At 36.7% G+C, this 144,179-nt stretch overlaps 2 protein-coding genes across 3 annotated transcripts; one reads left to right on the top strand and one right to left on the bottom strand.

Moving 5' to 3' along the window:
• Positions 1 to 5,102: 5,102 nt before the first annotated feature.
• Positions 5,103 to 6,283, bottom strand: LOC120770700. The gene is made up of 6 exons (XM_040098280.1): positions 6,248 to 6,283; positions 6,109 to 6,186; positions 5,916 to 5,992; positions 5,518 to 5,730; positions 5,283 to 5,439; positions 5,103 to 5,218 (listed from the first exon to the last, which is right to left on the bottom strand). The coding sequence occupies exons 2-6, from the start codon at positions 6,161 to 6,163 to the stop codon at positions 5,103 to 5,105; spliced, it is 618 nt and encodes a 205-aa protein (XP_039954214.1). The 5' UTR covers positions 6,164 to 6,186; positions 6,248 to 6,283.
• Positions 6,284 to 62,896: 56,613 nt separating this feature from the next.
• On the top strand, positions 62,897 to 137,806 carry LOC120771080 (protein CBFA2T1). 2 transcript variants are annotated; one of them, XM_040098902.1, is made up of 9 exons: positions 62,897 to 63,563; positions 64,527 to 64,794; positions 118,671 to 118,767; positions 134,858 to 135,513; positions 135,597 to 136,019; positions 136,088 to 136,444; positions 136,506 to 136,739; positions 136,813 to 136,920; positions 137,018 to 137,806. In XM_040098902.1, exons 2-9 carry the CDS (start codon positions 64,792 to 64,794, stop codon positions 137,234 to 137,236), a joined length of 2,097 nt encoding a protein of 698 aa, XP_039954836.1. In that variant the 5' UTR covers positions 62,897 to 63,563; positions 64,527 to 64,791; the 3' UTR covers positions 137,237 to 137,806. The 2 variants fall into 2 exon arrangements, with proteins under 2 accessions (XP_039954836.1, XP_039954835.1); XM_040098901.1 differs by having other exon boundaries at positions 62,897 to 64,794.
• Positions 137,807 to 144,179: the final 6,373 nt, after the last annotated feature.

Below are 144,179 nucleotides of genomic sequence, written 5' to 3'. Positions count from 1 at the left end.
ATCGAGCTTCTTCTTCTTCTTAATTGGCGTAGAAACCACTTAAGCGATTATAGCCGAGTTAACAACAGCGCGTCAGTCGTTTCTTCTTTTCGCTACGTGGCGCCAATTGGATATTCCAAGCGAAGCCAGGTCCTTCTCCACTTGGTCCTTCCAACGGAGTGGAGGTCTTCCTCTTCCTCTGCTTCCCCCGGCGGGTACTGCGTCGAATATTTTCATAGCTGGAGTGTTTTCGTCCATCCGGACAACATGACCTAGTCAGCGTAGCCGCTGTCTTTTAATTCGCTGAACTATGTCGATGTCGTCGTATATCTCGTACAGCTCATCGTTCCATCGAATGCGGTATTCGCCGTGGCTAACGCGCAAAGGACCATAAATCTTTCGCAGAACTTTTCTCTCGAAAACTCGCAACGTCGACTCATCCGTTGTTGACATCGTCCAAGACTCTGCACCATACAACAGGACGGGAATTATGAGTGACTTATAGAGTTTGGTTTTTGTTTGTCGAGAGAGGGCTTTGCTTCTCAATTGCCTACTCAGTCCGAACTAGCACCTGTTGGCAAGAGTTATCCTGCGTTGGATTTCTAGGCTGACATTGTTGGTGGTGTTTACGCTGGTTCCAAGGTAGACGAAATTATCTACGACTTCAAAGTTATGACTGTCAACAGTGACGTGAGAGCCAAGTCGCGAATGCGACGACTGTTTGTTTGATGACAGGAGATATTTCGTCTTGCCCTCGTTCACTGCCAGACCCATTTTCTGTGCTTCCTTGTCCAGCCTGGAGAAAGCAGAACTAACGGCGCGGGTGTTGAGGCCGATGATATCAATATCATCGGCATACGCCAATAGCTGTACACACCTCTTCGTCGATTTCAAAGCTGCTTTGGACAGCACGACAAGGAGCTGCCTTTACGCCGCGATGTCTGAATTTGGTATCCCCGCAAAACTAATACGGCTGTGTAAACTGACGTTGCGCAACACGAAAAGCTCCGTCGGGATTGGGAAGGACCTCTCCGAGCCGTTCGATACCAAACGAGGTTTCAGGCTAGGCGATTCCCATCGTGCGACTTCTTCAACCTGCTGCTGGAGAAAATAAATCGAGCTGCAGAACTTAATCGAGCAGGAACAATCTTTTATAAGAGTGTAGAGCTGCTGGTGTAGGTCGATGATATTGATATCATCGGCCTCAACACCCGCGCCGTTAGTTCTGCTTTCTCCAGACTGGACAAGGAAGCAATGCAAATGGGTCTGGCAGTGAATGAGGGCAAAACGAAACATCTCCTGTCATCAAACAAACAGTCGTCGCACTCGCGACTTGGCTCTCACGTCACTGTTGAGTGTCAGAACTTTGAAGTCGTAGATAATTTCGTCTATCTTGGAACCAGCGTAAACACCAACAACAATGTCAGCCTAGAAATCCAACGCAGGATAACTCTTGCCAACAGGTGCTAGTTCGGACTGAGTAGGCAATTGAGAAGTAAAGTCCTCTCTCGACGAACAAAAACCAAGCTCTATAAGTCACTCAATCGTCTTGCTATATGGTGCAGAGGCCTGGACGATGACAACAACTGATGAGTCGACGTTGCCAGTTTTCGAAAGAAAAGTTCTGCGAAAGATTTATGGTCCTTTGCGCGTTGGCCACGGCGAATATCGCATTCGATGGAACGATGAGCTGTACGAGATATACGACGACAGTGACATACAAGTAGTTCAGCGAATTAAAAGACAGCGGCTACGCTGGCTAAGTCATGTTGTCCGAATGGACGAAAACACTCCAGCTCTGAAAGTATTCGACGCAGTATCCGCCGGGGGAAGCAGAGGAAGACCTCCACTTCGTTAGATGGACCAAGTGGAGAAGGACCTGGCTACGCTTGGAATATCCAATTGGCGCCACGTAGCGAAAAGAAGAAACGACTGGCGCGCTGTTGTTAACTCGGCTTTTATCGCGTAAGCGGTGTCTACGCCAATTAAGAAGAAGAATAAATCCCTCTCATACCATCTCGGTCGTAAAATTTTATGTCTCAGAGTTTTTAGTTATTGATTAATCTTACTTTTAGTAGTTTTTAACAGAACCGTCATATTGGGAGTGGACGGGATTATCTTCCGTTTTCATCCATTTTCTCAGTGTCATTTGGGATGCTTAAGGGATTAGCCTTATGGGAATTTGGTTGTTTTAACTTAAGTAGTTTAGAAGATTTGTACATTAAACGTGGCCCACCCACCTTTTTCAAGTTTTCAGTCCAAAGATGCCTCTTGCTACTGCGATCCCCTGTATCTATAACTTAAAAAATATAGTGCTTAGTTAAGACGCTTTATACATTTTAAAATAATGGCGTTTTGTGGGCGTGGCAGTTTTTCGATTATGCTCATCTAGGAATTTTTTTCTGCCAAGGAAATGGGTGTACCAAATAACATCAAGATATCTCAATTTTTACCCAAATTTGCAGCTTACGCAGGCAGACAGACAGTCACTCGGATTTCAACTCGTATCGTCATGTTGATAATTTGTATGTATATAAATTATACTAGTGGACCCGATAGACGTAGTCCTGACGTGTGTAGTCTTTAATGCGAAAATTTCAAACTTTTTTCAATAAGCTGTAACAATCTGGACCCTTTTGATGAAAATTATTATTAAAAATTTATTACAATATCTAACCTCAATACAGGTACACTTATCACAATTCAACCAGTTCGAAAAGAACGGGCTTGTTATTATATATTTTTTGTAATTTGCATAAACTTAGTTTATCGTAATACTATTGTATGTATGTACAATATTTTTGGTTAATCCTTGAGGCGTATAAACAAACAAATTCGATGGTTTTCCAACTCTGGAACATGTAACATATAATTGACCGTGGAAGAATTGACAAATCAAAATATGCGCATGAGGTGAACCTCGGTTTTGCCATTCAACAGAGTAAAGCCAACAACGTGTTTCACCCAATACCGATGTGTAATCAAATTTATCAAAGATTTCAATTTTTGTTCGAAGACACGTGCAGTGATATCATGGCGATGCACCGATATTTGACTTTGGATTACATGTCAATGTGATAAAAGGATCTGGTCGGCCATATGCGCGTAAGTAAGCCATAGCGTCTTGAATATATTCTTGCATATTGGACTACCAATGTATGATGATGAGAGGATATATGCAGTAGCGATGTTGTTGATGTCTTTTGTTGCATCTACGTTACCGATTATGACATCGCGCAAATAAATGTACTCATCAGTACGAAGTTTTGCTTGATAAAATTTTATTTATCGCAATATCTCACTTTCGATTTTTACATACATACATATGTATCTACAATGTGCTGATGAAATAGTTATCTGCATCGGAGAATGTTGTTGTCTTCATTAGCACGAATCATAAACCGATATGCGTAGAAGTTCATAGCACTAACTGTCTGCATCAGTTCTTTACCTGCAAATGAATATATTTATGATATAAACAGAAATTATTGACTTAAAAAATTGTAAGATAATCTATAAGTTGGCCCTGTAGTTGGATTTCTTTGTTTAATATTTAAATGATATCCATCTTCTCCTTCCCAAAATATCAACAGCTACTGCAAAGCATCGTATGATTGTCTTGAATTATTTGCATCGTATTATCTCTGCGTTGTATGCGTCTCGACGTTCACATGGGTCACCAGCCATAACAACTGTAACTTCATTAATAGTTGGAACATTATACATATGCTGCCTGCTCTCCATAGGGCACTTTTTCTGCTTTAATGACAATGCCGTAGTTGTCGTTTTGCAGTCTGTTAGAAAGGGTCTTGAATTTGGAACCATGAATTGAATTTAGGAATTTTCTGTAAAAAAAAATTCGATTGAGATGTAGTTCCAGCTAAAATTGTGGTTCGGGTGGTATATTGAGAGATGACAATGACATTTTCCCAGATGCGCAACATAAACCAGCTGATTCACCTTTGTACTTGAAAGCATAACAATGTTGACACTCTTTGTCCATACTACCGATCGTGATTAATGGATATGACGATATGGAGTTTATTTCAGGATCATATTCAAACGCGAGACGGTTAAGTGATGCTCGTTCCAATGCTCGATTATCCTGCATTTGCCGTTGGTTATTTTCTCTATGTGCGTTGGTCGCTTGTTGACGTGCACCTCGTTGTCTTAAGGTATTAGCACGAAGACGTTAAGTGCGTTGCCCTCAATTTTTATTTGCACGTGTACGTGCAACTTGATTTCTTAAATTTATATTATCCGTAGATTGTTCGTCGACTGATCTATGAAATCGACGATCATCAACCGATTGCGCGATCTGAGTACGTCGACCAATATTTCTTGCTCTTCACGAAGACGTGGTATTTTTCTGTAAAAATAAGAAGCTGTTAAATGTGAGTTACTTATTGAAGATGAAATTTCAATTAATTTACTAAAAAGATTTATTATAAATATATATATACATATATATATATTATTGTTGGGTAGAAAACATGTGATTTTATTCCTTTGCTTTTTTTTTATTAATTACTAGAGGACCCGTCTATGCTTCACTGTGGCTGATACATAGATAATACTACTACTACCATCTATATGATTTCTATTAGTTGGATTATAACTATTACCCTGCGAGAAGCATAATGGTAAAATGACTAGTAAAACGACCTGGAGCCGTGACGGGGACTTTCCGTAAATCTTCCAGTCACACACTTAAGAGCCATGGGCACTTTTTTGACCGTTTCTTTTCATTACGTACCTAATTGTGTGATTGTATATACCGTTCTTACTCAAAGCTTAGTAGCATAACAAAATGTATAGCTGCACCGCTCATTCACGTTATATGTGCCCGGTGTTTTACCAGTAAATTAACTAGTAGCTTTTCCGCAGATTTACTAGTTTACTGACGGTCATTTTTTGAGAAAATGTGTGGTGAAATGAGAGTAAAATTTCTAGTGATTTGACAATTTTTTTGACCGTCATTTTGCAGTTAAATACAAAGTGAAATACTAAGGTTTTTTACTTGCCATAATGGAATACCGCAAAATATATTTAGAAATAAAAATCCATTTTTTTTTTGTATGTTTTCTTTTATATTAGTATTTTAAGAAAAATTTACAATTTTGTTATAAGTTTTTTTTGTTCAGCAAATAGCGTTTTTGCTTTTGCCTGTTGTGGCTTTGCTCAACGCTCTTTAGGACTTCCTTTTCGAAGTCGATGCGTTCATGCAGTTTGAAAATTTCTGAAACAAATAAAACATAATAACAGAAAACTTGGTAAATAAAGTTAATAATAGTATGAATTACCAAATAGAGCCACGCTAACTATTTTTAATTCTGAAAGCGATTTCTTCCCGCACCTCCCATCCCAATTGAACAAACTGAGGACTTCGTCGCTAAAAACTCGCTTCATAACTTCGCCAATATCCCCAGAAGTGCCCTTTAAAGTGAAAAGATATGTTATCTGCAAAGACATTTGTGATTTTGTTAATTCATAAACATGTGTACTCTAAGAAAAAAAAAAAACAAAAACAATACTCACAACTGCATCTTCATAATTTTTTTCTAATATCTTCTCCTCCAAATCAAAGACCGCATCCAAGGTCTGCATTGGCATAAGAACTGCCAGTTCGGTGTGAAAGTCTTCGCAACTTTCTCCCGAGATGCGGCACACTGTCTGCTGCACCTTTTTTACTAGGACTTTCGTCTCTCGCACGATTTTGTGGTGGGCCATGACATCAGTTTTATTAATTATCTGAAATATGTACATATGTAGATAGTAATAATTGATATGCACCTGTGTGCACAAAAATAGCAGCTAAATTCAAAATTGAATTTTACTGCTATTTTTGCACACACAGATGTATGAAAATTTGCATTAAAAAATATATAAAATGTATACTTCTGTAAGGAAGTGACCTAAATATAATGATCACTTACGTTTTCTTCCAATTTGTCCAGGCGACTTTCCAAGTTCAATTGCTTTTCCAAAATTAAATCTAACTTGGCCATTATATCTGTAAGAATAAAATTATTTGTAGCAAGTTCATACTTCTATATACTAGGAATAATTAGTAAAAGTGCAAAAAAAAAATATTGACTTTAATGTTTTACGTAAAGTGGTTAACATTACCTTTGTTTGCATCTAAGCCCTCGGAAGCAGTTGCAGTTTCTTCAGAGCAAAACATGTTTTGGCTGTGCGGAGTGAGTACTGTAAAACATTTCATAAAGTCTGAAGAAAGTTATTTCTATATTTATTTCGAAATTCTTACCTTGACTTGAAGAGCTAGCGTAAAAATTATGCGATAGTTGCAGCTTTAGGAGTGGAAGTTGATGGTGGCGTCACATTAAAAATATCATTCGACTCCATCATATTGCTCCAACGATGCATTATTTTAAAAAGAAAAATATATATAAATTAGTGAAATTCTAAGTTGAACAGATTTGATAAACAGCAGAATAAACATACAACTAGTGTGCAAAGTCATAAAAGATGTGGTGTAAAATTGGAATTAAAAGAAAACAATTTTCATGAGGTACGCAAAAGTATTTGTATTTAATATTTTTTTTTGGAAAACGTATTAATTCTTCACTTAACCCACTTGCTACTAAAATGCCAAGAGCAGAAAATGATTCAAGGGGTTCACTAAAGTAATTACTGATTTCTTTAAAATTGTAACCGACTACTACTTCTGCTCCCGATTCAATACTCGTATTTATGACTTTGAAAGGCCCCGTCTCTTGACTTGACTTGGAAAATGAGAAAGAATCTTCAGGAGTAGAATATAGCGCAGCCGCGGCAGCTTCGCCATCTTCCCCATCAGCACGCGCAAATTCCGATAAACTTTCGTATCGCACTGAACTTCTTTCACACTCCTTTTTAACTTTGCACATTTCATTATAAAATGTTTTCCTCTTCATTTTTTGTATAAATAATATCACTTTACTCACCTGATGTAATTGTTTTGTTCTCGTTAATTCACTCGCGCGTCTTTTTGCGGCTTTCGCGTTCACTTGTAAATATGCAATTAATTGTGATACATATGTCGTGCTGCCACTGACATGAAAATAAATGCCACAACAGGTGGAATTGCTTTCTCTTCTTCTAATTTGCCCGAATTTTTAAAAAAGCTTTGCAAATTAATTGATTTTGTCGATTGGGCAACACCATTTTCTTCGTTTTGGTCTTTTTCGGTAAAATGAAACATTGCTCCATTCCTATGCACTCAATATGCGCGAATGAATAAAGCATAATGTGAAAGTTTGATGTTGTTTCTTTTTGCCAATCATTACTACAAATTTTCAACATGCTTTTTTATGTATTGGTAAAAATGCTTGAATGTGTTTGAGAATCGGTTATGGAATTTTTGCAGGGTAGTTAATGCGATATAGCATTTTTGTGAAGCAACTTGTGTTAGTTTACAAAAAACTGGATCATAAAACATTCCGTGTGTTAATAAAGCATTACTTTTTGGGGGAAAATACTGTTGAATTTGGACTCAGGGAAATTCACCGTTGAAAAGATATTTGCTAAGCTTAAAGAGGCGAAAGCTCTGTGCAAAGTGGGTGCCTCGCAATGTCATAATCCAACAAAAACAACGAATAACTGATTCTGAGAAGTGTTTGAGTGCTCTTTGATCGTAATAAAACCGAATTTTTGCGTCGGTGTGTGACAATAGAAACATAGCTCCACCATTTTCCACTGAAGTCCAATCGACAGTCATTCTAGTGGACTGCACATGATGAACCGATTCTCAGGCGTGGAAAGACGAAAAAGTCGGCAGGAAGGGTAATGACATCAGTCGTTTGGGATGCACATGGTATAATACATACTCAACGACTGATTACTGAGCCAGTTATAATCTATTTCACTGCATATTTGGTTGCACTTCTTTTCTACTATTACAAATACTTAGCAATTGTATTATTATACTCTCGCAACAATGTTGCTAAGGAGAGTATTATAGTTTTGTTCACATAACGGTTGTTTGTAAGTCCTAAAACTAAAAGAGTCACATATAGGGTTATGTATACCAACGTGATCAGGGCGACGAGTAGAGTCGAAATCCGGATGTCTGTCTGTCCGTCCGTGCAAGCTGTAACTTGAGTAAAAATTGAGATATCATGATGAAACTTGGTACACGTATTTCTTGGCTCCATAAGAAGGTTAAGTTCGAAGATGGGCAAAATCGGCCCACTGCCACGCCCACAAAATGGCGGAAACCGAAAAGCTATAAAGTGTCATAACTAAGCCATAAATAAAGATATTAAAGTGAAATTTGGCACAAAGAATCGCATTAGGGAGGGGCATATTTGGACGCAATTTTTTTGGAAAAGTGGGCGTGGCCCCGCCCCCTACTAAGTTTTTTGTACATATCTCGGAAACTACTATAGCTATGTCAACCAAACTCTACAGAGTCGTTTTCTTCAGGCATTCCCATATACAGTTCAAAAATGGAAGAAATCGGATAATAACCACGCCCACCTCCCATACAAAGGTTATGTTGAAAATCGTTAAAAGTGCGTTAACCGACTAACAAAAAACGTCAGAAACACTAAATTTTACGGAAGAAATTGCAGAAGGAAGCTGCATCCAGGCTTTTTTTTTTAATTGATAATGGGCGTGGCCTCGCCCACTTATGGACCAAAAACCATATCTCAGGAACTACTCAACCGATTTCAATGAAATTCGGTATATAATATTTTCTTAACACCCTGATGACATGTACGAAATATGGGTGAAATCGGTTCATAACCACGCTTTCTTCCAATATAACGCTATTTTGAATTCCATCTGATGCCTTTTCTGTATAATACGAGTATATACATTAGGAACCAATGATGATAGCGGAATAAAACTTTACACAAATACGGTATTTGAAAAATATGTAAATGACGTATAATGAAATCTCGATTATCACTTTATGATGCGAGAGTATAAAATGTTCGGTGATACCCGAACTTAGCCCTTCCTTACTTGTTTTTGAGGAAGAATTTGTTTAAAATTGTACGCATATATTCAAATGATTCGGTTCAGCCATTACATTTATAAATGGTGTAACTAACACAAATTTCTTTTATATACTGTATGTCTCATAAATCTTTTCATATGACAACATTTGACGGAGTAAAATGTTCAAAGTGAATTTTGAAAGTAACGCACATATTTATTTAAGAATTTTTTTATAACATAATAATTTTCATTATATTTTTTATTATTTCTGAATCAAAAACAATTATATATTTAAAGTATATTAGAAGAAATTAATCAAAAAACAAAAAATGTCTTATTCTGTACTGTCTCAAAATTCTTTTCACATTTCACCACAATTAAAGTTCCAATCAGTATATGCGAGCATTTTTATGTTAATATTTGGTGTGACCACCTGCACCGTCTACTACACATTGTAGCCTCCGTGGCATCGTTGAAATTAGCCTTTTTATGTTATATTCCTGTGGGATCTTCTCCCATTCCTCTTTGATGCACTGTATTAGGGTGCATTTGTTTGTAGGGCACCGTTTTGCCACTTTTTCTTCCAAATATGCCCATAAGTTTTCTATAGGATTGATGTCTGGACTTTGCGCAGGAGTATCTAGCACTTTTGAGCAATTATATAGCAACCAAGTCCTGCATATATAAGACTTGTGCTTGGGATCATTGTCTTGATATAATTTGTAATTCAATTTATAGGGATTGTTTGGATCCACTAGCCCAAATTTTTGCACACTTCTTTTTAAATTGCTACGTAAAATGTCGAAATATATTTCTTTTGTCATATTATCTTCAATAATTCTGGTTTCACCAACACCTTTGCAACAAATACAACCAAACACCATAACACTCAGCTTTCCAAATTTTATTGTGGGTGTAATATTCTTGTTTTGTAGGGCTGTAAGCGGCTTCCTCCAAACTCTTTGAGGTCCATCGTGGTAGTATAGCATTATTTTCGTCTCATCACAAAACACTACATCTTCCCAGTATTCCATTGGATGTGAAATGTGAGTTAGAGCTAAATAAAGTCGTTTTTCAACGTTATTTTGTGATAGCAATGGTTTTTTTCTTGCACTTCTTGAACTATATTTATGTTTTAAGAGAACGCTTCGCACGGTTTCATGGCCTACTTGCACAATATTGCGTTCCTTCAAATCTGCAGCTAACATTCTAAGGTTGCACTGTGGTTTATTGTCAATTTGCTTGATTATTAACCTTTCCATCCTTGATGTAAGCTTTTTTGGCCTGCCACTGGGTTCTTTTAATTCTAACCGATTTTCTTTTTCTGCGCGATATATAATGTTGTACACTGTCCTAACATTTAGAGAAAACATTTCAGCCATTTCTTTAGCTGATTTACCTTTATGAAAATTATAATAAACCAACTGAATAATATTTTCACTTGTACGATTACCCGGTATTATTGCTAAAACGTTTTATAACGGATGCTGTGTCGCCAACTACGCGAATTACATGTAACTAAATGTTGCATCAACTCTAAGAGCAGCGACAATCAAACAATGTACAAAAACATAGTTTACCGTTAATTGTCCGGTTTTTTTTTGCGTTTCTCTGAATTGTGAAAACAGTTTCGAGACAACGAAAAACATGACGCATTATTGTTTACGTTGTTGGTTTTGTATATGTTACATTCAAATAACTGTTTTTTTTCACATAAACAAGAAATATACGCCAGGAATGTGTTCTGTTGCAAAAAAAATAATCTAAACCAATAAACAATTATGTAATTTACTCATAAAAAAACAAAATACTTAAATATTGCATTGTGAAAAGATTTATGAGACATACATATAGATTTCAAAAAAATTTAATAACAACAATAATAAAAAATTCGTTATGAAATCAATGAGCTACACAAATTAATTTGTAGGTTAGTGTAGTTGTTAACGAATGCACGTGAAAATTTAATAAAAAAAAAATTTGTAAGAAATAAACTCACTTCAATTCCGCACTAAATTCACAAAATTTATAGTTTTTTCTGCACACTTCAAAACTCTTCGAACATTATTTATATTTTCATAAAATATTTTAATCAGCACACGACTTAAAATCACACAATAATAACACAAAACTACGAAATATTTTTTTTTCTAAATTTGATCGCAAATCGCGTCGCCAAAGGAATCGGAATTCTGCCATTTCGGTTTATAATTTATGCACCTAAAGAAGCCTTCTCTTCCGTTGTATTTTACCAGAAACGCGAAAATTATTTTGATTCTTACACCGTTATTACAATAATATGCAGCAACAATAACCAAATAAAACTTCTGCTTTCCGATATTTCAACACTTATCTTTCCTATATTTTTATACTCTCGCAACAATGTTGCTAAGGAGAGTATTATAGTTTTGTTCACATAGCGGTTGTTTGTAAGTCCTAAAACTAAAAGAGTCAGATATAGGGTTATATATACCAAAGTGATCAGGGTGACGAGTAGAGTCCAAAGCCGGATGTCTGTCTGTCCGTCCGTCCGTCTGTCCGTCCGTCCGTCCGTGCAAGCTGTAACTTGAGTAAAAATTGATATATCATAATGAAACTTGGTACACGTATTCCTTGGCTCCATAAAAAGGTTAAGTTCGAAGATGGGCAAAATCGGCCACGACCACGCCCACAAAATGGCGGAAACCGAAAACCTATAAAGTGTCATAACTAAGCCATAAGTAAAGATATTAAAGTGAAATTTGGCACAAAGGATCGCATTAGGGAGGGGCATAGTTGGACGTAATTTTTTGGGAAAAGTGGGCGTGGCGCCGCCCCCACTACTAAACTACTATAGCTATGTCAACCAAACTCTACAGAGTCGTTTTCTTCAAGCATTTCCATATACAGTTCAAAAATGGAAGAAATCGGATAATAACCACGCCCACCTCCCATACAAAGGTTATGTTGAAAACCACTAAAAGTGCGTTAACCGACTAACAAAAAACGTCAGAAACACTAAATTTTACGGAAGAAATTGCAGAAGGAAGCTGCACCCAGGCTTTTTTTTAAAATTGAAAATGGGCGTGGCCTCGCCCACTTATGGACCAAAAACCATATCTCAGGAACTACTATACCATTTCAATGAAATTCGATATGTAATATTTTCTTAACACCCTGATGACAGGTACGAGATAGGGATGAAATCGGTTCACAACCACGCCTTCTTCCAATATAACTCTATTTTGAATTCCATCTGATGCCTTTTCTGTATAATACGAGTATATACATTAGGAACCAATGATGATAGCGGAATAAAACTTTACAAAAATACGGTATTTATCATGCGAGAATATAAAATGTTCGGTGACACCCGAACTTAGCCCTTCCTTACTTGTTTAAATATGTACGGATTTTTGGATACAACTATTCAAAGAGAAGAGAACTTATTTGCTTTGCGGCTCACGCTATAATAAAGCTAAAACATTTTTCTACACCAGCGATCGTCAGGTCGTTGCTCTCTTAAGTCACTTTGGCTCCCAACAACTCACTTAAAGAAAACTAAGCGTTTTTAAGGACAATTTAATAATTTTAGGCTCATGCTTTCTAACAATTACTCGAGGAACTAAATAAACTAGTTAAAACCATTAGTTTACATTCTCTTCAAGTTCACAATAAAGTTGTGTTTCACGAATTTTCCTATCACTCTGCTTTGGTATTGGAAGAGAAATTTGGTCAGTCGGGTTAACATTTTAGTTTGCATTGATCGATGCCAGCAGCAGTCTAACATGCACCTTCTCCCCGTACCAACGACGGCTGTTATTGTAGGATTAATGTTGTTATAATTTCTCAACTACTGCTATGTGACGTTCACATACATTTCCGTACATTTGCTTCTCCCGCTCCACCAGGATGTTGTTGTCGAACACGTGCTGTTGTGGTGAAGGTGGTCGGCGAGGTGTACACGTGTTTCGTACTCAGTGCGACCAACACATTAAATATGCAAATATGTACATATACATATGTGTGTGTATATGCCAACTTATGTATGTACGGATGCGAATGCTGGTGCGTGTACGCAAACATTTTCGCACCCCTCACTTACTTTCAGGTGACACTAGGTATGTATTGGATGTGTGAGGAGGATATTCCATGTTACGTTAATGTGCTTCCAACATATTCGACAAATTGTGGATGCCGCAGATGTACCGAACAGTATTTATAGTTGCAGCATATGCCAGAAACGCTTATGAACGAATATAAATTTTAACGAAAAATTGAAACATTGGCAAACACAATTTTCACTTAATTATAGCGTTTTCTATAAAACTGAACGTAATGTGGTTTAATTAAGCACGGCGTATGTAATAACAGAAGAAAAAATTAAAGTAGACATTATCAAGGAAAGATTTCACCAAATATTGAAAAATTAGAGACTGCCTCGCCTCGAGTTATGAGTGTAAACAGGTAAATCTTTAGTACCGTAAGGCCCTTTTGGGAAACGGCATATTATTACAACGTAATGTTCAGCGAATTAAAAGATAGCAGCTACGCTGTCTAGGTCATATCGTCCGAATGGACGAAAACACTCAAGCTCTGAAAGTATTCGACGCAGTAGCCGTCGGGGGAAGCAGAGGAAGAGGAATACCTCCTCTACTCCAGTAAAGAAGAAGATATTCAGTATTTTCAGAAATGCGAGCACTTGCGACGCTCAACACGTTATATGTATCTCACAAATTATTCGTCTTGAAATTTTTACATGTTTTTTCACGTACCATTTAGTGCCACCCGCGCCTGCGACTCACCCGGCTACGGCAAAAAATATACTTGGTCACACTTTGGATGCATAATTACGTTTCAATAACAACATTCGTATGCATACTGTTCTTGTACTTTTACTTAATACTTTATGTTGCTACAACATCTATGAATGCATTTCAGCTACAGGAGCTGTTTCTTTTTAACAAGTCCAATACAAACAAGACAATAGCTGTTACAAAAACACCAAAAACAACATCATATCCATTATTTCATAGGTTTAAGCAGTGCGGGAAGAGTTTCCATAAGAATTTACCACCCAAAATGCTTTGCATCTGACAGTTTCATAATTAAGTATTCAAAATCTGAAATAACTAAAATTTTGCAACGCTTCATGCGCCCCATTGCTTCCGGCCTAGTTACTACCCTTCCGTAGCACTATTCCAATCTGCTCCACGCAGGCAATAACATGCATCTTCGTCGAAATGGTTTTAAGTCACGTTGTAGGTTGCCAGTCTTACGTTCCTGCATTCCTTGTTGCTAGAATTTCTCACAAGCAAATAACCTTTTGTTTGCAGTATTCTATATCCGCAGAGTACCTAAAAATTTTTTAATTCAAGTTATTTACTAATTAAATTTTTAGCTATACATAAGAGAAAACTTGAAATCTTTCAGGGAAGGAATAAGTTTTTGATTTATGAAGTTCTAAAAGTACTTTCCATTTATTATGTCCTCAAATGCATCATTGCACCTCTGATTGCATTGTTATTGGATTTTTTTTTTATTAAAACATATGTACGTTTTTTATTGAATAAGTTATGGGTTTACATTATACTAACAAACAATATTTTTCAAAATCTATAAATAATAAAATTTTTTAGTTGATTCTTCCAGCTTTCTGGCTTCAGCGTTTACATGATACTGTAGCCTTGTTGCATGTTTCGATCCAATTGCGCGAATCATTTTGATTTGATGTTTCGATGTTTCGATGTTTCATATGTCCAGATTTGTTTCGAGATTTGATCATATACAAGTATTAACACGTTCTACCGGCGTGGTGGTCCACGGGCACTATGCTTATTTGGCGGCGTGGACCACCGGTGGTTCACAGGCAAATTCATTTATCTGGCGGCGTGGACCGTGGAAATAAAATATATTCGGGATTTGTGAGTTTATATTTGTTGTTGGCGTTTTCAACAAATGTATGTATATAAAATTTATTTTTTATAGTTCTTTCTAAAACAAAACAATTAGAAAAGTGTCGTTATACGAACAACTTGACAATCTTGTTCACACAAAAAGTCTTGCGGTATTTTTATTGAATTTTTTTTTATTGAAATGAATTTTTGATGACTTATGCCCAGCTCTTGACCGATGCTACGGCTGCTACTATGCCGGTCTCTTTCGACCAATTCAGTGACTTTATCGCAATTTTCGACGACAGGCCTTCCGGAGCGTGGCGCATCTTCGACCACCTCTACACCAGAACAAAAACGTTGAAACCATCGTTGTGCGGTGGAAATGGAAACTGTATCGGGCTCATAAACTACAAATTTTATTGGCGGCTTGAGATGCATTTTTGCCTTTATTGTAGTAGTACTGTAAAATATGCCGTATTTTCTCTTTATTTTGCTCCATGTTTGCGACGCTATAACTCACGAATCACTTAAAAGAAACGACAATCAAACAAACACGTGTTAGCGCGTGAAATGAGCTTTCCAAAAAGGTATACGAGTAGCATGACCCGATGCGACGAATAAAACTAGAACTACGCGCTTTCAGCGCCAACTAGCGAAAATACCGCAAGACTTTTTTGACAATCAATATACATACATACATATGTAGAAACATAGATAAAATGCGCCGGGTAGAAGGTGTTAAGATTTTATTTAGTGTGAATAACGGTGATTATTTTGTTATATTTTAAGTTTAGCTCTGCAACTTTATGTATGTGTGCTATTTCCAGTTGAACTCCCTGCCAGTCACGGCTAACCACTTTTCTCAAATATTTCAATACAACTACACATTTTTTCTCTATGCACTAACACCAACGCACATTTTCGAGTAATTTTTTTTTACCTAAATGCGATGAAAAAAAGTTTCTTTCATTTCTTGATTTATTTGAATGAGTGCGAAGGCGAAAACATCCCAAATAAGATAGAAATGTCAATAGACCCAAAAGAAAATCCCAGAAACGGTAATAAAAAAACGATTGAAAGACGCATGTAATTCGTGCTCGTTCAACAAGAAGGTAAGTGAATGAATTTTATGTGATTTTTTAACAATATTTTGCAAATAATTCATTTATTTTTATAGCATTGGAAATCAGAACTGAATTGTAAATAGCAGCAGCAGTAATGTCATCAGAAGCAGCAAATAAGTTAAGTATGTGAAAATAAGTGTGTGTTGTTTGAAATTGGATTGCGCAGTCCAATATAATATAATATAAATAATTATATATATATGTACATACATAAGTATGTATTTTATGCGTTTAAGGCGGCCTGCACAATCCAATATAATAAGTGAAAGCATATGTTTGTTTTATATTTTAAATAATCAGATAATATTATTCTTTTCTTTCAGATATTATTATGACTTTTATATAAATAATCTTTCTTTCAGATATATTTTGTTGTTTTTTCAGATAATATTAATCTTTTCTTTCAGATGCTATTATTATTTTTATTTAATTAATCTTTTCTTTCAGGCATTATTATCATGTTATATAATTAATATTTATTTTCAGATATTAATAATTTTTTTATTGAAAAAATTTAATTAAAAAGAAAATTTAAAATGTTTAGAATTTTAAAAATATTTTAAATTAGGAAAGAGAAAATGCAAAACTACATCAGCTGTCGTTTGGGGATATTATAGCAGGACAGATATACTTTTTTATATGGCACTGCTGAATGAGTGCAATAGAGATGTATGATCACATGTGTATGTACGTACGTGTGAGGGGAAAAGTGGTTAGAATCTTCAAGCGGCCTATGGCGAGCTCAAAACTTTTGAGCTTTTCTAAACCTACTGTTTCACTAGTTTTTTAACCACTCTTGGCTGGCAGGGCTATACGTCCAGTATTTCACACATACTTGTATACATAAGGGAATACATAAAGGGAAAAGTCAAACACTTCTCATATCGTTTAAGGTTTTAGACCGTCTTAGTGTTCATTCCACTATTTGATTAAATAAAGATTGCATTCTTTTGGACGACTCTGCTTTATTTTTAGCGATCGTAATAATACAGGGATCATCGGTAAGTATGGCAATTGTGCTGTTCGACGGAGTAAGCATATCATAATGACTTCGGATACTTTCTATGAAATTGAAACGTATCTGAGATTTAAGTAAGCGTATATTATCTTTGTGAGATAGAGGTAGTATTGACCCATTTTTTTAACAGAAAATAATGTCCTATGATTTTGAAGATTATTTTGCTGGGTATATTATATTATTATATACAATTATTACTACAATTAATACAATTATACATTGTAATAGTGAATGAATCAGATGAAGTTTAATATTATGTTATATAGTAGGCGTGATTGCGCGATTTCGCAATTTTTATGATATCCTACTAATTATACGATTTTTGTTATTACAGAGCATTATAGTTTTGGGTGTAATCGGACTATTGCAAAGTACCCATTTACTAGATCAATTTAAACAAAATTCGGTACATAACATTAACCGGACGGTGCTAAATATGTTACAGTCCGAAAATGAAATCGAACAAAAATGTTCGGTTAAAAAGCAATCTTCAATTTCATATGATTTTTTCACTTTTCAGTTTACAAATGTAAGTTGTATGAATATATCTCAAGTCTAAAAATTGTCAAAATCGAACCGAAACTGTTCAAGCTCCAAAACACCAAATATGAGAATCGCAGTTCGGATGAGCTTTTCATAATATATAGATCTGTGAGATATATTGAAATTCGAATTGAATTTAATAATAGTATATCCGTATATCAATAATAGATTGAATCGGCTCAATACTTCCCTTTGTCCAGATTGACCTAATATAAAAATTTTCGAACTTCCTGTTGACTATGTACCACATATAAATCGACGGATTTGCTAGTTATTTTAATGAAATTTAGAGAACGTTTTTTTCTGATAACAAAGTATCTTTGTTTGTCGTTTTTCATTGGGGTAGGCTTTTTACGTGGCGGGTCCCAAACCCAGCGCACAACCCTATGTAGGGGATGTTTCTCCTTCTCACTTTAGCTCGCCTTCAAACGGATGTTCTTGGGCTACCCAGAGGATACTTGGTCAAAGACCGGAAGTCGTGAGCAGCTTGAACCATATGTAAAAGAATCGTTTCTGGCCACTCCCAAGTGAATGGCGATCAGAGAACTTTTCTCACTTGCGTGAACTTCAACACATGACTCCATCCTCCAAAAATATCTACGAATGCAAAAGAAGCAATTGATTTTTAAATCCAGGCATTCAATTTCTAGTACAATAATGCCTGTAATGTATGAAACATGCCTTGCAAAAATGAATAGAAAAAAATTAGTGAAAATAGGTTTCTCTACATAACAACAGACAACTCTCGGGAGCACTGCATCAAATCCAGCTTCAAACTCTCTTCCAGGCTGAGGCTTTAGCAGCAATGCAGGAGAGTGTCACCTTAGTGACCAAGTCAGATACAGGGCGGCGAGCATTCTGGCGTCATTGTAAGATGCAGCCACAGCGGATGCAGGTAATGCAAAGCTTAGCAAGGAAATAGAATCGATCGGTAGAATGGGAACGGGTTGGTGCTACTGCATCCTCTTGTGTTCTATCTACTACTGGATAGCTGGTCCTCGCGGGTGCCCTATTGGCATACATGCTGTAAGACTGGGAATCTTACAGGGCGCCGCATGTAGAAGCTGCTTGGAAGAAGATGTTGTAGAAACTAGCCAGCACTTCCTTTTTGACTGCCCTGCGTTTGGGAGATCAAGACTTAGACACTTGGGGGCACATACCTTCAGACATCTCACCGATCTGGCGGGCGTAGAAATTAAGCGCCTTTGCTAATTTGTATTGGCTACTAACCGGTTTGCCGGTCTTTAAGTCCGAACACGGGAGTTCTATTTTCAATGGCTTCACAAAGGACTACATTAGTCCACGTTAGCTTCATTGCCATCACAGCTTATTTTATCAATGCAAAATGACTGAATCGCATACTTAAAAAAATTTGACAATTGAATTAACTAATAAGACTTACTGAGGAATGGGGATCACTATGTTACAATTTTGCTAGCGGTCTCTGACAATGCCTCTAATGTTAAAAACGCATTTTAGAACGATTTAAAGTGGTGGTATCTTGGATGTTTTGCAGACATATAACGAGTAAGTGCGTATAACACTTCGTAAAGAAGTGAAACAGATCGTTAACTACTTTAGGAAAAGTGTAGTTGCAAATGAAATGAAGAATTCTTAACATTTCAACGAAATGCTGGAGACCAGCCAATAAAACTTATTGAAGGTGTAGAAACCAGCTGGAATTCTATTCTTAATATCATTGAGCGTGTCGTGTGAGTTGAAGATGCTGTTAAAAGGAAGTACAATGACACTTATTGAAAAAGACTTGCCACTAATTACTTCAGACGAATGGCTACTCCTGAAACATCTGGTCACTATCCTAAAGTCGTTCGAATATGCAATTGAAATAAGCGGTCACAAATATTGCAATCATTCCTATAGTAAATGAGCTCTTGCAAGTTTTGACTGATTTATCGAAGTGATAATGCGTTGTTAAGAGGTTTAACCGAGCGACTCGGAAAATATTTCTCTAAAATATTTCTCAAATATTTCAATACAACTACACATTTTTTCTCTATGCACTAACACCAACGCACATTTTCGAGTAATTTTTTTTTACCTAAATGCGATGAAAAAAAGTTTCTTTCATTTCTTGATTTATTTGAATGAGTGCGAAGGCGAAAACATCAAATAAGATAGAAATGTCAATAGACCCAAAAGAAAATCCCAGAAACGGTAATAAAAAAACGATTGAAAGACGCATGTAATTCGTGCTCGTTCAACAAGAAGGTAAGTGAATGAATTTTATGTGATTTTTTAACAATATTTTGCAAATAATTCATTTATTTTTATAGCATTGGAAATCAGAACTGAATTGTAAATAGCAGCAGCAGTAATGTCATCAGAAGCAGCAAATAAGTTAAGTATGTGAAAATAAGTGTGTGTTGTTTGAAATTGGATTGCGCAGTCCAATATAATATAATATAAATAATTATATATATATGTACATACATAAGTATGTATTTTATGCGTTTAAGGCGGCCTGCACAATCCAATATAATAAGTGAAAGCATATGTTTGTTTTATATTTTAAATAATCAGATAATATTATTCTTTTCTTTCAGATATTATTATGACTTTTATATAAATAATCTTTCTTTCAGATATATTTTGTTGTTTTTTCAGATAATATTAATCTTTTCTTTCAGATGCTATTATTATTTTTATTTAATTAATCTTTTCTTTCAGGCATTATTATCATGTTATATAATTAATATTTATTTTCAGATATTAATAATTTTTTTATTGAAAAAATTTAATTAAAAAGAAAATTTAAAATGTTTAGAATTTTAAAAATATTTTAAATTAGGAAAGAGAAAATGCAAAACTACATCAGCTGTCGTTTGGGGATATTATAGCAGGACAGATATACTTTTTTATATGGCACTGCTGAATGAGTGCAATAGAGATGTATGATCACATGTGTATGTACGTACGTGTGAGGGGAAAAGTGGTTAGAATCTTCAAGCGGCCTATGGCGAGCTCAAAACTTTTGAGCTTTTCTAAACCTACTGTTTCACTAGTTTTTTAACCACTCTTGGCTGGCAGGGCTATACGTCCAGTATTTCACACATACTTGTATACATAAGGGAATACATAAAGGGAAAAGTCAAACACTTCTCATATCGTTTAAGGTTTTAGACCGTCTTAGTGTTCATTCCACTATTTGATTAAATAAAGATTGCATTCTTTTGGACGACTCTGCTTTATTTTTAGCGATCGTAATAATACAGGGATCATCGGTAAGTATGGCAATTGTGCTGTTCGACGGAGTAAGCATATCATAATGACTTCGGATACTTTCTATGAAATTGAAACGTATCTGAGATTTAAGTAAGCGTATATTATCTTTGTGAGATAGAGGTAGTATTGACCCATTTTTTTAACAGAAAATAATGTCCTATGATTTTGAAGATTATTTTGCTGGGTATATTATATTATTATATACAATTATTACTACAATTAATACAATTATACATTGTAATAGTGAATGAATCAGATGAAGTTTAATATTATGTTATATAGTAGGCGTGATTGCGCGATTTCGCAATTTTTATGATATCCTACTAATTATACGATTTTTGTTATTACAGAGCATTATAGTTTTGGGTGTAATCGGACTATTGCAAAGTACCCATTTACTAGATCAATTTAAACAAAATTCGGTACATAACATTAACCGGACGGTGCTAAATATGTTACAGTCCGAAAATGAAATCGAACAAAAATGTTCGGTTAAAAAGCAATCTTCAATTTCATATGATTTTTTCACTTTTCAGTTTACAAATGTAAGTTGTATGAATATATCTCAAGTCTAAAAATTGTCAAAATCGAACCGAAACTGTTCAAGCTCCAAAACACCAAATATGAGAATCGCAGTTCGGATGAGCTTTTCATAATATATAGATCTGTGAGATATATTGAAATTCGAATTGAATTTAATAATAGTATATCCGTATATCAATAATAGATTGAATCGGCTCAATACTTCCCTTTGTCCAGATTGACCTAATATAAAAATTTTCGAACTTCCTGTTGACTATGTACCACATATAAATCGACGGATTTGCTAGTTATTTTAATGAAATTTAGAGAACGTTTTTTTCTGATAACAAAGTATCTTTGTTTGTCGTTTTTCATTGGGGTAGGCTTTTTACGTGGCGGGTCCCAAACCCAGCGCACAACCCTATGTAGGGGATGTTTCTCCTTCTCACTTTAGCTCGCCTTCAAACGGATGTTCTTGGGCTACCCACCAGGATACTTGGTCAAAGACCGGAAGTCGTGAGCAGCTTGAACCATATGTAAAAGAATCGTTTCTGGCCACTCCCAAGTGAATGGCGATCAGAGAACTTTTCTCACTTGCGTGAACTTCAACACATGACTCCATCCTCCAAAAATATCTACGAATATAAAAGAAGCAATTGATTTTTAAATCCAGGCATTCAATTTCTAGTACAATAATGCCTGTATTGTACGAAACATGCCTTGCAAAAATGAAGGAAAAAATTAGTGAAAGTTCCATAGGTTTCTACATAACAACAGATTGTTGGACATCGTGTTTACTCTCGGGAGCACTGCATCAAATCCAGCTTCAGACTTCTCGACTATTGCACTCTCTTCCAGGCTGAGGCTGCAGCCATCAAGGTAGCAGCAGATTTGCTTCTCAGGAGAGTGTCTACCTTCAGAGAAGTGACCATTCACTCAGATAGCAGGGCGGCGATACTAGCCTTGAACTCATTCTGGCGTCACTGTCTCTGGCGGCGAGAGCTTTTACTATAAGATGCATGGGTGCCGGGCCACAGCGGAATCGCAGGTAACTGCAAAGCTGATGAGCTAGCAAGGAAAGGCTCCCTAGAATCGTTATCGGTAGAATGGGAACGGGTTGGTGCTACTGCATCCTCTTGTGTTCTATCTACTACTGGATAGCTGGTCCTCGCGGGTGCCCTATTGGCATACATGCTGTAAGACTGGGAATCTTACAGGGCGCCGCATGTAGAAGCTGCTTGGAAGAAGATGTTGTAGAAACTAGCCAGCACTTCCTTTTTGACTGCCCTGCGTTTGGGAGATCAAGACTTAGACACTTGGGGGCACATACCTTCAGACATCTCACCGATCTGGCGGGCGTAGAAATTAAGCGCCTTTGCTAATTTGTATTGGCTACTAACCGGTTTGCCGGTCTTTAAGTCCGAACACGGGAGTTCTATTTTCAATGGCTTCACAAAGGACTATCATTAGTCCACGTTAGCTTCATTGCCATCACAGCTTATTTTATCAATGCAAAATGACTGAATCGCATACTTAAAAAAATTTGACAATTGAATTAACTAATAAGACTTACTGAGGAATGGGGATCACTAGTACAATTTTGCTAGCGGTCTCTGACAATGCCTCTAATGTTAAAAACGCGGTTTAGAACGATTTAAAGTGGTGGCATCTTGGATGTTTTGCACATATAACGAGTAAGTGCGTATAACACTGCAAGAAGTGAAACAGATCGTTAACTACTTTAGGAAAAGTGTAGTTGCAAATGAAATGAAGAATTTTTAACATTTCAACGAAATGCTGGAGACCAGCCAATAAAACTTATTGAAGGTGTAGAAACCAGCTGGAATTCTATTCTTAATATCATTGAGCGTGTCGTGTGAGTTGAAGATGCTGTTAAAAGGAAGTACAATGACACTTATTGAAAAAGACTTGCCACTAATTACTTCAGACGAATGGCTACTCCTGAAACATCTGGTCACTATCCTAAAGTCGTTCGAATATGCAATTGAAATAAGCGGTCACAAATATTGCAATCATTCCTATAGTAAATGAGCTCTTGCAAGTTTTGACTGATTTATCGAATGATAATGCGTTGTTAAGAGGTTTAACCGAGCGACTGGGAAACACGGAAAAAACGGAAAAGATCAATACGCTGACAATGGCTACGTTTTTGGATCCGAAACTTAAAACATTTGCCTTTTCTGAGTCTACAGTAGAAGATATTGTAAAAAACCGCATTACTGCCGAGGTAAGTCGAGAAATACAAAATCAGCAAAGTGAGCAACGTTCAGCCCCTGTACCTTCCGTGTCTAAACTTTGATACAAAGATTGCTACAAACAGACCTAAAGGTATTAGCACTTCGAGAGCTATTATAGAAGTTCAGAAATATTTGGAAGAAAATTCGTTGCGATGGTGGAAAACAAATACAATAAATGATAATAAGTGAAAGACGTTTAGACGATGAAAGGCTAAAATGCTATTATTTTTAAATACAAATGTTGGAAACAGAATTTTCTACTGCTTATGGAATATTTAAATTTAATTTAACCAAATTTTTAATTTTAATTATTGTTAGAACCAAATTTTGAAAGCTTTTGTAACGAATATAAAAAATGAGAAGAATGCAAATTAAAATTATTTTCATGGTTGCAATATTCAAAAATATTTGATTTAAATATTTAATAACATTTAGTAATATTAAATGTAATAATGTACTTGTATATAAATGAATTTTAATAAAAAGAGAGTTACTTTTACTGTTTTATACTTATTTATTTTTTATTATGATGCTCTTATATTTGTTTCTTTTAACCGCAAAGCATATCATGTAAGTTAAAACAGGATTTTTAATTAATTAATTTCAGAAAAAAATAATGGAATAAAAAATTACGGGTTTTTAATATTTTATGAAAGATTGTGAAATTCCCGTCATTTGGTCTTAAAAATATTAATAGAGGGTATTCAAAACACACAAAATATCTACCACATTAATGGTAATTCCTCGAAAGCAATATGTGAAACCGTTATACCAGCATACAAATGAACTATACAATACGCTCTAAGTGTCGGGAAGCCGAGTCCCACCAACATTTGCGAAAATGTAGTAAAAAGAAAGGCGGAAAAACCAAACTCGAGTTACTGGCCCCGTGTAAACGCACTGAGTGATATCAAAACAGAATTTGCTGGTAATAACGACAAAACGTCTCCGTTTGAACGTCGACTTAGTTGTGATCGCAATAGCAACATAAACTCACAGTGATTTAAAAGTAGCAATCACTAAAATCACAGATATAAAAAAATCCAAATATCGCTCATCACTAATTCTCTGGGCATCAGTGACTAGATCACCCTTGTGGTTTCTACAAGAGTATGCTTTAGGTTTAAAACTTGCTGTTAGTCGCCGCATTTTTTCGTAGAATTTTCGAGCATTACCACTGTCGGCCAGTTTGTCGAGCTCTTCGTACTCACGCATTTCGGCCTCTCTTTTTTTGTCTGCAAATGCCTCTAGCTACTCTCTTAAACTCTCGGTATCTATCCCATCCCGCACGTGTTGTTGTCGATTGTAACGTTGCGAGGTAGGCCTGTTTTTCCCCCATTGCAACACGGCACTCCTCACCGTACCAGCTGTTCTTTTGCATTTTCCGATAACCAATGATTTTGTTTGCATCTGTACGTAAGGAGCTTGAAATGCCTTCCCACAGTTCCCTTATACAAAGTTGTTGACGAGTGTTTTCAGATAGCAGGAGTGCAAGCCGAGTAGAAAATCGTTCGGCTGTCTGTTTTGATTGCAGCTTTTCGACGTCGAACCTTCCTTGTGTTTGTTGACGTGCGCTTTTTGTTGCACAGAATCGGGTGCGTATCTTGGCTGCAACAAGATAGTGATCCGAGTCGATGTTAGGATCTCAAAACGTACGCACGTCTGAAACACTGGAGAGGTGTCTTCCATCTATCACAACATGATCGATCTGGTTGGTGGTTTTTCGATCCAAAGACAGCCAAGTAGCATAGTGAATTTTCCTGTGCTGGAATCTAGTACTACAGACAACCGTGTTTCGGGCCGCGGCAAAGTCAGCCTCAACCGGCGTTAAGGCCGACAAGCACAATTTTGACATCGTTGCAAGGGCAGCGCACCTATGAGAGCTCCAAGCGCTAATACAAGTAGAAGACATCTTTGGTCACATCGTCCTTCTCTTCCGTCGGGGCGAGGACGCAAATCAGCAATCAGCGTGAAGAACTTCAAGTTGATGCGGATTGTGGCTAGACGTTCTTGCACCGGGGCGAATCCCACACCAAATTTGCGCTCTTTTTTATGACCACTGTAGTAAATTCCACAACGTGCCAAATGTCCTTGTTCCGTCCATCGCACTTCTTGGACGGCGGTGATGTCAGCCTTTATTTTCACAAGGACATTAACCAGCTAGGCAGCGACACCTTCCCAATTAAGGAACCGGACGTTCCAGGTGCATGCCCTTATATCGTCATCCTTAATTCGTTTTCCATGGTCGTTATGAAAAATGGGGTTTTTCTTCCGAGGCTGTTGTTTTGTTTTCATTGTTGGCGTTTTTTACGAGGCGGGGTCCCAAAACCACCGCAAAACCCTTGCCTTCAAACGAATGTTCTTTGGCTACCCAGAGGATACTTGGTCTAAGACTGGAAGCTGCTCTTTTTCTGTGAGCGAATAATTACGCTCATGGTCGTTTAAAGTTCGACTGGCAAAGCAAACAGGATGTTTGTCCTGCTGCAACACTGCTCCGATTGCGAAGGAGCTGGCATCGGTTGCCAACTCAAAACGTTTGCTAAAATCCGGATACTTAAGTACTGGAATTTCTGTAATTATTCGCTTTAGTTTTTCAAACGAATTGATAAAATTTGGATCATTTATATTTATTTTGGCATTTTTCTTTAGAAACTTTACCATCGGGTACGCTACATTTGCGAAATCCTTAATAAATTTGCGATAATAGCCGCACATATTGAGAAATGATTTTATTTGTTTAACGGATTTTGGACTCTTTAGTTCTAAAATAGTTTTTATTTTATTTGAATTAGATTTAACGCCTTCAGATGGCAAAATGTGACCTATTTATAGGGTTTCTTTTGAGAAAAATTTAAAAAACTTGTTTGATACTTGTAACATGTTCGTCAAAACTGGTAGAAAAAATAAGTATATCGTCCAGATACACAAGGCAAAATTTGTTAATAAAATCTTTCAAAACACTGTTAATAAGTATTTGAAACGTTGCTGGAGCATTTTTTAAGTCAAAAGGCATCCGAACGTATTCATAATGTCCGTAGGGGGTAGAAAAAACAGTTTTCAACTGGTCTCCTTCTTTGACAAGGATTTGGTGAAATCCTTTTGCTAAATCTATCGTCGAGAAGAACTGTGCTCGTCCAAGTTTTTCTAGTATATTGTCGATGTTCGGTATTGGAAATTTGTCGTCCGTTGTAATTTCGTTTAATTTGCGATAATCTACTACTATTCTCCATTTCTTCTCGCCAGTTATGTCTGACTTCTTAGGTACGATCCATAAGGGGCTATTATAAGGAGAGTTACTTTCTTTTATAATGTCTTGTTTCGGCATATCTCTAATTTGTGCACTTACTTCTTTTTCGTCTATTTGACGATATCTATAAGCTTTTGTGTAAATTGGTCTGTCTTGCATTTAAATAATTAAACTCGTTTATTTTACTATATGGATAATCTTTCACAAATTTAATTTCGATGTTATTTATAGTAATACTTTCTTTGTCCATATTAATAATTGCCTTAAGTGGTTTAAAATATTTTGTCCTAGAATTGCATCAAAAGTTTTTCCCTCAAAGCTGGTTAACTTCCATGACATTGTTGCATCTTTTTTAAATTATTTTGGTAAATTGGTAATAATCTCAAAATTAATTTTAGTTTCACTATTTAAAGATTTACATTTTAATGGAACTTGAAGTGGAATTCTTTTGTAGTAAGGTAGTACTTTTTCATTAAGAAGTGAAGTAGTTGAGCCACTATCTACTATGTATACATAAAACAGTACTGTTTTCAATGTGAAGCTCTATTATGGGTAATGTTCCCTTGAGGCTATAACATGAAAATTTGAACCTTGGTTTTTATCAATTTCATCAACTTGTGTGTAATCTGTATTCATTAGCTCACTTCTTCTAAAATTTGGGCTATTATATTGATTGGAATTTTGCAACCGAAATTTATTATTAATTTGACTTGAATAATTCTGTCTTGGCAAAAACTTTCTATTTTGATCAGGATAGAATTTCCGAAAATTTTTATTATAATTTCTCAAATATTGTTGATTTATTTTATATTTTTGTTGATCTCTATTATAGTTGTAACTTAAATCTGTATGTCTACTTTGTTTTGCATAGTTATAGTAATCATCATTGAAATTTGTACTATTACACTTATTCTGATTACGAATTAAACCTTCGCTTTCTAATAAATTATAAGCATCTGATAAGTAATTTATATTCCTATTTATAATTATCGAAGCCAAATTAGCATCTATATTATTCAAAAATGTTCTTAAAATGATTTTTTCATTATTTAGAGGACTAAATTCTATTGGTTTACTTACATCCTATTGAAATTTTTCATTTAATTTGTATAATATATTTATTAACAATTCAAAATAAATTCTAATGTTAGTATGTCGAAGAGCAAAGGCTGCTGAAAGTTTTTTTTATTTATTTATAATAATTCATATAACAGAAAGAGTTTTATTATATATATACATACATAAACGCAGCACTGACTACGAGGCCTTCAGCCGCCTTGTAATTATAACTAGGTGAAAAATTCTATTTGCTAAGGGTTAGTAAAGATGTAAGTTGCTTAAATATGTTTTAACAAATCGTTGGTTTTTAAGAATCTATATACAATCATAACGTTTTTTTCTGAAGGTTCACTTAGTAGTTTTATGAGATCAATGTTGCCAGAGTTGTGGGCTGTTGAGTGAAGCATCGTACAGAGTATGAGTAAGTGTTTGATAGAAGCGGTGTCATCGCAAAGGGGGCAAATGGATGGGCTTTTACCCGATAGTAAGTGGGCGTGTGTTATGATATTGTGTCCAATCCTTAATCGAGTATATGTCTTCATTGCGCTAGTTGGAACTGTTGACGAGTAGATTATTCGATTTCTGGCTGGGTTTATGACCGCGTAGTGATGTTTAAATGTTTTCCATTCGCTTGCATTTTTTTGATGCCTTTTGTGCTTAATGAGGTTAGAAATGTCTTGCTTGGATGAGACGTAGAATGTTAAGGCAGGAGTCCTGGCTACATTTTTCGCAGCGAGGTCTGCAAAGTGGTTGCCTGTAATACCAGCATGGCCAGGGATCCACATTACTTGGATTTTCTGAGGGGCACCAATGACCGCGGCCCTGATAATCTATTATGGGATTGCGATTGGAAGGAGACGTTATTGCAGACATACACGATTTGCTGTCTGTACAGATGAGGAATTTTCCTTTAGTCTTTTTTACGTGATTAACTGCGTGAAGGATAGCAGATCCTTCAGCGGTAAATACAGAGCTCGTTGAGGGGAGAAGCCAATTGCAAATAATTTCTCCTGTGGCAGTGACAACTGCTTACGAAGTGGAATCGATGGTCTTGGAGCCATCCGTAAACAATAACTTCCAGCAATTATTTGTATAATTAGATTCCAGTTCAGCAAAGGTTTGTTGAAAGACTTCGTTTGGTGTGTTTTGCTTGGACAAAAACATAAGCTTATTCTGTAGGATTTTATCATTGATCAGACAGGGAGGATGTCGAGTGGTGAATTTGCATGTTGCGTTACGTAAAATATTATTTTCTGCAGCGAAACTTAAGCATCTCAAAATAGCCGATTGTATTCTTGGAATTTTTTTTTTCGTGGCATGGGTGATAGTTGTATTTAGTAATGGGTTGGTGTTCTCAGCCGTTTTCGCAAGAATTTGGAGCGAAGAATATATAATTTTATTTTGAATAGTTGGTAAGCCAGATTCAGCCATTATCGTTTTTATTGGCGAGATTGGAAAGGAACGGAGACTTCGCCGTATTGCGCAATGGTATGGTGCATTTAAAAGGTTGATACTGCTTTTGGAGCAATTGCCATAGATGGGGAGCCCATAATCTATTTTGAAGTTAGCAAAGCTCTGGCAACATTGACTAGTGTGTTCGGATGAATAAATGAATGCTTAGACGAGAGATATTTAACAATATTTAATCGTGTCATTAACGAGTTTCTGACATATTTACAGTGAGCATTAAAGTTATAATTAGAGTAAAAAATTAATCCTAGTATTTTCAGCTGTGTTTTACATTCGATGCTAGTTTGGTTGTGGGTAAGTGAAATACCGTTGCAATTTTGCTTCCTACATACATGAAGGATATGTGTTTTGTCTAAGGAAAGTGAAGCACCAGACTCCAGTGACCAAGTCTCAATTCTGGCGAGTATATTAGTAAATAAGGATTGAGCTAAATTAACGTCAGAGACTTTTGTGTAGATTAGAACATCGTCAGCATAGATCTGGTGCTCAACTCCTAATCTGTAATTTTTTATCATCCTACTAATATCATCGAAAGCAATGATAAAAAGGAAGGCTGAAAGAGGTGAGCCTTGCGGCGTACCATTAGACAGCGGGAGTGTTGAAGAAAGAAAACCATTTACGTTGACTTTGAGTATTCTGTCTGTGAGAAAGTTGGTAATAAAACGTATCATATTCTGGCCTATTTTCCATTTTCTAAGTTGTCGAATAATAATATGGACTCCAATTTTGTCGAAAGCTCTGTGAAAGTCCAGAGATAGTACGGACACGTGGTTTTTGCTGGACAAAGCGTTAGTAATGAAGTAGTCTAGTTGGATTAAAGCATCTAACGTGCCTTGACCTTTTTTGTAAGCGACTTGATTCGGTGATATGAACTTGTTTCGCTGAGCATACCACATCAAGCGGTTAGCCACGATCTTTTCCAAAATTTTGCCCATACATGGAAGGAGGGAAATCGGTCTATAGTTAGCAAGTTCATCGGAGGATTTGTGTGGTTTAAGTATTGGTATAACACAGGACGTTTTCCAAAATTGGGGGTAGACACCAGTATTGAAAATTTTGTTGTAAAGCTTTACCAATCGGAGCTTGAGACTTTTCGGCATATGTCTGATAATTGGATAAGAAATTTTATCTTTCCCCGGGGACTTACCCTTAACGGTAGATGCAACGAACTCGAATTCAGACAGTGAAATGCTAGTTTCTATTTGTTTAGCAGAAAAAGGAAGAGGGGGACAGAGTAGGAAGTGTCGGACAGTGGCGGAGTGTGGTGGTTTTAGAGGTTTGAAACTGTGTGCTGAATGAAATATCTGAGCTTGTTTCAGAATAGTGGTTTGCAAATAACTCGGAAATATCGGATGGATTGGTTACCAAACCTGTTGGCCCCTTTACGCATTGAATGGTTAGATTTCTAGGCACTCCAGAAAGTTTTTTTTAAAGGGTTCCATATTAACTTAGGACTAGACGAAGGATTTATTTTGCTTGTGAAATCCTGAAAACATTTACGCTTGGCCTTTTTCGCGGAACGACGGAAAATAGCATTGGCTTTCCTGAAAGATATTAAGTTGACTAGTGATCGAGCTCGTTTGTATTCATACCAAGCTGTCTGTTTTTTTGCCCGCAATTCAGCGATTTCTTTATTCCACCAAGGAACGCTCTTTGAACTTGCTGTTGGCTTTGTATGAGGAATGCTAACATTCGCTGCTGAACGGATAATTTTTGTTAAACTCGCACTTTCTTGGTTAGGGTTGTCAGATATTGGGATATTATTGCCATTTATCTCGCAATGTGTCTGAAACTTCTCCCAATCAGCGTAATCAGTTTTGAATACCTTGTTCATTTTGTGGTTTTTAGTTGTTCAACTTAGGAGCAATTTTAGTACAAAGGGGATGTGATCGCTTCCTTTCGCACTCTGTGGCAAGTGTGTCGGTGCACATTGTAAGATCTACATGGGAAAAAGTGGAGTGAGTGGAAAAGTGTGTCGCGGATCCGTTATTCAAATATATTAAGTTAGAGGAAAGTAAAGCGTCTTCAATGCATTTGCCCCTCTTGATGGATTCGATTTTTTAACTAAGATACATAATTTCGATCGACATAGCCAGCAATTTGGATTGAATGGCATTAATTTTGTGTGGAATATCTCTTCTTATGAGAATCGCAATGCCTCTTTTACCTGTGCTAATATGTGGAAGATTGTGAAACATGCCAATGTACTGCTTAGGAGTAAAAGCCGACAAGTTGAAAGAGATGTGAGTTTCATTTAAGAGTATAATAGCTGGGGCATGATCTTCTATTAATAATTGAAGCTCATTGTAATTATTAGTGTAGCCGTTTAAATTCCATTGCAATAATGGAATTATAAGATCTATGTAGGAAAAAGGGAAACAGAAGAGAGCTAGAATATCAACTCGTATGAGCAGTCAGTTGAAGCTGAGTGTCACCAATTGAGTACTAGTTCAAAAGAGAGTTAAAGCTAAGCGCATTTATTCAGAGTCAATTTCAACTGTTCAGTATGTTCAGTAGAGTATTGATTATCGTTGGAAATGCTTGTTGTTGGAAAGAGATTTTCGTGATTAGATGGATTAGATTGCACAGTAGTGTTGGTAGTAGTATTGTTGAAGTCAGTATATTTATTAAGCGAGTTTAAGGAGTTGTTTAAGTTAGAAATGAATGAGGCTGTTGTTGGACTGAAATGTTTGGGATTTAAGAAAGAGTCTTGTTGGGTACAGTTGTCGCTGATATTTTTAGCTGAATGTGAGACGTTGTTGTAGTCTGAACTGATCGATGCAGGCTTGTTGATGGAAATATGCTTATTGTTGGCGTTTGGTGAGTGATTTTTGCTAGTTAAAGAGTTTATTGATGAGTTGGGTGCAGAGGTGAACTCTGCGTTTTGTTTTGATGTACTAGGCAAGTCATTGTCGGCAATTCTATGAGTATTTTTAGATTTTGTGGAATTGTTGATAGCTGAAATTTTTGTTGGTGTGGTGGTTACAGAGGATACCTCTTTTGTAGGTTGAAGCAAATGTGCAAAGCTAGCAGTGAGGGAAGGGAGGGAAGTATTTTCTCTATACTTTTTGAGGGCTTCGTGCATACTGCACTTTTCTAGTGTCTTTATTTTTAAAATTTCTTTAGTTTGCATATACTTTGGACACGTATAGTCAGAAGAGCGATGCTCGCCAGAACAATTCGCACACATAACTCGGATGCAGTCATTACCGTGTGGAGAAGGAAAATTGCAAATTTCGCATGTTGGGGAACCTTTACAATGCGTATGACCCAATTTCTGGCATGACCTGCAGCGCATTGGATTAGGCACGTACGGTCGCACGGAGGTCATCCTCCATGCGATGTTTATTTTGTTTGGAAGGGAATAACTGTTGAATGATATTAGCATAACACCAGTAGGCTTTATAACACCTTCAACTTTGCGAGTGAACTTATAATCCGCGGAAACTTCGTAAGAACTCAGTCCTTCTATTATTTCGTTTTCAGGCACATCGTTTAAAAACGGTGCATAAACAGTGCCTTTGTTACAATTAAGGTGTTGATGATAGCTAGCGCTAACAGCGCCAATGTTGAAAAGACATTTCGTTTTTATAAACTTTTCTGCTACTTGCTTATTTTTCACTAGCAGTAATAGGCTGCCGTCGTGTAATTCACTAATTTTGTTTATATCTTTGCTCACGGTAAGTAAGGCATTGTAAACACGAAAACAAGAAACCTTCGAAAGGGGTTTAGTATTCCCATCGGATTTAATCACAATATACTTTGGGTCATCACTTTTTATTGGCGGTAAGTCAGGATCAGCATCTGAAGATGTAGTACGAATTGCATGTAATGCCTTACCTTGAATTTTATTTAGGATTACCCTTCGGTATATGTACATATTCGCATGCTGTTGGATCTGTATACAGCATTGCCAGTACGGCGTCGACTTCTCTTAAAAATGAAGAGAGGGCATATGTATACGTCGTTAATTACTAATTGGATTAGTCATAGCCAAGTACCGCTAGTCGAAGTTAATAATTGAATTGTTGGAGTTGATCATCCGATCGCAAAATTGTTACTATATACTTCTTTTTAAAGGTGGCCTTACTGTTTGTTACCATGTGGTGACATGAAGGTTATGTTACAACGTGGCATGTATTATATGGTAAATTTTGTTTTGCACATTAGCGACGATAATTTTTATACTCTCGCAACAAAGTTGCTAAGGAGAGTATTATAGTTTTGTTCACATAACGGTTGTTTGTAAGTCCTAAAACTAAAAGGGTCAGATATAGGGTTATATACAACCAAAGTGATCAGGGTGACGAGTAGAGTTGAAATCCGGATGTCTGTCTGTCCGTGCAAGCTGTAACTTGAGTAAAAATTGAGATATCACGATGAAACTTAGTACACATCGGCCTACTGCCACGCCCACAAAATGGCGTAAACCGTAAACCTATAAATTGTTATAACTAAGCCATAAATAAATATATTAAAGTGAAATTTGGCACAAAGGATTACATTAGAAAGGAGCATATTTGGACGTATTTTTTTGGAAAAGTGGGTGTGGCCCCGCCCCCTACTAAGTTTTTTGTACATATATCAGAAACTACTATAGCTATGTCAACCAAACTCTACAGAGTCGTTTTCTTCAAGCATTTCCATATACAGTTCAAAAATGGAAGAAATCGGATAATAACCACACCCACCTCCCATACAAAGGTTATGTTGAAAATCACTAAAAGTGCGTTAACCGACTAACAAAAAACGTCAGAAACACTAAATTTTACGGAAGAAATGGCAGAAGGAAGTTGCACCCAGGCTTTTTTTTAAATTGAAAATGGGCGTGGCATCGCCCACTTATGGACCAAAAACCATATCTCAGAAGCTACTAATCTAATTAATTTTACAGCAAAATAAAAAAAAATTTGTAAATGACGGATACTGAAATCTCGATTATCACTTTATCATGCGAGAGTAATAAATGTTCGGTGACACACGAACTTAGCCCTTCCTTACTATTTTTTTAAATATTTTTATTTTTTTTATATCAAACAAGTAAGGAAGGGCTAAGTTCGGGTGTCACCGAACATTTTATACTCTCGCACGATAAAGTGATAATCGAGATTTCATTATCAGTCATTTACATATTTTTCAAATACCGTATTTGTGTAAAGTTTTATTCCGCTATCATCATTGGTTCCTAATGTATATATTACGTGGAGACCTTTTTTGTAGAGCATTCAATTTCCTACCAAATCTAAGGAACAAGATATTTTTTCAAGTAGTTGGAAGCGAGATATAAATTTTTCTATCTGATAATAAGAAAAAATAGAAAACTGTATGTAGGAGGACCTTCCCGTTACAATTAAAAACTCATGTTTGGAGAGGCTTTCTTAGAGGTGTATGGGAGTATCAAACGAAAAAAAAAATATATTTTTTTTTTAATCACTCTAGTATATACATATGTACAAGTTACTCTAATGATTGATTAAGACGGTTGTGTTGGTTCCTTCACAATAAACGCAGAAGTTTATATTTGTAGCATTGTTGTTAATGAAAGCAAGTGTATTAAGGGAGTGAAAATGCCGAGCTGTCAAAAGCAAACGCTGTTAGCAGCATGGAAGTTTTTTAGTTTAATATTTCCACGCAACATTATCCTCTTGTAAAAAGAATTTATAAGCAAAATTTTTATCACACAGAAATGCATTTTGAAACTAACGGTAGATACGACATCAATAGCCGCCATTTCTTCTTTGACAGCTGGTAACGCGGGCCATTTGTGATACTGATTTTCAGGTGGCACAGTGGATGCAGAAAGAGTACAATACAAAAAGCAAAGTAAAATTGTAATGATCAACACCAGCAGCAGAGAAAATTGTTCAACCGACTTTTTACTTGCTTTTCCTGTGTTCGCCGCTCTCCAGAGACCAGCGGTGGCGAAACCAACCTGTCATTGCAGCTGACAGCGATCAGCACCCCAACATCAGCAAGAATAACAGAAATAACAACATGATTAACAACGCCAACAGTGGCACAACAACAACAAGAACTATGATAATATTTTCAATGCACAGCTTTTTCACATTTTCAATGATGTGAAATGAAATTATTTAATTACTGAAGCTCAAAAATGACAGTTGCAGCGGGAGCAAGAGCTTCAGTAACAAGAACAGCTGACAACGTTGCTGTTTCAGCCATGCTACGCAATGAGAGCGAAGAACAAATGCTGCCAAGAGCAGAAATTTCAACTTGAACAAAGGGACATGCAGACTGAATGATATCGTTACGAGTATTGCGGTTGTATTTTCCTCTCCCGGCAACGACTCGGTTTATAGGTTAATCTGTTGGTAGTGAATGCTTAAATCGAATATCGGAAACGAATTATTAACACTGCAAAACTAAACCTTAAGACAGTAAATACCACAATGTACGCTTTTAATGGAAAATCTAATGAAATCGTTCCCAACAAAAAAAAAATACGAGGAAGGGAAACATTAAAAATTTTGAACTCATATTATTTCTGGCAGAGAAGGTATATACCGATATAACTAATTTTACCACCGAATGACATAATTCTAGTTCAAATATTCTGCTTTCGCCGTTATAAGCCGTCTAAAGTCAGGTGAAGTTATTCATAATATTGGTAAAGTGAAATAAATAAACTGTTTTCATCCGTCTCTGACTTCAAAAATTAGTATTATTGTGTTGTTTTGATTTCATTCAAAATATATCGCAATCAAAAATATGTCTCATTAATTTGAATAATAATCTCACATATCGATTGATATTTGGAATCAGCCAGTAGGATTTATGTTGATAGTACTATAAGGAGTGATAGTAGAATAAGGAGTGACAGCAAGACCTTATTTGGTATTTAATTCTGCATTTTAATTCACGACATGAATTATAACTCGGTTTTTAGGCGTGACAATGGATTGATTGCGTCCATATGCCACGTTAACCTCTTTGGCGTGTCAGAGAATCTCATTATTAAAAACGTTCCGATGGTATAAAATTACAGAAGACGTGTATGTGAATAAGTTTTACTTTTACTTCATCATCGAAATTTTCGTTCAATCAGTTTTCAATTAATGATTGTACTAAGCTATTCAAAATAAAATAAATTAATCAACCAATGTCGAACATCTTTGATGCTATCTATTGAAATTAGTAGCTAAAGCCTAGTTTTTTAAAGTTATAAACCTACTCAACTGATTGTTTTTTTGATATTTTTCAAAAAGTTTTATAAATAAAAAAAATATTTATTTTTTAACTCTTGCAACCTGTTGCCACAGAGTATTATAGTTTTGTTCACCTAACGGTTGTACGTATCACTTAAAACTAAGCGAGATAGACATAGGGTTAGATATAATTAAATAAATGATCAGGATGACGAGAAAAGTTGAAATCCGATTGATTGTATGTCTGTCCCTCCCTCCGTCCATGCATGCGTTAGAATCTGCTATCTTTATCGACTAACCAGTGAGAATTTAATGACATTTCATTGATTGGAAGTGAAGTTATTGTGTCAGAACGTTTGTATTATCGTTGCCAAAATGAGCTTTGAACAAAGAGCCAACATTAAATTTTGTTTTGAAATTGGTAAAGCTTTTACCGAAACGTTTCAATTGATGAAACACGTTTATGGCGATGATTGCTTATCCCGTAGCAGAGTGCACGAGTGGTTTCAAAGTTTTCAAAGTGGTCGTGAAGACATAAATGACGATCAACATGTGGGCCAATCAAAATCCGTGATCACTGGAAATTCCATCGAAACTGTGCGTGAATTCATCAAAAATCAGCCGAAATCATCATTGAAATTCATGGAAAATGAGCACAGTCCGACAATAACCACGCCTACTTCCAATAATTCGTTCATTTTTCCGTACACAAATCAAGAAGCAATTAATATAAAGGGATTAAACGTTATAACGTGAATTAGTGTATGCCACCTTATTACCAAAAATTGTTCAAATCCAGCAAAAACTGTTCACGCTCCTAGGTACATATAGTTGACTTTTGTTAGATAATATCGGGCATTGTCTCAGATATATAATTGAAATTCAGGGATAGTACTTCTCTAACAATGGTATGTCTGTGTGTCAAAAATGGGTTGAATCGGACCAATACTTCCCTTAGCTCCCATATACCTCATAAAAAGAATTTTGAACTTTCGGGTGATTTTGTAGCGCATATAGCGGTCAATATGTGAGTTATCTTAAAGAAAATTAGAAAACGTATTTTACTCATAAGAGTGTATCTTTGTGCCTAAAATAAAAAAAAAAAAAATTGGCAAAAACTTCACATAGCCCCTAAATAACTAATATCAGCCTTTTCGAAAATCCGGCTGACCTTACTCTAAATGATTGGTGTTTTAGTATGTGACATGTTAATAGTATGTGGTATATGGAAAATAGATCGAATTTGGTCGACACTACCCCAACTGTCACATACTACTACATATAATGGGTTTCGTTGATCTAACAAACCTCCCTGACAACCACGGCTACCCATTTTTGTCAAATATTTCAATACAACTACACATTTTTTCTCTATGCACTAACACCAACGCACATTTTCGGGTTATTTTTTGTTTACCTGAATGCGATGAAAAAAAGTTTCTTTCATTTCTTGATTTATTTGAATGAGTGCGAAGGAGAAAACATAATTGTCAATAGACCCAAAACAAAATCCCAAAAAGGGTAATAAAAAAAACGATTGAAAGACGCATGTCATTCGTGATAGTATGTACCATCGTAAAGGAGGCTCGTACAACAAGAAGGTAAGTAAGTGAATTTTATATGATTTTTGTTTTAATAATTTGCAAATAATTACTTCATTTATTTTTATAGAACTGAAATGGAAATAGCAGCAGCAGCAATATCATCAGAAGCAGCAAATATCAATTGTTAAGTAAGTATGTGAAAACAAGTAAGGAAGGGCTAAGTTCGGGTGTCACCGAACATTTTATAGTCTCGCATGATAAAGTGATAATCGAGATTTCTTTATCCGTCATTTACATATTTTTCAAATACCGTATTTGTGTAAAGTTTTATTCCGCTATCATCATTGGTTCCTAATGTATAGATACATATACATATTATACAGAGAAGGCATCAGATGGAATTCAAAATAGCGTTATATTGGAAGAAGGCGTGGTTGTACACCGATTTCACCCATATTTCGTACATGCCATCAGGGTGTTAAATATTATATATCGAATTTCATTGAAATCGGAACAGTGGTTCCTGTGGTATGGTTTTTGGTCCATAAGTGGCGACGCCACGCCCATTTTCAATTTTTTAAAAAAGCCTGCCATTTCTTCCGCAAAATTTAGTGTTTCTGACGTTTTTTGTTAGTCGGTTAACGCACTTTTAGTGATTTTCAACATAACCTTTGTATGGGAGGTGGGCGTGGTTATTATCCGATTTCTTCCATTTTTGAATTGTTTATGGAAATATCTGAAGGAAATGACTCTATATTGTTTGGTTTACATAGCTATGGTTGTTTCCGAGATATGTACAACTTAGTAGGGGGCGGGGCCACACCCACTTTTCCAAAAAAAATTACGTCCAAATATGCCCCTCCCTTATGCAATCCTTTGTGCCAAATTTCACTATAATATCTTTATTTATGGCTTAGTTATGACACTTAATAGGTTTTCGGTTTTCGCCATTTTGTGGGCGTGGCAGTGGGCCGATTTTGCCCATCTTCGAACTTAACCTTCTTATGGAGCCAAGAAATACGTGTACCAAGTTTCATCATGATATCTCAATTTTTATTCAAGTTACAGCTTGCACGGACGGACGGACAGATAATTATGTTTGTTTTCACTACACCATTGCTGAAATGAACATACATAGTAGTAACTGGGAAATCCCCTTATTCGATAACTCTTACCTTCACATTTTGTTCGCATGATATTTACATTGCTGAAATGGACACCTCCAGTGACGATACCGACGATACGTCACAAACAATTGCGTTTGCTATCAAGTAGCGACGAATAATTATGTTTCAGAGTAAATTCTATTTGTATTTAATATGTTTTATTTTTTCAGATAATATTAATCTTTTTTCACTCTTTTATTTTCAGGTATTTGTCTTTTATAATCGTTTTCAGATGATAATTATTTTTTTAATTAAATATATTGTGTATTGTTTGTATTAAAAATAATAAAATTAATAATTTAAAAATTAAAATATTTTTTTTGAAATTTTAAGAAATTTTTAAAGTAGGAATCAAAAAATGAAACTCTGCATCAGCCGTCGATTGGGGATATTAGAGCACGACAGATATACTTTTTTATAAGACACTGCTGAATGAGCGCAACAGAGATGTATGATCACATGATACGTACGTGTGAGGGGAAAACTGGATAGAATATTCACGCGGCCTATGGCAATCTACCCACATTTTTACCTATTACTGATTCACTGGTTTTTTACCCGCTCATGGTTGGCAGGGCTTATGTGTCTGTCAGTGTATGAGTTATATATACCACATTCATATATAAAATTGCTTGGATTTCGATCCTAAGGTTGACGTTTTACATTTAACCCTCTTAGTGTCGGGCGAAATAGAGGTGCCTATGCGAAAAAACCGGCCGAATTTCACAGTTTTACAGGGTTCGGAAAAATGCTTGTAAAAACCAAACGAGAAACAATATTTACATAATACAGAACTAAACAATGACACTAGTTTTTTTGAACCTGAAAGGTATACACGTTTGTAAATGAAATGAAGTTGAGATCTTTTGTAGAAAACGTATTTGCACATACAAACAGTCATCTTTTCATCATAATTGTATATGGGTCAATTATTATAAAGTATATACTTTGCATTTCCAATATATATTTTGTTACAAGACAAACAATAAATAGTACATAACAAAAACAAAACATAACTTGAAGGTACATACCTCCAAGCAAGATAGACTTCTCCCGCAATGCGAGTAGTTAACCGACAAATGCCAGAGCCGATGTATCGGCTTCCGGACTAAAAGAGATAAGCTATTTCATGGCTTTGTTTCTTGTAAGTTGCAAAGGTATAAAATGTTAGGTTGCACCTGAACTTAGCCCTTCCTTACTTGTTATTGATATTTTTGAAATGGTGGTCTTGGAGTTCAAAGGAACATCGGAAATATTCAAATAGAATAAGAATCCGTATAGGTCAGTGTTTTGAAATTTTGTTTTGCTTATTTTAAGGGATTTATCGGTACATTTTTATTTTTTTTTTATATTGAAATTGAAATTTTCTATTCAAACTTTTTGATATTCTAAAGATATTCTAAATATACAAAGGAGGCGAAATTAAATACACTGAATTTTTACATTTGTATAAAATTTAGGTCAAGCCCAATTCATTTTTATTGAGCGCCAAACCATTAATATAATTTTATAATTTAATAAATTTTCCTTAATTTCATTCAAATATCACAAGGGCAGAGCAATGGAAGGTATACTTAAAAATTTATTTGCAATCAATTTTATAAACATGTATGTATGAATATATATTTGGAGTAAAGTCAGCCGAACATTTCTAAATCCTGAATATCAGTTAAATGGGGGCCAAGTTCCGCTCAATTTTATCTACTCGTATTTTAGGCACAAGGTACACTGTTACTAGAAAAACACGCTCTCTAAATTTCAGCAAAATAGCTAGCATATCGGCCGATATATATATATGTGGTATAAAGTCAACCGTTCGAAAATCTTTATATTAGGTCCACCCTGGCTAAGGGAAGTATTGATCCGATTCAAACCAATAAGGGTGTATTATTATAAAAGAAACATTGTCCTTATATTTCAATAATGCATCTCACATTTTGAGCGGTGCCCACATATTCAGTTTGTGTCGGCAATTTTCGGTCGTAAAATGAAATACTTTGTGAGAATTATATCTCAAAGAACTGTGTAAAAATTTCAATAAGATCGGTTGATTAGTTTGCGAGAAATCTTGGCAATCTACATACTTTGAAAGCACAGTTTCGAGAAGAATACTGTAAAGTTTTAAGTAACTATATAGCAGTCCTCGAGAGCGCAACTTTTCAAGGTTATATCTCTAAAACTTTCGCTCGGATCATCTTGAGCTTCTAAGATAATAAAAATCGGTTTTTTAAAGCTGTGAAATCCATCTAACCCGTGAAGTAGTGATCATGATGGCGATCTGTCCATCTGGTGAAGGATGTTTATTGTATATATTATTACTTATTTGAAACTAAAACTTAATCATCAATGAAAAACTTAACATTTCGCAATTTCCAACATATTTTATTAGAATTTTGATAGCTATGAACGTAGCTATGTACGAATACATAGAACATATGTATGTGTATCTCACAATATATGTACATATGTATTTGAATAACCTTTTGATTAATTTAAATGTTAATGTAACATTATGCACATAGTAGGTCTTTACAAAATGTAGAATGTGGCTGACATTAAGTTTTTCACTGCTCAATAGCTTTGTATAAAGGTCCCACAGGTATTTTACTGGTGAAATGCTGGCATTTGACAGAAATCTGAAATTGCGCACAATTTCCATTGGGCTCAATGACAAAAATTGAAAACTGTGCACTGCACAACATCAAAGGCAATCAATGTCAGTTACAGGTATTGACTGAATTGCCAGACCGCACAAACTCATTTACGCAAAACACCCACACCTTGTGCAACAATGTCATAACGCACTTGTGGTAAGAATTTTTTAAAGCTTAGCCAAAAGAGTGGTACACAAATGGTATACGAACCAGAGCTAGTTTGAAATAAAGTTTTATATAAAATATACATACTCAGTTGTTAAACTTTACTTAACGAAACTCTTTTTGGAAGAATTTGACAAAAATCTTTCTTTTGATACCTATTCTAAACATAAACTTTGATTTTATCAAAGGGGATATATCGATTATAATGATCTTTCAACTTTTTTTACCAAGGAAATTCCTTCTAAAATATTTCTTTCAAAATATGATATGACTTTAGAAAATATTGAAATGAAATGTGTGTATTTTATTATCATTACCCATAATATTCTATTCCATAGAATCCTGTCAGGAACTAATGTTGAGAAACAAAAAAAAACGAACAAACACAGATCACATTCCAAAGGCCACATTTAAAAAACATAATATATTAGAGAGCTTTATGATATTCAAGACTTAACAAAATTAGTGCAATTAATAGGACGGAACTCCCTTTAAAAATGTTTCGATTTCCGTATTCTATTGTCCATTTTTAAATGAAAGCTTTCTGGAGAGAGCTTGAATCCCCATTGAGTTGGAGGAAATAAGTGTAGCATTTTTTGGAGCAAATTTATGGAGGAATAATAAATTAATCTGATGATAAAAATAACATTATTTTGGGGTAAAATATAGTTAAACACTTCTGCTTTAGAATTGAGAAGGATGAATCCACTGTTGGGAAATTATTATATGTAGTACATTCGAATACAGTCGTCAGTATGGCTTATGCACTTATACACATATTTGTAGAGATGTTCATTAGTAGTTATGCATGTTGTGATTCTATCAATTTCTCACAAAACCATCGTGTACTAATTTGTGACACAAAGGGAAAAACAAACAGAAATTCAATCGCCTTTAGCCACAGCCCTGACAAAGTTAAATTTAGTTTGCTGTCAAGTGGTTGTAGTTAGAACACAAAATGCTAAAAGGCTGCAAGTATCTGTCGAGCTGTGGAGAGATATGCAACTGGAAACCTGATAAGACCCTCAGCTACAATACTCGAGGATTATACCCACTTTGAAAAGTGCACTTGAGTAAACAGGTAAGAATACAAATTTTTCATTTCAAATGGATTTAATACTATTCAATAGACTGGTAGTGATCGTAAAACTATACCGCATTTGACGTAAAAAAGTTTAGTGGAACACGAATAATCCTCTTGGTAATTTGAATTAGTATTGAAATTTATTTTTCCCATGGACAGATCGAGTTACAAACAGTGAAGTTTTGAGAAGAGTGAACCGCAATAGAGAGTTGTTAAGGACTATAAAACAAAGAAAAGCAGCCTACCTAGGACATATTATGAGGCACTCTAAGTATGAGAGAATAATTATCCAAGGAAAAATTGAAGGAAAACGGGGTATTGGCCGTAAACAACTTTCGTGGCTTCGAAACATTCGACAATGGACAGGAATCCAGAACATTGGCAACCTTATAGATGTGGCGAGAGATAGAGAGAAGTATGCTGCGATAATTCAAAATCTGTGATATTTTTTCTTTTTTTTTTTTCTTTCAATATACAATATATAGTATATATTTAACATGTAAATACATTATTATATTAATATTAAGCTTATTAATATCATACATAGTACTAAACGTTATATGATCACCAATATTCGAATACGAATTGGCAAATAAAGAAGAAGATTGAAATTTATACATTCATTTAATTTAACTTCAGCTTGTTTTGTTTAACCTTTGTTTAAGATTCATACACTAGTTTACAGTCATTTTGCGACAGTGATATAAGATGGCTTTTCTTGCTAATGCGCCCCGCTTGTAGCGGGGAATCGTAGCGTGTCCAATGTGAAAACGAAAAAGTAGTCTGTCCTTACAGGTGAAGCTCTAAGCCTTTTTGTTGATGTAATCATGTGTCGTGTTCCACAATGTTGATTGCGGTGTGGGGTGAGATCCTTTGAGCGTACCCAGGTGTGGCGATTACCACTTTTCGAAACTTGATCACTATATCTCAATTTTACCTTATCTTATCGCTTACTTCTTTTGAAATTAACTAAAATTTAAATTAAATGGACTACATAGAGTCCAGTCAAAGGTCAAATTATACGAAAAAAGCCATGTTTTTGTGATTTTTTTTCCTGACGAAACAGTTAAAATTTATTTATCCAACCAATGGCACATGGAAGTATGACATTCGAAAAATTGCTTAACAATTTTTTACAAAGAAATATTAAAAAATACGGCAATGGCAGCAATTGTTCGGACGGGTCTCGAAAAAAAGTTGAATTGCGGTGCCCCTCATAACTCGTTGCTGGATCATCCCAAATCAAACAAGTAAGGAAGGGCTAAGTCCGGGTGTCACCGAACATTTTATACTCTCGCACGATAAAGTGATAATCGATATTTCATTATCCGTCATTTACATATTTTTCAAATACCGTATTTGAGTAAAGTTTTATTCCGCTATCATCATTGGTTCCTAATGTATATATTATACAGAGAAGGCATCAGATGGAATTCAAAATAGCGTTATATTGGAAGAAGGTGTGGTTGTGAACCGATTTCACCTATATTTCGTACATGTCATCAGGGTGTTAAGAAAATATTATATATCGAATTTCATTGAAATCGGAACAGTGGTTCCTGAGGTGTGGTTTTTGGTCCATAAGTGGGCGACACCACGCCCATTTTCAATTTTTAAAAAAGCCTGGGTGAAGCTTCCTTCTGCCACTTCTTCCGTAAAATTTAGTGTTGCTGACGTTTTTTGTTAGTCGGTTAACGCACTTTTAGTGATTTTCAACGTAAACTTTGTATGGGAGGTGGGCGTGGTTATTATCTGATATCTTCCATTTTTGAACTGTATATGGAAATGCCTGAAGGAAACAACTTTGTAGAGTTTGGTTGACATAGCTATAGTAGTTTCCGAGATATGTACAAAAAACTTAGTAGGGGCGGGGCCACGCCCACTTTTCCAAAAAAAATACATCCAAATATGCCCCTTTCTAATGCGATCCTTTGTGCTAAATTTCACTTTAATATCTTTATTTATGGCTTAGTTATGACACTTCATAGGTTTTCGGTTTTCGCCATTTTGTGGGCGTGGCAGTGGGCCGATTTTGCCCATCTTCGAACTTAACCTTCTTATAGAGCTAAGAAATACGTGTACTAAGTTTCATCATGATATCTCAATTTTTACACAAGTTACAGCTTGCACGGACGGACGGACGGACAGACAGACATCCGAATTTCAACTCTACTCATCACCCTGATCACTTTGGTATATATAACCCTATATCTGACTTTTTTAATTTTAGGACTTACAAACAACCGTTATGTGAACAAAACTATAATACTCTCCTTTGTTGCGAGAGTATAAAAAAACTCTCCAGCGTTACCTCATAAAATATGTACAGAAATAGTGTTTAAAATTTCAAAAGGATCGGTGCAGTAGTTTTGAAGTTATGGGGGGCATCGACTTTAAAAACGTGAGTTGTGGGAAAAACGCTTTAACGTTTCACAGATTCTCATAATCAAATCGGAGTGCGGAGACTTACAAGTGTATATCTCCGTCAATTTTGCTTTAATTGCTCTCAAATTTTCACAGGATAATCTTAAGATATTGTGCATTAATATAAAATAAAAATAATAAAATAAACAAAAATACCTTAACGTTTATTTTAGTGAAATTAAGGGGACACCTTTTCGTAAAGGTTAAAAAATTATGTTATTGGTTTGGCGCTCAATAAAAACGATTTGGTCTTGGCGTAAATCTGATATCCCTGATATAATGAATTCCGATCCATTGGTTGACTTTTTCCCAGTTTATATCACATATATAAGATGATTTTAGAATAAATTTCGCTGACGATTAAGATATAGTATTAAACTTGGGGAGTCTATGACCTTCAAAATAAGTTGACATGGTATCAAATTTGATTGCAATCCATTTACGATTTCGTCGAACCCTTTCGCTACATTTTTTAATATTGCCAACACCTGAATATATTTAGCCGGCTTACTTACTTACCATTTCCTTACTTATTACAATTACATTTCACAACTTTAAGCTAATGCACTAATTTTTCTTATTCCACGACACGATGTAACACATTATGGGCCGTTTTCTCAATGTCTGGTTAGCAACCACCTGTCAATTATGTTCTGGTTAAAAAAAGGTTTTTTACCGAAAGAAGGAGTCTTGGTTAAGTTAACCAAAACTACGCGCATTTACCCCCAGCACGGCTCGCCTTTGAGGGTCTACTCTACGAGCACCCTAAGAGAATCGAAAAAAACTGGCCGATGTGTACCTGTAAGTTATAAACATTGAACATGTGATAATTTGCAAAACTGCGAATTGATCGCCCAAAGAAAATTTTTTTGCTTTTTTGAGCACATTGTTCAAATGCGAAAATACTGAGAACAAATATAAATTGATAACACTGGTTTTCTTTCCCCAGATATACATAGGTCCAATTTTAGATATATTTATGCCCACAATTCAGGAAACTATCAAGGGTTTGGTAAGGTGTGCTTCATTTCGTTTTTAAACCTTTATTTAATTATACCATGAACAGGGTATATTAAGTTTGTCACGATGTTTGTAACACCCAGAAGGAAGAGTCGGATACCCTATAAAGTATATATATAAATGATCAGTATGTTGAGTTGAGTCGATTTAACCATGTCCGTCTGTCTGTCTGTCCGTCCGTCCGTCCGTCTGTATATATACGAACTAGTCCCTCGGTTTTTAAGATATCCTTTTGAAATTTTGCAAATGTCATTTTCTCTTCAAAGAAACTGCTCATTTGTCGGAACGGCCGATATTGGACCACTATAACATATAGCTGCCATATAAACTGAACGATCGGAATCAAGTAATCTCAATGTAATCTCCGAAGAAATTGTTCAGATCGGTTAACTAAAGCATATAGCTACCATACAAACTGAACGATCGGAATCAAGTTCTTGTATGGGAAACTTTCCCATTTGACAATGTATCTTCACCAAATTTAGTACAGATTATTTTCTAAGGCAACAATGAAATCTCCGAAAAAATTGTTCAGATCGGACTACTATAGCATATAGCTTCCATACAAACTGAACACATATGTAGTTACTAAAAGAAATGCACCTGTGAAGGGTATATTAGCTTCGGTGCAGCCGAAGTTAACGTTTTTTCTTGATTTTAATTTTTAATAAGTAAGGAAGAGCTAAGTTCGGGCATAACCGAACACATGGATCCTAGGGCGAGTTTTCACCCGATTTTGTTAATTTTAAGCCCAAATATGCCCCGTAATAATGTTTCCCTTACTCTCTACATTTTATTAAGATAATTTTACATATTGGCTGACGTATGCGGTATAAAGTCAAATGTCGAAAACATATTTTATATTTCAATAAAACGGCTTTTATACACTTTATTTCCATAATTTTCTAGTGGACAATTTTTTTTTAAGAACTAACAGTAATCTGCTATCATTTAAATTTATTATTTATATATATAATATATATATAATAATATATATTATATTTTAAACATTATCCAAAAATGTATCCAAATTACTACTAATATATTCTAACTTGATACTCCAATTTGCTCCTTGGGTCTGACTGTTTGTTAGCCTATTTTCCACAATTTCTTCAAAATATGGTACTTACTGGTTGCATAGCAAATTTTCGACTATCAACCCAAACATTCCAAGCTTTATTTTCGCGATGAGTTATAATTTTGATTGATTATAATCTGGATCTTTCATTAATTGCCATATTTGAAAACCATCAACTTTGTACTGCTTTTTCACACTAAGTTCGGTAATTTTTTACAAATGTCACTAATGTCCTTCCATGTCCAACGCTTGGACAAATTGTTTTTTCTTTGCTAACATGATCACGTATTAAATCACTGAATTTATTTATACTTAGACTTTGGTGTAGATGTTTCAGCCTCTTTTACACATCCATTGGCCGACTGCACCGTTATCTGGGTAGTTGGCGACTTTATTGGTTCTGGGTAGTCCATGTAAGTTACCTTTGAAACGAAAGAAAGATTTTCAAGGCGTTTGCTTTGTAATTGGTCATTTAAAATTTCTTGAATTTTAATTTATACGAAAGGTATGTCTGTATGCTCGGACATAAAATTTCGCTTGAGCCGGTAAATGACAATACCGATTTGAAAATGCTGATTCGAATTGCCAGCAAACATTGGCACGCACTTATTTGAACATTTGTCCATTTGCAAAACACCACACTCACTAACTCAAAGCAGAGTAAACACATGAAATGTTGCCACATAAACGCGCAAAGTAAACAACTTCTTTATCGCCACGAAACACACCGCAGCAGATAATGCGGTCGGCAGACTTTGTGGCAACAAATAATCAGCTCAGCTACTCGTGAACATTGCGGAAAAACCAGATGCATGTACATACGGATGTGTGTATGGCAAGTTTGAATGCCAAAAGGAAGCAGGAGTTATGTATATGATGACAAAATTGGATATAATCTCAGAGGCACACACTATGTACTTATGTATGCTATGAATGATTCTTCATTAAGCTGGAGTTGTGCGTTGAGTTAAGAGGAAAAATGGTTGTAGTTATAAGTTTTCACACAATTACAAATCGAAAAGCGCTAATAATTCAATAGTTCAAGGGTTACAAACTGCTATTTCTTTTAATCATTTTATTAGCGCTATACAGCACTGCTCATCGTTTTAACTGATGTTATGGTGGCTTTTTATTTTTATTTTTTATTTCATACGCACGAGCATCGAAAAACGGCCTTGGAAATAGGCTATACTCCAACTAGTTGGGAGGGGGTTTTACTTTCACTTGCATACTTTCTACATATATTCTTCGGTAATGTGATCGAACCCAGGTATTCCATAATGTCAGTACACGCCTTTAATTCCGTTCCATCAAAATTGGGAGCATCTTAGGGAACATTTACAAACGACCAACCCTAACACATGCAAAAAGGTTTATGAGGGCATCCATCCAATAGTATATATGTGTTTTTTTTTAGTATATATGTGTGTATGTACGCATGTGTACTTCAAACAAAAGCAGGAACACAAATCGAGGACTAGACAGATAAACAGCAATTGGCGAATGTGTCATACATTCGTGCGCACGCATTCAATCAGTGAGTTAAAGTGGCGGTAAGTGCTGCAATACAAAAACGTTGAATCGACAATGTCGCAAGTTGAAGGCGTGTGCTATACGACCTGCTTCTGCACAGTGACCTATTTTGTTATGTGACTAGTTAAAATATTAAAATGGTTTATGAGCAAATTATTCTTAAATATTGAAGTATCAAAAGCTTTTTTTTCTAAATTGAGTTTAATATCATCCGAACAATAAATTAAAAATAAAGCTATTAGCTTTAGAGCATCCTTAATGTTACCATAAGGAATCATCGAGTAGTAAAACTATACCATCGGATGCGATCTGATGAAAATCAGATTAAAAATTATTTCAGTAGCCTTATCCCATTAACACTGCAATTCGGACTAGCCCGTAAATAGGCAAGAAAGACGAGTTATTTAATTCATACAAGTCTAATCGGGGGTTAGTGAGATGTGACGAAATTATTTGTCAAGAAGATATTCAACCGAAGCTGTGACTAAATTCGTTCAGCTTAACTGTTACACATCTCTGCAATAGAAGTAAGAGTAAAAGGAATGTCCGAGTAATAAATTTTTTAAACCACCTTCGACGTAATGACTGTATTGTCAACCAGACAAAGAGCGAACATACCAAAGTATGAATGACGTATAAAATGCTACGTATTCATCGCAGATTGCATACCACTGTTAATTAGTCGTAAAAGTTTTAATTTGTTTTAGAAACATCATAACATTTATAAATGTTAGCCTGTGTAATTCCCATTGTTTGCTGTATTGTGGAACGTAAAGGGCCTTGATAAAACACGCTATTTAGATTGAGGATCAAAATGTGTTGATTGAGCAAAAAACGATGGAAATTTGCTTAATTTTGGTTAGTATTGCATAAAAGATACATACATATGTACCTACATTATAGTAAATATTGGAATAGACAAGTCCTGTAGACCTTAGGGCTATTTCAACTATTAATTAAAGGATCGAAACAATTATTTTTTTATTTATTAATGAAGAAGTAAGAATTACAGAAATTGATTATTTTTCTAAACGGAGTCTCTTTAGGAAGTTGTTAAATAAAAAAGATTTGTTGTTGACGCGAGTTAATGTAATTTTAGCCTAGCCAATTTCCAAGTTGTGTTGCTTATCACTATACATATATATATGTATATTCCGTAAAAAAGTATCACAGTATTATCAGGACATTAATTGTAATATCAAAGATATACATATGTATATATATATACATACGAATTAAGAGGTATGTCAAACAAACTTTGTAACTTTGGGGCTTGTGTTACACATGTCACTTAATTCACTCTCCATCAGTTATTTTATTGTTTCAAGTTTTAATGTATTCATCTGTTCAAGTGCCCTTTGAGGCAGCATTTCGACGCATTTTTTTAAATAATTAGCTTCAGTTCAAATGTGTATATTTCATTTTCGACGCTGGCCTAAATATATTTAGAAAGTCTTAACTAAAAAATTAATTCTTATGACAAGCGAAATCAGATCGCTGAAATGAGAAATGACGATCATATTACTTCTTCAGCGATGGCATTTTGAATGCTCGACTGCTTTCAGTAGAATTTATGTATTAACAAAATAAATATCTTTATATTATATATTTATTGCATATATGTATGTATATATAAATTTACAACTAGTTTAAGCCGCAGCCCAAGTAACCAGTCGATTTTCACTTTCAAATCTGAAATTTTCAAATTTTGTGTAGATATGTACCAGTACTACCCAAACATCATATTAAACAAGAAAAAACGTTAACTTCGGCTGCATCGAAGCTAATATACCCTTCACAGATGCATTTCTTTTAGTAACTACATATGTGTTCAGTTTGTATGGAAGCTATATGCTATAGTAATTCGTTCTGAACAATTTTTTTGGAGATTATATTGTTACCTTAAGCAGTAATCCATGCCAAATTTCGTGAAGATACCACGTCAAATGCGAAAGTTTTCCATACAAGAACCTGATCGAACGTTCAGTTTATATGGCAACTATGTATATGTTATAGTGGTCCGATATCGGCAGTTCCCACAAATGAGCAGCTTCTTGAAAATGACGTTTGCAAAATTTCAAAACGATATCTTAAAAACTGAAACACTAGTTCGTATATATACAGACAGACAGACAGACGGACATGGCTAAATCGACTCAGCTCGACATATTGTTCACTTACATATATACATATATGCTTTATAGGGTCTCCGATCCTTCTTTCTGGGTGTTACAAACTTCGTGACAAACTTAATACATTATACCCTGTTCAGGGCATAAATATATGATTTGTTTTAGTTTAAAAATTGCAAACTTCTTCAATAGGCTTAAGTTTAAATATTTCAAATTTGAATCATGTTTAAAAGAAAATTCATAAATATTTAACAATCAAGCAAAATCGCCCTATAATTAAATTAATCGTATGTTTTTTTGACCAGTTAGATGTTATTCAGGACATTCTAGGTGCAAACTAGTATACTCCCTAACTAGTTTAAAGTTTCAGGATTCCTTCAGCAAATATTCATAACGCATACGCACGAGTAGGTGTAATTGTCAAAAAAAAAATAATATTTGAGATTGTCGCAAAATAACCAAAGTTTGTGTCACATGCTCCAATTGTGCCACATTTGCTTTATGTATGTATATTTGCCCTTCCTGCTTCGTTTTTGTTGTCGCATAATTCAACGTTTTGATTGTTGTTGGTCGGGCGCCCTTGTCGGCAAAATACGTCAGCTTATCACAATTTGTCCGCTAACATTTCCCACGCAATTTCGTGCAATTTAGCAGACCTTGCACGAATTCGGAGGGCAACAACAGCTATAACAAGCATACAGCTGAAAATAGCAATAAAATCCCGAGGAGACGCATTGCCTTTACTACCGTTTTGGCACTGACTGTGTCGGTGGTAGTAGCTGTAGGGGTTGGCGGTGGGAATTGCCGTGATTTCAATTCATCTGCTACGTCGTCTACTTTATTTGCCGCATCAGCAACAAATGTTTCTCCTGCTCTCCCACTACGTTCTCCTGTAATTTGGCCACAGCTTGAGAGGCCAATTTAAGGCCGTCAGCAGGTTGCCATACTATAAGATTTGTAAAACAATTTATGCACTTAAGAGTAGATATGTGCCAGTATATAACCGACTATTTCATTAGCCTAAACTTAATGTACTACAAGTTGAAATAGTATTCAAATTTTAGAATTGTCTAAATGTGAAAATGAGCGCAGCAAACCCTGCTCATAAAGTTCCTGCTGAAAGAGCACTAACTTAAATATATGTAGCAGGAAAGTTTAAGCAATGATTAGGAAGCTTCAGCTCTATATCATTGATCCGGAAGTTTCAACACTATTTTTTAGTTAAGTTGCCACATCTACTATTGCTGTGCTCACCCAATTTCACTGGCATAGTTTGATATTATTTAAAAGTTGGACCCTTTTTAGATCATCCACCTCTGTGTATTTTAGATTTATATTTAGATTTTGAAAATGGAATGGAATTGATTAATTTTTTTTTTTACTTTAAACAGTGTTCCTATATTGTTTATTCAGCAAAACTCTATCGGAAATGAACGAATATATGTAAATATGTAAGAGGCGAAAAAGTTTTGAGGTCGAGAATCCTTAGAAGATGTGTGTTGCAGTGGAGGCTGAAGGGTCCAAATATTATTTGAATTCCTCAGGTTGAATTCTGAATATATTCCTGAAACTTTCCTTTCATATATGATGGAGTGGCGAAATCGCAATTTTCTCTTTAAGAGCATCTCGTTTTAATTTTTTGATTTCATTATATATAATTTATATACATTTTAGCCTTTGAAAGAAACGTTTTTTATAACCCTTTTTGATTATACAGTTATAAGAGATTCTATGCACATACCCAACCTTTAAAATGGTATTGGACTCGTTACGCTCTTTCACAATTGTAGTTGCTTGGTAGGCACTTAGTCTGGCAAAAGAAAATTGGTCTACTTCTACAGTAATTAATAATGGAAGAAATAATTTTAAGACTTTCTACTCAATTGTTCTTGTTTAAGCTTTTATGTTCTATATGCTTACAAAAAATTTAAAAATTAATCTTTTTAAGAATCTGAATATATTAAAAACTTATTTTAAAATTTTTGTAACATATACATATGTAGGTACAGAGTATAAAAGCTTTGTTGTTTGTATCACCTAAAACTAATCGAGATATATATAGAGCTCTAAGATAACGAGACGATTTGGAATCCAGGTGACTGTCTGTCTATTCGTCCATTCGCCCATTCGCCCGTTTGTGAGATGTTAGGAGACGATGAAACTTCGTATACATACATATATATGTAAGTACATGTTTACTGTCCCCATAAGAAGGTGGGGATTGTAAATATAAAATAATTTTTAATCGCCATAAATCGAAAGGGATATTGAGAAGAAAGGTACATGTTATATGCATAGTGGTTTTTATATCATAATATGTTGTTTTATTATTTTAAAATTATTGTTTTATAAGTGCTCTTTTGAGTGGTATGTTTTTCTTTCTACTATATCGATTTCAGGTATACAAAAAGTTGTGATCTCTGTCTTGCCCTAAATTGAGTCAAGTTTGCTTATATTGTTGTTGTTAATGTTTTCTAAGTCTATGCTTTTGATTTCAGCAGCAACCTTTTGCTCCTCTCTACGTTATTCAAGTTATTCTACAAGGGATGCGATTTTTTGTGTGTTATTTTTCATAATTTTTTGTATATTTTTTATGTTTGTTTTACATATGTTTGTAAACATATATACTTGAGCTTTGGTTTTCATTTCATCATTTTTTCACTTTTATCGAATGTTTGTTTTATACGATCTTTTATCCAGGCACATTACATCGGTATAAACTTTAACGCCTGTTTATTTTTGAATTGTGGTGTTTAGCAAAAAACTTGATAGTAACTTTTTATCCTGCTTTGATAACATTTTAAATGAAAAAACAGACATCCTGAGCAATTAGAGGTCTCAGAATCAGATTTTGAAGTTGAGATAAAAAAATTATTGGACACACTGTGTCACGAATGTAATTAATGAACGCAACGAGTCCTCTCAATACCTATTATAAATAGGGAAATGTGGCTTTTTTGGTATTTTTCCTGGGCAGAGCGAATATAAGCAGACATTTGAAAAAAAAAATAATTTGGAAGACAATAATTTATTTGTCACGACATACATATGTCCCTCTACAACTACTAATAAAATCGCAAAATGATAAAGAGCACGAACAAATTTGGAAGAACTCTAGACCTTCGTCCACCCGCTATTGCCGTCCTGTTCAAATTCAATTTCAAAAGAAATCAGTTCAAATGCACTAGATTTACGCAAGACCCTGCAAGGGAATTAACTTCAAAATATTCCTGGTATTTCTTCCTTCGTCAGTCCACAAATTTTTAATTCACGCGATGTTATTCAATATGCACCAGTTTCAATTGAAGAGCTTTCAGAAGAATCTGCTGAGTCAAGCAATAAGGACGTTAAGATGTATCGACTTTATCATACAAAAAAGAACTAACGGGTCTCTACACCTCCAACTACTCGAAACACTCCAACAATCGAAAACATACATATATACATATGTATGTATATTGGCCCTAACTAAGCTCCGCGGGAAGATGAAAAACTATCAGTCCAACGCATTAAGAAGGGGCATTTGTGGTTTGAAAAATTTTGAAAATGTAGCAGTGGCCTTACCGTTTAATTGGCTAAATGCTCATATGTATCTCCCAAACCGCTAAATTAAAAATTACCAAATTTGCACAGGACAAACTTTTTCGGTATTTTTTCGACAGTTGGAGAATGAGTGAACCCCATATAAAGGTTATATATGTTGAAACTACTGAAAACGCCAAAACTCAATAAAAAAAAGGCGTCAGAGGCATTAAATTTACACTTGAGATGGTGCGATAAGTTTCCATTGCAACCGGTATCAAAATTGGACAATGGTGTGTCACCGCCCACCTTTAAGTGAAATCCTATATCTCAGGACCTGCTGTACCGATCACCAAATTCGATACCTAACATTACCCTGAACATTCCTATATTAGGATGTAAAATGGTGGAAGTCGAACAACAGCCAAGCCTACTTCCCACATAATATACTTTTTTATTCTATATACTATAAGTATTTATTTCTTTTCATAGTATAACGAATATCGAATTCTTTCGCAACGTCTGTTTTAATAATAAATTTTACCAATGCCTTAAAATACCTCGGACGTTGCTCTTTAAAAATTGCAATAGCATAAAATGTTCGGTTAACAGAACTTAACCCTTCCTTACTTTTTTCTTAATTTGTTTTCATTAATTTGGCGCAATCTGGCAACCATCATCTACTTGCACACTTTTTGCGTCCAACATTCGATATGGCCGACTGTTTGCCCTCGGTGTGGTGTCGCTTCTCATTTATTGTTGCGCAATTGTTGGTCGTATGACCAAATCTCACCTAATGGCGTTTTTCATCATTTGCCGGCTGATGCTTGCTTTGAATTTGTGCTGGCTGCTGTGTGTAGACGGTGTGGCACTCCGGCAGCTGTGCACCAACTGATGGTGTTGTTTTGGGGTGGGTCGGTGGATCTTATGCGGGTTTATGTGCAAACTTCGTGTTCGGCTGCTGTTGGCATTTTGATGCTTATACTGTTTGCTGATGTTGTTGCTGTTGTTTCTGTTGTCGTTGTTAACACGGCTGGCACTTTCAGCTTACTTTGACTTTGGCCTATACTGTAGTGCCCTAGTGCGTGTGGGTATGCTTGTTTTTATTCCGATTGCACGCGAAGTTTTATGCCAAGCACAGCTTGTACCACCCCGCATATTGAATCGCAATTGGCATATTCTATGTGAGATGCTTATGGTTTCCTACAGTTTTGTAAAAATTTATTCCTTATTGGTGTCTTTTTTGTTTTGGTTATTCCCAAAACCTTGTTTTGTGCTCAGCTAGTTATAACTATTAGCGCAGACCGCTTACGCACTCATTGCATTTATTTCTTAGGTCATTTAGTTATTTAGTCACTGTTACTAGCATAAGACCGTCCGCAAGAGGCTTAAGAGGGGGCCTAACACTGAAACTTGCGTTACTCCATTCGAGATAAAGTAGCTCTTGGGGTCTTCGTCAGTATAGAAAATCAGGCTTCTGTTTTTAAAATTGCTTATTACAATGTGCATGAAATTTTGATCGAATGTTATGCAGAGCTTTGATTATGTGTGGTCAATTTACTGAGTTGAATGCTTTCTTTACATCCAATGTATGTAAATATCTCTCAGTATTTTTTGCACAATCCGCAGTATCACGACTTCTTTTAGTGCGTCAACAGTAGATCTCTTTTTTATAAATCCCTATTGTCTCTCCGAGAATCTCCCGGTTTTATGAATTGCTAAGTTTCGTATTTTCTTTGCTATTAGCAATTTTTTCTTCTTCCGTGACGAACGAGTGTAACTCTGCAGTTTCTGTTCTTTGCTTCACATAGGAAATCACAAAACTTTTAAAAATATGATTTTTTGCTACGGGTAATTGTCGAATTCACGAGCTTTTTGTAGCTTTTAAATACTTTCTGAGACCATTTTACTTCGCTCCACCCGGCTACACTCTAGGCGATGCCTAGTTAAATTTCAGAGCTTTGGAATTTGCGTTTGTTCCACGCATTGTTGCGTAGAATACTGTGACCAGTTCCTTTTGTATTGCGGATATAGTACGTCAGGCGGCGTCGTCGCCAGTTGCCTTTGTCTTTTGCGACAGACTAGCTTAAACAGGGCTGTATTAAAGTGTTGTGAATTCCAGCTTCCCTTTCAAGAAGTGGTTCTGCTAAAAAGTTCTGTCTCTCGGGAGCACCGTATTTTATATGTAAATAATTGCCATATGGGTACTATTTGTGATTATGTTTGATAAAAGTACGTTAAAATCGCTCTTAAGAAGAAATCTTCAAATTCAAAAATTGCTGCTATGGGACGATCATAAAAACTTATAAAAAAATAACTTCTTATTCACCCATGTGAAACATATTTAAGGGACTCAGGAGCAGGTCTTTAAGGGTTGTCCCTTGCAAGACAATAGTTATTTCCGAACCCTGAAAGTATTGCTCACTTAGTATGGCGATATCAATGTTTAAACTGCAGTATCTTCACTTGCCCAGAGACTTCATTGTGTCAAGGTACTTGGGACAAGACTGAGCACATGTGTTTGCTAAGTGTCCTGCGATTCCTAAAATGTGAATAGAGAAAACTTGTGTGTCGGATTACAACATTTATACGCCATGTGGCGATATTGAAGCACCGGGGAATAGAAAATATTCCTGAAGGTGGCAGATCGACCACCCGATCTTTATTTTTCCCAACTCAAGTGCGGCTTTGGCATCGTGGGCACGCCTGTATACAAGAGCTATCTGTTTTCGCTCAAGTTTCTTCGAGGATAGTTATTTCGTCGAGGTCTTTGCACACGTTCGTGACGTTGTGGGTTCTAGGCTGTATCATAACCATTACACATACATTGGTACTTTGGAAAGATTCGGCTCTTTTGTCTTCTATATTTCTTCAGTTCAGTTCAAATACCAGGTATCCTTTTAGAGTTTTCCAAAAGTAGGTTACGTTGTTTCCTCCAGTTCGCTGCCATTATTTTTCTCATGATATCTTTATATGTTATATAATCTTTTTTGAGACTATTATGGCGTCTGCTTTTGATCCATGGTGTTTAGTTGTGGTGTTTTTTCGTGTTATTTTCACTATCTTATACTTTTTTGTTTGAGTTTTCAGGATTCTAAGTAGCTCATCTCCCGCAGTGTTTTTGAAGTATTTGCCACTTTACAAATTGGGAATACTTGAGCAACTTGATCAGCTTGCTCCATTATTCTCTTCGATAGATTTTTGAATTTCTCGACTCTCTCATGCAGGCATATAGGCCTGGTTCAAATATGTGTATTTTTAGTGCAAAATTGTATTCTTGGATATTTTGCAGTCTTGATCTGATATCTTATTTTGCTAAGATCTTAGAATTCTTCCTTTCCACCCGAGTTTACTTATTCTAAGCTGAAAAAGTAACCGTTCTTAAAAAATACTTTCTATTATTAAGCTAACTCATATGTTGGCCGATATATGCGGTTTAAAGTCATCCGGAAATTGAAATATCTTTATATTAGATATATGAGGGCTTAGAAAAGTATTAACCCGATTAAACACATTTTTAGCAAACATACATACTGTAACGGATTCTCTCCAAATTTCAATTATATACATACATATCTCACATATTGACCATTACTTTCTGTAAAAAGTCAACTATAATACTGGGTAAAAATGTAGGTGCCTGAACAGGTTTGGTTAGACTTGAGTAATTTTAAGTCATAAGGTTGCACACCTCCAATGCACTATTCGTGCAAATTTTTGTTCTGATATATTAATTGATTCTTGATTTCTGCACTGGGCAAATGGAATTTAAAATTGTGTTATATGGGAAATAGACTTAGTTTTAGCCTGATTTTGTTCACACTGTAAGATAGGAGAATTTGGTTGAAATCGGCCTAGAAGGTTTCGAGGTATGTGATTTTATCTGAAAGTGGCCGGTGCCACGCCTATCAGCAAATTTTGACACCTGCTTATTTAAAGTCCTCCAGCAGGAGCGCTTCCGTTTTTCGTTTGTATATAGATATTTTTCCAAATTAGTAAATTTTCGAAACTAACTTAAAACTTTAAAGTAACTAACTTAAAACTATAACAAAATAAATTTTTCTAATGTTACTCTTTCGAAGAAGTACTTCGTACAGTTTGAATCTGTTATTTGTCCACTGCTCTTATTCTCATATTCTTATAAACATCAATATGTACATACACACACATACATATATGCATGTGGAGGTAAAGCTTTCCAGGAAAAGCCACTACTAGGAAAGCCCTACTTCACACGAGCCAGGATCTGTGGAATCAACTTTTATAGCTGCTATATACCACCGAGTGTTCCGCAAGGCGCGTTTGAGAGGATTTTGGATGATCTGGTACAGGAAGCCCTAACAACTACGAATAACGTGGCAGCAGGCGATTTCAACGCGTGGGCTGCGGACTGGGGAAGTGTTAGTACGAACAAACGAGGAGACGCTCTTCTCAAGGTCTTTTCATTGCTCGAAGTGGTGCTATTGAATACTGGAAATAGGAACACCTTCGAAAAAAATGGTGGTAGATACGTGATTGAATTCACATTTGTTAGTAGCCTGTTGGTACGATCAACATGCTGGGAAGTGTCTGACCTCTATACGCATAGTGACCACTTAGCTATCATAATGGAGATCGGAAAATCCAGGAGTGGAATATACACGCACACAAAGATGGTACAGACAAAAAGGTGGAAAGCCGAAACTTTTGACGAAGACCTCGTCCGACTTATGCTGGATGACAACATTGCAAGTGTAGAAGATACAGAACGGCAGGCGTAGATATTGGTGAGGCATGTCAACAAAGCATGTGACGCTGCAATGTGCAGGAAAAATCAAGGCGCTAACGCTTACAGACAGCCTGCATACTGGTGGAATAGTGCAATCGACAGCCTGAGAACTGATTGCAACAAAGCCAAGGCGTTCCTGCCAGAGAATACGGACTTCACCAGAATACGAAAACCTGCGCGAAAGTTTTAAGAGGAAACGCCGTGAGCTCAAGAAAGCAATCAAAAGAAGCAAACTCTCCTGTTTCAAAGAGCTCTGCGAAAATGCCGATGAGAACCCATGGGGCGATGCGTACAAAATAGTGATGACAAAACTCAAAGGAAGCAAAGAGAGAACACCAACCTGTCCCACCCTATTGAAAAACATCGTGGAAACGCTTTTTCCTATGCAGAGGAACGAAGGACCTTCATTATCAAATATATCTATGGTAATAGATGAACCATCGGTCACCAACGATGAAGTGATAGAAGCAGCCAAAAGGTTTGGAAATACCAAAACACCGAGCCTAGATGGAATCCCCAACAAGGCCCTTAAAACGGCTATAGCACACAAAGCGGTTCCCTTTTCACAGCTCTTTACCCGCTGTTTGCAAGAAGGTGTCTTTCCAAAAATTTGGAAGAAACAGCGCTTAGTACTTTTGCAGAAACCAAACAAACCGGCTGGAGAACCAAGTTCGTACCGCCCTCTCTGCGTGCTAGACACGCTTGATAAAATTTTGGAGAGAATAATATGCATACGACTGGAGAAGTATCTGGAGCAAGAATATCCAGGACTCGACGAAAACCAATTTGGTTTTCGTAAGCACAAGTCAACTATCGATGCGATCACAAAAGTGACAAATGTGGCAAGCAAGGCTATCGAAGGAACGAGGTGGATGTATGGTACGAAAGAATACTGTGCAGTCGTAACGTTTGACGTTAAAAATGCGTTCAATTCTGCGTATTGGCCATACATAATGAGCGCTCTGGAAGACAAAAGAACACCGAAGTATCTGTTGAGAATTATCTCCAAATACCTGTCGAATAGGCTGCTACTCTATGATACCGATGAGGGACCAAAACAGTACAGGGTGACGGGAGGGGTACCACAAGGCTCAGTGCTAGGTCCACTGCTGTGGAACGTGTTATATGACGGAGTACTTCGACTACCATTAGAAAGAGGGGTCCAAATCATCGGGTACGCCGATGACATTGCGGTAACGGTGGTAGGAAAAGAAATCAGTCAAGTAGAAAGTTTATGTGAAGACACCGCTTCAAGAATAAAGAGCTGGCTCACGGCAAAAAAAGCTTCAATTAGCAGCCCAAAAAACGGTAACGCAGTGATAATTACCAGCAGAAAAAAATTAGAAATGCTACTTTCAATATTGATGGCCATAGCATAACGACTCAGCAGTCGTTAAAATACCTGAAGCGTTGAAATAGACACGCGGCTTGGTACTTGGCATTGAAAGTCATGTGCAAAAGCAGCCCCATGAATAACGGTGGCCCCTATCCAGGATGATGGCTAATATTGGAGGACCAAGCCAGGGCAAGCGAGCACTCTTGGCTAAAGCAGGTCAGTCGGTGCTAATGTATGCGGCGCCAATATGAGGACCAGCAATGTATAACAAGACATACGCGAAGAAAGCAAGAACTCTGACTCGGCTAAATGCAATAAGAGTTATTTGTGGATTTTGCATGTATGAAGCACGGAGGCGAAAGAATGTAGCGGGTATCATACCGCCGGACATAATGGCGTTAGAGCTCAAAAGAGTCTACGAAAAATCAAGAAGCGTTAGGAGGCGTCTTACAACAGCGGAGCGGAAAATAAAGAAAGGAGGAAAGTTTATGTGAAGTGGCAGAGGCGCTGGGACATAGCAGACAATGGAAGGTGGACATACAAGCTAATCAGAAATGTGAAAACATGGGTGGAGAGGAAGAATGGCGATTCTGATTACTACCTGACACAATTCCTGACCGGACACGGATGCTTTCGAGAGTACCTGTACAAATACGGCCACGATAACGGAACAGAATGTTCATTCTGCGGAAATGGCAGCGAAAACGAACAGCATATTTTCTTTTACTGCCCGAAATTCGAAGCAGAAAGAAAAGACATAGAAAGTATTATCAACGAACGTGTGACTCTAGAGAATATCGTGCACCACATGATAAAATGCAAAATCGTGTGGAATAAAGTGAAGAATTGGTCCGCAATTGCGATGCAAGAACTAAGAAAAAAGGAAAGGCAACGAAGTAGCGATAGCAGAAGCGTTAGAGAAGAGTAGTCCAGAAAGGTGCCCACGAAGAGCCAATTTTGGCTGAGCCTGGTCCTGCGAAGAAATACTTAACGGCAGTGCCGTAGGATCAGTGAAATGCAGTCGGAGTTAGGGTTTAGTACGTAGGTGTACTGTTACGCAAGTTCAGCATGGTATGATCATCCATACTGGGCGTGGTCCCGAAAGAGGTGCACCCTTAGCGTGCAGTATGAATCGTGCATGCCGTCCAGGAATGACGGTATCTATGAAAGATTCCCCCTTCGAAACAAAAAAAAAAAAAATATGCACATATGTATGTATGTATATACGTTCATATACAAATATGTCCGTCAGTCTCAAGCAACGTATAAAAATTTTTAATTAAAATATTAGTACGTCACAACAATACCATTTTGCAGTGCCATCATTCGAATACAACAACTTTGGCTTGCCATTCATTCATATGGAATAACATCGATAATACCAGATCAAGCATACAACCGCAGTGGAGGCAAATGCAATTGCTTAAGTGAGCAAAAAATAAGGAAAGGAAGGAAAAAACACCGGCTGCTCTTGAATGCTCATCGATGGCTGTCAGTTATTGCTTTACATATTTTTCAGTTTTTTGTTTTTGTCTGAAGCAAACGCCTCTGTTCAGCGACTGTGTGTATGTATAAATGTTTGTGTATGTGCATGTATAAAGAGAACGACGACTCATTGGCAGAGCAAAGAATGTAAGCGAAAGGTGCACAGCAGCTGTGAGCAGGCAGGCGCCGAAGGCATTTAGGCAACTGCCGCACACACTGTGCGCACTCATCAAGGGAACAGCTGTTTTGCTTGCCATACAAACGACATCCACAACTACAAATTATTGGATAGCGCGCATGCGTCAGAAAAGCATTTTCCAATTGTTATGGTGGACAACAGATGGAAGAAACGACAGCAAGCGTATGAGTCAATGCACATACACACACCCAACATATTAGCTAAGAGAGCGTGAAACTACGAGAGAGCAAAGAACTCAGTGTCGGGCACGACAGGACTAAACAGTAATGACATTTTAGCCAAAACGTTTTTTCGACCAAAATCGTAATGCCAAATATTAACGCGCCGTCGAACCGTGAGCACGTTCAAGCGGACAAATTACTGGATGCGAGGTCAAAGTAAACAACTGGTTCGAAGGCACATTCCCAACTGCACCGTGCTCGTATGAAACAAAAGCAAACCAGTCAGGCTAGTCATTTTGTCTTTGCAAACGCAAAGCAATGCAGCAAAGACAATTGAAATTCCGATGAGAACGTGGCGCTGGTGTTACGACCAGCTATCGGATCATATGAACTCAGTGCCATCGGAATTCGAGTTAGTGCCGGTTGTGTATGGCGACCGAACAAAAACAAGCGGACCGGTTTTGTTGATCAGCACCTCCACTCTATGCCAAAATCGTTGCGCGGTGCTTAGTGAAAAGGTGCATATTTAGAAATATAAGTGATTTCTCTAAGAAATGAAAGTGAAGAAAGTTTGTGTCCTTAGTCTTTTGTGCACATACTCCTTGAATGCCCTTTTATGTAGATTTTAGCGAGCGAACGAAAAAATTTAAAATATAATTAATTTATAAAAATTATAAACTAAAATGAAAACAACGCAACAAAAAAGTACTGGGCTTGCTAATGCCAAGACGAAGCAATGAAAATTTTATTTGCGTAAGTCGTACAACATATGCCATCGCGCAGCTGTTTTAATATTTTGCAACAAACACCGCGTTGCTGAAGGAATGAAATTCAAAAGGTAAAGCAATTGTAGTAATAATAAGCAAAAAACAAAAAACCAAAAAATAATTGAAACGCAAAAAATTAAAAGTGGAAACTGGACTGCTGAACAAATTTTTAAATTGTTCACCGATGAAGCATAAATAAATTTTGCGCAAAAGTGTATTAAACAGATGCCCCGCGGTGCGAAAGTTAAGTAAAAACAGCTATCAGAAGTAGGCAGCCGCAGCCGCCAGCCTAAAATAATAAAAAAATAAACATTGGAAACTTAACTACAAGTGCAATAACAACAAGTGCATTCGCATTGCATTCAAAGGCAAAGTTATTGACAAAAGGTAAACAATAAAGTCACAGTGAAGCGTTCCCGAGCAAAGCAGTTGCACGTGTCTAAGTGTGGACCTTTAAGAGGAAGCTCATATACTCGGGGTAAAAACAAACCGCTGCAACCTAGTGCATACGCTTCTTGGCTGCAACCTAGTACATTAGCCTCTACTACACCCCCTCACATTTCGGCTGTGTGGACCGTAGATGTGCCCCGGCTGAAACGTTGAGAAGGATAGAAAGCAGCTGCAGCTGTTTCACTGTGTCATCCAACTGACTGCCGCACAAAATAAAAAGACTGCATACATACATACCATATAATAGCGTGTGTACATATGTATGTCGAAAAATAATTATGGGTGCGAAATTGTGAAACAAAAATAATAAAGAAAGATACACCGTGGAGATGTTCAAAATTTGAGAACTTTCATAAATTCAACCGCTTTACAAAACACCGGGAAATAGACGGCGAATTGATATAAAACAGCAGCTCCCACCCATGATGTACATACATATGTAGGAGCTTTCAAGGCGTAAGCAATAACTAATTATAAGTAACTGTCAAAGAAGCTAAAAATATAACAATCGTTGTGCACGCGGTATCTTCGGCGGATCGACCAGTGATCTTTTAATATTCTCTTAAATGTTTGAATTGTGATAGATTAAGTTGGGCTTTGTGCTGTGAGCGTTTTGGAACTAAATCAATGATCAATCAACGTCTTCTCCAACCCAATTCACTAAGAAACGCATATGTTGTACTCTATCAATCATATGGCCCTCTCCCCTATAATATTTAAGATGAGAAGATGTTCATAAACTCTTCATTTTGTCAATAATTGAAAAATTTTCACACTTTACGCCTCTTGGCAATCGTGACTTGGTAAACATTTGCACTGGCGGCATTTTTCTCCTTGGCACATTTTATTATGGTGAGTACACATTAACAATTTTACTTTAATTGCCAGCTAAATAAATTTTGAGACTTATATAATAATTTAAAAAATCATGTATATATTTGTGGACTACATAAGGTCCACATAAATAGCGTTAAATGTAATTTCTATTATCTTATTATAATTTAAGCGTATTTAACGTCCACTTTGCGGGCACCCTAAGTGCCGTTTTCTCAATGTCTGGCTAGCAGCCTTCTGTCTTTTAAGTTCTTCCTAACTTAATCATTACTCCTTCTTTCGTAAATTGAACAGACATTAAGAACTCAGCCCTAAAACTATTGTAATACTAAACGGTAAGATGTTTCTCCATACAAATTAGGATTTTTTTATTTTTGTATATACATACATATAACAATACATAATGATTGTAAGATTATATCGTTCATTTGTCCTTATTTATTATCAAGCGACATTTCAAGAATGCATAAATACTTTACTCTGAGCTAAAAGCCAGTTGCTAAAAGTTCTCAAAAACGCACTCATGATGTAAAGTCAGATTATAAATCAATTATGATTTTCTATAGTGCAACAGAATGCTATTGGATTTCTGAGCGAAGCAAAAAGCTATACACGAATCAGTTGACATTATTTATAATGGAATAAAGGTAACAGATTAGATTAGGTTAAGTTAGATAGCTGATCCCTCAACGTGGCGGAGGAATCACACTTAGACTGTTCATTCAGTACTTTGTGAAGTCAAATGAAAAACTCCAGTGGCTAGCTATTAGCTGTCGGAAAAGCGCACTGAACCTACATATAACAAATTTGCTAAGGTGCTTTGTGTCTATTTCTGCTATATCACCTGGATGTCTAAGTGTATGAGACCCGTGGTATTTATCCCTTGTTTTGGCTAAAGCGAGGAGAAAGTGTTGTGATTTTTCTATCTCATCTTCTTCCAAACAGCTGATGCAGCTGGCATCCGGTAAGATGTTCTGCCTTACTGCATGAATCCCGATGGTACAGTGTCCTGTTAAAATTCCAATAAGCATTGGAAGGAGAACCTTGCTAAGAGCGAAGAGCTCCCTACACCTCTTCCGATTCACTACAGACCAAAAGGCCTTACGGCTGCAAAGCTGGTGGTAGTTGATCAGCGCGTGCGGTTCAGTAGCAAATCACAGGAAGCCAATGGAGCCGCTACCCGTTCCCATTTTGTAGAACTTGAAGTACCTGTCCTAGCAAGCTCATCAACCTTACAGTTTCCTGCAATACCACGGTTGCCAGGCACCCAAGACTAATATCGCTGCCATACTATCGAAGTGGATGGTCACCACTGTGAAGAAGGTTCCGCTTTGGAGCAGTAGATCTACAAATTAATTCAGGAAAATTTTATATATCTCAAACACATAATTATTACCAAAAATCTTAAAGGAAAACAATCCCAATACCACATACTATTAACATGTCACTTAGTAAAAAAATAATCATATATAGCAAAGACAGCCGGATGTTCGAAAATTCTGATATTGGTTATATGGCGGGTAAGTCAAGTTTTCGCTCAAATTTATCTACAAAGTATTTTAGGCACAAATGTACACTGTTATGAGTAAAACAAGCTAGCTAATTTTAATTGAGATAACTCACATATTGGCCGATATTTGCGGTCCAAAGTCACCCCAAAGTTCAAATATCTTTATATTATGTATATGGAGGCTAAGGGAGGGATTGGTCCGATTAAACCCATTTTTGACATACATACATACCCTAGTCAGAGAAGTGCTATCCCTGAATTTAATTAATACATTTCAGACATTGACCGAAATTTTCGAACAAAAATCAACTATAGGTGCTGGCATTATTCGTAGAAAGTTTATTCCCGTAATATTAATTGCTTTTTGATTTGTGTACTGAAAATTAAAATCCTTCAAAAATCATCTTGGGCGACAAAGAGATTCCTCGTATGAACATAGTCATTAATGTTGCGTTGATGGCAGTGAACACAAAATGGCCACATGATATGTGCCAAATATGACGCGCTGTTTGTTTCCTTCAAATTGATTACTTCAGCTGTTTGGCAGCTGCTCGGTACCACTTTTGAAATCATATTCACATGCGCACATGTGAAATTACCAAGTAAATAAGTATACGAGGCATAGAGTCAGTGGAACACTATCTTATTCCATCTCTATTTATGTATTATATGTATATTTGAAAATGAAATAAATGCTTACAGGTATGAATGCGTAATGTATATACAAGTATGAATAAATGTTTGTGCCCTAGTCCACAAGAGTTTTGTTGTTTTCAGGAATTTATGGATTGTGTCACGTGCATTAAATGCTTTGTTTATTCACATTCAGGTTTACCAAGGTATTCTGGATATAAAAAAACAGAGTATGATTTTGATAGTTAGTAATTATTAATTAATTGATAATGGGTAAAAGTTATTACGATGTGATACGCACATCTCCGAAGTCAAACACCGAATCGTTAAAGCTGAGAAAATAGCGTCCGTTTCAGATGAAAAATTATATAGATAAGGAATATAATTTAATAATAATCGTTGTTATTTAGTACAGGGTGTTCCAAAATTAAGTCTATCTCCGAAAAGAAACAGCCATTAATTTAGGGTACTCAAATATTGATTTGGATCCATCGCGCCGATGATAGGAAAGAAGGTGCCCATTAGGGTGGGTCGATTCCGGACTTTTTTCGATTCGGGATTTCTAATAGTGCGGAAAAGTTGCCTTAGTACTTCCTGATTCCAATGCAACTTTTTGTTTTGAGATCGGATTGCATCTTCAACCCCAACTCCGGCCTTGAAATTTCGGAAATTCGCCTAAAATCGTGAAATTGTCTACCTAAAATCGGCCTGCGTCCACACTTCTTGACGTTGATTTCGCCGAGTGCTATCACTCACATTTATTCACCTACGCTAAAGGACACGTTCGGATAGGTCTCCACATAAATATTTTTTCATCGAGTTCCTTCACTCTTGTCGTTGATTTCGCCGAGTGCTATCACTTATATTCTCTCAACAGAACACAGAACTCAAAATGTCTGTATCTAATTTTAAATTTAGACAGAAATGTCCTGTGTTTGGCATATATCCGAACAATCTCTCTGAGTCCCAGTTACCTACTTACCAGGATGTTCTTTTGTGTTATCAGTTTGAAAGATTTCGTATAGGGCGACTCCGAGGCGACAACTATGAACCTAGGAGTAAAGAGGTTACAGAAATAGTTGCAAAAAAGGTTGAAAATACTTTCAAAAAGTCATCTATTCCGATAGTTTCACACACCAGAGTTGTACAAATGCTCACCACATACCATAAGAGATTTCTGACTCTTAAACAAATGTTTTTAAGGAATTCAATAGGTTTGAGCTCTAAAAGAGACGACTTTGTCACTTCTGCCGGAAAATTATTTGGCATCGCTGCTTGTAAATGCATTTATTTTTCTTTTTGCACTTGTCCAAAGGAAAGGAAAGTTCCTATCAATGAACAACTATTTCTCTTGGACCAGAGAACCAGAAGAATTGGTCGCATTGGAAGTGTTGATCTACCTGAAATTAAAAAGATTACAAAGAAAAATGAACGTAAAGAAAAGCTTTCAAAACGTCATTCAACATCAACACTTACTAGAAAAGTATCAGCTAGAACACGTGACCATTCAGATTAGCCAGACTCTCATACAGACGACAACAATGTAGGTGCGTCGCACATGGATTCTTCCAAAAACGATGCTGATGATGAACTTTCTCTTCCATCCTCTAAAACCAAACAAAACACACTAGTACTCGTATTAGAACACACTGCTTTAGCTGCCCAAAGATTTGGAGTAAGTGATAGAGCAGCGGCCTTGATTGTTTCATCTGCTTTTCTGGATGTCAAAAAAAGCAGGTTTGATAACAGAGGATCAGGCTAGCTTTGTCACTGACAAATGCAAGATTAGTCGGGCAAAAAAAAAGTGTTGGAGTTAAGCTCCAAAACACCGAAAGTATTGACTCTGTATATGGGCTGTATTTTGACGGCCGTAAAGACAATACACTTACACAAGTCAGCGAAGTTGAAAAGTACTACCGCGACACTGTCAAAGAGGAACATATTTCTCTTATAGTGGAACCTGGTTGTCATTACTTTGGCCACGTCACCTCTCCTTCCGGGTCAGTTGAGGATGACACGCAAGCTACTTATATGGCAACATTTACAAGAACTGAAGAACTGAATTGCAGTTGATGTGGAACATCTAGAAGTTGTCGGTGCTGATGGCACCAACACGAACACAGGTTGGAAAGGTGGAATCATTCGGAAACTAGAAGAAAGAATAGGTAGGCCATTACAGTGGGTTGTGTGTCTTCTACATTTCTACGAACTTCCATTTCGTGCTCTTTTCGAACACATAGATGGTGTCTCAAAGAGTCCAAATACATTCTCTGGCGACATAGGTAAACTGCTCCCTGATTGTGAGAAGTTGCCTGTTGTCAAATTTGAAAGTTTTCCATCCTGCCAATTACCTTCTGAGGTTGTTAATCCGACCCAACTTAGCACAGACCAAGCTTATCTCTATAAAATATCAAAAGCTATTATTTCCGGCAATGTTCCTTAAATTTAGCGTCGATGCATCCAGGTAAAGTGTGCAAATCGAGCTGGCTCACCTGTGCAAATAGAATTCTGAGATTATACATTTCTACTGACAAACCAACAAAGGAAATAAAGATTTTGGTCAAGTACATACTTACAGTTTACTCACCTTTGTGGTTCTCAATAAGATTCAACCGTTCAATCAAAGATGGCTCGCGCCATCTCTATGCTGCAATTCAAAGGTCGAGATACTTACCTGCTAAACTGCGCAAGCTTGTCGATTCATCCATTCAACAGAATGCTTTCTTTGCTCTTCCAGAGAACATTCTCCTTAGTACGATGACTGACGAACGGATAGAAGTCAGAAAGTTGGCCCTTGACCGTCTTCTGGCAGCCAGAGAAGCAGAGTCTGACACTGTAAATGGAAGGGTTAGATGTAATAAAGTGCCAAAGCTGATTTTGAAAGCTAATAATTGTTACGATATGATTAACTGGAAGACTATTACCTTGACTGTTCCACCAGTTCTTTGTTCAGTTTCTAACGAAGAACTCATGAAAGGGCTGTCGGGAGACACTGCAGAGGTATGGAAATTTAGTGAATTCCCCTCTCACACCGTGGCAGTCGAGAGAACCGTCAAACTGGTGACAGAGGCATCTTCTAAAGTTATTGGCCCCCAATCTCGTGATCGTTTTATACGCTCTACACTGAAATCTAGGCAACAAGTGCCAAAGTTTAGTACAAAATCTGATTTTATCACTAAATTTGACACAGATTCAGACTAAAACAAGCCTGACATATGGTTGGTTGGTTGGGTTGGGCTTGGGAGGAACCCGAAGAGCAGCCACCTCCACGCGGTGGGTTCTGGGTGACCAATACAGGTTAGCTGAGAGCTGCAACAATTTTCACCCTGCGTTGTGGCGCGCCGCCTTTTCGCTCGTATCTCGGGAACCGTTCGTCCTACGGCCATGAATACCATTTCGGTAGCAAATGACGTGACAAATAACTTTTGTTTTAAACATTTTGCCATGAGATGCGTATTTCAGACGCTAGGTAGACAATTTCACGATTTTAGGCGAATTTCCGAAATTTCAAGCCCGGAGTTGGGTTTGAAGATGCAATCCGATCTCAAAACAAAAAGCTGCATTGGAATCAGGAAGTACTAAGGCAACTTTTCCGCACTATTAGAAATCCCGATTCGAAAAAAGTCCGGAATCGACCCACCCTAGTGCCCATTCCACTACACTCAAAACGTTCCCGCCTCGGTCAACATCACTTCATGAGCATCCAATATAATTTTAAAATGTTTTGTACATAACTTCGGTGCTCATATGGAATTTAGCAAGCCATCTACGAATGGTTGCTTCATCTGGTGTGGAGCGCTGAAAACAATTCCCTAGCTGCTTTTGGAAAAACTATCATTACTTTTTCATTAAAAAATATATTTCATTAATGCGCGAAATTCATTTTTATCTTATAAATCGTTTGGCGACAGATGTGATGTGTTTATACAATTGTCTTTTGAAGATTAGACTTAACTACTTGTACATATGTTTATGTATATTCTAATGTAGTATGCTTATGTTTGTATGTATATTTTAGTTATATAAAAGTGTTGACTTTAGTTATTTTATAACAGTTGGTTTAATCTCTCAGAGAAAAGGAAAATATTTATACAAATTTAATATAGGTTGTCAAAAAAGTCTCGCGGTATTTTCACTAGTTGGCGCTGAAAGCGCGTAGTTCTAGTTTTATTCGTCGCATCGGGTCATGCTACTCGTATACCTTTCTGGAAAGCTCATTTCACGCGCTAACACGTGTTTGATTGATTGCCGTTTCTTTTAAGTCGTTCGTGAGTTATAGTGTCGCAAACATGGAGCAAAATAAAGAGAAAATACGGCATATTTTACAGTACTACTACAATAAAGGCAAAAATGCATCTTAAGCCGCCAATAAAATTTGTGCAGTTTATGGACCCGATACAGTTTCCATTTCCACCGCACAACGATGGTTTCAACGTTTTCGTTCTGGTGTAGAGGTGGTCGAAGATGCGCCACGCTCCGGAAGGCCTGTCGTCGAAAATTGCGATAAAATCACTGAATTGATCGAAAGAGATCGCCATAGTAGCAGCCGGATCACAAACAATACACCATGGCTGCATTTCTAGACATAGAGGGCGCCTTCAACAACATAGAAGTAAATGCGATAATTAATTCTCTGGTACATGGTGGGATAGATGACACTGTGTGCAGATGGATACTATCGATGCTTGAGAATAGGAAGATTATAGCTTCAAACGGCGCTGCAACACAAACAAGCTATGTGAGTAGAAGAACGCCTCAAGGGGGGTCCTCTCTCCGCTTCTATGGGTTGCAGCGCTGAACGAAATACTACTCCAACTAAACGGCGGAGGAGTGAAAGCAGTAGCGTATGCAGACGATATAGTGTTGTTGGTCTCAGGCATGTTTCCTTCAACAGTCAGCGAGATTATGGAAAGAGCACTTCGTAGGTTAAACCTATGGGCTAAAAACAATGGTCTAGGAGTTAACCCGAACAAAACAGAACTGATGCTATTCACTAGCAGAACCAAAATACCTCAGTTTCAACTTCCGGTACTAAACGGTACAACACTCACTTTATCCCCCACAGCTACAAACTGTCCTGAAAAATAAATATAAAAAAAAGAATAAATAAAGCATGCATGGCCTACTATACTTGTAAGAAAATCGTAAACAAGAATTGGGGCCTTAAACCAAGTATAATCATGTGGATGTATACGGCTGTCATAAGACCTATACTTACATATGGAGCTCTGGTATGGTGGCCAGCGCTAAACAAACAATACAATATTATAAAATTAAATGGAATACAAAGAGCAGCATGTGCGGGTGTTACGGGTGCAATCAGGTCATTTCCGACTGATGCGCTCAATGTGATCCTGCATCAACTACCAATGGACATTTTTATTCACAAAACAGCAGCTATTGCGGCGATAAGAATAAAAGAATTGGGAGGTTGGAATCAGCAGAACTACGGACATAGTGTAATTCTAAAGAAGTTCACTATTAATAAATCAGACTACATTCTCCCAAAGCTGGATTTCAATAGACACTTCCAGGTGAGGATACCATCTAGACGAGAATGGAGAAGAGGTTCAACGGTAGAGGAAGATACCACCTCAATCTATACCGACGGGTCCAAAATGGACTGTGGAGTAGGCACGGGGGTATTCTCCGCTGATCTAGGCATATCTCTCTCTATACGTCTACCGAACTCGGCTAGCATCTTCCAAGCAGAAGTACTAGGCATAGAAAAAGCCTGCGAAGTTCTATTAGAAAACCACGGGAATATACATAAAGCAACTATATTTACGGACAGCCAGGCGGCCCTCCTGGCATTGTCTTCACCCATGACAAATTCCAGTACAGTTCACAACTGCAAGAGAGCACTAAGCTCAATAAAAGACAAGCTCCAGCTAAACTTGATCTGGGTTCCCGGCCACAGGAACATTTTCGGTAACGAAAAAGCAGACGAGTTGGCAAAGGCAGGAGCTTTCCTCAATGAATCCATGGCGGAGCTAATACCAAGCCCGCTAGGATCGATAAAAGGAGAGATCAATAGACAATTTCAGCAAATTGCAAACAACAGGTGGAAAAACATTACAAAATGCGTCATAACTAAACAATTATGGCCAACATATGACAGGAAAAGAACCAATGACTTATTAAATAGGTCAAGAAAAAGTATTTACAGAATAACAGCTACCACAACAGGGCACTGGCCATTTGGGGAACATGCGTCCAAAATGGGATTGCCCTACAACGACATCTGCCGTGGCTGCGGAGTAGCAGGGAACAAGGAAACAATCTTCCACTTTCTCTGCGAATGCCCAGCTCTAGCACAGATCCGACACAAAACACTCGGAATCCACCAAGCACCAAACCTTGAATAGATTTCCACCAAAAGCATATCGGACATAAGTAGTTTCATCGAAACCTCAAAATGGTTTGAGGGAGAAGGTGAAACGTAATAGCAGATACAGGTGGTTCTACGAATAGTGTATCAAAATGGCACATCAAGTGCTAATTGAGCCCGATAGGGCTGCACTCATACCTACCTACCTACCTAGCAGCCGGAGCATCGGTCAAGAGCTGGGCATGAGTCATCAAAAACTCATTTCAATTTCAATAAAAAAAAATTCAATAAAAATACCGCAAGGCTTTTTTGACAACCCATTAGTTACTAAACTTTCGAAATCGAAATGGAATACTCTCTTGAAGAGCATTGCTTAAAATATTTTCGCATAGTACTAAATTAAGAACTAAATATTTTATGATCAAAAAAGAGTGAGCCACATATTTTAAAGCTTAGAACATAGATGAGGTCAATAAGGCAGTTTTACGATACAGAAATACGATACTTCCGAGTGCATATGTAAATAATTGCGTATGAGATAAGAAACATTTGTTGCTACTGGAAACGAATACAAAACTGAATGGAAATTCTTTGCATCTGTTGGACATGGTAGACTCAACGACTACTTGTGACATTGAATATTGCCATTGCCCCAAGCAATTTGGTTGCTCCTACCTCAGTCGCCGATATAATCAACGGTGCCTCTGATATTGCATATACATATAGATATACATATATATATTAGGGTGTGTCATTCTGAGGCAACCTTTTTTTCAACTGAAAAACAGGCTAAAAACTTTCGAAAATGTGAAAAAGAAAGTCACTCAAAAGATGAGCTCTTAATATTAATATTAAGAGGTGCCTGTCTCAAATTTCCTGTTTTCCATATAAATAACATGGAAAAAATAATAATTTTTTTGTGGTGGTACGAGTAATTGTGCGGAGGTTATTATATGTGCACGCGGTGACTTCCAGTAGGGATGGTAAACTCGATTCCGATTCTACTCGAGAATCGAGTTTTCTCGTAAAATAATCGATTTTTCGGAATCGATCTTCAGTAGTCGAGGTCGATTAAGAATCGGTTTTTGACATCCCAGAAAGAAGCGTCGGAGACCCTATAAAGTATATATATAAATGATGAGTATGTTGACCTGAGTCGATTTAGCCATGTCCGTCTGCCTGTCTGTCTGTCCGTCCGTCCGTCCGTCTGTATATATTCAAACTAGTCCCTCAGTTTTTAAGATATCCTTTGGAAATTTTGCAAACGTCATTTTCTCTTCAAGAAGCTGCTCATTTGTCGGAACGGCCGCTATCGGACCACTATAACACATATCTGCCATATAAGCTGAACGATCGGAATCAAGTTCTTGTATGAAAAACTTTCACATTTGACAATGTATCTTCACCAAATTTGGTATAGATTATTTTCTAAGGCAACAATGTAATTTCCGAAGAAATTGTTCAGATCGGTGAACGATAGCATATTGCTACCATACGGAAAACTTTCACATTTGACTATGTATCTTCACGAAATTTGGTATAGATTATTTTCTAAGGCAACAATGTAATCTCCGAAAAAATTGTTCAGATCGGATAACTATAGCATATAGCTTCCGATAGCCGAAGTTAACGTTTTTTCTTGTTTATATCTAAAATTGTAATTTGGAGTATACGACATCTTTTTAGCATTCATAGCCATCAGTCCAATATGTTTTGTTCGACACTGTATATACTTATAACAAGTAAGGAAGGGCTAAGTTCGGGTGTCACCGAACATTTTATACTCTCGCATGATAAAGTGATAATTGAGATTTCATTATACGTCATTTACATATTTTTCAAATACCGTATTTGTGTAAAGTTTTATTCCGCTATCATCATTGGTTCCTAATGTATATATGTACTCGTATTATACAAAGAAGGCATCAGATGGAATTCAAAATAGCGTTATATTGGAAGAAGACGTGGTTGTGAACCGATTTCACCCATATTTCGTACATGTCATCAGGGTGTTAAGAAATATTATATACCGAATTTCATTGAAATCGGTCTAGTAGTTCCTGAGATATTGTTTTTGGTCCATAAGTGGGCGAGGCCACGCCCATTTTCAATTTTTAAAAAAGGCCTGGGTGCAGCTTCCTTCTGTTACTTCTTCCGTAAAATTTAGTGTTTCTGACGTTTTTTGTTAGTCGGTTAACGCACTTTTAGTGATTTTCAACATAACCTTTGTATGGGAGGTGGGCGTGGTTATTATCCGATTTCTTCCATTTTTAAACTGTATATGGAAATGCCTGAAACGACTCTATAGAGTTTGGTTGACATAGCTATAGTAGTTTCCGAGATATGTACAAAAACTTAGTAGGGGCGGGGCCACGCCCACTTTTCCAAAAAAATTACGTCCAAGTATGCCACTCTCTAATGCGATCCTTTGTGCCAAATTCCACTTAATATCTTTATTTATGGCTTAGTTATGACACTTTATAGGTTTTCGGTTTTTGCCATTTTGTGGGCGTGGCAGTGAGCCGATTTTGCCCATCTTCGAACTTAGCCTTCTTATGGAGCCAAGGAATACGTGTACCAAGTTTCATCATGATATCTCAATTTTTACTCAAGTTACAGCTTGCCCGGACGGACGGACGGACAGACGGACGGACAGACGGACGGACGGACAGACAGACATCCGGATTTCGACTCTACTCGTCACCCTGATCACTTTGGTATATATAACCCTATATCTGACTCTTTTAGTTTTAGGACTCACAAACAACCGTTATGTGAACAAAACTATAATACTCTCCTTAGCAACTTTGTTGCGAGAGTATAAAAAGTGTATATGGTATATAAGTATATGTATATACATATATTGGGTAGTCGAATAGGTCTCTCCGTATATCTAATCAAACTTTAACTTATTTTTTATATTTACGCTAATAAATAAATAAACAAATATGTCGACCACTTTTTGCGATTTTTCCGCTAGAGACATTATTCCATCAGTATAAAAATTTCATCAGTGTAAATCGAAATTTCCAGAATGGAAGCGAGCGAACCATTGTTGTGCTACACGAACTGATACAGCATCGTCTCCGTAAACTTCAAAAATTGGCATTCTTCCCTTTCTTTATAAAAAAATTTAAAAATATAGCTGTAACTTTTTTTCAACTTCCCCGAATTTAATTTATTAATTGGCTAAATGAAGCTTAAAGTCTCACCTTTCCACCACCATATGGTATGACACAATAGGGGGATTCTCTTGCTCTTGCAAGATTGCAAATTGCAAAAATCCTATACCGAAATATACAAGGGCACGAGAGCACCCATTGGAGAATCTAGTGATATATGAACGGCTGATTCGGTCAATTTATTGTAAATGACTATTATGCATGGCTGTTGTGAATTGGCGCACTTTCTGCACACATTCTTAACAAAAAACTGTAACAAATCTTTAGAATTTAAATAGAAATTATAAAATCTATTTAAAACTAACCTACCTCACAATTTAACTTCAAAATATGTATTTAAGTAAAATGACAGCTAGCACAGGGTTGCAATTATTTTTTTACGTGTCATCGCACGAAAATAAACATGGGTTTTGGTATGACATATTTTACAGCTTATGTGATTGGTTGCACTGGAGATAGCTGTGGCAACCTAATTTAAATATCCCCAGAGCCTTCTGGCAACATTTTTTTTGATGTAAGAAAAATCGAACAGAACTATTTCAAGCACTTCTGAAGTGAAATAAAGAAACAGAAAAGAAGCCAACATATTTCGTTAAGCGTTTTTTTCTTGGGGAAATTAAGATAATAAATAGGAAAAACACAGAAGTGTGGACTCAGAGCACCACATAATTGGTGGACCCCAACTTGTATACATCAACTACAATCAGCATATTCTTTTGCATCGCGATGCACCACTACTGAATTCACCTAACAAAGATGAAGGCACACCGAAATCCGGACTACAACCTGGTCAGCTGGCAAACAAGCAGAAGCTGGCACTCAGAAGCCAACACAATGCAGAAAGTCAGTGTCAAGACTACCCCAGAGAAGACCTGGTGGCCAACACGCAACATAGAAGCTTGTTGCACATAAATCGTATCACATCTGATGTCTCAAAATATTACACCGTAATTACGGTGGCACTTGATACAGAAACCCAATACGCCAAGTTTCAGATGTTGCAAGAAACCCACCGGACACAGGCAAGTATGACAAATTGGAAGAAGGAACTAATTGCTCGTTTGGCAGTGAGTCCAAGGAGAAGCAGAGCTGATGAAACTTCTCAACAGGAATAGAACTTTTCAATAAGAAACCCAGTCAATTGTTGAGGGGAAATGGTGATCTATTCGGTAATAACGTCTCTAAAGGGCTCTAGCTCCAACATTGTGGGTTTACCCAGCGAATGCCCAACAACGTTCGTTGCATATTGTCGGCGTGCGTTTCGTTGCAGGACTTGGAGAAATCTCGCCGAGGTAGCCGATCGAGATCGTAGATAATTCACCCCTCATACATAGTCGCATCTACAACCATTCCGCAAGACAACGAAACCAAATTGTTCAGCTCTAAACATATCCAAGCAAAGAAACACCTTGGAGAAAGCACGACTAATGGCGCTTGAGACCTCCTTCAACCAAATTATTCAAAAACTTAGCAAGAAATATCCAGTCAACATGGCTGCAAATAATGAACCAACGCCAAAGTAGTTCAAGCCCCAACTGAACGACGGCGAACAACGAAGCAGAAGTCGACTACATTAAAAACAAAGCGGCGCGGTAATATCATAATCGATTTAGTGCAGCATCGAGGAAATGTCAGCGCCATGCGAATTCAACAAACCTACTGAAAGCATCGCTGCCGTCTATCGATCTGCAACTGATGGCGAGCGTAGAACAAGACTATCAACATCAGAACAGACTACTGCACATTTTGTTATAGCAAAACAATCTGGGACTTTCAATTGACTCCGGTTCTGTCTATCTCGATTGTACCACTGAACATCGATTCATAAACACTCAACATCTTCTACTCCTGATAGCCTTCCAGCTTTTGCAGCAAATGGGCTCAACCATTCAAACTTTTGAATTTACCAGAAATCTGTCACTAAGTTTAAGCTTATGGAGGAGTTTCACATGGAACTTTAGTAATAGCGAACATAAAATCACCTATCATAGGAACAGACTTTCCTGGTACATTACCTTTGGCCTTCTGATAGACCACTCAGAGCAAAGTGTCTGGTTGGATCAAACAACCCTTACCACAAAAGGAATTTCAGTTCGGCAGGCTGAAATGCATACAGTATATATATCAACAATAAGCCCCCTCATCTAGATTTCAAGACCTCATTAAGCAGCAGCATGTTGAGTTGATTAACGCCTAATGGCTACTCCTTTACTAACGTCACTGGACGTCAATCACCAAATTGTAATAGATTGCCGACCCTATTGCGAAGCCACTTCGCCACCGTTACTCCGGAGAAAAACTAAATGTCATCAAAAGCGAAAGATTCAATGAACTGTTGCAACTAGGTATAATTCGTACATCAAGCAGTCCATGGGCAAGCCCAGTTCACTTAGTGAAAAAGAAAACTGGGGGATGGCGAGCCTGCGGTGACTATCGCTCCCTAAACGCCCACACGCAACCAGATAGCTATCCGATACCGCACCTCGATAGCATAGTCGACTGTTTACATGGTAAAGCAGTTTTTTCCAAAATTGATATAAAAAAAGCTTATTACAATATACGCATGTGTGAAAAAGATATAGCGAAAACAGCAGTGCGTACGCCAATTGGACTTTTTGAGTTTGTCGTTATGCCATTTGGGCTAAAAAATGCCACTCAAACGTTCCAAAGATACATAGACATCACATTCAGAAATATCGACTTTGTTTTCTGTTACCTAGATGATATTCTCATATTTTCAGAAAATGAAAAAGAACATCACAAGCATGTCCAGTTGGTGCTGCAGAAACTTAAAGAGGCAAAACTATGTATCAACTTATCCAAGTGTGAGTTTTGCGTTAGCGAGCTAAACTTCCTAGGATACCTATCTCAGCGGAAGGTATACAGCCACTGAAAGAAAGAGTAGAAGCAATCTGTCAATATCCAAAGCCAGACCATTGTTGAACTCCGCCGGTTTCTAGGAATGGTAAATTTCTACAGGAAACATATTTCTAACGCCGCACTGAATTCAAGCACCTCTACATAACCTTTTCAAAGACTCAAAAAAAAAAATGACCAACGAAAAATCAATTGGGATGCAGAATAAGAAAAAGCATTCAGTGACTGCAGAGCCAGTTTGGCTACACAAAAACATTGTTAAATTTTCCGGTACCAAATGCGCCGTTTGCATTAACAACAGATGCGTCGGAGACTGCAGCTGCAGCACACCTGGAACAACAAGTGAATGGGGAATGGAAGCCAATCGCATTCTTCTCAACCAAGCTAAAAAATGCGCAAAAGAATTACTCTGCGTATGACCGTGAGCTTTTGGCGATATATGCATTAAACATTTTCGTCCAAACTTGATGGTCGCAAATTCGTCATTCGCACCCATAAGCCTTTAACGTATGCATTCCGTCCAAAAAGCAGACAAAGCGTCTGCAACGATGCATTTAAATTATATTGCACAATTTTCAACGCAAATCGAACAACTGGTAAAAATAATGATTGTAGCAGGCGCACTCTCCAGTATGATTGATTCAGTAGGTCACAATGGATGAAATAGAAGAAGAACAGCGAGAGAGATTCAGAGACACAACAAATTGTCATAAACAATAACACTAGTTTAAATTTACAGAAGCTAAAACTTCCATCTGGCAATACAATATACTGCGATACATCAAATGCAATGGTTCGGCCGTACGTTCCAGTTAAGCTTCGTAACAAAATATTTCAACACATTCACAATTTCTCACACCTGGTACAAGATCATCTCTAAAAAACAAATTAGAAGCAAATACATTTGGATGTCAATGAATAAGGACGTAATAGAAATGGTTCGCTCTTGTATCAGTTGCCAACGATCAAAAATACAAAAGCACAATCATCTAGCGCCTAGGCGGGTTCAAACAAACTGATCAACGTTTCTGACCATGTCACCTTGATATTATCATTCTTCCAGAGCATGAGGGATACAGATATTGTTTAACCATGATTGACAGAGATTCACACGTTGGCCCGAACTTCGTTCCGTTAAAAGATATTTCGGCCAACACGATAACGACAAGCTTTTATTAGCATGGATCTCACGTTTCGGTTCCCCGTAGACCATAACAACAGATCAGGGGCTCCCAGTTTGAGTCCGCAATATTCCAAGCATTAACAAAAATGGTTGGCGCACACAAGATACGTACATCAGCTTACCATCCGGCGTCCAACGGCATGATTGAGAGATGGCATCGTACGCTAAAAGCTTCACTCATGTGCAATCGACAAACTCCATGGCCACTTCTCCTTCCAACAGTGATGTTAGGACTGCGCTGTTCCCATAGCAGAAGACATTGGAGCATCCCCAGCAGAAATGCTGTATGGCACTAATCTTCGTTTACCCGGCGAATTTTTTGATAACGGGGATGGATCATATAATCCACAGGAGTTCATATCCAAGTTTCGTGAGTACATACAGCAGCTAAAACCAAGTTCACCGGTACACCACAATTCAACACGATTTTTCATCAATAAAAATCTACACTATTGTAGTCATGTGTTCATCCGCTCGGATCATGTGAGAAAACCACTAGAGCCTCCTTACACGGGTCCGTTCGAAGTTGTGGAACGCATTTCAGACAGACTCTATGCAATTAAAATTAACAACGCAATACACAACATATCGGTGGAAAGATTAAAACCAGCATTCTTTCCCAGAAGTGACGAGTTACCAAATACACCACTGCGAACCTATAAAAAAAGAATTGTAACATTTGCAGACAATTCTAAATCGTGATTTAATCACTTCTGGCAACATTTTTTGATGTAAGAAAATCGAACAGAACTATTTCAAGCATTCTGATGAAATAAAGAAACAGAAAAGAAGCCAAATATTTCGTTAAGCGTTTTTCTTGGAAATTAAGAGAATAAATAGGAAAAACACTTAAGAGAATAAATAGGAAAAACACAGAAGTGTGGACTCGAGCACCACAGATATACGACTGCAACGACATCTATTGACCAAATGCGAAAAAACTTTCTTGACTACCCAATATATACATATACATATGTACATAATGGAGCGATATTTTTAATTTCATTCAATTGATTCCGCTGCTGAATGCTTTGTTCCGGGAGAGCTACTGTTATGTTATTCACTAAAAATCGATTCTGGATTGATTCCTGCAGATTATGATTTACATATGTAACAAGTAAGGAATAACTTGATGCTTGATTTGTTGTGAGTTTTGTGAGTTTAATCTTAATGGCTTTTTATACTGTTAATAACGCACTTTGGGTAATTTTCAACATAGTGGTTATATGGGATGTGGAAGTGGTTATTATCTGATTTTATCTATTTTCACAGTGTGTGAAGATATGTATACTGAAAATACGTGTTTTCAGCATAAGCGGCCACGAATACTTTAAAAAAATGTCCATCTACCATCTCGTCCCCCATTTTTCGCCAGGAAACATTTATGCCATATTTAATTTTGATATCTCAATTTTACTCAAGTTACAGAATCGGAATTCAATTCGGAATTCAACAACGTATCTTGATCCTTTATATATACATAACACGTGGATCAATAAGTCCCGGGACTAAATAAGAAAAACACATTTTTTTGGCAATACTCGACTTTATTCATCAACATAATCTCCTTCAAGAGCAACACAATCAGTCCAGCGCTTCTCTAACATTTCAATACCTTTCTTATAGAACGATTTATCTTTGGCCTCCAAATAAGCGTTCGTTTCGGCGATGACTTCCTCGTTGGAGTAGAATCTCTTTCCTTGGAGCATTTTTTTGAGGTCTGCAAACAGGTAGTAGTCGCTGGGGGCCAGATCCGGTGAATATGGTGGGTACGGAAGCAATTCGAAGCCGAATTCATGCAATTTCGCCATTGTAGCGAGCGACTTGTGACACGGCGCATTGTCTTGGAGAAAGAGCACTTTCTTCTTTTTCATATGGAGCCGTTTCAAGGCCTAAGATAAATCGTGTGTATAACCCTATATCTAACTCTATTATTGTTTTGATTCTGATTGAGAAAAACCAGTGCATTCGGTTTATTACATCGAAATTCTTTTGTCTACTAACTTTTTAAATGGAAGTGAAAGGACGAGAATGCGAGATACCGTCACAAAAATATCAGTCTTTTAATGTTAATTACAAACGGAACCCTCACCTCCTTATATTCATGACGTCACGAGCCACCATATTTCTCTGTCAAACACACACCCAAACGTAATAAGACTTTCAAAGTATTTTTTCTATAATTCTTGTTTTACTTGTAGATAGATGCATAAAAATAACGCGAGGCAACAAAAAGTCATCTATTAAGGTAATCCGGAACCGAAGACAATGAATGTAACGATCTTGGTATAATAACTTAATTTACTCAAATAGCATAAGGTTAAATAGGTTGAAGTTTTAAATTATAAATTGAAACTCGTATTTTTGTTAAAACAGATCTCCCTGGAATTAGCACCTCTCAATAGTAAATATTGGAAGCCATGGGACCTGTTTAACTATGATATTTTTACAGATATCGTAAAAAAAGTCACAAGCTTGATTTTTTCACTCTGTGATCTACATAATATACATATAAAGAACATAAGCCAAATACAAATGAAAAGGTTTTTATGTTTGCTATGTGTATCAAGAGAAATTAAATTCAATTCAATTAGAACCGACACTTAAACCCATATCAATTTCCATCGTTTAATGCTTTTATAATTATTGTTGGATTAAAAAATGACTAATGCCCTTGTGTGCAATTTTTAGCGCTCAAGTACAAGAATATGTTTTATTGTGCTGTTACTCGTATGTCTACTGGAATTACCATTTTTATTCAATTATTACTAGTCTGTCGTCTGATCTTTCAGCCTCGAAATACAACTGCTCAAATATTTCTTCAGCTTTAGTCCTTTTATGTTTTGCTTATTAGTGGGCCTGTAAAAGCAATAAGCACTCTAACTACATATGTGCAAAATAGAATCAGACAACAAATATAGAATTAGTGTGTAAATAAAATATAACTTTTTTATTTCAGTGGTGTGCATGTGTATTTAGGTGTTTTCAATGGCATTTTTATCGAGTTTATTCACGAAATTGCGGATTTACCGCTGCACTTGAGGCTACAACTGTGCTTAATTATAATTAAATTGTCTTACAAATTTTTTAACTCGTTACTGCATCAACAAAGCAACAGAGACACGCGACGCTTATGCAGGAAGGCAGTTCCACACCTACGTCCACTTACGTAAGTGCTCATACCTTAACACACCTGCGTTAAAGCGGGTTGCTTGTATATGTGGAAAATATTTTACGGATAATTCTGAACAAATTTATCTAAGAATATATGAGTTTAAAACCTGTTTCCATACAGCGATTTTCAAGGAAAGTTAAGCCTTTAAGGATTATAAAAATTTGTTGAAAAAAATTTTCGAGTTATCCAAATGAAGTTTAATGCACAGGTGCACTTTGATATTGTGCTGATTTTTTATCGGAATCATCCATATCAGACAACTACATATATAGTATCTCCCAAATAATGCATTATTCATATATTTCATTTTACCGTGTACTACCTACAACTACTCAGAATTGTTCTTTAATATACTTGGGGGTTTCACATACATATGTATGTAGTCTCATTAAGTTATGAGTTATAACTATCCGAAAACAGAGCGTTCAGAGTTGTATTTGCGTAAACTTATTTTAACAATCCAACAACAAATTTTTTAAAATAGTATACAAATTTATGATTTTCCGATGCTTTATGGCACGTTGTGAGTACCCCTACTATACTTAAAGGTGTTCGTAAAAAGGTAAAGTTGTTCAGAGTGATCCATAGAAGATTTTACGGATTTGCGATTTTTCCGTTTTTTCGATCATCCACACAAATTAACCCGCTCTAACTTCTACTTACAGTTAGGCCCTACGTAAGTGGGCGCATATTTTTTTTACATGATATTTCGTGGGTGTTCTGAAGCAAGTTTCAGCTCAGTAGAATTAATGGAACTTAATAGGGCCAATTGATTGAGCGCATTCGCCTTGAATTATTAATGATCAATTTACTTCACATGTGTGCTCATATCCCGGACATGTATGGTGATTTTAAACTCTTTAGCTCAGCAAGCTTTTTCGTTCAATTACTTGCAATTTGCGCTTCAATGCACCCAACGAAGAAATTAGAACATTTTTCTGTTTTAATTGCACTGTGCAACAATACTCGATGGCGGTCGATTTAAATATTATTAGGCTTTACGACCTATTGGTAATATGAAGATAGATTTGTTAACAATATAAAAACATGTTTTCAAAATCATTGTAATCACATCAACATCTAGCAATTATGTTGATGTAGATATTTTTAATATTTTCCTAATTTGTTTTATTGAAACGATTATGTAACAAACCAATAAATAAAATTATAATTGTAGGCACCTATTGTTGATATTAGTTCTTGATAGGTCTCTCACAAACTTATATTTGGTCACACGGAAGCCTTTAGATTTGTTTAGCGTTTATTCATTAATATTTCAAACGCACTTTGGAATTTTAAGTAATACTCTTTCAATTTTGGCATAAAAATCCTTAAAAAATTCACTACAAATTTAATTCGTGACTCAATTTAAGCAAAAATAGTAATTGGACTGAATTATCGTAGTCTCTATTTCTATCATTCAGTAATATTAGTGTTTGGTATAGGACTTGTGATATACATAGTTTTTGACGAATGGAAAACCACCAAACAAGCAAGCCAGCAGTTCTCTTATATGGCTTCAATGCTTGCTAAACCTAAAGTCCGCATCACTCAAAGACACCTGTGTGCTTCAAAAAATTGCAAATTAGCGGTTACCGCTTTGGAGCGCCATACATCGTTGCAACAACGATAATGCGAAATAAATCATTATTGTCATTATTTCTTGAAAAGGGATACTTTTGTAGTAGAGAAAATAAACGAAAATTGTAAAAATGTCCGCAAAAGAAAATGGTAATGAGTGAAAGAAAGTGTGCGTGTCGATACCATGGTCTCCAACTACTCAAAATCGTGCTATAAGCTTTTATACTTCTGTCAAATAAAACATTTCCAAATTCATTGATTCCTCAGTCTCTTGCGAACTCAGATGTTCTTTGACTCAATTTTTCTCACACATTTTCGACTCATTTATTACATTTCCCGTTTCAATTATTTGTTTACTTATACTGTGTATTAACGCGTTCGTGCAAGAATAAGTAAAAAGTAGAGCAGAAACAAAAAGAAACATATTAAATCCATCACAAGACTAACGATGTCACATTCGGTAAAATGCATATAAGGAAATGTAAGTCTGTAGATAAAAATAACGTGTCACGGTGTTTTCCCGGGGTAAACTACTAAACTATTGAACCGGTTTTAGTAAAATTTAGCACACTGTATTCAATTTGATACAACTTAGAAGATAGGGTAGTCTATATTTCTATTATGTTAAAAACCAAAACAAAACATATATAAAAAAAATATATTTCTATATTTTTATACAAAAGTATGTTTTCAAAATTAAAAAAATTGTCATAATTTTAAATAAGACTTGAAGTGCCAAAAATAACTAAACCTTAACAATCACTCAAAGCATTGTATAGAACAAAGCAAGATTAAATAGCCATGTTAAACTTTTCCGGTAGTGCTGGGGAAAAACTCTTTTGATGATCAAAAAGATCACTGGAAATATTCTTGAAGACTTTGAAGTTTAATGAAGGACCTGTTGCAGCACACAAGTTTACAGTTTATCATGGATTTCATTTTCGCCATGTCCATTAATAAGTTACAATGCCGCAAATACTATAAACATTCAATTTAGATTTTAAAATTCATGATTTTTTCAAAAACCAATATTTGGATCAATAATTTCAAAACCGAATTCATCTCTAGTAGCAATGATCCCAATTCACTGCTACTTTGGGAGCAAAATTACCTTCACTTTAGGTGCGTTTCTTTCGCTAAAAATCATTTGATCTTCTAAGTCTATCTAAGTCAACACCGTACTTTGCATTTTTACTCTATTGTGAAACTAGTACTCTTACCATGACGGTGGCAAACCCGTGTTCTTAACAAAAAACGCTGATAAGCAAATAGCAGTATTTTGCAAATTCATGTTTACGTAAAATCTTAATATTTTATTATAATTTTATAGTGGCCTGGTAGAGTCTCCATCAAGATCTACTGAAAATAATCAACAATCTATCTATCGACCATAGAAGATTTCTGGCTATCTGTATATACGCGAAATAGTCTCTCAGTATCGTATGTATCGTATCTCAGTATGTATCGGTCGGTATTTCAAACGTCGTTTTCTCTCCTTGAAGCTTCTAATCTATCAGAACCAGTAATATCCGAGCACTATAAGATATAGCGACATACAAACTGACCGATCAAAATCAAGTTAAAAATCTTCGTAAAATATCGTGTTCCCTTATTAAGCAACCTTCGACTTAAAGCTAGACCAATCAATACCTAGAACTATCAAAACGCTTTTCATTAGATGCAAATCGTTAAGCCGTTACATTTTCAGATTGTGTTGCATAGTTAGTTACAATAAAGAAAGAATTTCTTATTATAAAGTCATTTACAGGTTATGCCTTTGGTGCAGCCGAAGTTAACGTTTGCTCTTGTATTACTTTTTTACCTCTTACTTTTTTAGAATTTAATAACAAAGCATTGTGGAAAGTGCTAGGTTTTTAACTCGATTTGTCAGCAAATAGCCCCGCACGGCTCAGATTCTCAAACCACGAACTCTTCTCATTTCAATTATGAAACCATCGCTTGTTTTCTTGCAAACTTTTTATGACATCGAGTTAGACACTTCTTGCGAGTATTTCAACAAAACTGTTGGTATTTCGTCTACAAGAGTATCCCGCTCCAGTGTAAAAATTATGATGCAGTCCAGATATCAGCCAGAGGTGCGTGATAATTTGGTATTTGAGGTAAAAGGTAATGCTTTTCTCACTGCTAATACAACTTACATATGTATGTATGATAAGTTATGATAGATATGACGGCTTCAAATGCGATGAGAAAGCAAAAACTGTGACGCAGACATGCAAGTAAGCCATCGCTCAACACGCACGCTCTTTTATCCCACCATTTGCCAACTCTCTGTGGGAGTAAATATGTATGGACATGTGTGCGCACTTGTAAATTTGACGGAATCCATTGATGGAGTGATGGTAGACCCACGCAGCTGATGCCATTCAGTAGACTGGTAATCGGACAGGGGGTTGAATCGCTCGACAGGTTGATTCTCGTGCCCTCTAACGTTTTCTACAGTTCAACCTCAAGCATAATTTCATCATTTTGTTGTATAGTAATTAGTGGCATACAACGTATTCAGGATGAAAGTGATCGCTTAATGGCTTCTTCTAGCGAATGGCACTTTTTTTATGCAAATTGTTAAAATTTGTTTTGGGAAGAACTATAGAATTTGTTTATGTGTGATCAGGGGCGTCGCGAGGATCCAAATCATGGGGGGGTGAGTCCCTTTGAAATACCGACTCATTTCAAGAATTTGCCGATTTAATGTATATGTTTATAAATATATATAAAATAAGGATATCTTCATTTCTGATAAGGACTTCAGATTATTACACTAGAAACTCGTTTATTAGAACATTTGTTTATTCGAACACTCGTTCATTTGAACGCCGATTCACTCGCTGATTTGAATTTTTAACATTGCTGTATACCTATATGATACGATATGATAAACTAATCATAATCTCCTTCGTCAATTTAAACAGAACGAGTTTCTTGTGAATATAAATATTGCACATATAAAAGTAAATTAGGAGATAACCGACTTTTGAAAGAATGACGATTGATAGTAAATTCATTCTTCGAACTTAAAAAAATATATATTCAACCACTGTTATTCGAACATTGTAGTGTTTTAATAATCCTCGTGGAAATTACGAAAAGGTGTCTTTTTAAGCTTGCTTCCGCAATTATAGAGCTATTTATTGCGTTTTATTGAAGTTAGAATTTTCATAAATGCCGGCTAGTGAATTCGCAATGAATATGACGTAAAAATTAATGTGCAATAATATATTTTGATGAAAATCTTAAAAATATTCAATAAGTTTTGACAACAAATTTCCGGGTACTTGGCAACTCTTAGTGGAATTGCCGAAATGAACTTTCAAATTTTTAGTTATGATATTAAAACGGCCGAAATGCCGACTCGTTCATAGATGGGGGGGTGTCACACCCACCACAGCCCCCCCCCTCGCGACACCCCTGTGTGTGATGAATTATTAAAATGTTTGGAAGTAGAAAGATATTTACTGCACTACCTGGCCTCTCATTGGGACCTGATTGGATCTACATCTACTGCATCTATTTGACATTTGATCAAATTTGCTGGTTTATTTCTTATGCCATGTCGATTACAACAACTCACACATATTATAAAGGTAAGGAATATTAAATCAATTAGATTCTATACAAAAGTAGAAATATGTATGTAGTATGTGGTAGTGTGTGTGTTTCACAAAAATCAAAACCAGTTGGTCTGAAAACACACAAAAAATTCAACGTCAATTGTGCGCACAACAAACTCAATTTGAATTATGACATGAACACAGACTGACTGGCTGACGAGGAGATGGCTGGAGGCGAAGGTGTCAAGTGCCATTTACATTCGATAAACCGGGAAATCAGTTTTCCAACGCGCTCACTATATTGCCCCCATGCTCCCTCCCCCACCTACTTTTTATACATGCACCACATAACCGCTGTTAATGACAGCTGCAACAACAAATGGTAAGTCCACACACATATACACACTTGTGTATTTACATGTAGAGAATAATAACAACAATAGCAACTAAATAAACAATTTGAGAAGGCACATCAGCACAGCCACAGAGCACAAAACGAAAAATCGCAAACATTTTAATTTTAATGGTTTTGTGGAGAGCGCAATTGGGTAGAATTGTCGGCGATGAGTATCTGTAGGCGAAGGTGGTCGCATTTGGTGCATTATGTAGTGAACACATAGAGCGCGACAGACTGCAAGCGACATCTGTCAAATATTAAAATACACACGTTCTTATGGACACAATTATTTAGACAGCTACACGACTACACGACTGCAGGCCGTCAGTTGTCGGTCTCGCTAACGCCGACGACAGTAGAGTTGACACTAGAGGGGAGTGATGTCACTAATATGTAATATGTAAAATTACTCAAAGCCTGACGTTATATTATAAATAAAAGCATAAAATAGCTCTGTTATATTATTTGTAAAACCAATTTATAATTTAAACTTATAAATTTACCTATTAACCTATTTTTTGCATAAAAAATTTCACTTTGAACAAAATATTAAAATTTCATTGAAGTGAAATTGTGTTCATGCAAAATGGACAGCTGTGTTGTCTTGTGTACATGCCGGCCATTGTTATGTCGCTGCCTTCTTACAAATGTTCATGTAGAAGGATTCACTACGCCATTTACAGTTTACTGTCGGTCGCGCTCTATGTGTTCAGCACTTTAGTGTGCATGTGCAGTCGTGTTGAGGGTTGTTGAGTGGAAAAATGGAAGCTAACCGAAAACACGTTAAAAATTTCTTATCTGCAAATGTCAGCTGACATTTAGCTGGTGAGCGCGGAAATTTTCACAGCAGAGCTTACGCGACTATAGAGGAAAATAATAACAAAGCACAACAAGTTTATACATACGTACATGCATATGTTAGCAAATTGCTTGTTTGTAAGCTCATACACACACAAATAGTATATGTATAAATGTATGATAGCACAATAGTTTCGGTGGCTAAGTTATGGAAGTACTGAAAAGAAAACCAAGTAATCACGAAATATGTTCCAACGAAATAAGCAAACAATACACGGTGGGGAAGCCGAGCAGCAAACCTTCTGAAAATTGGAAAAGCGAATGAAAATTCGCCAAAAATGCCAAAAACACATGCCACGATTCAGGCCAAACAAAACAAAGCCATTTAAATACATGCATATTCATATGTACATGGGACTACATATACATACATAGACATACATACATGCATATTAACATGTTTTGTTCATAGCTTGTTCGCTTTGAAAACTTAAGCGAAAACAAATTCCGTTGTGATTTTTGTTGAAAAAGTCTTTGCCCTCAATATGCACCATTCCTCTTTTGTGTTAAGAGAAGTCGACCTGGCGTTATCACCTGTTACCGTAGCTCAAAGAAAATGTTTAGAAAAATATGGATATATCATGTATACATATCTATGCGTGATTTCCATACTTTAAATGAGGAATCATTAAATATGTACTATATTCGTATCCTTTAACTCACTTTGAGAGAAAGAAAGAGCACCAAGTTGTGCTTGCAGAAAATAAGAAGTATGATAAACCATACTTTCACACTTGAGACACTCTCAAAGCACAATTTAGGATCTGGATTTCTTATCGTACTTTTTTCAGGTTAGTGTTTTTGACTCAAAATTTCGTTAGGATTGAGATGATAAAGCGTTCATTTAAAATCAAGACTTCAAATTGTGTATCCACTTCTTGAAAACAAAAAAAATCGATTGAAAACCGTTGTGAGAGAATTTGATAGATAGCAAAGGCTCTTAACATCTCGAATATACAAGTTGTGTCAAGTGCTCTTAGCAACGTGTGTAAATACATATGTAGATATTTTGAATTTGAAAAATAATTTTTTATAGAGCCACTCGTTGACTTGATTGGCAATAAAAAAAAGGTGGAGTAGAAAGCAGTGCTCAACTGGTATTTTCGCTAGCACCCGTTCTCTGTGTTCCACTTCGGAATATCAATTGAGGACCTACAATGGTACGAGTATCTGCAGAACAAAATGAATTGCTATGACTTGAAAAAAATATAAAGAGTTAATGGTCACCATGATTCTATTGAATCAAAATTAATATATTTCGAACGTGAGAATAAGTGTGAGGAATTGAAAATATATTTTAACCCATTTTTGGATATATAAAACAATTTTTGAAAAATTTCTGGCATATTGTAAAGTATTTAAAAGTGTCCCAACCTAACATTAAGCTTTCACGAGTGAGATCGACCGTGATCGCATGAAATGAACGTTCTTATACTAATTGTCCACTTGAGACAGTTGTCCACTCGCTGGGTATACTTATCATTGTTTCTCTTCTCCTTTTTAGTTTTGTTACAGTTCTGTGTGTACTTATATTTAGCTGAAATATTTCTTTCTGTGCGTTGCGACACAAATGTGCGTCATTTCAATTGCAGGCAAATCACCACACTCGAGTCCAGTGCAGTCCACTTTGAAGCACACTTCAACTAGGACCTAAACTGCACTCAACGCCACAGTTTGGCATCCTTTTTTACACAAAACTGTCGCTGACTGCTTATTTTCTATGAAAGTATTGATGAATGTGACATTGACACTTTTTGTAAAAAATGCCTTTATAAGTTTATAGCTATAAATTGCTAGCACTTTCTTCGTGAAGTATTGAAGATTAGTACATCTAATTATGTTCAACAGACCAACAAAAGTTCCAATTCCCAATATAGGCACATCCAGTTGGACACACATGTACTCATCACTGGACAGGCAAACCTCCCCACATTACTTCTGAGGAGGGGCCCGCACTCCGAGCATCAGCACTTCATCAAATATTCTGAAATTTGTGAATTATCCTTGGCAAAGGGGCAGCTGCTACAGCCACCGATATTATTGTACCATCTACCGGCCCCTTCCTTGCAGCCGCTGCAGTCAAGGAAAGCAAGTTTTTAATGTTGTTCCAGGCGCATAAATTTCGTCTATTTATGCTGCTGGCCAATTCACTGGCAGACATTCTGGGAGCAAGACCAGCGCATTTCGAGTACGCATATGAGCGAGATAGCATATGAGCTTCCCAACGGTTCTGTGCAGAGAACTGGATATGTGCTTGCTGTCGCATTTCAATTGCTCGTTTAATACAATTTATTTAGTTTGCAGATTTTTCGATCCAAAATTGAGTGTGAATTTGTTTTTGCAGAAAAAAATACTGGCAATGTGAATATCTTAATGGCCGCTATTGGTATTTACTTCCAGATTCGCTCACTGCTTCGAATTTTATCATGAATGAGAAGTATCATACTTATCCAAACAAAGCGTATTTTAAAAGTAATTGAATGAATTGCTTAACTATATACAGATGACAACACCTGTTACCCGTACATTTTTAACTAAGAATATTTTAGAACGTTTTCAAGAAAATATGGAACTGACGTTTATTACGAGCACTATGGCGGCTTTTAAGTTTTTATATTACTTATTTTGTAATTTCGATAACAAACTTTAAATATTACCCTACACCAAACAAAATAGTTCTAGCAAGATTGATTTGAAAAATAATAAAATTTTATGTATTGTTTACGTTTATTCATAATGTACTAATGTTATATTTTTTATTAATACAGTCAACGCTCTTAAATTAGAATGTTAGTTTGCATTATTAAATACTAAAGCACCCGTCCACGTTTTCCTGTTGCTGTTACGTTGGTAGTACTACTAATACCATCTATATGATTTCTATTATTTATATTATGACTATTAGTTAAGGAGATATATCATTTTTGGTGAACCAACTTGTGTTACTTTACAAAAAAATAAATCAAAAAATCATTTTGTGCGTTAATAAAGCATTGGTTGTTGTGGGAAAAAACTGTTGAATTTAGGCTGTGCACCAGTGAAATCAACCGAGTCCAATCGATAGTCAGTCTAGTGGACGGCATATAATGAAACCGTTCTCAAGCGTGGAAAGACAAAAAAAATCGGCTGGCAAGGTTATGGCATCAGTCTTTTGGGATGCACGTGGTATATTATTCATCGAATGATTACTAAGCCAGTTTTAATTAATTTTCATGTATGGAAAACTTTCACATTTGACAATGTATCTTATTACGAAATTTGGTATAGATTATTTTCAAAGGCAACAATGTAATCTCCGAAGAAATTGTTCAGATCGGTTAACTATAGCATATAGCTACCATACAAATTGAACGATCGGAATCCAGTGCTGGTATGGAAAACTTTAGACGTGGTATCTTCGCCTAATTTGGTATATATTATTTTCTAAGGCAACTATGTAATTTTCGAAGAAATTGTTCAGATCGGTTAACTATGGCATATAGCTGCTATACAAACTGAATGATCGGAATCAAATGCTTGCATGGGAAACTTTCTCATTTGACGATATATCTTCACGAAATTTGACATGGTTTACTGCTTAAGGTAATAACATAATCTCCGAAAAAAGTGTTCAGATCGGATTACTATAGCGTATAGCTTCCATACAAACTGAACACATAGTTACTAAAAGAAATGCACCTGTGAAGGGTATATTAGCTTCGGTGCAGCCGAAGTTAACGTTTTTTCTTGTTTGTTGTGATATTAAATATATCTGACCAGTTCGACCTAAAAAAACTGGCTGGTTCAGATTCAAAATCAGCATAACTCATATTATAAGCATGTATGCAAATTTTTACTTATTTCTTTCCATTTTTGAATTACTAAAAAAAAATAATATAATATAATAATAAAATTTTGAACAAATGCTTATGATTTTAAATATAATTTTTGTATTTACAAAATGTATCCTATGTCCTTACCTCGGTTCTAAGCTACCTCCGCACCAATTTTCAGCCAAATCGGTTCAGCCGTTCTTGAGTTATAAAGGGTGTAACTAACACGACTTTCTTTTATATATATAGGTTCTAAAATTGGAATCGAAAATTCGAAATTTTGACTGCTTTTTTTCTTTTGTTCAATCAAGCTGCTTTTCTGTTTGTGGTAAATAAATCTAATTTTAGGCTATTTGCTGTGTGTTTAGGAATATTTGCTTAAAAGCAGAAATAGTCGTAAAAAAATTCTTTTTCCTAGAAAACAAAAGGCCAAACCTTAGAAAAATTTGACAAAGGCGTTCAAGGGAAACCGTTGGTCCAAGATTTTAATCTGATGCCAATTCTAATCAGTTATAGTATAAAGTCTACTCCAGTTTACTTAATTTAAACAACAAAAAAAAAGCACAGTTTTTAGTCGAGTTTTCACCCGATTTTATTCATTCTAAGCATAAGTATATTCGCTGTTATAAGAAAAACACACTCTCTCAATTTTACAAGATAATTCGGAACGGAAGTTCGAAATTATAATAGGTACATGGCTACAAAAAGTATTGACTCCATTCAAGCCATTTATAGCATACTGTCGTAATATTATCAAGAAAGGGTTTTCTCTGAATTTAAATTATAAATCTGACACATTGACCATTATTTTGGGTAAAAACCGGGGTTCAAATATTCGGTACCTAGGGGTTTTTATTGAATTCTTACAGTATTTGTTCATAGTGTGTCACACCCTAAAGGCATTATCCATGCAAAGTTTTATCCCATTATAACAATTGCTTCTTGATTTGAACACTCGAAAGGAAACAATCATTTGGAATATAAAGATTTATATGGGAAGTAGGCGTGGCTGTGGACCGATTTCACACATTTTCGCACTGTTACATAAAAATGTTCGAGGAATACACTTACCAAATTTGGTTGAAATCGGTCGGGCGGGTCTCGAGATATGTGTGCGGTTCCCGGCCCGTTGTCAAATTTTGACCGCGGCTTTATTAACGCCCTATCAAACAAATTAAGGGGAAAAATTTAATGTATCTACCGTATATATTGATTGTCAAAAAAGTCTTGCGGTACTTTTATTGAATATTCAATTGTTCATTAAATTGGTTACAATAATGCGATTCAAGTCAAATATGCGCCGTTTTGTCCGATGACGCGTTCCCAACGAGATGCCAACTTCATAATGCCCTTCTCATAGAAGCCCGCTTCCCTATTGGCAAAAAACTCGAAGAGCCAATTTTCACAGAACTCTCTTGTGGCCAACTTCAGACTACCAAGCGCGTTCGCCATGGACAGAAACAGGTGGTAAGCACTTGGTGTGAGATCCGGACTATACGGTGGATGCAAAAGAACCTCCCATCCGAGCTCCCGGAGCTTCTGGCACGTCACTAAAGATGTGTGTGGCCTGGCGTTGTCCTGATGGAAGACAATTCGGCCTCTGTTGATCAAAGATGGCCTCTTCTGCATGAGTGCTAACTTCAAGCGGTCCAGTTGTTGGCAGTACAGGTCCGAATTGAGCGTTTGGCCATAGGGGAGCAGCTCATAGTGGATTATTGTCTGCCAATCCCACCAAACACACAGAAGAACCTTCCTGACCGTCCATCCAGGCTTGGCTACCGTCTGGGCCGCTTCACCGCTTTTCGACCACGACCGTTTGCGCCTTACGTTATCGTAAGTGACCCACTTTTCATCGCCAGTCACCATACGCTTCAAAAACGGGTCGATTTTGTTGCGATTTAGAAGCGATTCGCATGCGTCGATACGGTCAAAGATGTTTTTTTGCGTCAATTCGTGTGGCAGCCATACATCGAGCTTCTTAATGACTCCAAGGTTCTTCAAATGGTTTATAACGGTTTGATGACTCATGCCCAGCTCTTTACCGATGCTACGGCTATGCCGGTCTCTTTCGACCAATTCAGCGATTTTATCGCAATTTTCGACGACAGGCCTTCCGGAGCGTGGCGCATCTTCGACCACCTCTACAATGGAAACTGTATCGGGTTCATAAACTACACATTTTATTGGCGACTTGAGATGCATTTTTGCCTTTATCGTAGTAGTACTGTACGCTATAACTCACGAACGACTTAAAAGAAACGACAATCAATCAAACACGTGTTATGAAATGAAATGTGCTTTCCAAAAAGATATAGCATGACCCGATGCGACGAATAAAACTAGAACTACGCGCTTTCAGCTATTGATTTATCGATCCTTAAGTCGTTTTTTTGGCGTACCAGTAGTCCGATTACGCCCATCTACGAAAAGGATTGGTTTCATCTACGAGGAAGGCCGGAATCACTGGAGCAATGTAGGACTTTTCTTCAGCGTATACTTGAAATATGTATTTAATATACTTTTAAATTTTAAATGCATACAGTGTTGTGTTATTGGAGCATGTAATTGTACATTTTAAACACATCAATAAATACTGCCAAATCTTACAAAAATATTCCACAACGAAAAGTATGCAAGTAAATAGATAGTAGATATTTTCCGTAAAGTTTTTCAATGTATTCGCAGAATACTAATTGTGATAAGTTTTGTCAGTTGCCTGAAGTTGATAGCCGATAACCACTCATAATGTATATTTTGGTCTACGGTTGCTTTCGGTTACTCACACAATAGGGCGTTTTGAGAACGTCACTCTTGCGTGATTGAATTGTTTAAAATTGTAGAAAGGAACAGAGAGTGTAATTTAAATGAAAACAAAAAAAAAATAATAATTTGTAGTTTAAAACTCGTAGGAACAGGTCAATCGACAGGGAAATATTCTGCAACTGACGTAATCATTATGACGTAGAATAGGAAACATAAACTCACAAAAATATTGATCTTATAAATAAATAACATTAGACGCGTATAAGTTAAACAATTCAAAACAGATATGGGGTGTATATGGGGTTAAAAGTGTAGAGCAAAGAAGTAACTTGTTATTCTAATTTGGGTAGAATTTCAAGTATTTAGAGACCAGTGTTTTAAGTACCAACATCGTCTTGTGACGTTTATGTTTTTACGGGCGTATTTATGTGTTTTTTACTTCTTAATGGCTACATTTAGAGGTTTATAGATGAAACTATGATTCACATTCTTGATATTAACAAGTAACGATTTGGAGCAACGATTCATCCAAACGACAGCAAATAGATAGGTCAGCCAACTAACATATGTATGTATATGGTACTGTTAGGTTTCCGTCTTTTAGTTTAATTGTTCAATAGTCAATTGGATATACATAAATAAAAGGCGTATATATAACACATATCCCTATGCACAAGCTTATACGTATGTGTGTTTGTATGTGTAGGGGTTTGAAATTTGTAAAGCAATTTGTTGCTCAGCCATTGAAGCCATCAGCAACACCTGTTGTCATTTCAGTTTTAATTGAATTCCATAAACGGCAACAATAACAACAGTATTGTTTCATATTCAAGAACAGAAATAAGAGAAAAAGCTTTGAAAATTAAGCCTCTGCTGCGACCGCAATAGTCGCTGCCGCCATTCTTTTAGGAAAGCGACACGTGTCAGTATGTTGCCATGCGGCAGATCAACAACTGCACCGGCGAAACTAGCAAGGACAGCTACTCACAGACATAACCGCAAAAACACAAAAATAATAGCAACAGGAGAGCAGAGGGAGGAGAAACCTATTCTACGAGCCCTAGTACATGGCATGAATGCATACCAAAATTGCCACCTTTCGCTTTGTCATTATACATAAGTCATATACATATTATGTATGTATCAGTACAAGCATTCATGTATGTATATGTACATTAGGGCGTTATTTTCCAAGTTGATTTTTTCAGAAGTTTCAGGTTTTGCTCTAAAACCGATAATCGCATGTATGTATGTATGTATGTACATACATTAGAAATCGCGTATGCAGAAATGTGTCACGGATCATTCTGAACAACTTTGCCTAAGGGAATATGGGTCTAAAACCGATTTCGAAACAGCGGTCTTTGAGGCAAAGTTTTATTTTTAGGGATTGTAAAAATTTCTTCGTAAAATGTATTACAAAGGAGCATTTTGATATTATATTGTTCATTTGTCGGAATCGGACAATTCGGAAACTACATAACATACCTCCCATATTCACCCCATGGAGGCCTTCCTCTTCCTCTGCTTCCCCCGTAGCAGAGTCGAATACTTTCTGAGCTGGAGTGTTTTCGTCCATTCGGACGACATGACCTAGCCAGCGTAGGCGCTGCTTTTCATTCACTGAACTATGTCAATGTCGTCGTATGTCTCATTCAGCTCATCGTTCCATCGAATGCGATATTCGCCGTGGCCAATGCAAAAGAACCACAAATCTTTCGCAGAACCTTTCTCTCGAAAATTCGTAACGTCGAATCATCAGATGTTGTCATCGTTCATGCCTCTGCACCATATAGCAGGACGGGAATAATGAGTGACTTATAGAGTTTTGCTTTTGTTCGTCGCGAGAAGATTTTACTTCTCAATCGCCTACTCAGTCTGACGTTGTTGTTGGGGTTGATGCTGGTTCCAAGATAGACGAATTATGTATGACTTCAATGTTATGACTGTCAACAGTGACGTGGGAGCCTAGTCGCGAGTGCGACGACTGTTTGTTTGATAACAGGAGATATTTCGTGTTGTCCTCGTGTACCACTAGACCCATTTTCTTCGCTGCCTTATCCATTCTGGAGAAAGCAGAACTAACGGCGCGAGTGTTGCAGCCAATGATATCAATATCATCGGCGTACGCCAGCAGCTGTACACTCTTATAAAAGATGGTACCTTCTCTGTTTAGTTTTGCAGCTCCAATTTTCTCCAGAAGTAAGTTGAAAAGGTCACACGAAAGAGAGTCTCCTTGTCTGAAATATCCTTTCGTATTGAACGGTTCGGAGAGGTCCTTTCCGATTCTTAGGGAGCTTTGGTGTTGCTCAACGTCAGTTTACATAGCCGTATTAGTTTTGCAGGGATTCCAAATTCCCTGTTGTGCTTCAACTGCCATTCAGCAGGCTGGAGAAATGTTCCCTCCATAATTTTAGTATGCTCTGGGAATGGGTTACCAGATCACCTATGGGAGTTCTACAGGAGAATGCTCTGGTCTTTAAACTTTCTGCTAGTCGCGGCATTTTTTCGTAGATGTGGTCAATCGTAAGGTTGCGAGGTAGGCAGTCTGTTTTCTTTCCGTTGCGGCACGGCACTCCTCATCGTGCCAGCTGTTCTTTTGCACTTTCCGAAAACCAATGGTTTCGGTTGCAGCTGTACGTAAGGAGCTTGAAATGCCTTCCCACAGTTCCCTTATACCGAGTTGTTGACGAGTGTACTCAGAGAGCAGGAGTGCAAGCCGAGTAGAAAATCGTTCGGCTGTCTGTTTTGATTGCAGCTTTGCGACGTCGAACCTTCCTTGTGTTAGTTGAAGTCCGGTTTTATGCTGCACTGAGGCGGGTACGAATCTTCCGTCTATCACAACATGATCGATCTGGTTGGTGGTGTTTCGACCCGGAGACATCCAGGTAGCGTGGTGAATTTTTCTATGCTGGAATCTAATACTACAGATAACCATATTTCGGACCCCGTTGAAGTCAATCAGCCTCAACACATTTGGGGAAGTTTCCTCGTGGAGGCTGAATTTATCGACTGTTGTGCCAAAGATACCTTTTTTGCCTACCCTGACGTTTAAGTCGCCAAACACGATTTTTGCATCGTTGCGGGGGCAGCTCTCATAGATGCACTCCAAGCGCTCATAGAAGGCATAATTGGTCACATCGTCTTTCTTTCCGTCGGGGAAGGAGCGCAAATCAGCGATATGTTGAAGAACTTCGCTTTGATGCGAATTGTGGCTAGACGTTCATCCACCGGGGTAAATCACAGTACTCGGCGACGGAGTCTCTCTCCCACGAATCCCACATCGAATTTGCGCCACTGTAATAAATGCCACAAGGACCTACCCTAAAAAAATAATCGTACTTTTTTTCTAAAATATTGGTTGTATGGCTGACCGTCCGACACTTAATCATGAGATTTAGGCTACAGAAATTTCAAGCTAATCTATTCGAAATCTCCCTATGCGACTCTAATTTAGCTCCATCTGTTTTGTCAGTAGAGAAATTTATCACATTGTCACTGCATATTTACATATGTATGTATATACTACAAAGATAAAATGTAAGCAAACAAATAAGAATGCGTCAATTATTTTCAGTTCCCTTTTTTTGACATTTTTTTCCATAGAAATTTTTATTCTACAATAGAACTTTTTTCACATATCATGAGGTATATCGTAGTATATATAAACAAATTTTTTTGGAATTTTCTGATGACATCTGTCGGAGAAATAGCTGGGTGAATGAGATGCGTTTTTTTTTTTTACTGGCGGACACGATTTCTCATGTTTGGATCATCTGAAACACAAAAACCCAATTTATTCTTAAAAAGTACGTGAATGGATTTGGAAGGTTTTTGGTTTTCCAAGGATTTTAGACCAATAAGCCTTACCTCCTTTATGTTGAAGGTACTAGAAAGGCTAATAGATTTATACGTAAGAACAATAATGGCGGAGAAGTTATCGAAGTCCCAACATGCGTACATAAAGGGCCGATTAACCGAAACTGCCCTTCACGAGGTGATAAGTGTAATTGAAAAATCACTACACCACAAACAATACACCATGGCTGCTTTTCTAGACATTGAGGGCGCCTTTAATAATATAGAAGTAAATGCTATAATTAATTCTCTAGCACATGGTGGCATAGATGACATGGTGGCATAGATGACACCATGTGCAGATGGATACTATCGATGCTTGAGCTTCAAACGGCGCTGCAACACAAACAAGTTATGTGAGTAGAGGGACGCCTCAAGGAGGGGTCCTCTCTCCGCTTCTATGGGTTGTAGCGCTGAACGAAATACTACTCCAACTAAACGGTGGAGGAGTGAAAGCAGTAGCGTATGCAGATAATATAGTGTTGTTGGTATTAGGCATATTTCCTTCAACAGTCAGCGAAATTATGGAAAGAGCACATCGAAGGTTAAACCTATGGGCTAAAACCAATGGACTTGGAGTTAACCCGAACAAAACAGAACTGATGCTATTCACAAGCAGAACCAAAATACCTCAGTTTCAACTTCCGGTACTAAACGGTACAACACTCACTTTATCCCCCACAGCTACAAACTGTCCTGAAAAATAAATATAAAAAAAAGAATAAATAAAGCATGCATGGCCTACTATACTTGTAAGAGAGTCGTCAACAAGAATTGGGGCCTTAAACCAAGTACAATCATGTGGATGTATACGGCTGCCATAAGACCTATACTTACATATGGAGCTGTGGTATATATAAACAAACAATACAACATTAAAAAATTAAATGGAATACAAAGAGCAGCATGTGCGGGTGTTACTGGTGCAATCAGGTCATGTCCGACTGATGCGCTCAATGTGGTCTTGCATCAACTACCAATGGACATTTTTATTCACAAAACAGCAGCTATTGCGGCGATAAGAATAAAATAATTGGGAGGTTGGAATCAGCAGAACTACGGACATAGTGTAATCCTAAACAAACTCACCATTAGTAAATCAGACTACATTCTCCCAAAGCTGGATTTCAATAGACACTTCCAGGTGAGGATACCATCTAGACGAGAATGGAGAAGAGGTTCAATAGGAATGGAGGATACCATCTCAGTCTATACCGACGGGTCCAAAATGGACTGCGGAATAGGCACGGGGGTATTCTCCGCTGTCCTAGGCATATCTCTCTCTATACGTCTACCGAACTCGGCTAGCATCTTCCAAGCAGAAGTACTAGGCATAGAAAAAGCCTGCGAAGTTCTATTAGAAAACCACGGGAATATACATAAAGCAACTATATTTACGGATAGCCAGACGGCGCTCCTGGCCTTGATCAAAGGAGAGATCAATAGACAATTTCAACAAGTTGCAAACAACAGGTGGAAAAACATTACGAAATGCGTCATAACTAAACAATTATGGCCAACATATGACAGCAAAAGAATCAATGACTTATTAAATAGGTCAAGAAAAAGTATTTACAGAATAACAGCTACTACAACAGGGCACTGGCAATTTGGGGAACATGCGTCCAAAATGGGTATGCCCTACAACGACATCTGCCGTGGCTGTGGAGTAACAGGGAACAAGGAAACAATCTTCCAATTTCATGCGAATGCCCAGCTCTAGCACAGATCCGACACAAAACACTTGGAATCCATCAAGCACCAAACCTTGAATGGATTTCCACTAAAAGCATATCAGACATAAGTAGTTTCATCGAAACCTCAAAATGGTTTAAGAGAAAAGGTGAAACGTAATAGCAGATACAGGAGGTTCTACGAATAGTGTATCAAAATGGCACATCAAGTGCTAATTGAGCCCGATAGGGCTACACTCCTTCCTACCTACCTACCTACGTGAATGGTTATCGTTGGTTCTAGGATCATGAAAAAATGTTGTTAAATAAAAAGGTAATTAAGGTTTTTTTTATTTTTCTCCATGTTTTTTAACATAAATTATAAAAAATTATGAGGGCCAGGCGTTTTGTGAACATTTAAAAAAAAATTAAGCAAATCGGTTCAGTAGTTCGACCGGAATCGTGTCCGCCAGTTTAAAAAAATTTGTTTTGAGAAAAACGCGATTAAAGTTTGAGGTACTGAAAAAGCATACAAAGATGGACATAAACGTTGAAAAATTGACATACCCCTAATTATTATTTTTGGGCCTTTTTCGAAGCCTTCCAATGGTAAAGTGGGTTTCTACATTAATTTTAAGGGTATAAGGGGATAGAAAATGCAAAAACAAAAAAGTGTTGAAAAAAGGTAATCTTTAATGGAACATATTTAAACAAAAATAATTTTATAATAAAAAACGACATTACAATGTTTTCTTTTAATAAATATTAAACGATGTGAATTTTTTAATGTCAAAAAAAGCCATTTTATAATTATCCAATAGCAGTAAGCACAGTCTAGAATAGTGAATAGACTAAATCTAATCTAATCACATCAAATTTTCGGTCGGAGCATTGTTAATATAGGATTCTTTGATTTTTGTATTAACTTTGTTTAACTCCAAAGTAAATAAACCTGCAGCTTAGAAAACAGAATATTCTAAATAATTTACGGGCGATCTGAGATTGAGAAGAGGAAGGGAATGAGATTGACAGATCTGTATCTTTTGTATACTCACCTTTTTTACATAACCATAGAATTTTTGTGAAAAATTCAAAAAACCCCGCTAAACAGCTGCTTCTACGAAATAGTAGGTATAACAATGGAATAAAAGAAAAGCGTTTTGAGACGTTTGGTGAAATCTCCCCGGCAGCAGAAATAACGGATACTCTAATATCGTTTAGTGAAATTTAATCGGGCTTCTGCAAAAACAAATCAATTTGGGGGAAAAACGGGCACCCTAATGTACATACGTATTTGTCTTACCATATGCAAAATGTGTCAGAAGTGACATGCAACACACACATTTGCCGCAAGTGTTATAAAATGCCAGAGTGAAAGCAAATTTCCACCGTTTGTACGAAATAATTCAACGTGGCAATATCGTTTGTAAACGTGCCAATTATTTGCACATACATACATACATATGTATGTGGACATATGCGGACATACATATGAATTTATATCTAAAGCGTATGTATCGCACTGATGGCGCTTGCCGCAAATACGTTGGAGGAATGCATTAAATATGATTCAAAGAGCGTCGGTGGTCCTAAACGTTATCGAACACTGCAAAGTGGCGACTTGGTTCACAGCACGTGCAACATGCAGACGAAATGCAATTAGGAAACTTGCAGTGAACGTAAGGCACTGCACCGTTAGGGGGTGTGCCAACAAGTGTTTGGGTGTGGATGAGCAGTGGAAATGGAAGTTTGGCAAGTCGCTTGCAACACTGATTGCCACATAACTGCTTCTTACACGCATACATACCCCTAAGCGTATGCACTAGCTTCGTTTCAAAGTCTCGCCCAGCTTGTCCATAGTTGACTACTTATTCTACAGATTCACACTTTAACCACCATATATGAATATTCAAGACTTTCGTACGCTTCGTTTGTTTATTTGCCAGCTTGGTAAATCATTTGCTTTTGTTTGGTGAGCTCGTACGTGACTTTGGCTTCGTTTGCAACATGTGCGTTCGTTTACTCAGTTACTGCATGCCGAAGTAGCCAACTTTTTAAGTTCCCCTCGCATTGCAACAGAATATATGAATCTACTTATACATATGTATTCCTCTATAAATGTACATATTTGTTGGGAGCATTCTGAATAAAATCATAACATAAGACATCATTTGCCAAACATTATTAGTGGAAGGACCTCCAAGATAAAGGGTCTTTAATCGCGTAACCGTCTGCTTTGAGCGATATACTAAAAAGGGAGCTAACCACTTTTTAGTGGCTTCTAATTTTTATGAATTTTGGATTTATCGATTGTCAAGAGCTCTGCTAATCACTTGAATAATATTTTTAATAAACGACTTCGCAGGGTTAACTTTACAAGTTTTAAAATGGAAGCATTGTCTTGAACTAAAGGATTTATTACAAATTTTATAATCTTAGTAGGCGCAGATAATTTGAGATATTAAATTTTTTTATCACGGTATCACTGAAGGAGCAAAGAACCCTTTTGAAGTCAAAATTCAAAACCCTTAATTTTTAGTTTTAATTCTCGGCGCCAAATAAACTTCAGTATACAAACTGGATGGAAGGTTATACATACTTATGTATATGTAGTTATCGGAACTGGGAAGCTTATGGAGGATGGCTGACCATTTGGTTAAGTTACGGTTATCTGCAGCCATCGTTGAAAAGTTTTTTAGAATTTGCATACCAGGGTAAAACTTAGCAGAGAAGACCTTTTTAAGAGTGTTTTTAAATTTATTCAGGGTTTATTCAAAACATTTGGTAAGCATTATATAGTAGCCAAATAGTAATATTCCTCTTCTAACGAAAGGTTTTTTAAAAGTTGGAAGTTATACCGGTTTTGTGCATTAAAATCCAGTGTACTTGGTTATGAGACGACAGTTACTAACTAGAGACCTAAAACACGATATTTGCCTAATAAACTGTCTCAAAATTTTCAATTACACAGCTACTTCCATCGCACCTTCTCCTTTGTCACCTTATTTCTTCGTATGACTATCACATACTTATCACTATATATGTAAGTGCTGAACACATAGAGCGCGACACTACATTGTAGCACGACAGTGAATTGTAAATGGCGACGTGAATCCTTCTACATGGACATTTGTAAGAAGGCAGTGACATAACAATGGCCGGCATGTACACAAGACAACACAGCTGTCCATTTTGCATGTACACAATTTCGTTGTGACCATACGAATACCTTTCACTTCAATGAAATTTTAATATTTTGTTCAAAGTGAAATTTTTTATGCAAAAAATAAGTAAATAGGTAAATTTATTTGTATTAAATTATCAATTGTTATTACAAATAATATAACAGAGCTATTTTATAGTATTATATTCTACGGGCTCAACTTTTGACACATTTTGCTCGCTAAAGACGGCAACAGAGAAAGGGAGTAGCGTTTTTCGCTGTTCTTGCTAAAATACCAGGGAAATCTACTGCATCCTACGGTAAAGCGGGCGGTAGAAGAGATTTTGACTGATCATTTACATTGCGCTCCCATGAGATAGCTCGTAGCAGCTGATTCGGGCTGCGGTTTTGCGGAATTCGCTGATTGCGCTCTTACGCTCACACCGGCGGCCATATGCGAACGATGCCTCAACAGCATATGCCAGTGAAATTTTGTACGTATATGTGTGTGTGTAGTACTCAAAGGCCATCATGTCTAGCTTTTGCATCTTCTACGAGTGTGAGGTCTTTTGTTGCGCGCGCCGATGTTGACGTAACACAAGTTAGGCATCTGTTTTATATCTGAGCATTGTCATTCGGCCCCTGACAATTGCTTTTGGCAACGCTTTTGGTTTGCGTGGCGGCTGAGCGAAATGTTGCAGCTGTAATTGCGTCCTATTATTGAAAACTGTAAATTAGCAAGTGAACAAACCGCGCAGCAATGCCAGCAGCGAAGCAACAAGCAGAATACGCCATGCCGTTGCAAGTTTGAATGGTAACAGCAGGCACAGAAATAACAACAATGCTGGCTGCAAGTATCAACCACTCCATTTGCGGGACCTGAAATTAAACGGAAGACAGATGATGGGTGGCTTGCGTCGAACAAGTTGAACGAATGGGCGGAAGAAAAATTTTAAATGTGAATAATAAAAATGCTAAGAACAAGTAGCAAATATATGAAAATAATATTAAATAGGTAAGGAATGGCTAAGTTCGGGTGAAAACGAACATTTTATACTCTTGCAACTTGCAAGAATCAAAGCCAGGGAAATACTTTAAGGTGTAAAATAAATCATATAGAATAAAATCAGTCGCATGTTCGAAAATCCTGATATTAGTTAAATAGGGACTCGGCCAAGTTTTCGCTTAAATATACATATGTATGTATATTTTAAGCAGTATTTATTATTTTATTATTATTTATTTTAATTGGTAGAAATCACAGATTGGCTGATATATTGGCATACAAAGTCACCCAGGAGTTCGAAAATCTGTATACTTATTAAGTATACGGGGGCTAAGGAAAGTATTGGTGCAAACCCATTTTGACATAAAGACATGCTGTTATAAGAGAAGGATTATCCCTTAATTTCAGTTATGTATATACATATGTGTATCACACATTGACCAACATTTTCGACCAAAAGTCTACTTTAGGTACTGGGGTCTAAATATTCGGCACCTAGGAGCTTGAACAGTTTTTATTGGATTTAAACAATTTTTGATCACAAGGTAGCAAACACTAAAGACAATGTTCGTGCAAAGTTGTATCTCGTTATATTAATTGCTTCTTGATTTGTGTACTGAAAACTGAACGAGTCAAGTGAAATTTAAAATTGCGCCGTATGCGAGATACGGGATTTCACCAATAAGTGGGCGGCGTCACGCCCATCTTCCAATTCTCATGCCGACTCCTATAAAGCTCTCACATACCATCTCGGTGGTAAAATTAAATGTCTCTGGCATATTTAACATTACCGTTATATGGGGAGTGAATGGAGTTATCCTCCGATTTCATCCACACTGTAGAAGTTTTTATAAGATTTGTACTCAGCAAATCTGGTTCTTGTAGCTTAAGTTGTTAAGGAGATATCTGCATTAAACTTGTTAGAGGGTGAAGCCACGCCCACTTAAAAAAAATGCCCACAAGTGCCCCGTACTACTGCAATATGCTATACGAATTTAAGTTTTGTTTTTAATTTAGCGCTTAGTTATGACATTTCATGTGTTTTCGGTTAATGGCGATTTGTGGGCGTGGCAGTGGTTCGATTATGCCCCTCTACGAACTCGAAGTTTTTTTTGTACTAGGAAACCCACATACCAAGTTTCATCGAGATATCTCAATTTTTACTCAAGTTACAGCTTGCACGGACGGACGGACAGACAAACAGTCAACCGGATTTCAGCTTTTCTCGTCATCCTAATCATTTACATATATACATACATATGTATATATAAACCTATATTTATCTCGATTAGTTTTAGGTGATATGTACAACCGTTAGGTGAACAAAACTATAATACTCTGTAACAACTGGTTGCAAGAGTATAAAAATATGTATGTTTGTATGTATTTATTGCGTATCAAATTACATACATACATATTTACTGAATTATTGTGTTAGCTTTCTCTGCTATCTGAAGAGATTCGCACACCTTAAAAATTCGAGCTTGGTTTAACGGGATCTTCTTTGGACATACATACATATCTAAAGGAACTTATTTTTTCCCCTATACCAAACGCCTTTGTTGTTGTTGAGTTGTCGTTCTCTAACCAACATTTTTTTCTTCATGTCAACTAAATCAAAGTTCAAACAACGTTTCTTTCAAGCTGATGAGTAAATATAAGCTAATAAGTATAAAAACAATGTTCCAAAACTTTCAACGAGCAGCCACAAGCTAGTACCACCAATAATATAAGGTGTTGTTTTTTTTCATACATACATACATAAGTACATATGTACATACATACATATGTATGTACATATGTATAAAATTGGTATGTATATATGAATGTGTCAGATAATATTATTATTTATTGTTGCAATATCTTTGGTAGTGATCATCCAACAACTTTTCTTCTCAGATTTGCTTATTTGTATGTTGTTTAACCTTCCACCGCATTGAAACCGTCTACCAATAAATATCAAACAGAACATTCATAAATTTCACTCACAAACTCTTCAAAAAAGCAAGCAAACTGAAATAAAAAGTGTGCCTAATCCGACAAAAAAAATGTGAAAATTTAAAAACAAAGACGGATGATGTAGAAAAAGAACGGGAGATCTATTACTGTTGCATGGCCAGCCGCTGTGGGAGAGGCACCAGCTGTACCATCGTCCTAAACACACAACCCACTGCCGCCACGATTGAGCCACATGCTTCTATCATATTATAGTTAAACGGCTTGCCGTAATGACTCAGCATCAGGTGAACATGAGGTGGTGCAACGGCTTATAACGTAGGGAAACATACACGTACGCTTCCACCCAGCTCTTTCTGGATTTTGTCGTACTCTCCCTTAATTATGTATTTTACTTTCGCTTTATTGTTGCAGTTGCTGTTGCAAAGTCGTTGCGGGCAAATGTTACTCTCAGTGTATACCGACAATACCGCCAGTGACACCTGTGACCATTCTTTGGCTGCCAGCATACAGTGCTAGTTGAAATAGATGTTCTGAATTTTACTTGGCATTGGGTTAGTAGCAGCGTAGGCTTGCTGGGAAATCTGAAAAAAATTTTATTTTTTTCATCGTGACTTTTTTCTATCATCTTCATCTTCGTCTTTCAACGTTTTCGAAAATTACAAGCTAGGTGTAAGGTGGCTAGCGTGTATAATTGTTGTAACAGTATCTTAAAATGCAAAATAACATAAAAACATCTTGGAAGATTTGGGCATCAAGTGGAAGAACGGTTTTATAAGCGCCACGTCCATAGTAAAATCCAAATCATAATGCACGCCAACTATTATGTCACTGGTTAAAATATTTTTGACCTGAACAGGTTACTAGTGCATAAATTAAGTTTGTCACGAAGCTTGTAACACATAGAATGAAACGTCGGAGACTCTATTAATTAATCTTTATAACAACACAGAAATAATGCGGAAGAACACTAATTTTCGTATGCATGCGTACTTAGTATACTTATGAGTTATACTGATTGTTGCTCCTGACCAAGACAATTTTGCTTTAGGACGAACCCGTCAGATATTTTTAATATCACAACAGAAAATAAGATTTTTGTCGTCAAGGCATTGTGGCTACTTTACTAGATTAAGGGCAAAGAACGCATTCATAACAAACTAAACGCGACATCTAACATAAAAATTAGTGGAATAACTGCACTATTGATGGAACGGTGTATTATAATTTAAGAAATATCGTCGAAGCATTGTAATATTTAAACAGAAACGATGAAGTATAGCTTAAAATTTCAAACTGATCCTTCCTCAAAAATAATACAATTGCAATATTGGGAATGGTAGAATAGAACTGCAAACGAATAGGCAGTGAATGAATCATAACTGGCTCAGTAATTAGTCGATGAATATTATACCATAATGATGGAACCATGTTTCTATTGTCACACACCGACGTAAAAAGAGCACTCAAACATTCCCGACGGCACGCACTTTGCACAGAGCTTTCGTCTCTTTCGTCCACTGCCTTCATTGTCCTCGGTGCTCATTTCAACTCTATCCAACTTAGCAAATCTCTTTACAAAGTTTGATTTCTTTGGTGCAGTATTTTCCCCCAAAAAGCAATGCTTTATTGGCACACAAAATGCTTTTTGATCCATTTTTGTAAACTCACACAATAATAGTTCATCAGTTGCCGAATTTGTATACGTATCTTTTAAAGGTAGGGACTGACTAGAAATGGATGGTATTAGTAGTTAGTTATATAAAACATATTAATGATTTGGAAAGATTTTTAATTTGACGGGAAGTCTTCAAATTCGGCATGGATTATTGTCCAAGGCAACGGTGCGATATCCGAAGAAATTGATCAGATTGATAGTGTTTGTGATGGGTTTTATAGGTTTTGTGGAACTGAAGTTAAGCTTTTTTCTTGCTTTAGACTTCCTTAATGAGCGCTTTTCTTATTGAAATACTAACACATATTCCAAATCCCTTCAATTCAGCCTAATATGAAAAAATTTAAAATAATTATGTTTAATTCGAAAGGTTTGACTTGGAGAGTGCAAATACAACACAAGTTAGGACAAATGTCGGTTAATATTAAGGTTTTCCTATATGGTACATGCCAGAATCTGCAAACATAAATACATATACATACATACGGCTCAGCAGCATCTGCATAGCAGCCATAACTATACTAGTTCATTAATATTTTTACAGCCTCAGAAAGGCGAACAGCACTTGGGCAGTAGGGCTTTAGGCAGTTTTGATAGTGCTGGGTCGCAGCATTTTTCATCCTTCTGTAAAAAAGACATATCAGGAGAGTTGGCATGCATTTGGACGCTTGTGCCATCATCCAAAGTATCCGCAGTGTGTGCGCTTCTGGTGAAAGGATAAAAATATGAAAAATGTGCGGTTGACAGGCTCAAAAGGACTAACACACCAATTGCACCCGTTCGCACATCTGCAGCTGAAAGATACGAAAGCTATTCGAACAACGATACTGCACATGACATCGAATGGAGAAACCCTTAGGTTAATGGTATGTGACAATATTCGATTTATTTATGAAAGTTTTGAACAGTCGACATTGTTTTTTCTGAGCTCAAACGAATTTATAATGATAGCATTTTATTGAGGATTTTAGTTAATTTTATGAAGAAGAGTCTGGAGTTTTACCAATTTTCATTTTATAACTGAATGGTGTGTTTTAATTTTTGGCCTATCAAGAGATTTCATAAGTTAGATTTTTAAACAAAATTTGTAGCGAGTTTATAACAGCGCACCAGTCGTTTTTCCTTTTCGCTGTTAGGCGCCAATTGGAGATTCCAAGTGTAGCCTTGTCCTTCTCCACCTGGTCTTTCCAAAAGATTGGAGGTCTTCCTCTTCCTCTGCTTTCCCCGGCTGGTACTACGTCCAATACTCTCTCAGAGCTCGAGTGTTTTCATCCATTCGGATGGCATGATCTAGCTAGCGTAGCCACTGTCTCTTAAATTCCTGAACTATGTTGAAGACATTGTACATCTCGTACAGCTCAACATTTCATCGATAAGTCTTTCGCAGAATCAGATGTTGTCATCGTCCAATCCTTTGCACCATATAGTACAACGGGGATGATGAGTGACTTGTAGAGTTTGATGTTTGTTCTTCGAGGGAGCTCTTGACTTCTGGTTAACACTTAACTTTTTTTTCTTTTCCCGGTAACATTCCCTTTAACAACAAGAGATGACATGGTAAAAGACTTCGCAGACAGTTCAAGAATAACTTACTAATTTGAGTCACTGCTTCTAAACTTCAAAAGAAATTTACTTTATGAAACTCAACTTTAGAGGTCCGTTTTGTTAGCAACCATCTTTCGAAAATGTCAAATGCATATCGGAAATTTCCGGTGAAGGATACTAGAGTATTGTGCTGGCGGCAACTAGAGTATCTGAAGTTGGAATAACAGAAAGCTTGAACGCCAGTTACAATTTAAGCAATCGAGATTAAAGCCAGCGGGGGAAAACTATTATTTCGCACATTTCTCTTACAGCTGTAGGTGTGCATGTCCGTGCGTGTACTTTATATCAGCACAAGGAGGCCGAAAGAAATATGGAAGCGTGTAAATAAAATACTGGAAATCACAGTCTGCCAACGACGCCAAACAAATCCAACAACACAGCACGAAGTAAGGGCGAAAAGCCGGAAAAAGAAAAGCACATGAACAGCGAACAAAGTGTGGCAGCACTGTCGGCATCGGTAACTCCTGTCAGTGGCAGGCAAACAGGCAAACAAGCAGGCAGTCGACAACAGTTGGTGGCAAATTGCGCGCGCTTAATACTTGGCAACACTTGTGTTGGCAGCAAGCGAACACTGCAGTCAACAGAGTACGGGTTCCACACGGTCACAGTTTGTGCCACACACTGGCCTACATACATACACACCATATAGAACACTTGCGACAGAAGGCGAGGCAAAAAGTGGCAATGCATTGTTTTGCTGCGTACGCGACGGGCCCGTGCGAGTGCTTCGAGCCTGGGCTTGTGGCCGTGGCAGTCGCAGCAGTATGCACAGCTCGTTGTGGCGCGCAATTATTTTCACAGCAATTGCCAGCGGCTGTCGTTGTCATTGTGGTGCTTTTTGTTGTTTTTATTATAGCTGCTAGAGACTCTGTCGCTCTTGTTGTTCTTCCATTTACTCTTGTTGTTATGACTGACAGTTGCCTGTGGTTGTGCTGGCAGCTTTGTGTATCGACAGCGGGTGCGGCATGCGGCAACAGCGGTTGTGACTACGGTCTGTGCTAGTGACAGTTTCCATTTTCTTTGCTCGGAAAATAAGTAATTTTGAAGGGCATAAGTACCCACTGTAAGCACTGTATGTATGTGAAGTACATACATACAAATGTATATGTATATATTGCAACGAAAAAAATGAAAAAATTTGCCTCCTTGCCAGAGGCTGCTCCAATGCGTTAAATAAGTTTGTATTTCCTTGGTTATTTCGATTCTCTCAGTGTTTCTCTTTTTTCTGTACATAACTATCTAGACCAAGTATTTTTGTGATTTCTTGTATGTATGTACATACATACGTATGTATATCAGAGTGGCAAGTGCGGCAGACATTTCGATTAATTCGTCAGTTTTGCAGGAGTCTTCGAAATCAATGTAATTGAGTTCAAAATTTTGACAACATCTTCCCCAATAGAGTCCTAAATTTCAAATCAGAAAAATTTAGTAATGCTATGCCCAGACAGAATTATGTGCATATGTACATACATAAGTATGTCGCTTTTTAAGACTTAAATTTTGTAGTTAAAAATTCCATATGTAATTTTGACAGTAATTTGATATTTTCCATCATCTGCTCTATATCTCTCGTCTGCACCGAAGTAATAATACATACTTACATATATCACAGCTGCATTTTTTTAAGCATGAAAGGTCGTGGTGCAATCCGTCTATCTATCTTCTCCTATCTTAAGGATATAAAAATATCTTTATCTTGATTTTGTTCTGTCAGTTTAAATGACAGCTATTTGTTATAGTGGTCAAATCTGAACAATATATTCGGAGATTGTAGCGATGCCTTAAGTAATCATCTTTCCCAAATTTCGCGACAAAACCTTATCAAATGAAAAGGCTTTCCATACTATACTCGGACTTGAGTTTGATCGGCGTGTTTGTATTATCTTTAGGGGTCTACGAGGTTTCCTTTTTCGCAGTTCAGGGTATGAAAAGGCATACTCCTTTGTAGGTGTGTTAAAGTCTTACACTTACTGAAATATTGTTTGCTTGTATCAAAACGTTTATTTATTCTTATATTTTATAGTATTTAAAATTTGATTTATATTATACATTGCAAAGTTAAGTTATGGCTTGCTTATCAGAAAACTATACAAATATGAAGGCTTCTATGGGATTAGATATTTAAGAGAGGACAGATGAAATGTGTAGTAAACTTAATATGTCTCGTGTTATTGATAACAGATTAATAGCACTTTAAGCAGCCATATTCTCCTAATGGCGGTGAGAGTCGTTATTAGCAGATAACTTAGGTACTGTGAATTATGCTACATCAGGTAAATAGCTCAAGATTTATAGAAAAACATTTATAAAGAAAATTAGCTTTTTTGTACTTTAAGTATGAACATACTTTAATGCACATAACTGCATATTCCCTGTACAAAGCACATACATTTCTATGTATGTATGGATATGTACGTCGTATGTATGTATATAGTTTTCTTTACAGTAATTGCATCTACATGTCTGTATTTATGTATGTCCATATGTGTGTTGTTGTTTTTGCTGTCACTGCAGTTGTCGCTGATGTTTCAGCACCACAAAGGAGAGAAAATTATGTGCGCTGCTGCTGCTGCCAACACCAGCCCCACTGCCAGAGCAATTGCTAAGCATCAACGATGCCATACACTTTGTGTTGTTATTGCAGCAGGTTGTCAACAACAGCTGACACCGCACATTCACTAACACAAACAGACAGGCGACAACGCACATGCTCCAGCAGCATTCGCTTTCACAAAGGGAATCCCCTACTACCATTTCTGGATTCCAGTTGCTTGTGCCATTGTTTTGAGCTGTTTCCCTTCACGGCTGTAACTGAGCCAAACTTCGTTTCTACAATACTAAAGAACCAGCAGTACGGTATTGTAGCCGCTCTACAAAAATGTGAGGAAAGAAATCCCTCATTCTTAATTGTTATCCTTAGATTTACTTACATATTTCGTGCTTTGCTTACCCTTTACTCCCTTTCAATTTTCTGTTTTGTTGATGTATGGAGTAGCACTGCCAGTTAGTTGAGCTGAAGAAGTTTAGTGTGGTATTCAGTGAAGTGGAGTGAATGGGAATGTTCTTGTCTGCTTGTCTGTCAGAACTACACTTGTTGGAGCTAGATAAGATGAGGATTCGCGCTAAGCGGCACTTTACACAACAAAACAACCAAAATATTGAAAGAGAGTGTGGATTAGTGAATGATAGATTTCACAGATTGCGACACGCCACGTCATAAGCTAAAGAATGAGAAGAGGCCGCACTGTATAATTGTCAATTTTTATAAAAAAAACGTGTTTCTTTTAATGCCGTCGTGACGTCGGGATTTGGCTTTTCGAAATATTACATGTGTACATACATAAGTATGTATGTATGTACATATTTTAAATTCCTGAGCCACGAATTAATATGTTGTTAACAAATAGCAAGACAGTGAATTGTAAATAAAATTGAATATTGAAATTGACTAATTTCTCTGGCCAGTCGGCCGAAGCAAAAAAGAAGGAGACTAAACATTTGAATAAATATGGGCTCGCAATGTCAGATAAGAGCAGTGTGTTAAAAATCCCATAGCAAATACATACATACATATGTATGTCGTATACTAATAACGGCTGTGGAGAAACAGACGCGTTGTGTATGCATGTTGTCAATGTACCAGTGCAGGGGAAATTGAGATGGGGTGACAGCTGCAACTGACACAAGTGGCATCAATTGGAAACTCATTGAGACAAAACAGTTGTGCACTCTTAAACTAAAAAACTGCGAAACTACTTAAAGCAGCAGACAACAGCAAGATTCAAAACGCAGTGAGAAACAAGAGCAAAGATCTGGTAATTTGGAAATCCAAAGATATGTATGTACATACGTACATATGTATGTAAGTTTAAAATTCTAGTTTACATGCATGCATGCTATGTAAATTCTATCAAGCTTTTAAATAAAGATATTAAACACTTTTAAGTTGGTATGCACATATGTACATAAACGCAGTTTAATAGTCTTTCAGAAATATGGTACAATTAAATGTATTAAATAGCAAACTATAAACTAGAACATAGTATGCTGCACTTTTATCGAAAGCATACTTTAGAATAAAAGCTTTCAACTGGAAGGCGAAGTTTCTAAAAGATAAAGAGAAGTGCGTTCGCGATAGTAACTGAGGCAATAGTGCATTGTTTTATCATACATATGTATAAAATGGTATTTTAGATGATTTTAATCGGAGATTTTAGCGATGAATGAGATTATAATCTATACCGAATTTCGTGATAATACTCTGTCAAATAAAATTTTTTTTATACGAGGAAGTGAGTTGCATCGGTCAGTTTGTATGGCAGCTGTATGCTTTAGTGGTCGGATCTGAACAAATTTTTCGGAGATTGTAGCGCTGAATGAGATAATAAGTTATGACATATTTTTTGAAGATATCTCGTCAAATGAAAAAAAAGCACTTGATTCTGATCGTTCAGTTTGTATAGCAGTTATATGTTTTAGTGGTCTAGTAGTCCAATATCGGTCCAAACGAGCAGAATTTTGAGGAGAAAAGGACATGTGCAAAATTTAAAATTGATGTTTCAAAAACTGAAGGATGTCGGATGGACTGACAAAAGGACATGGCTAAGTCGACTTAACTCATCATGCTGTTATAGGGTTTTCGACTTTTACTTCTAGGTGTTACAAACTTCGTGACAAAATCAGTATACTCTTTTCATTAACAATAAGTGATTTCTGCTAAAAAACGGGGAAGTTCATACCATATAATCATCGCACAAATTGTGAGAGTGTATTTCTCGTTTTAATTTCACTAACGAATTTTCTTAAACAATTTGTTGATTTCAAGAATAAATAAAATCGAAATTTCGTTAGACTTGTGATACTTGATTTGAACTTTCTCATCACAACTTCTCAAAATTATACCCTATTTATTTCAGTCAGCCATAAACTTCAGCTCCTTACGTCTGATCCCATTCATCGACCACACATGCTTCATTATGTGATTCGTTTAATTAAAGGAAAAGAAAAGGTTCTACGTACATACATATGTACATATGTATAAATTTGTGTGTTCGTAAAAGTAGAATAAATTATGTTATTGTTTTGCAATTTGTTGATATCGCAGTTGCAGGTGTACACGCAAATAGCAACTTTTTTGTACATTTGATATTTTACATAATGCGTTTTTGTGGCTTCCGGCTTTTCGCTTACATTGTTTGAATGTATGTCATGCATTCCAAGTATCTAAGTAGACAATACACTGAGCATTTTCAGCTTTACAACTCAACTGCAGCTGAATACCCCCCCATAATGCTATTGCCTCCGTACAAAAATGTGGCGCTACAGCTCTTTGCCCATCAGTCAGTCCGCCAGACACTCTGTCATTCTCAATTGCCGGCAGCCAAGGTGATTTTTAAGCAATTTATGAATGCAGGTGTTACTTTTCCAATCGGTGCAAAAGGCGAAAAAGGTTAAAAAAACACAACAACACAGCACGGTGAATGTAGAGAGGAGAGATGAGACCAGCGGAAAATGTTTTTCTCGCAGTTGTGCGCTTCACCATTCAAAATTCACCAGTCACCACTCACCATTACCCAAATATACATACATATGCATATGCGCTCACACTTATCTGCCGCCCACCGCACTCCAGCTGCAGCAACAGATGTTGTTAACTGGTCGTAGAATCTGCCAAGATACTACATACATAGTATGTATATTTCTATCAGAAACATGTAAATCTGTGTGTGCGTAGCTTTTGCTGACAACACTTGTTTTAATGCTTCGTATTGTTGATGCCAGCTGTTGCTTTATGTTGTTGCAATTGTAGTCGTGTTGTTGCTGTTTATTTGTGCTGCTGATTTTTTAGCAATCATGTCTAGCAGGGACTGTTGCTCCGCATTCAATGACTGAATGCTGATTTCATCGCTGGCATCGTTTATTTTAATCAGTCAGCAGCAGTTTGGCTAGTGGACAGCCAGAGGCAGTCCAAGTGGGCAGTAGATGGAGGCTTGGAAAGAGGCATTCACCAGCTGCCGCCAGCACTTACATATTTTTACATACATTAATATGCAGGAAAATAGCAGGCTACAACGCTTCAACAACTCACTCCGGACCGGCATGAACTCTGCCCACTGCTCCCAGTGAATATTGTTTTTGTCGATATTTTTTGCTTGGCGATGCAGATATTTTCCTTTGATTTTCATTGGAGAGCATAATTTGGGTTCCAGTGATGGAACCCCGCACAAATTATCCCCAAGGGGGTAAAATCACCCTGTCTCTTTATGGTCGATCATAACTTTACAATCAGTATGCATATGTACATATGTATGTAGTATATACACAACGTGAAACTGTACCAAAGCTATTTCATAGGTTATAAACGAACTAACTTCATTAGCGCAAACTAATGCCATTCTCCTTTCCGGAACCGACTATATTGGTTTTGCAACTGTAACATCACTGTCTTATATAATAATGCAAACTCGTCATTTTTTGCCTTCGTACGAAGTATTATCAACGTCTGCTTTAGCTCATTAATAGTCCTTGGTACTGATTTGCATGTCAGATAGCAATTTAACTATTAGAACTCTCTCGAAAGCGTAATTGTACTGTGGGAAAAGTATCATTTGTCATCAAACATGATTGTGTATAACTGTAGGATTTATTTAGAAAATCTAAATATAACTGGGTACTGGAATCAGGGTTATAAATACCTAAACTAAAATCAAATAGTAAATAAAATTAAGGAAACTGAAATAAATTCTATGGGATACTCTTAAAATATCGAAATTTAAAATGGGGACACATCAAAATACCGACAAATCAAAACACCGATAAATCAGAATACCGAAAGATCAAAATACCGACAATCCAAAATGTCGGCATGTGAAAAATATTTTATCTTGTCTGCCCTTATTTCTATCGAAGCACAGGAAGAGAATTCTACTGACTAAAGATTATGATCCTGAGCGTGTTAGTGCCACCTTTTTTTGAATTTTTGACCTCGAATAAGCTTGCGTAATTTTATTTTACAGATCGTCTATAATTTTGGCTTTACTGTTATATAACATCGAGATAATAATGATCTTTTCGCTTGCAGATGGCTCTTGACGGCAAGACGATAATTAAAGAAGAAATTACTGATAAGGACGTCTATGAGGCTGCTGCATCCAATAATTCTAGTCGACGGAACAAAGGTTCGTATGACGTTTATGTAAACAGTTGCAATCCAATCAACATTCAAATTTTCTCAAAGAAATTCTTAAGGAATATGGTCATACATTAATTAAAAAATAAAAAAAAAAGTTTATTAGGTTAACTGGGGTTATTAGATAGAGCGTATGGCATGGGGTCGAATTGTTACGTGCGTGAACGTATCACTCGTCACGTAAAAGTGTGTATTTCGTATTATGACATACGTGATTGTAACGCTTCTATCGTAATCTGGCATGATGATGTTAATAAACGTATCCGTTCGTTCCAAATGTCATTCGAATAAAAAATGCCAATCGAAATAGACAAATTTACGGAAATGTGAGTAATTTTTTTTAATTTTGATTTTTTTATAATTTGTAGTAATAAATAACATAAACAAGAAACCAATAAAAGCAATATCTCATTAAAAATTAAAAAGAAATATTTATATGAACAAAATCCGCACTATTGTTTATCACCATCACTTTCACTAGAGCTCAAATAAAACAACAAAGTCGGATCCATTTAGATATTTAATCAGCTTTTGTTAGTTTATTGAAAATTGTGCAACAGTTTTGACAGTTCCACATCTATTGTGACCTAAAAATACGATCCAAAGCAATTCTTTAAACTAAACTATTTTTTTAAATTTAAAAACTATTGTGTATTGAAAATAAGCTTCTCTAAATAAGACCAACGCCAGTAACTTATGCAAGAACTTACTTAACCGAATACACTTAAAAAAATATTACAGCGTTTCCATGATCTTAGTAAATATTATCTGAAATTCCTATGTATAATAACGCCGATTAATTTGCCCATCTTGGGGCATTATTCTTAGCTATTTCATTAAATTATTCATTGGTTTGAAATCTGAAAAATCCGGTTAGGATTATGATTTAATACATAAGAAGTTCCGAATAGAGTGTGAAATAAATAAAAACCAAAGAAGGAAAGATAACCATATTGAATATACGTATTTATTTGTTTAATATCAAATTTAACAAAAGTAAAAGTTCTTAAATATTCTTATTAAACCATTTACGTGCATAAAAACGCATTACGCCAATGAAATGCTTCAATTGCCAAATGTAATTGTGCGAAAAGATGGAAATAACACGACCCGTGATTGTAAATATCAAACGGAAAAATAAAGAATGCTCTTCCACAGCTTAAGAAACCTGAGCACTGTTTGCAGCACAACAATAGATTATATCATAACAGATGAAGCGGTCAGTACAAATTTACTCTTTTCATATGGTACATTCATACAGATGTACATATGTATGTCCATATATGTGCATGGTTTTTTATGAATAGCATTATCATGAGAATTTCGCATAAAAAACAATTACGTAGCAATAAAGACTACACAGACAATGACAAAGCCCAAGAAAAGCAACGAGGGATTATTTGTGTACGATTTCTATTCCGAATTGTTTGGAAAAGCTCTCGTCGCCCACTTCACCGAACACTTCCGGCTCTGCTGGGAACGCAAACAGGTGTCTGCTGTGGTTGCTTGTGAGTTGTGTCATGCAAATTCTAAGAAAATACATGAACTGGAAAAATACACTCATTCACCTTATTCGCCCCAATCACCCATTCAGCACTTACTTAGTCAACGGAGCAAAGAATATTGCTCTATGATGGCGGTGGAAAGGTTATAGAGTAAACATACTTACATACATATGTATGTAATTTTACTTGTTTAAGAAAATGTTGGTAAAAAATTTGCAGTTGTCAGCCAAAGATTAATACATAAATGAAGCATTTCAATAAAACCAAACATTGATAAATTTATATCTGCCAGCTTTAATACAACTTGAGCTTCGATTGAAACAAAGTCATATAATATTTAAATTTGTTACTATCCAATTGGACGTTTTGCCTCATTAACAGTGAATTTTGTTTTAAAAAACTATTCTTTGTTGAAAAAATTTCAAAATCATTTAATATGATAAACAAAACTACAAATGTATACATTAAAATCAAACGTAATGATGAACTCGAATAAGCACGAAACGACGACATTTTGTTCCATTGGCTAACCATAAGAAAGTCTGCAACTACAGTATAAAGTATTTGGTTAGGCTTAATAGAGGCAAAATCCATACCTATAAAGTGAGACTTCAAGTTGACAACTTTCTACTAAGCATGCGGTATCCAACTATTTCATCATACCAGTCATCTAGTTTTGTGAAAACATTTCCCTAAAATTATTTCGATGAGCCACATTGGCAGATAAAATTCAGTTCCCTTCTGGTTCTCTCCACGTTAGTCTGTCGAAAACTTGGCAGTGAAGGAGAAAGTGTTTAGATGCTTTCACCTGATATGACTAGGCACCATGGTCTAAGGGAGTAGCAAAAGTTACCATTCACAGTACTTTCCTATCTCCCAAGTGTACGTTCACAATAAAACCACCATGGCAGAATCTGTTGAGTAAGGGTGGAAAGCGGTCGAAACGGGTTGCGCAAAACAAAAAACGCTGTAATAAAAATTTATCTATTATACTACTACAGTTTTATTTATACATACATATATATGTACTATCTTCTACTTTGGTTATAGATTAATGTTTATTGCTTTTGACAACAAATTAAATTATACCATCTTGATGCAGATAAATATGGGGTATATTTTTAAGCGCCTTAATTAACATTTTAATGGATAAACTGGAAATTCATTTTTACAATTTGTGGACCAAAAAAATATTATTAGTATTATTAGTCAAAATAATTCTTTTGAATATTAAATTTTAAGAGATATGAATAGATAATTATAGAACCGATATTTCTTATAATTTAAGTATAAATTTTTAATCACAAATTTTATTTACGTCTTATATTTTATGATTTAGCGATGAAAATATGTGCAATATTTCATTAGACATCTCTTCATAAAAAAATTACCATTTTGTTACAAACTCTATGTTTCGTATTTAAATATAATTAAAATTAAAAATATTTACATCTAATACATACACGCATATACATATGTAAGTATCTATGGTATACGACTGTTGGAGCAATCCGCCGGCAATCAGGAAATTGAGCGTTTGTACAATATTTTATTAACAACTCTTTACATACAAAAAATTACCATATTTTTACAAAGTAGTAAGTATAGTCTATAAGAAGTATAAATTATTTGCATCGTTATACAAAGTGCTTTCCAAAGTAAACAGGACTTAAAAAACACAACAAATGGTTTTCTTGGCACAATCAATTTATTTTATTCAAAACAGTCTCCTGCTTCAATACAGCTTTTTTCACGGTCCTAAAGCATGTCGAACTAGTGTTTTAGCTCGTTGTCTGGTATGGCCGCCATTTTGGTGGTGCAAGCCTTTTGAATGGCGTCTACGTCTGCATAACGCTTTCCTTTCATGGGCAAAAGCATTTTTCCGAAAAGGAAGAAGTCGCAGGTGCCATATCAGGTAAATACGGGGAGTGGTTAATGGTTAAAATGTGATTTTTGATCATATAGTCGGTCGTAATCTGTCCTTCGAATGTTGGATTCTGAACAATTTTTGGTCGTCAGTCAATTTGTGCGGAACAAATATCGATGTTTTGGAGATGTTCAATTTCATTTCCATGAATTTCAATGATGATTTCGGCTGATTTTTGATGAATTCACGCACAGTTTCGATGGAATTTCCGGTGACACGGATTTTGATTGGCCCACATGTTGATCGATATTTATGTCCTTACGACCACTTTGAAAACGTTGAAACCACTCATTCATCCTGCTACGGGATAGGCAATCATCGCTATAAACTTGTTTCATCAATTGAAACCTTTCGGTAAAAGTTTTACCAATTTTAAAACCAAATTTAATACCACAAACATACTGACACTTAAAACGCAATAACTTCACTTCCAGTCGATGATGTCATGAAATTCTCACTGGACAATCGATATAGGTAGCAGATTTTAACGCACCAATTGACTTATAGATGGCACCACCAGGAGGCACTAGATTCAAAAAGTCCTGTTTACTTTGGAAAACGCCTTGTAATATAAAATACGATATATTTATTTCTTTTCTAAAAAGTAGTTTAGAATTATCTTACGCAACCCTGTTAAGCCCGGCTATATAGCAATACTAACAAGAAATATGTATATTTTTAAATTAGGTTTAGACGATTTTCGATGCCGATGATGATGGTGATTATTGTGTCATCGAGATTTTACCTGATATAATTCAGTTATTATGAAAATGAATTTCGCAAATTCCTATATTTACTTAATATACCTAATACCCGATAATATAAGAATAAATAATAATTACATACTAATGTGATCAAATTGAAAGGTGAATTTTGTCCATTTAATCTCCTTCAAAGTAATCCCCTCCCGCTGCAATACACTTATGCCAACAAATTTTCCAGTCATCATAGCACTTGGAAAAATCCTCTGTCGTGATGGCCATCAGAGCCTTCTTCGATTCAGCTTTATATCCTCAAATGAGTCAAAATGGGGTCCTCGGAGTGATTATGTGAATTTGCTGAATAGCTAGAAGTTACACGAACATTAGTTGAAAGTAACCAATGCAATATAAGATGGTGCCTTATCGCACTTCTTTGTTCAATAAATTCGGACATAGTAAAAATCGAAGAATTCACTTTTAGAGCATCACAAAACGACGCGTACCTCAAATACTAATGAATATTTTGACGTAAAATTTAGCATAGATGTCAATAACAGTACTACCAACTTACATAAAAACAAGAAAAGACGTTAACTTCGGCTGCACCGAAGCTAATATACCCTTCACAGATGCATTTCTTTTAGTAACTATGTGTTCAGTTTATATGGAAGCTAAATGCTATAATAATCCGATCTGAACAATTTTTTCGGATATTGTATTATTACCTTAAGTAGTAATCCATGTACAATTTCGTGAAGATACCACGTCAAATGCGTAATTTTTTATACAGGCCCTTGATTCTGATAGTTCCGCTTGTATGGCAGTTTCTTCCAATATTACATTATTTCAATGAATAATAACTCATACCAAATTTCGTGAAGATATATCGTCAAATTAGGAGGTTTCCCAAGAAAGCATTTGATTCCGATCATTCAGCTTTTACGGCAGCTATATGCTATAGTTAACCGATCTGAACAATTGCTTCGGAGATTACATTGTTGCCTTAGAATATAATCTATACCAAATTTCGTGAATATTTCTTGTCAAATGTGAAAGTTTTCCATACTATATTTTAAAAACTGAGGGACTAGTTCGTATATATACAGACAGACGGACAGACGGACAGACAGACAGACAGACGGACATGGCTAAATCGACTCAGCTCAACATACTGATCATTTATATATATACTTTATAGGGTCCCCGACGCTTCCTTCTGGGTGTTACAAACTTCGTGACAAACTTAATATACCCTGTTCAGGGTATACAAATTTACCGATTCGAAAAACACGCGAAGTATAAATTAAAAATTCACCTTTCAATTTGATCACAGTAGTATAACCAATATTTTTGGGACCACTTTTTCATAAATTTTAACAGAATACACAATGCAATCATTTTTCGGTCAAATAGCGTTCTTCTTGGATGGCAATAGAAACTCAACCCCATACTCCCCTTGACATTTCTCTATGGGCATCTCTCAGCTGTGCCTTTGTTTACATTGTATCAGCTGATAGTTTCTCTAGTCCCCACTTACGATGCTAGGCCGACTTAGGCACTCTTGGCTCATCAGAGTGAGTTGGCTGTGGGGTATAAAATATTTGGCTATAAGTAAGCTATGAAAGAGCTTTGTGAAGTTGCATTCCGGCGAATTCAATATTTTGGTTTTGTTTAAAAAAAGTTGCAATAGTTTGCCAAACTGTTATAAATCCAACAGCTGCTTGCGATTATAAATGGTCATGGCGGCGTGTGTATGTACATATGTATGTATGTAATAAATGTCGCATGCGAAAACTGTACAAAACGGAATTGGTTACGTTGGTCATTGGCATAGTCGACGGTAAGAGTAAATTTGGGACAACTTTCATTGGCAACACCCGGCGTGCAACATATGCACTCACGCCATGCCGTTTAATCCACCCACGCACCATTTCGTAACATCGCCATTAGGCAAACATAAACTTTAATGATTTTTTATTTTTAAAAATTTTGAATGCTTCTACAAAGAAAAACAGAAACAGAATGGTTTAGTGCCAACAAGCAAAAATTTAGCAGAACTACTATGTACCAACTGTAGAAAAGTTTAGAAAACAGAACTTTTGCAGCATCGATCCCCACAAAACCCACAAAACTTGCCGCCGCACCCACAGCTCAACTAAATACATACATACGTTCTTTGAGGCAACAGCTGCCACTGTTGCGGCAATTGTAAGCTTCGTCATGAGTAGTGACGAAAAATAACAAGAACAATGTGTACAATAACATGAGAAGAAACTTTGTATGGCTCCAATCACCTCCAACTCAACGCTCCGTCTTTAAATGCGTATTTGCAGCAACTGTCCACTTGTGTTTGGTCATTTATGGGACACCACTTGTGCGCTCTTGGCTACCATCTTTCCCACCTTCTGACAGTTGTTATGATATTTAGTATTCGTAAATGCGAAGTTCCCAAATCTCATGCATTCGTTAAGCATGTGTAAATGTACCATGTGCATTAGGGTGCGCCGCCACTGGAGTGAATGTTGTATTTCACTTACGGAAGCTCGATGAATGAAAAATCAAAAAGTTGAATCACTGAGTTGAGTTCACTGAAACCGAATAAAAACTGCTTTCGAAACATTATGGCTTTGGAGAAAGCGATTATAGGACCTGATTAGTTCGTGTATGTACTGGATACAACTCACTACCTTTATTGTTGACTTTAAATATAAATTGTGGACAAGAGAGCTGCGTCCAAGGTTTGCGAGCAGAAAAATTGTGAATTGATGATGAATAATAATCGTAATATCTCTGTGTTTTGTAGTTCTTCACTCGAATCGAAATTCCTGTTTTAAGTGTGTTATGGCGACAACATAAGTATTCCCCGTAAATAATTAGGCAAAGTCTTTTAACCTTGAGTCACCAAGTGGAACTGAATAACTTTGGTTTTTCTGATTAGAACCTGGAATTAATTTATTTACTTGGAGTCATAGCCATGGAAGTTATCTCCATGTTTCCATGTCTAACAAGTTTGCCTATATGTATTCCAATTGTTTACTTAGTCTGCTTGTGAAAAGTATTTGTTAATCTATTGACAGTTCTTATATTGTCTAAAACAAAGGGGCCGTATTTAACATTTGTACAGTACCAACAAAAAGTATTAATGCAGCATATTCGTATGAGTCAAGAGAAGATTTACGTTCAACAAAACTCTTTATGACTAAAATGCTTTGCATTTGTAGAAGCTCCAAGCTAGTACCGCATTAGGGCTTTTGTTTAAAATGGTGGAAACCACTTACCTTCCTTTATGTGTTCATTTGTACACCAAAGCGATGTGGAGACGGACTGGAATGAAATGTGGAAACTATGCGTTGGTCAATTCCATGCAAAGACAAACATCTACATACATATTTTGTTGATACAAGGTTACATTTTCATTTTATGTGCCATCGAAATGTGTCCAAACTTTGCACAGCTGTGACCAACCAACGCTTTTGTTGTAAGACCGGCTGGTACCATACGCAAAACGGCTTTCATCAGCAACACTTCCAGCGGATCGCACGCTGGCAGGTCGACCCAGTCGAAGGAGTAGAGGAAAGCAGTACTCTCGTTAATATTCATCATGGCTGTTGGGAAATGTGTACGGGTGTTTCAAAGTGTGGTGAAAATGCGGTTGATACCAATGGGCACGATAGATTGCAATGGATGTAGGCGATGACAACGACAGCAATTTTTAAGGAGAGTTCTGTAGATTTTTCCAGCATTAGGTGCTAATAAAACATTTAGCTCAGGAATACATTAAATCTTATTGTGATTACTAAACAGCTAAAAAACGATTCAAAGCTGTTTTTTATTTCACCTATCTACTACTATTTCGTAGTAGCAGATGTAATAATAAGAGCTGGATTGATTGGTTAGTGAATTACTTTTTGCGTTTTCTGGGCTAATTTTTTATACTAATGTATACATTTTTAATACCATCGGAAAGAAGAGATTTCAGGACTATAAGGCCGCCTCACATTTAAAAAAATGTTGAAGTTTTGACATGAGATTTTTTGATTGAGAATTAGGTTTTTTTCGATTTTAGGACAATACAAGGAGAAAAACTAAATATTTTATATTAAGAAAAGGCAATACTTTCAACAAAATTTATGAAAGCAATTTTTTTGTATAAATAAAAATAAAAAATTGGTTATGTGAAAATTCGAAGGGTTGCGAATATTGCCACAAACTGGTCTGTCCTCTTTTCCCGATCTCAGATCCTCCGTAAATTATTTTTAACTCCTGCAACCTGTTGCTACAGAGTATTATAGTTTTCTTCACCTAACGGTTGTACGTATCATCTACAACTAAGCGAGATAAATATGGGGTTCTATATACATATATAAATGATCAGGATGACGAGAAAAGTGGAAATCCCGTCCGTCTGTACGTGCAAACTGCAACTTGAGTAAAAATTGAGATATCTTTGTATGCGAGTTTCTTAGTACCAAAAAAATTACGAGCTCGTAGATGGGAGTAATCGGACCACTGCCACGCCCACAAAACGTCAATATCCAACAAATTTTAAAGTGCTATAACTGAGCATTAAATTTATATGTAAAACCTTAATTTGGAACAGGCGATAGCAGTAACAAGGGGCACTTTTGGGCAAAAAATTTTGTAAAAGTGGTCGTGGCCCCGCCTTCTAATAAGTTTATTGTATATAACTCTTAAACTGTTTTACCTTCAAGATGGTATGGGAAGGCTTTATGAGATCCGGTGTGAAAATTGGACGATGGACCTGGCACCGACCACTTTTCGGTGAAATCCCATATCTCCGGGCCCGATCCACCGATTTTGGCAAAATGTTGTACAAGAAATTCTTTTTATGTTTCTATGTCACTATGCGAAAATTGGTAAACTCGGACTACAACCACGCCTACTTCCCATATAACACAATTTTAAAATTCATCTGATTCTTTCACTTTCCAGTAGAGAAATCTAGAAGTAATTGATATAACGGGTTAAAACTTTGCACTAATAACACCTTTAAAGTATTCTAGCTTATGACTAAAAATTGTCTAAATCCAAACAATTCTGTTCAAGCCCCTGGGTACCGAATATGTGGACCCCAGTATCTATAGTTGACTTTTGACTGCAAACATCGGTCAATCTGTTAGATATACATATGAAATTCAGGGATAATCCTTTTCTGGCAATAGTAATTCTGTGTATCGAAAATGGGTTGTTCAGGTCAATACTTCCCTAGGCCACATACAACTATTTTAAAGATTTTCCAGGTGATTTTATGGTGGATATATCGACCAATATTTGAGTTATCTCAATGAAAATTACAGAACATGTTTTACTCACAACAGAGTATCTGTGAGGCTAAAATAGATAAAATTGGGCTGAAACTTTACCTACCTCCCATATATCTATTACTGGGATTTTCGAACATCCGGCTGATATTGCTCTATATGATTGATGATTGTACCATATTATAGGTGAGGTACCTTAATGATACCCAGTGAACATTTTTTTAGTATGTCGCATGATAATAGTTAAAAGTTAAAACCGGGTGGATACTACTCTAATTTGTCTGTTAATGTATGAGTTATGTAGAGTTTATGTATATACTATATATAATTTCTTACATTGATTCTTGCAAGTTACAAAAGTATAAAATGTTCGGTTGCACTCGAACTTAGCCTTTTCTTACCTTCCTTCTTCCTTTAATGTTTGTCAACTTTTCTTTCATTTCCGATGGGTTAAATCTACATGAATTTCTTTTCTTCTAATTTTCAAAGGTTTCTGCACTAGTCTAATATCAGAAGAGGTTCGTATTTATTTCTCTAAGATTTTCTTAAATATTAGTTCAAATTGGAAGAATAACTCTAGTGGTTTTGTTGCTCTAGAAATAAGAACGATTTGGATATAATGGGTTGTCAAAAAAGTCTTGCGGTATTTTTATTGAATTCTTTTTTTTTTTTTGAAATAGAAATGAATTTTTGATGACTCATGCCCCGCTCTTGATCGATGCTACAGCTACTACTATGCCGGTCTCTTTCGACCAATTCAGCGATTTTATCGCAACGTGGCGCATCTTCGACCACCTCTACACCAGAACGAAAACGTTGAAACCATCGTTGTGCGGTGGAAACGGAAACTGTATCAGGTCCATAAACTGCACAAATTTTATTGGCGGCTTGAGATGCATTTTTGCCTTAATCGTAGTAGTACTGTAAAATATGCCGTATTTTCTCTTTATTTTGCTCTATGTTTGCGACGCTATAACTCACGAACGACTTAAAAGAAACGACAATCAATTAAACACGTGTTAGCGCGTGAAATGAGCTTTCCAAAAAGGTATAGCATGACCCGATGCGACGAATAAAACTAGAACTACGCGCTTTCAGCGCCAACTAGCGAAAATACCGCAAGACTTTTTTGACAACCAATATATATTTGTACCCACAATTTATGAACTGATATTTTAAGATTTGCTCTCGTTTGTTTTTATTTCACATTACAAACTACATGATGAAGCCAAATAACAGGTATATTTATAATATCATTTTTTTTAAATAAGTACACATCAAAGTAAACGGAGAGATGTTTATCGAAAACGAATGTTATATCTCTCTTTATATTTTTTCAGTTGACAATTTCATTCTAAGGACCTACAGTAATCAGCCATGATAACTTTTTTCTATCACTCTTAGATACATTGGAACCTTCTCACACTTTCTCCCTATAATTCCCTAAATTATACGAAAATTTGTACAGATCCGTAACCATCTCACTACATTGTATTCTCTTTCTTTTTAGTATACTCAAATTTGTAACTTTCGACTACCAATACAAAGCTTTTCTAAGCTTCAATTTCGGGAACAGTCAGAACTTTGATAAAGTCTGTGTCTTTCATCAATTTGAGGATGGACAAATAGTCCATTTTTTAACCGTTCCATACTAAGGTTTCGAAATTTTCGACAAATGTTATTACAGCAATATCCTTCCACGTTCAACACTTTCTCAAATTGCTGTATAATTCCAAAATTAATCAGTCAGTAATAAATACCCGAAATCTTTTTGAGAAAATGACTTTGGCGTAGATGTTTCTGAGAGCATGCGACTTTTGAGGCTCAAAGAGAGATTTTCATTGAGAAAAACTGAACATTTGGTATACTGTACCTTCAAACCTTCCGCATATTTTCCGTAAAGAAACTTAGAGTGGGAATCTCTCGAAGCTTGTATGCGAGAAAAAGGGTGCAAGGGTCCCTAAAATAGATACTAATGCTGATAAGCCTAAAATTTGTCAAAATATAAGAATTGCAAATATCACGAAAATAACAGCATATTCAATACTTTAATGAATAAATTCTCGATCTGTACACTTGAAACCATCAAAATTTGCAAAGATATAAATGACAACAATTGCTTTTTTTTGATTTTTGATCATTATAAACAAATAAAAACAACAGTTGTAAATGTTTCATGGATTTACACCATTAATAATGGCACACAGAAAAAATACTACTCCTGTGTACACTGCATTTTATACCAACTATTGCACTTCTACCCGTAAACTTAAAAGAGGTGTTAGATGTTTCCATAATTTTCAAAAACTACTCAGCATTTTATGAAGCAATAAAGTTGTTGAGAGGACTTGAGCCGTTGAAAACAAATTGTACATATTTGCAATGAATACATAATGAATTTTAAAAGGGATTGTTTTCCTTGTTGTTAGATACACAAATTCGTAGCGTACAATATGTAAAAGATTCAGGATGTAAGACTGGGTTAAATATTAAAGAGAGCATGCGAGTATTTGACGGCGTTTACAAAAAGCATTCATTCCGAAACCAAGTAAACAACCCGATTAAATAAAAGGCTAAAACAACGCTTAACTGTCACGAAAGCGAAGTCAAAAAGTATTCACAATAAAGAGAAAGTTCTTTTGAAATCCCATTCCTAAATAACGTTTTAACACACAATTCACATTTTTGAAATGAGTTCATAAAAAGTAGAATATATTCATGCGTCGAATTAATGGAAATATATTGAATGGCGGTAAACATCCTTCGGAAATAGCTGGCTTGTCAAACTTTTATAAAATTAAAACTCTCCGCATTTTTTGAAAAATGCCCATCGTCTCAAAGCATCTCCATGAAAAGTGCCGGAATGCGCCTTCCTGACTAACTAACGGGAAAATCACCCTAACCATCATCTTTCATCTTGTTTGCACAGTCTAATAGAAATTCTTCGTACCTTAGCTGTGTTTGTAGTTGTGTACGCTTCTCACACAGGTGTTTGTTCAAGTTTGCTTACGGTCGTGTGGGCAGGATTGTTTGCGTATTTCTGCGGGACCGATAACGATGCTGCCAATGAAGCCAGCTAACGGCACAATATTTTCTGTGTGTATTTGTACGCGAGTGCGTTGCAATTCGACCAGCTATCGCAGCTTACAGTTAAACGTTCATATGTATATGTATGACCTTTACATACATACATACATATACAAGAATGACAAGGTAGTGTTCGCCAGAGCTGATGACAGTTCCTTACTGTTATCCCTTCAATCGCCGTTATATGCGTACCTCTCGAATGTGGGAGTTTGCTTTTGCGATAATAATTTGTGGATTCAGCTGCAACATCACTTACTCCGACATAGTCATTGTTGCTGAGGTAAATATTGATAATGGCAGCAGCAGTAGTAGCAGTAGCCTTATAGCAAGTAAGATGTATTGTACGATAATACATTGAACATGTGATAGTTGAGTTTAGCTAATTTAAATATTCATATAATGGTTTTACAGAGAGACAAATTCAAAGTAGTTAGTTCAGAGTTTTCTATAGAGAATTTTCATTTTGATAGAATTTTTCAATAGAGTTTCACATACTAAATGACGAAGATCATAATTAGATAAAAGTGTATTTTCACACCGGTAAGACATACAACTTCAGTCTATATTACAACTTATGTACATATGTATGTCCATACAAAATGAGTTCCAAAGTAAGATGATGGCGGCAACTATATGTCGACTGGTGCGTTAGAATCTGCTATCTTTATCGATTGTCCAGTGAATTTCATGACATTTCATTGGTTGGAAGTGATGTTTTGCGTTTTAAGTGTCAGTGTGTTTATGTTCTCGGTGCGAAAATGAGCTTCGAACAAAGAGCCAACATTCAATTTTGTTTTAAAATAGGTAAAACTTTTACAGAAACGTACATGGCGTAGATTGCCTATCCCGTAGCAGAGTGCATGAGTGGTTTCAACGTTTTCAAAGTGGTCGTGAGGACATAAATATCGATCAACATGTGGGCCAATCAAAATCCGTGATCACCGGAAATTCCATCGAAACTGTGCGTGAATTCATCAAAAATCAGCCGAAATCATAATTGAAATTCATGAAAACGGAATTGAACATCTCCAAAACATCGATTTATCGCATTTTGACCAAACATTTGGGCTTACGAAAGGTGTGTGAACGGTTTGTTCTGCAGAGATTGACTGACGACCAAAAATTGCTCAGAATCCAACATTCGAAGGAAATCATTAACGAGGTCAAAAAGGACAAAAATTTCCTTTACAATATTATGACTGTTCTGCTCTGTTTTTTTAAGTCCTGTTTTCTTTGGATTGTACCTTGTATATAGCTGTGCTATCAAATATTACATATTATGTTACCAAAATTTAGATAGATGTATGTAAGAAAGTAGTAGATCTAAAACAAGTGAGTTGTAAAAATTTAGCTTTTCCTTTATGTGATGCTCAAGTCACGCGTCTTTAACACCCAATATTCTCAGTTTCTTAAAATTTCTTTCATCCAATTGTAGGTGGCTGCGCACTGCTCACCAAGTATTGTGACATGTCATTATTCAATATTTTTGGCGTATGTCGCTGCACGCTTTCCGAATTGATTCTGTGTCTCTTTCTCAGTTCCGTTTTGTTCGCACACTACTCGTTATTGTTGCAGCTATTGTTGTTTTAGCACGCTTCGTTTATCTCGATTTGGTTTGTTTGTACAGGAAATTGTCTTCTATCGACCATGTGAACGATTGAGCGCGCCAACCAAGCCCAGCTAACAGCACAAAAACAAACCCACATAATAACTCTGCGACAAAGTCGGTATATACATCGGTATGTACATATATTATGTATATTGTATTCACATCTACCTTAATAAACGTGCTCACATACATATGGTATATCTGTCTTATGGACATAACCCTATTTGAACAGATACACTCTCGTCCATGCGAATTGTGGGAAAGGGTTGATGTGTTGTCTATGCGTACGTCAGGGCAGCAGGTGGGCTCTGATGTGCAATCGACACATGCACACACAAAATCGAGTTGATGTGGTTGAGTGTCGACGAGTATGATGGATCATGTAGCCTGGGCTTTCGTTCCAACAATGCCATCATTGTTTCCATCAGTTATTTTATTCATACAAGTTTGTACATCAGTTTATAGAAGATGTCCTGTCACCATCGTTGCCTCGCCAGCTCTCTTATTTATTTAATAGCTTTTGGAAAGCTTCCACAGCCAAAGTAAACATTTTTTCTAATTTTTACTCTAAATGTAATATATGTCTATGTGAATGTGATCTAAAATTTACATGTTATAAAGGAATTACATTTAAACACTAAAAATAATAAAATTTCGTTGGACATCAATCACTAAAAATTAAATAACAGCTAATTAAAATTGTATGTATATATTATATCTCAATACCTCCTTAGTTCTGCTTTTTTCTGTGAACCCTGTAGGCAATGTAGGAATGTCAAGTTAATATCTATTCAAACACGGTCATTGCCACTCCCTGTTTTTATGTTAAACTTGAGTTAATTGTTGTAGCTGCAAATTCTTTAAAGTTTTCCATGTCCGTACATGTGGCAGCAAAATGCAATCATGTATTTGGCAACAAATGTTGAAACACGTGTTTGCGCTTTCAACACCATCACTAACAACCAACAGCAGTACGGCAGAATCATCGACAAACGAGAATGACAGCAATTGCAACAAGAACACGAGCGATGAGAAAAACTCGTGTGCAAGTGCAATTTGTCCAGAATGTTACTAATTTATTTGCCATGTTCGGGAATGCCACACCACACCGAAGTTGCCCGTTGCCTGCTGCCCCTTGTCGCAATGTATAACAGTTAATGGCCGGCCAAAACTTCCCCATGCTCGTGTGGCACGCCATATTCCACAAAAGCACAATTCCCAATGTGTGGAAACCTTGCAGGACGTACTGTGGCATTGGTCAGTTGCCCTCGAGCCTCTGCACTGAAGCAGGGGCAGATGACCGAGGCGAAAGTTGGCTGAAATTGTATTCTGTTTGTACTTGAATGTGCAATACAACACTGCGCAAGGCTGCAAAGCAACGAAGCGAAATGCCTTCTTCATGTTGCAGCTAATGCATTTATGATGTGTCGGCTGCTGACATGTCCTTTCGCATGCACTACCAGACAGCAACGCATTTATCCTTCGGGTCAGCAACAGTAGCAACAGCAGTCGAAACACAGCATAACTGAGCCGGCGTCAGTGACAGAAGCAATGTAACACAAATCTCGGCATTTGCGGTTGCGCAAACACACGAACTCCATGGCACAACAATGGAGGTACGGTTGGGCGGACATGACAATGGCAACTGCGTGTTTCAGGTGCTGCATATTTTGAACATGACAACCCGCCTGCAAGAAAAATCACTACAACAGGCAGCGCTCGCCCCTTACACCCACACATTTGACCATTTGACCAGCATTGGTGGTCACGCTACAGCCGCTGGCTACATTTCGTAACATTTTCGGTTGGTAGTTGAGCAGCAAAATGTTGTTGCCCTTAACAAGCATTTACCTTATGTTGATGTTGCGGTGCTTGCGGCACACTTGTCCAAATAGAACACATCTACCACACGCTAATTACAAAAATGCTTATTCCTTTACAATTTCGGCTCTTCGTTCCCCATTGCAGCAAATTCTTCCTCCAACTCTTCTTCCGGCAAGGACTCGAGCAACAGCAACAACTCGTCGCAAACTAACGGCTGCACTGGTGCAAGTGGTAGCAGTGGGGTGAGCAACTCTAGTTCGATTTGTACGAATCCGAACGCTAACGGAGCGCGCAGTTGCCGCACCCCCGACTCCCCGGAGAGCGCACGTGCTATTGCACCACGTTCACCTATGTCACCACAACTGCATCATTCAAGCCTGGCCCCACCACCACCACGACCGAATCGTAATGCCAGCGCCTCACCGGTAGTGAATGGAGCAACCACCACCACATCACCGCCTCCACTCCCCACACCACCTACACAAGCGGCACTGGCCGCGGCCGCTGCTGCAGCTACTGCAGCTGCAGTGCATGCTGAGCAGGCACGACTACTCAGTAAGATACGTAAATTCCTTGGTTCTCTGGTACAGTTAGCGCAAGAGATTCATCCCGAAGTGAGCGATCGTGTGCGTGCGCTAGTGCTTTCACTGGTCAGTGGAGGCATAAGCATTGATGAGTTCCGCCTAACGCTGCAAGATGCCATCAATTTGCCATTGCGCCCGTATGTCATTCCATTACTCAAAAATCATATTTCCCTGCTGCAACGCGAGATCTCCGAATTAGCGCGTGCCAGTAATCAGGTAAGAGTTAGTTGCTTGTATAGTTTATAAAAGTCTAGGAATCTTATACACTTGATTCTAATTGCTTGATTGCTCATATTTAGACTACACTACAATACGTTACCACGAATGAGAATGTTGTAATGGAGTTTTCTCCACACGGGCCTTCTGCGGAATACAGTGACATGTTCGTACACATGGATGCTGCGCAGGCTGCTGCAGCGGCAGCCGTTGCCCAAGCTACAGCGTCCAACAGCGCCGGTACTACCAGCCTCGTCTTTAAGCGCCGAGCTTCGGACACTCTGATGGAACACCACAATGGAATACAAGACTGGAATGATTATATGGCCGCTTATCCACCTGCCAAGCGTGCTTTACACGCACATTCGGCTCACTTAAGCGCCGCATCTGCCGATGCACGTCTTGCATTTACCAGCCAACCAACCGTTTTTGATTACTCGGCGGCAACTAGTAGCACGTCAGCAGTAACTCAATCCGAGAACAATTTCAACAGTCTTATGGAGAAGGTACAGTTGCGCAGTTATTTGAATTTAATTCGAAATGCTAGTCGTAACATGTCTGTATTAATCCATAGGCAAATCACAGGGAAGATCGTGATCTGCGAGTTAATATCGTTGCTGAAAATGCAGCGCAACGACATCCTTCACGGGTTGGTCCCCCAAGCACAAGCACTAGTGGGGGTGCTGCCAGCAGCGTCAATACCACACTTGGCGGCGAAGAGGAATGGAAGAATATACACACCATGTTGAACTGTATCTCGGCAATGGTAGATAAGACAAAACGGGCAATTACCATATTGCAACAGCGGGGCGTAGAGCCCCAACAGCCCAACTACAGCGAAGTCACACCAGCATCACTGGCCGAAATACGACGTCAGACTGAAGAGAAGGTCGCTGAGTTCAAACGAAATGCCGAGGAAGCAGTCAACCAGGTAAATGTATACCCCTTAGCTGATCTCTCAGTTAAACCGAAATGTCCTTTTTTTGTTTTAGGTGAAACGTCAGGCGGTGATTGAAATACAGCGCGCAGTGGTAGCAGCTGAAACACGCGCATCAGAAGTGATGTCGCAGGAACGCTTGCGCATGGAAAAGTTTTTCGTCGAGATGAGTCGCCATTCAGGCGGTATCCACAATTCCAGTACAACTATCGCAGGTGTAGCAGCAGCAACGGTGCCAGCCGAACGTGAATTGGACAACAAGTCTCCGTCGATTACAGCCGGGCAAAATGTAAATTAATTGAATTAATATTTGAAAGACTTTAATTCATTATAACCTATGCATATTATTCTTTTGTGTTAAGGCTTGCTGGAATTGTGGACGTAAAGCAACCGAAACTTGTTCTGGCTGCAATTTAGCCCGTTATTGTGGCGCTTTCTGCCAGCACAAGGATTGGGAACACCATCACCAGGTAATTTTAAAACCTATGTAGGACTATATAGACTACTTTGGACTATACATATGATATTTTAACTGTATTTTTTCGCGTGTTTTATGCTATTTGATAGATTTGCGGCACCACGCGATCATCTGACCTTTCTGCTAAACACAGTGTGTCCCAGGGGATCCCACTTACGGCGAACATGCGCGGATCCATCTCAAGATCTCCGCCCAATCAGCCGCAGTCATCACAGTCAACGTCTCAAGTGCCGCAGCCGCAGAACTCAGGCAGCGGCAGTGTTGCGCCACCCAGTTCACTCGTGGCGAACGGGGTCAGCTCCAAATGACGCATTCGCATGATGAAACCGAAGAAAAAGTACTTGTGCTAGTCAAATTAAACTAAAAATTAAAATATGCATAAATTAATTAGAATTAACTACAATATAAACTACATTTATTGATACTATGTATAAAAATCTGCGAAAAATTACAAATGAGAACTTGAGAACGACATTGAAACGCTAAAAATAAAAGTAATTTTATTACATCAGCCCAACAATATCAAAACCATAATCAAAATAGACTTTAAAAATTTATTATATAATATAATGTAATAGAGGAGATACAATTTTAACGTTTGGTATTCACTTATACAATTGCAGACTTCAAATGTTATTGAACCGTTTTATGCACAGATACTAAATATATCACAATATGAGAGCACCCCTAGAGCAATGTAGAAGCTCACTTTGATTTCAATGGTTGAAAATTTAAAATATTCTCCGTCATTGACTCAAGAAAGTTAAAAGTTTGTAAACCGATTTAAAATATAGTAGAACTAATATTAAAGTAATTAATCTGAGAGTGAAAAACCAAAAACTAGAAAACAAAAGAAATATACGGTAATTTTAGTAATTTATTTATTACGTATTATAAACAGATTTTAATAATCTTAAATGTATTAATTTATGTTATTGCTCAATAAAATAAATAAATCTGAAAAGCTAACTAATTGACTGTAAATGCAGACACACTTTTACCTTTTCAATAAAAGAGAAAAAAGGTGAGTACGAATACATATATAAACAAGTAAGGAAGAGCTAAGTTCGGGTGCAACCGAACATTTTATAATCTTGCAACTTGCAAGAATCAAAGCCAAGGAAATACTTTAAGGTCTAAAACCAATCACATAGAGTAAAGTCAGTCGGATGTCTAAAAATTCCAATATTAGTTATATAGGGGCTAGGCTAACTTTTCGCTCAAATTTGTCTATTTTAAGCACAAAGATATACTGTTATCAGTTAAATTCGCTATCCTATTTTCATCGGGATAACTCACATATTAGCCGATATATACGGTACAAAGTCACCCCGAAGTTGGAAAATCTTTATGTTAAGTATATGGGGGCGAAGGGAAGTATTGGTCCAATTCAACCCATCTTTGATATTATTCGTGCAAAGCTTCATCCTGTTATATTAATTGCTTCTTGATTTATGTACTGGAAACTGGACCAATCAAGTGGAATTAAAATTGTGCTATATGATTTCCATTTTCACAGTATGACATAAGCACGTAAAAAGAATGCCTCGTACTAAATTTAGTCGGAATCGGTTGATCGTGTTTCCAGATATGGGAATTCGCCGTGCCACGCACATCGTCCAATTTTCACACCGGCTCTCAAAAAGCTCTCTCATACCACCTCGGTGGTAATATTTAATGTCTTATTTATTTATCGCGCGCAGTTTTTAACACTATCGTTATATGGGGAGTGAGCGGGGTTATCCTCCGATTTCATCCATTTTCACACTGTCGAAAGAAATTCTTATAAAATTTGCATTCAACAAATTTGGTTGTTGTAGCTTAAGTAGTTTAGGAGATATGTACATTAAACTTGTTAGAGTGCGGGGCCACGCTCACTTTTTCAAAAGATTTTGACCACAAGTGCCCCTTGCTACTGCGATCCTCTATACTAAATTACAGCTTTATATTATAATTATAGTACTTCATATGTTTTTGGTTAATTTTTGTTTGTACTAAGGAACCCACACACCAAGTTTAATCGAGATATCTCAATTTTTACTCAAGTTACAGCTTGCATTGACGGAAATAACTATAACTTCATGCTCTTGGCGGTACTATATTATCATTATACGACCATGTTGCTCATGCAGGAGATAGTAAAAGTAAATTAAAAACAAAAAAGACAACGTCTGCTCAACGTCTCTTAAGCATTGAAAGTCGTGGAATATATCCCGTCTCATCCGGCCGAAGGCTGAGCATTCCCAAAAGTAATGTTTCAGTGTCTCATCATCTTCCGCGGATGCTGTGCATTCCGTCGAATCCACTTTCCATTTTCTGAAGGTGGGTTCCTTAAGGTAATGTAGCTTTTTTGTTTGTCCACCATCAACACTACCCCAAAGTAATTCTTTAGTATGCCCTGTGTTGCTAGTTTTCCAAGACCTGCTCCTTAAGGATATATTGCTTCAAACAGCCTTTCAACTAGTTGAGCAGGTCAACTCGTCTGTCTTATTGTTTCCTTCTATTATTAAATATTGGGTAGTCGAGAAAAAGTCTTTCGTATTTCTAATCAAACTTCAACCTTTTTTTTATATTTATACTAATAAATAATTAAAAAACCTTACCATTTTGGTCGACCACGTTTTGTCATTTTTCCGCTAGAGACATTATTCCATCAGTGTAAAACTTTCGTCAGTGTAAATCGAAAATTCCAGAACGGAAGCTAAGGAACCATTGTTGTGCTACACGATCTGATCATCGTCTCCGCAAACTTCACAAATTTGTTTTCGACCTCGAGGACAACCTCTATAGCCCGTGTTGATGCAATTTTAATACCGTAACAAAACTGACAACAATAAGGGTAAAATTGAAATTGGTACACTTAGTTTGAAGATTTTGTAAATTGTGCATTAGGCGGACCTCTAATATTTTATTATATTTTAATTGTTTGAACTATTTCTATGGATGGTTTTCTAAATGGATGAGATTGCATTCCCCTGATATCGATTGAATAAAAATGTTCCTACGGTGTTTTAGACTTCACGCCTTACTATATTTTGATCAATATGGACGATATTTTAATAAAACTGGTTAAGAATGTTATGGTGATATACCGAATATGTATTTACATACATATAGTATATATTCTTCTGGTTGATACTACAATAATATACTATATAAGCTTGGCTTGGTACTCTGAAACATTGGTGGATAGACATACTAAAAAACGTTCCTTGGGTTTCATTAAGTTATCGGAAACAATGATAATAGTTATATGGGGGCTAGGTTAAGTTTCAGCCCAATTTTTTGCACAAAGATATACAGCAAAGAGAGATCATGTTCCATAATTTTCATTGAGATAACTCAAATATTGGTCGTTGTGTACTGGAAGGTAAATGATCAAATGGGCTTTAAAATTTTGTTATATGAGAATGTCCTATTTCGCAAATTTGTACAATGTGATATAGGATTATGAGAAGAATATCACGTACAAAATTCAGTCGAAAACGGTCGGTCGAGTTCCAAGATATGTGATTTCACCAAAAATGGGCAGTGCCACGCCCATCGTCCAAATTTCATCCCAGCTCACATAAAGCTTTCCTATATCATCAAGGGTGTAAAATTTAATGTCTCTGTCATATTTAGCTACTGATTTATTGCGCTTTTAGTAGTTTTTAACAGTATATGGATAGTGAGCGGGGTTACCTTCCGATTTCATCCATTTTCACAATTCGTACATTAAACTTTTTAGTGGGAGTGGTCATGTCCACTTTTTTAAAATAGTTTGCGCACAGGTGCTTCGTGCTATTGCGATCAACTGTGTTAAATCATTATTATATCTTAATTTAGTGCTTAGTTATGACACGTTATAGGTTTTCGGTTAATGGCGTTTTGAGGGCGTGGTAGTGGTCCGATTACGCCCATCTACGAACTCAAAATTTTCTAAGTAACCCACTTACCAAGTTTCATAGATATATCTCAATTTTTACTCAAGTTACAGCTTGAACGGACGGACTGACAGACAGACAGTCACCAGGATTTCAACTCGTCCTTTCATTGTAAATTTAGCGTTTACGTCGATATTTAGAGCGGTATTCCACTTGAAGCGCTAGACGTCTTATCAATACTTGTCTGCAATAACCATCATAAATTTTCATTACTAAACAAACACAAGTTTTTTTAATGCTCGAACAATTATATTTTTACTTTGAAAGTTCGCAATGCAAATGGTGAGAAATGATGCCGAGATGCAACCATCTTGAGCTTAATTTATAAATAAGATATTCCCGATATAAACCATAAAGTTGACTTACCTTAAAAAAGTATTCTAACGTACTCAAATCACTTAAATTGAGTGCACAATTCACGGGTTCATTTAGCGTTTAGATGAATAAAAAAAATCTGGGGAACAAAATATCGTGATTATCTAAAATGTCTCAATATTGTTTATTTGATGCTATGGATTAATAATATGTATCACTTCATATATCATAATCATATGGATCAGCGTTGGGTTCTTGGGAAAGCCTTGATAGTGAATCCGCAATATTTTCTTTCCCTGGTTTATATATCACTCGAGAACAATATGACTGTAACTCTAGCAACCATCTTGAGATCCTCGCTGGGGGTCGTGGGGTTGGTTTAAAAATGGTTTTTAGTGGCTTGTGATCGGTTATTAGATCAGAGTGTAGCCCTGCCAAATAATAATAAAATTTTTCACAGCCCACACCAAGGCCAGACTTTCTTTTTCGATCTGTGAATATCTCTTCTCCACCGGTGAGAGACTCTTACTGGCAAATGAAATGATCCGCGAAGTATTTGCCTTATCAAATTGCACTAATACGGCACTCAGGGCCACCGGACTAGCATTTGCAATTGAACACGTTTTGTCCTGTGGGTTAAAGTATGAGAGTTTCGATACCGCGGCAATTTTCGCCTTTATTCCTTGAAATGCGTCGTCCTGCTGTTTGCCCCAAACAAATTTCTCCTTGCTCCTCATTAGTTTCCTTAAAGGCTCGGTGCTGTCTGCCAAGTCAATTACAAGCTTACCCACATATGTAGCTAAACGAAGAAAACTACGTACTTCTTCTATATTTTTCGGCGCTCTGAATGCTGTGATCACTTTTACTTTTTCGGGATCAACTTCAATCCCCTCATCCGTCAGGATGTGGCCCAAAAATTTCAGCCTTTGAGTTCGTATTATGTATTTCTCTTCGTTCAACAAGACATTATTTGTTTTAAAAATTGTCTTAATCATTTCGAGTGCCTTATCATGTTCTTCAAGGTTGCTTTCAAAAATGATTACGTCATCAATAATCATTTTGACAAGGAGATATTAATTCCTCCATTAGCCTCAGAAATATCTCTGGGGCCGAATTCACCCCATCGATAATGTCCAACTTTAAAGCCTCTTCCAGTTTCTCAGTTATTTTGCCCTCCAACGCCGTCGGCACACGTCTCATGGGTTGTTGCACGGGAACCACAGATTCATTAATAGACAGCTTGACAGAAACATCCCGCCATTTGGCAAACGGTTCCGTTTTCTCAACTCCACGCACGTTCAAACCTACTCTTAAAACGTTAAGTTCGATAGCTGTGTCCCGCCCTAACAGAGATTGTTTACCATTTTCGATTACATAAAATGTAGTAATCAGTTCCGGATCGTTTTGTATCGAAATTGGAGCCTCAAAAACTTGTAATACCTTGAGGAGACGATCTGAAGCATATGCCCGAAAATGATTCGCTGATTCAGCACGTGAGTTTAACATAACAGCCTTTTCCTCGCATAATCGTTGCCAATCATGATCGATGATCATAGTAATTATGTAACCTCCTCTTTTACACGGGATCTCCCCCTCTTGTGACGACTCATTCTCCACTCTGAATAACCCAGTTTCCTTCGAACCGTCGAGTACATTTCCAATTTCGCTACTTATGACTGTACCACCGTATCTCTTCGTCTTCAGCGTTTCCGGTTCATCTGCTTTGAAGTTGGACTTCCGTAACCTTGTGTATCATTTCCGATAAAAATGTCCAATTCTATCGCATTTCCTGCATTTCATATTTCTGGCGGGATAATTTCTACTATTTTCGCTGTACAATTTTGTTGATGCCGCTTGGATTACCTTGGGGTGTCATAGACTGTGTTTGTTTGTTGACTTGTTCATCAATACTCCATGTTTTGATGACCTCATCCAAAGTTAGTTTGTTTTCAAGCAACCTTTTTTTTAACCAAACGGTGCCCAGACATCGATGATTTTATCTTTTAAACATATTTCCTCAATCTGTTCTTTGGTCTCGCCAAATCTGGTGGCGTAATCTCATGGAAAACTCCGTACAACATTCTCCTTCCAGCGGTGTTATAGAACGAAACAGGTGCCTCTCAAAAGCGCAATTCCGTTGTGGCGAAAAATACTCATTGAGTTTTGTTATCAAAGGTATAAACACATCGTTTTTCGTTTGCCCGTCATACGGTACTAAAGCACCAGGAATGCTATATGTATACCACTGCTTGGAGCTTAGAGTTGGGATCATCCCAAATGTAGGAGTTTATTTCTTTTCTTATATATAGAGGTTATCTCCTCTGCGTCAATATATATATAAAACGAAGCAACCATACCTCCCACTCCGAACGCCATAACGCCTTGTCCATTCTCTGACATAGAAATGGTTTCAGTTCCGTCATGTTTATTTCTCGCTGAAACGATCACCATTAAACAACATTTTATTTTATAATTATTACATTTTGAAAACTGTGTTTTCTTATTTTTCATTCATTGAGAAAAAACTCATCAGCTAAAATTTTCCTCATGACCTTCAGTGGCGGATCCACGGGATTAGGGAAATTTTCCCTCCCTTGGAACCGCAGAACCTCAAAGTTTCACTTGTTTGCTAGACAAATATTCTCAGCAATAAAAAAATGAAAATACAACAGTGACATTCTTCTCACCAAATACACTATGGAAATCACAACAAGACACTATCATAAATTGCATTATATGACCTGTCAAAACTTATTAACCCTTTTCTGGGCGACTCACAGCGGAAGAACTAAATTCTGAATTGAGAAAGAGTCGAAGTCTTGAGTACAGTATGAGACATATATGCCCCAAAGATATATAGAATTAATGGGGCGTTCGATAGTCGCAAGCGGCATCGTGTCTATATGTTTTTCGTAGTTCGTGGTATCACCTAGCGTCAGTTGACACCATGAACCACAAAATACATATAGACATGATGCCGCTTGCGACTATCGAATGCCTCATAGGTTCG

The sequence above is a fragment of the Bactrocera tryoni genome, chromosome 3 (assembly GCF_016617805.1).
Source record: "Bactrocera tryoni isolate S06 chromosome 3, CSIRO_BtryS06_freeze2, whole genome shotgun sequence".
NCBI lineage: Eukaryota > Metazoa > Arthropoda > Insecta > Diptera > Tephritidae > Bactrocera > Bactrocera tryoni.
The sequence above is the reverse complement of the archived record's forward strand: the minus strand, read 5'-3'. Positions and strand labels throughout refer to the sequence as shown.

Bases quoted from the DNA above. Each gene is read 5' to 3' on its own strand.
- LOC120771080 (XM_040098902.1), top strand. The intron at 136,020-136,087 runs GTACAGTTGCGC...ATTAATCCATAG, and splicing joins TCAACAGTCTTATGGAGAAG to GCAAATCACAGGGAAGATCG. The intron at 136,921-137,017 runs GTAATTTTAAAA...GCTATTTGATAG, and splicing joins ATTGGGAACACCATCACCAG to ATTTGCGGCACCACGCGATC.
- LOC120770700 (XM_040098280.1), bottom strand. From the start codon at position 6,163: ATGTTTTGCTCTGAAGAAACTGCAACTGCTTCCGAGGGCTTAGATGCA. The intron at 5,731-5,915 runs GTAAGTGATCAT...TACATATTTCAG, and splicing joins TGGACAAATTGGAAGAAAAC to ATAATTAATAAAACTGATGT. The intron at 5,440-5,517 runs GTGAGTATTGTT...ATGTCTTTGCAG, and splicing joins AAAATTATGAAGATGCAGTT to ATAACATATCTTTTCACTTT.